General features: G+C 37.9%; 1 protein-coding gene and 1 pseudogene across 7 annotated transcripts; one reads left to right on the top strand and one right to left on the bottom strand.

Annotated features, from left to right (window-relative positions):
- The first annotated feature begins 11,957 nt into the window (after window positions 1–11,957).
- On the top strand, window positions 11,958–12,735 carry LOC117015164 (uncharacterized; annotated as a pseudogene).
- A 31,174-nt stretch (window positions 12,736–43,909) lies between these two features.
- On the bottom strand, window positions 43,910–130,234 carry HEPH (hephaestin). 7 transcript variants are annotated; one of them, XM_033115874.1, is made up of 21 exons: window positions 130,030–130,234; window positions 121,097–121,276; window positions 119,240–119,484; window positions 117,681–117,893; window positions 116,376–116,558; window positions 115,024–115,278; window positions 112,601–112,769; window positions 111,190–111,326; window positions 106,065–106,196; window positions 103,117–103,328; window positions 102,011–102,161; window positions 99,420–99,632; window positions 92,298–92,511; window positions 90,566–90,705; window positions 89,637–89,768; window positions 54,896–55,002; window positions 53,579–53,804; window positions 51,024–51,163; window positions 49,845–50,007; window positions 46,861–46,905; window positions 43,910–44,832 (listed from the first exon to the last, which is right to left on the bottom strand). In XM_033115874.1, the coding sequence occupies exons 1-21, from the start codon at window positions 130,182–130,184 to the stop codon at window positions 44,600–44,602; spliced, it is 3,645 nt and encodes a 1,214-aa protein (XP_032971765.1). In that variant the 5' UTR covers window positions 130,185–130,234; the 3' UTR covers window positions 43,910–44,599. The 7 variants fall into 7 exon arrangements, with proteins under 7 accessions (XP_032971765.1, XP_032971788.1, XP_032971797.1 ...); XM_033115897.1 differs by having other exon boundaries at window positions 44,600–44,832; window positions 121,097–121,302; window positions 130,030–130,134; XM_033115906.1 differs by having other exon boundaries at window positions 44,600–44,832; window positions 121,097–121,299; window positions 130,030–130,063.
- Window positions 130,235–144,179: the final 13,945 nt, after the last annotated feature.

The raw sequence follows: 144,179 nt of genomic DNA, 5'->3' as shown, positions 1-144,179 counted from the left end.
CTTTTAATAGTTCGTCTGGGTCACAGGACGCAGTGTCCATGTCGGTATGCGGAGAGTTTTTGAAGTTCCAAAGCTCTTCCTGCACCAAATTCAGAGCCTGTATGTTTCAGCAGTTCTGTTTACTCCTGCAGGGAACCGCCCAGATAGGTGGGGCCAGGGGCAGGGTGAGTTGTGAGAGGTGCCCCAGAGCAATGGCAGTGACCACCACTGCAGCTGGTCCTGCTTCCACAGCTCCCTCCCCTGTTCCGGAACTAGTTGGGCTGGAATCTGTGTCTGCGGACCACAGTTCTTAGAACAGCAAATATTCTGTTATTCTGATCTGACACTGCTACTGTTCTACTTCTAGTACCGGGTAGTTTGGGGCTGGGTGATCTCTGGGAGGGTAGGGAGGGGGCGGCTAGTCTCAGTGCCTAAGGCTTCCATTCTCTGCTCAACAGTGAGGGCTTAAACCAGCATTTTCAGTCTTCCTCCCTCAGTCTTTTCTCTGAGGTCTCTGCCGTGAGCGTTGTGTTCAGCCGTGTTATATGCTTTCCCCTCAGCCCTGTGGGCCATAAGCAGAGCCCTAGCAGTCCAAGTTCTTCCCTCTCCCGCAGCTGCGGTAGTTCCGGGATGCAGTGAGCTCAGAGCACGGAGCTAGGTCTCCGTCCTGTGCCTGTGCGGCTCAGTCTCTGCTCTTCTCCCTTCCCTCTTCCCCAGGTGGAGTGATTCGCCCACGTTTAGGTGAATTCAGTAGTGGGCCTCTTCGTCTTGTCTGTCTGCTGTCCAGGGAGTCCTTTGTGGAGTTATAGTTGTTCGATTAGTTGTAAATTCCAGGGAAGATTTACAGAGGCTCCCCTCACGCCGCCATTTTGATGATGTTTTGTAATTGATTTCTAGTTTCATACCATTGTGGTCAGAGTAGGCTCTTGATACGATTTCAGTGTTCTTAAATTTATTGAGACTTGTTTTGTGGCCTAACGTGGTTTATTTTGGAAAATGTTCTATGTGCACTTGAAAAGAATGTATGTTCTCCTACTTTGGAGTGAAATGTTCTAAAAATGTCAGTTAAATCCATGTGGTCTATTGTGCCATTTAAGGCTGTATTTTCCTTGTTGATTTTCTGTCTGGAAGATCTGTCCATTGGTGTCATTGAAGTGTTAAAGTCCCCTACTCTGGTTGTGTTACTGTTGATCTCTCCCTTTATGTCAGACAACATTTTTTTTTTTTACATATTTAGGTGCTCCTATGTTTGGCACACAGATGTTTATTAGGGTTATATCCTCTTATTGGATTGATCCCTTTAACATTATGTAATGTCCTTCTTTGTCTCTTATTAGTCTGTTTTAAACTCTATTTTGTTTGATATAAGTATTGTTCCCCCATCTTTTATAATTTCCATTTGCATTAAATATCTTTTTCCATCCCTTCACTTTCTGTCTGTGTGAGCCTTTTGATCTGAGGTAGATCTCTTGTATGTATGGGTCTCATTTTCTTACCCATTCAGGTACCTTATGTCTTTTAAAAAATTTTTTTGGAGGGAGATATAATCAATAATGCTATCCTATGTCTTTAGATTGGGGCATTTAGCCATTTACATTTAAAGTGATTATTGATAGTTACATAGTTTTTGCCATTTTAGTCTTCATATTTTTAATCTTTTGTTTGTTTATTTGGTTCCCCCTTTTTCTTCTTAAAGTAGTCTCTTTAATATTTCTTGTAATACTGACTTGGCTAGGATGAACTCCTTTAGATTTTCCTTGTCTGGGAAGCTCTTTTTCTCTCCTTCAATTTTAAACGATAACCTTGCTGGGTAGCATATTCTTGGCTGCAGTCCCTTTCTTTTCATCACTTTGAATATGTCCTGCTACTCCTGTCTGGTCTGCAAAGTTTCTGTTGAGAAATCAGCGATAGTCTTATGTGAGCTTTCTTGTAAGTAACTAGCTGTCTTTTTTTTTTTTTTTTGATTCCCTTTAGGGTTCTCTTTTTGTTTTTATCCTTTGCCATTTTAATCAAAATGTGTCTTAGTGTGGCAATGTTTGGGTTGAATTTGTTTGGGATTCTCTGCACTTTCTGCCCTTGTATGTCTAGTTCCATCACCAGGTTAGAGAAGTTTTTAGTCATTATTTCTTCAAACAGGTTCTGGATTCCTTGCTTCTTTTTCTTCTTCTTCTGGTACTCTTATAATTTAAATTTTGTTATGCTTGATGTTGTCCCAGAGGTCCCTTAACTATATTTTTTGGTTATTGTTTTTTTCATTTCTTTTTGATCCGATTGGTTGTTTACTGCTACCATGTCTTCTAAATCACTGATTCAATCCCTGATTCATTGCTGTTGATTCCTTGCAGTGTATTCTTAATTTCATTTATTGTGTTCTTTGTTTCTGACTGGTTGTTTTTATGTTTTTTATGTCCTTCTTTATGCTTACTATCTTTTTGTTGAAGTTCCCACTAGGTTTTAAAGCATTCTTATAACCAGTGTTTTAAACTATCTCTGGTAGGTTGGTTGTCTCCATTTCATTTAGTTCTTTTCTGGAGGTTTCTCCTGTTTTTTTATTTGGGTCATGTTTCTTTGTTTCCTCATTCTGGCTGCCTCTCTGTGTTTGTGTCTATGTATTAAGGAGCTCTCCTATGTCTCTCAGTCTTTGCTGAGTGATCTTATGTGGTAATTGTCCTATTAAGTTCAGTGGTGCAGACTCCATGATAACCTGTGTATGTGTTCCAGCAGTCTCTCTACTGTGTGTTGTGGGTATTTGCTTACTGTAGTTGAGACTTGATTGCTTTGGGCTGGTCAGTGGTTGGGACTGACTCTCAGGTTGACTGGCTGTGAGAATTGGTTATGCTCACAGTGTATGAGCTGCTGTTTAGGGGCTGATCTCTCAGAGGGTGATTTGCCCCAGCAGGCTTTTGTGACTGTTGAGACCACCCTTTGGGTTTGTTACTTGTGGGGCTAATTGGGTAGTGTTCTGTGGCCAGCCTCTGGGTTTGTTGTTTCTGGTGCCTCTTGGAAGGGGCTACTATGCAGGCCAATTTCAGCCTTGGCTGTGATTTCCCCGGGGCTACCTGGTAGAAGCTACAAAGAAATGTGCATGTGTTTGCTGCCTGTGATGGTCCTGGGGGTGTGTAGTGGTGGCCTCACTGTGACCCAAGGCTGGCTTCCAACAGTATCAGTCCTGGGACAGCTTAGTAAACGTTCCAGGTCCTCTCTAGGCCTGGTGCCACCTGCCTGCTGCCTAGAAGTCTCAACCACTGAAAGAGCATCCTTAGATGTGCAGGCTGGGCTGGTTGACCTGATGTTGACAGTGCCCTTGGTGATCCTATCTGATTTGGGTGGGGCAAGGTACCAGGGAGTTACTTGGGTGTGGTGGTGGTTTTCACAAAGTTAATGCAGATTCAGTTCTTACACCAATGCTGAGCCTGTGGCTACTACACAAAATGCCCAGAGAACATCATGGCCAGCTATCGTTCACTTCAGGCCCACAGATATGAAAGAGCCACTCAAGAAAGGTTACAGTGCAAGCTGCGGCTGACCACCCACCACTGGTAGTATTCCCAGTTGCTGCATGCTGTACAAGCCTTCCAGGGCTTGAGGGTGGTGCTAGCTGCCCAGGAGCTGACAGTGCTCAGGGTGATGCTGCACTAACTGGGAAGGGTGTGGTCCCATGGGGTCACGAAGGTGGTGCACATGCAGATTTTACCAGACAGTGCAGTCTCAGATTTGGCCCTATGGGGAAGGGTCCAACACAGGAAAGATGGCACCCTCCTGTAGGGTACACATGAGGTAAGCTCCACATGGGGATAAAGGAAGCTGTCCCTCTATCCCTTGCCCTGAAATCACACAACTCCATCTTTCACTGTATGTCTCTGTAGCCTCTCAAGTTGCTGGCCCTCTGCCAGAGCTCAGGATAAGTTCTTGCAAGCGAGTGAGTCTGTGTGCAGGCCCTTTAAAACTACGTCTGGATTTCCAGCCATCTTCTATCTCACGAAGGCAGATTTATGGAATCTTTACTGATTTTTACAGATGTCAATGGGACTCCTATTCCTGGCATAAAATGCGTGGGGTGGGGAGCCCAGTGTGGGGCTGGAACCCCTCACTCTTCTGGGATGACCTCCACTGCCAAGGTGTCCCTTCCAGTGCTCAACCACTACTTGTGGGTTAGGGGTCAGTCTGTTTTTTGTCTCTGCCCCTCCTACCAGTGTGGGTGTGGCCTCTTCTTTACAGCCTTAGTTATAGGGGTTCTGTTCAGCTAGTCTTTAGATGATTCTTGTGGTTGATTGTTCTGTAATTTAGTTGTAAATTTAATGTGATCATGCGAAGCAACAGGCATAGCATTTACCAATTTGTCATCTTGGGCCTTCTCCTACAGAGAACATTTCGATGGTTGCCAGCTGGGAGAGGATTGATCGGTGGGTGAAAAAGGGAAAGGGATTAACAAGTACAAATTGGTAGTTACAGAATAGTCATGGGTCTATAGAGTGTAGCATAAGGAGTGTGGTCAAAGGTATTGTGGTAGCTCTGTATGGTATCAGGTGGGTACTAGATTTATCAGGGTGATCACTTTGTAAGTTATATAGATGTCTAATCATTATGTTGTACACCTGTAACTAATATAATATTATATGTCAACTAATTGAAAACAATACTAGAAAATATATATTCACCTGTATGTTCATTGCAGCATTATTTGCAACAGCCAAGATATGGGAGTAATGTAGATGTCCATCAATATACAGATAGACAAAGAAGTTGTGATATATATAATATATACACACACAATAGAATATTATTCAGCAATGAAATCTTGCCATTTGTGATGACATGGATGGATCTAAAGGGTAGTGTGCTAAGTGAAATAAGTGAAACAGTGAAAGATAAATTCCATATGATTTCACTTATATGTGGAATCTAAGGAACACAATAAACAAACGAACAAAACAGAACCTGACTCATAGATACGGAGAAAAAACTGATGTCTCCCAGAGGGCAAGGGGGTGGGGAGATGGGCGGAAAATGTGAAGGGGAATAAATGGTACAAACTATCCATTGTAAAATAAATATGTCATGGGTATGTAACATACAGCACAGGAAATATAGTCAATTATATTGTAATAACGTTGTACGATAACAGATGGTTACTAGACATATTCAGGTGATCACATTGTAAGACATATAAATGTAGAATCACTATGAATAGAATTAGTTTCGCACCTGAAGCTAATATAATACCACATGTCAACTATACTTTAATTAAGAAATTAAAATCTTATAATAAAGCTGAGAAAAATATATTATGTCCCCATCTATCAACATGAAACAAATTTCCCTTCCTCCCAATTAGTGATTGGCTCACTACAGTAGGGGACACCCAATGGAATAGACTTGAGCGAGTTCTGTAGTTGCAGAAGCCAACTGAAACCTGAATAGAAGGTTTGCTAGATAGGGTTGGTAGCTGCAATGTCCCCAGAAAATGCAAATACATTGTGTAGTCCAAACCTACAGATTTTTCCTAATGCCATTTCCCATTTCTAGAGATGAAAGGCCTTCCTTCCTCCCCTTCTCGGCCTACTTAACTTTTATTATTCGTTAAGGCTTATTTGAAATATTTCTTATTCCAGGAAGCTTTTTTTCCTAAACACCCCATTATCTACCACCTCTTATTACATTCTTTTTATCTGGATTAAGCACTTGACTCTCCTTTCCAGGGGGCATTGCCTGCACTGTGCAGACATACTGTATTCACACACGCACACAAAAGGTGAAGTCACCTGTTGGTAGGGACTATGATATATTTTTATTAGTTTCAGGTATAAAAAACAATGTAATAGTTAGACATTTATCATTTATACCCCTCACAAAGTGATAACCCCCTTCCCACAATCTACGACCCCTCTGATATTGCATACAGCCGTTATGTTCCCACTCTCTATTCCTAATGCTGTACTCCACTTCGTGTGTGTGAGTGTGTGTGTGTGTGTGTGTGTGTGTGTGTATAATTATAGTTTACATTCATTATTATTCAGCTTCAGATGTACAGCGCAGTGTTCAGGCATCTACACCATCCCTGAAGTGGTCTCCCTAATAAGACAAGTATCCATCGGATACCCTACAAAATCTTTACATTATTGATTATATTCCCCAAACTGACTTTCCTATCCCCATGGCAATCTTGTGGTTACAGATTGTGCTTTCTAATCCCCTCACCTTCTCCCTCATCCCCATCTCCCTCCCATCTAGCAATCCTGTTTTTCCTCTGTATCTCTGAGACTGTTTCTGATTAGTTCATTCGTTTATTTTCTTTAGATTTCACATATAAGTGAGATCATATGGTATTTGTCTTTCTCTGTCTGACTTATTTCACTTAGCATAATGTTCTCTAGGTCCATCCAAATTGTTGCAAATAGTAAGATTTCATTCTTCTTTATGGCTGCATAATACTCCATTGTATAAATATACCACAGTTTCTTAATCCAGTAATCTACTGATGGACATTTCAGTTGTTTCCATGTCTTGGCTATTGTGTATAGTGCTGCAATAAACATAGGGGTGCATACATTTTTTTTTGAATTAGAGTTTTTGATTTCTCTAGATAGATACGTACGAGTGGAATCGCTGGGTCATAAAGTAGTTCTATTTTCAGTTTTTGAGATACCTCCATACTGATTTCCATAGTGGCTGCACCAATCTGCAATCTCACTAGCAATGCACAAGGGTTCCCTTTTCTCCACATTCTCGCCAGCATTTGTTGTTTGTTGATTTATTGATGATAGCCATTTTGACTGGGTTGAGGTGGTATCTCATTGTGGTTTTTATTTGAATTTCTCTAATGATTAGTGAGATCGAGCGTTTTTTTTCATATGTCTGTTTGCCATCTGTATGTCCTCTTTAGAAAAATGTTTCTTCATGTCCTTTGCCCATTTTTTAATTGGGTTGTTTGTTTTTTTGGAGTTGAGTGAGTTTTTAAAATAAATTTTAGATATTAATCCCTTATCAGATATATCATTGACAAGTATCTTCTCCCATTCAGTAGGATCCCTTTTTTTTTAATTGATGGTTTCCTTTGCTGTGAAAAAAGTTTTTAGTTTGATGTAATCCCATATATTTATTTTTTCTCTTACTTCCCTTGCCCTACGGGATATATCAGTAAAAATCTTACTCTGGGTAATGTCTGTAAAGTTTCTTCCAATATTTTCTTTAGGAGTTTTATGGTTTCAGATCTTACATTTAAGTCTTTAATCCATTTTGAATTTATTCTTGTATATGGTGTAAGGAGGTGGTCCAGCTTCATTTTTTTGTGTGTGTCTGTCCAGGTTTCCCAGCATTTGTTGAATAGACTGTCTTTATCACACCATAAATTCTTGCTTCCATTGTCATAGATTAAATGACCATATAGGCATGGATTTATTTCTGGGCTCTCCATTCTGTTCCATTGAAATGTGTCTGTTTTTATGCCAGTGCCATGCTGTTTTGATTACTGTAGCCTTGTAGTATAATTTGATGTCAGGTATCATGATACCTCCCACTTTGTTCTTATTTCTCAAAATTGCTGAGGCTATCCAGTGTCTTTCATGGCTCCATGTAAGTTTTAGGATTATATGTTCTGTTTCTGTGAAAAATGGGACTATGATGTTCTTTAAGATGAGTAAGAGAATTAGAGCTAGTTTCTGCCTAGCCCAAGCAGAAGGTGCAGCAGGATAAGATTAATCCCCAAATAACTATAATAGAAGTTTGAGAATACCAAGATACCTAAGAGAAATAGAATGTACTCTGGGGTTTCTGAGGAGACTGTTGTGTCAGTAGGTTCAAACACTACAAAAAGCCACCTTGAAAAATACTCAATTCCCTTACTTGGAATTATGGTCATTATAGTGCAAGTCATGTAACAAAGGAAAGTGTGGCTTGGAACCAATTTCTTTCTCTCATTCATTTATTAATTAATTAATTCAACAAATATTTATTAAGCCCTTGCAATGTATCAGTAGTGTTCTCAGTGCTGGGGGTGTATAACTGACCTAAGAAAAGAGTTATGGTTTTACTGGAACAGAACTTATATTCTGGTGGAGATAAACAATCAATAAAGAAGTATACAAATATAAGAGCAAGATTATTTCAGATGTGATACAAAATATTATGAACAATATGGTATATGGGGATACGATAAAGAATAAGGTTGTGATACAGGTGCTACCTTGGATAATATTATGGAATGAATATTTGTGTCCTCCCCCCACAGAAATTCATATATTGATGCCCTAACTTGTAATGTGATCATGTTTGGAGATGAGGCCTTTGAGATGTAATTAGGGTTAATGAGGTCATTAGAGTGGGGTCATGGTCCAATGGGACTAATGCCCTTATAACCAGGGATCTCTCTCTCTCTGTCTCTCTTTCTCTTCCCCTCCTCCCCGAGTACACACAGAGGAAAGACCACATGAGTACACAATGAGAAGGCGCACTTATGCCAACCAGGAAGAAACCTCTCACCAGAAACCAACAATGCTGGCACTTTGATCCTGGACTTCTCAACATGTGGCATTTTGTTATGGAAGCCAGAGCAAACTAATGCAAACAAGATAGTCAAAGTTGTCTTCTATGTGCAGGTGATAATTGAGCTGATACCTGAACAGTTCAGAGGAACAGCCATGTAAATATTGGACTGCAGAGCATTCCAGTGAGAGGAAAGAAATAATACAAACTCCAAAGCAGTAATAATCTTGGTATATTATTGGAAAAGAATGGCCAGTGAGATTGGAGAACACTGAGGGAAAGAGGCAGGAGATGAAGTTGGAGAATCTGACGTAGATCAGGTCATGCAGGGTATTTTAAGCCAAGAGAATAAATTTTATGGAAAGTCATTGGAGTATTTTAAGCATGAATGCGATTTCATCCAATTTAAATTTTGAGAAGATGACTTTTGCAGTTGTATAATAGTGGCACAAAAAAAAACAAAAGACAAGATAGAAAGCTATTACAGTAGTCAAGGTGAGAAACAATTGCAGCATTGGTGGAGATTGAGAGAAAGCCTGAATATGAATCTATTTTGGAAATACCAAGTTTAAGTTAAGTCTGGTGGATTACGTATCAGGATGGGCCATAGGTTTCTGGTCTAAGGAAGTAAGTTCATGATGGAGACTTCGCTAAGATGTGTAAGACTGGTAGATGAATGCATATTTTGGTCTTCTTGAGTTTGTGATGTCTATTAGACCTGTAAATACAGCTATCAAGTAGAAAGTTGCATATACAAAGCTTACAGTTCAATGGAAAGACATTTTCTACCTCCTCTCTTTTCTGCTACTCACTATATATGCCCCTTACACCCTCTAGTTCTTCGCAGTAAAGCAAAAATAAAAACCTACTGTCTTGTCATCAGCTGCTTCCAGTAAATTAGATGTTATAATGTGAACACAAACATGCAGATTCTTAGATCAATCATCAGGACCAACCTGAGAGATGAAGCATGAGTGGGATATCTTCTCTGGGACTTAGTTCTTGCTTAGGAAAGCAAATTATAGCTCAGTCTATGTGAGACAACTTAGTTAGCATGTTAGGTAGACAGGGAATGACCCTGGTGAAATAAACAAAGGGCTGTTATATCCTGAAACTCTATGTTCTGGAATGTCTCCTTCATCCAGAAGAAAGATATGAGAATGCACTTTAAGGTTAATAAATTATCTCATAAATTCCTTTTGGCCTGACAACGGAGCAGATCTGATAGATAGAAATGGGTTTGTTAATCCGTTTAGGGTGGGCAAACAGGACAAACCTGATAGACTAATTCCATTAGAAGGCACCACCCCCCTTCTCCAAGCCGGCAAGGGAAGATATAAAAACCAGAGCCTTTGCCCCACGTTGGGCAACCTGGTCACGACCGCCTCTCTTTCTGAGAGCTGGGACTCTTTACTCTATACTTTTAATAAACTATCCTCTCACAGCTCCTCACCTCTCTTTGGTCTATGCTTCCATTCTTCGGTTTCACGAGACAAGATCCCTGTACACGAGACAAGATCCCTGCACAAAGAAAATATCCTACATCATTTGGGGGCTTGTCGCAGGATTAAAGGAGAGGTAAATATTGTCTTTGCCTTTCTACTTGCACACTTACTGTCCTTCACCATTTTTTGCCTCTTTTCTCCTGTCACACAAATATTGGGCCTCCATCAGCCATTTAACAGCGACTAGCACAGCTGCTGACCTTAAGCCACAGAGGTAAAGGCTTTACAGAAGGGCTCTGGTCAATCCCCTCCAGCACTGAGCCAGGGGAATGTTGGCACCAGTCCGACCACTTTCTCTTGTAAGGAGGGGAGCCCAAGAATGGTGCGAGGTTGGCATGAATGATCCTTGATAGCAACTGAGGAACTCTGGTTCATGGCTACTCTACGGAGTACCTCTCCCTCCCCCCTCTACTACTTTCTCCTATCGCTCTGCTGCTTTTTTCCTTTCTGTGAGGAGGCTGAATGCTGGCATGTGGCCAGGACTGCGGGCCTTTGCAGACAACTGAGGGACCCTGGCCATTGCTGCTCTGCAGTGGGTCCCAAAGGTCTCTCTGGTCCCTTCCCAGCCCAACCGCCCATAAGGGTGCCAGTGGGATATCTCCTCCAACCATGCTGCTCTCTTCATCCTGTCACTATCTCTCCTCAGCTTTTGAGATGTTGGTCCGGGACCCCTTCCCGGTGAGACCTCCTTAGCACTCTCCACCAGCCTCAAAACATCTTAAGGTAAGAACATGGACCTCTGCTTCTACAGGACATCTCTTGTTACTCAGGATAAAATTTACTGGCATATAGCATACCCTCTCGTATCATCCTATTGGGAACTCCTCTTAGTTTTAAAGCTCAGATGGAGGTGTCCTAGAATTCCCACCCAACATCTCTGTTGTTTTTGTATCCTTCCCATCTGTTGCCCATTTTCCAATAATTGTTTAACGGCTCAAGTTCATCTAGGATACCGCTCCTGGGGTACGGAGTATCTTGCTGCTCTCCTTTTACACCTTTATTGTTGCCGACCGTCAGGCAAAGTTTTTAAGGAGGATCGACATATTCCGGACTTGCTTTTCTTTAAGGAAGCAGACTTATCCGAAGCCTTTTGGGGCTTCAGATATCTCTTTTTGTCCACCCTCACATGTTGGGCTTCAGGGCCTCCTTACACTCCCTTTTGCCTAGGCCATATGCCTTCCTTACAGGGTTTGAGTGTATACTCCTTCCTTAAACACCTCTATTCAGAAGGCTGCTATTATATCGAGCACACCATTAATTTTCATGACGCCCAGAGTCGAGCCATACACCCCTCTACTTTAAAATTCCTCATTATTGGCCAATGCCTTTATCAACCTGTGGGCCGGTGCCAGACGTTCAGGTGGGGCCACACACGGATTTGGGTAGGCACCCACCGGAGGCACGGAACTGGCAGCCCAGGTAAGCACGACTAACCCTGGTGCACCATGTCTCCCCACTCGCCTTGGAACCGGTCATGTGGTTTCCGTAGCCCAAGTTTTCTAGGGGACCCTAGACCAAGCTGTGGGAGATGAATTGCAAAGGGATGCCTTTCTGTTCTTCCTCCCTTTCAGATGGACAATCAGCCCTCATGCACCTTCACCCCCCTGAATTTCATCTTGAAACATTGGGACAAATTTGACCCTCAGACTTTGAAGAAGCGATGTCTAGTTTTCTTTTGCTCCAAGGTTTGGCCTTAATACAAATTGGAAGATGGGGAAACTTGGACTTCTGAGGGAAGTACTAACTATAATATTATCATGCAATTAGATTTATTTGGCAGGCGGGAAGGCAAATAGAAGTTTCTTATGTACAGGTTTTCTTTGCTCTAAGAGAAAACACAGATCTTTGGCAAAGTGTAAGATAGACCCAGCCCTTGTGGCTGTAGTCTCTTGTCCCCCTCTTCCTAAGGAGACTCCTCCTAAGGAGATTCCTCCTGCGTAGACTCTCCCTAAGGAGACCCCTCGTAAAGGGACTCCTCCAAAGGAACCTCCAATGGGATCCTCCTCTCCTGAGGAGGTCCCTTCAACAGACACCCAGTCAACGGATTGTCCCAAAACTTTATATCCTGCTCTTCCTCTGGAGCTGGTTCCTGCCCCAGCTCCTTCTAGTTGTCCTCCATATCCAGGACCTCCTGTACAAAAGCATCCCCAGCTTGAAGTACACCTCTTACCCTTACAATGAATGCCAGGAGAATTTGTGCCTGCCAGAGTTCAAGTCCCTTTCTCCCTACAAGACCTCAGACAAATAAAGGGAGACCTAGGGAGGTTTTCACATAACCCTGATAAATACATAGAAGCCTTCCAAAACCTGACCCAGATCTTTGACCTCTCTTGGAAGGATGTCATGCTAATTTTAAATCAGACTCTCACAAATTCTGCAAAACAAGCAGCCTTGCAAGCTGCTGAAAAGCTTGGAGATGAACAGTTCTTCATATATCATGATAGCCAGACAGGACAAGACTCTGTTCAAGAACCTTTCCCTACAGGGAAACAAGCAGTGCCTGCTGCAGACCCACAATGGGATTCTGACACAGCCTGGGAAATTGGCTAAGAAAACACTTTCTGGCATGCATTTTAGAAGGACTAAGGAGAACAAGAGCCAAACCCATGAGTTATTCAAAACTGTGTACTATTAGCCAGAATTTGGTAGAAAATCCCTCAGACTTTTTAGAAAGGCTAAGGAAGCCTTAATTAAGTACACTCCTATAAAGCCAGACATCCTTGAAGGGGAAATTCTTTTGAAAGACAAATTTATAACCCAGGCTGCCCCAGATATCCTCAGGAAATTACAAAAATTGGCTATTGGTCCCAGAGGCACCTGGGACAAGTTACTCAAGGTGGCCAACACTGTCTTTTACAATCAGGATCAGGAGGAAAACCCGGGTAAGGAAAGAAAAATAATAAAAAAGGCAGAAGTACTGATGTCTGCCTTACAGGGTGCCCGGGGAATGGCGTAGGGAATGCCCACAGCAATCGGAGCCAACTTGGAGACCTCCGTGGCCCTGTCCCATCTGTAAAGGGGATCACTGGAAGTCAGATTGTCCCCAGAGGCCTTCACCTCCAAGGCCAGCCTTGTCCAGTCAGACTCCCACTCGGGACTGAAGGGGCATGGGGCTTCTACCAGTGGCTCCCTTGTCCCATCTAGCCATCAGGACTCTCAAGCCCTGGATAACCCTAGACGTGGAAGGAAAATCTATTGATTTCCTTTTAGACACAGGAGCCACATTCTCTTTCCTCCTTTCCCATCCAAGGACCCTTTCCAATCGACAGGTTACTGTCCGCGGAGTCACGGGCAAGCCAAACACTAAATATTTTCCCCAGCCATTAGGCTTCATATAGGGCAACCTAATTTCTAACCATTCATTCTTAATTATGCCAGAAAGCCCTACTCCACTATTAGGAAGAGACATTATGACGGCAATGGGAACTACTCTTCTCCTAACCCCTGGAAGTATTTCTAGCTACCTCCCAGTAGTAGAAACCAGCATCAACCCAGATATTTGGGCATCACAAGGGACAATTGGCTGCTCCTTAATGGCTACTCCAGTCCACATTCGCTGCATCCTGGAACTACCCCAGCTGTGGGTAGAGGGAAGAACTCGGACTCCTAGGACTACATTTATGGACCACAGGGCTGAGGGGACAGCATATAACGTGGCTGAACCCAATGCTCACGACAGAGACCTCGGAGCAAAGACTGAGGGAAGAAGGCTGAAAATGGCGGTTTTAAGCCCTCACTGCTGAGCAGAGAATGGAAGCCATTGGCACTGAGACTAGCCGTCCCCTACTTACCCTCAAGAGCTCGCCCCGCCCCACATACACGTGCTAGAAGCAGAACAGTAGCAGTGTGAGATCAAAAGAACAAAATATTTGAAGTTCTGAGAACTGTGGTCCACAGACACAGATTCGCAGTCCAACTACTTCAGGCAAAGGGGAGTAAGCTGTGGAAGCAGGATCGGCTGTGGTTGTGGTCACCATCATTGCTCTAGCCCACCTCTCACAATTCACCCTGCCCATGTTCTCACCTATCTGGGCGGATCCCTGCAGGAGTAAACAGAACTGCTAAAACATACGGGCTCTGAATCTGGTGCAGGAAGAGCTTTGGAACTTCAAAAGCTCTGTGCATCCCGACAGGGATGCGGTACCCTATGATCCAGGCGAACTGTTAACAGAGGAGAAGCCCACCTTCCAGGAAATCACCCCATTGTGTGAGAGGCTGGAATAGTGCAGAGAAAACATAACACTACAGTGTGAGAGAGAAAAAAAGGCTGCAGTCAGAGAGAAAATAAAACATTCTACAAACAAGTACTGGAAAACAAAAAAGACCTCTTCCTATCAACTGTTGCAGAACCCACTCCTGTAGATGTCTAGGAAGAGAAATAACAAATTATTAATTGCCATCAATAACAAAGGCAACAAGACAGCTCGGAAAGAAAGGGAAAAGTCTCCAGAAAATGAACCTAAAGATAGGAAATATGTGACTTAAATGACGGAGAATTCAAGATTGCAGTTCTGAAACAACTCAATGCGACACAAGAAAACACAGAAAGGCAGTTTAATGAACTCAGAAACACAATCAAAGAACAACACAAACATTTTACCAAAGCAATTGAAATTTAAAAATACGAACCAAATAGAATTTCTGGAGATTAAGAACTCAACAGAAGAAATTAAGAATGAAATAAACAGCTTAGGTAGTAGAGTTGACCGGATGGAGGAAAAAAATCAGTGACATCGAAGATAGAAACCTGGAAATGACATGGATGGAAGAAGAAAGAGACTTGAGACTTAAACGAAATGAAAGAACTCTACAAGAACTTTCTGACTATATCAGAAAGAGCAATATAAGAATAATGGGCATACCAGAAGGAGAAGAAGGAGAGAAGGGAACAGAGAATATATTCAAACAAATAGTCAATGAGAACTTCTCAAAGTTGTGGAAAGAACTGGATCCTTAAATCCAAGAAGCAAATAGAACACGTAATTACCTAAACCACAACAGGCCTTCTCCAAGGCACATTGCATTGAAGCCATCAAAAATAAACAACAAAGAAAGAATCCTCAAGGCAGCCAGGGGAAAAAAAATGGTAACCTACAAAGGAAAGCCCATTAGATTATCATCAGATTTCTCAGCAGAAACTCTAAAAGCCAGGAGGCAAAGGAACCCAATATTCAAACTATTGAAAGAGAGAAATTATGAGCCAAGAATAATATACCAGCAAAGATACCGTTTAGATATGAAGGAGGAATAAAAACCTTTCCAGACATACAGAAGATGAGGGAATTTTCTAGTACACGACCTGCACTACAAGAAATACTAAAGGAGGCTATTCGACCACCATCAACAGGGACAGTTTGTGGCAACCAAAAATAAAAGGGGAGAGTAAAGACCTGAACCGGAATATGGGAACGTAGAAAGTAGGTATGCTGAAGAAGATGGATAATCTAAATATCAAACTTTCTTTTACATAAACTTAAAGGTAAACACTCAAAAAAAAAAATCCAGAACTGAAATATATACTGTAATAAAAGAAGAAACAAAGGAAAACATCATAGAATACCACCACACAGAAATAATAGACAACAACAAAAAGGCAAAGAAACAATGGAGACTCAGTCTTCCCAGAAAACTAAAGACAGAATGATACGAAATCCTCACATATCAATAATCACCCTAAATGTAAATGGACTGAACTCACCAATAAAAAGGCACAGAGTAGCAGATTGGATCAAAAAACTAAACCCAACAACATGCTGTCTCCAGGAAACCCATCTCAGCTACAAGGACAAGCATAGACTCAAAATGAAAGGGTGAAAATTGACACTCCACGCAAATGGTATCCAGAGAAAATCAAGTGTAGCTATACTGATATCATATGAAACAGACTTCAGGGTGAAAAAGGTAACAAGAGACAAAGATGGACATTTCATAATGGTAAAGGGGACTATACAACAAGAAGACATAACAGTCATCAATATTTATGCCCCCAATCAGGGAGCACCGAAATATACCAGGCAACTACTAACAGAACTAAAGGGAGAAATTGACCAAAACACAATTATACTAAGGTACATAAATCCGTCATTGACAGCTATGGATAGGTCATCCAAACAGAAAATCAATAAAGAAATTGCAGCCCTAAGTGACCACATTAGATGAAATGGACATAATTGACATTTATAGAGCACTTCATCCTAAAACATCAGAGTATACATTCTTTTCTAATGTACATGGAACATTCTCAAGGATAGACCATGTATTGGGACATAAAACTAACCTCAGCAAATTTAAGAAGATTGAAATCTTACCAAGCATATTGTCTGATCACAAGACTTTGAAATTGGATATCAATTGCAGAAAGAAAGCAGGAAAACCACAAATACATGGAGATTGAACAACAAACTTTTAAAGAATGACTGGGTCCAAGAATAAATTAGAGGACAGATCAAAAGATACATAGAAACAAATGAGAATGAAAATACATCCTAGCAAAATTTTTGGGATGCAACGAAAGCAGTTTTAAGAGGGAAATTTATATCATTACAGGCCTATCTCAAGAAACAAGAAAAATCCCAAATAAACAACCTCATGTTACACCTTAAAGAACTAGAAAAAGAAGAATAAATGAAACCTAAGGTCAGTAGAAGAAAGGAAATAATAAAAATCAGAGCAGAACCAAATGAAATAGAGAAAAAAAGACGATAGAAAAAATTAATGAGACAAAGAGCTGGTTCTTTGAAAAGATTAACAAAATTGACAAACCCTTGGCTAGGCTCACTAGGATAAAAAGAGAGAAGACACTAATATACAAAATCAGAAATAAAAGAGGGGAAGTTATCACGGACGCCACAGAAATACAAAGGATCATCCAAGAATACTATGAAGGACTATATGCCACCAAATTCAATAACCTAGAGGAAATAGACAAGTTTTTAGAAACATAGCCTTCCAAGGCTGAACCATGAAGAACTGGAAAATCTAAACAGACCAATCACCAGTAATGAAATTGAATCAGTCATCCAAAACCTTCCCAAAAGCAAAAGTCCAGAACCAGATGGCTTCACTAGTGAATTCTACCAAACCTTCAAAGAGGATCTAATACCAATCTTGCTCAAACTCTTCCAAAAAATTGAAGAAGAGTCAGTACTCCCTAACTCATTTTATGAGGCCAACATTACCCTGATACCAAAACCTGGTAAGGACAACACAAAAAAAGAGAACTACAGACCAATATTTCTGATGAATACAGATGCAAAAATCCTAAATAAAATACTAGCAAATTGAATGCAACCATGCATTAAAAAGATTATTCATCATGACCAAGTGGGATTCATCCCAGGGGCACAAGGATCATTCAACATATGCAAATCCATCAATGTGAACATCACATAAACAAAATAAAGGACAAAAATCATATAATTATATCAATTGATGCAGAAAAAGCATTTGACAAGATACAACATCCATTTATGATTAAAACACTTAACAAAATAGGTATAGAAGGAAAATATATTAACATAATAAAGGCCATATATGACAAACCCTCAACTAATCTCATAATTAACGGTGAAAAACTGAAGCCCTTTGCTCTACGTTTAGGAACACCACACGGCTGTCCCCTGTCACCTCTGCTTTTCAACATAGTGTTGGCAGTCCTCGCCAGAGCAATCAGGCAAGAGAAAGAGATAAAAAGCAATCAAATTGAGAATGAAGAAGTTAAATTGTTGGTCTTTGCAGATGACATGATGCTATACTTAGAAAATCCTAAAGACTCCACCAAAAAGCTATTAGAAACAATCAACGAATACAGTAAATTTGCTGGCTACAAAATCAACGTACAAAAGTCCATTGCATTCCTATATACTAACAATGAAATCTCAGAAAAAGAAATACCAAAAAGCAATTCCTTTTGCAATTGCAGCAAAAAGAATAAAATACCTAGGAATAAACTTAACCAAGGATGTGAAAGACCTATATGCTGAACAATGTAAGACATTTTTTGAAAGAAATTGAAGAAGACACAAAGAAATGGAAAGACATTCCGTGCTCATGGATTGGAAGAATCAACATAGTTAAAACGGCCATATTACCCAAAGAAATACATAGATTTAATGCAATCCCCATCAAAATCCCAATGGCATTTTTTAAAGAAGTAGAAGAGAAAATCATCAGATTTGTTTGGAACCACAAAAGACCCTGAATAGCCAAAGCAATCTTAAGAAAAAAGAACAATACTGGAGGTATCACAGTCTCTGACTTTTGCTTGTACTACAGGGCAACAATAATCAAAACAGCATGGTATTGGCAGAAAAACAGACATGTAGACCAATGGAATAGAATTGAGAACTCAGAAATAAAACCACATGTATATGGACAGATAATTTTTGACAAAGAAGCAAAAAACATACAATGGAGAAAAGACAGCCTCTTCAATAAATGGTGCTGGGAGAATTGGAAAGCCACATGCAAAAGAATGAAAATGGACTGCTATCTGTCTCCATGTACCAAAATTAATTCAAAATGGATCAAAGAGTTAAACATAAGACCTGAAACAATAAACTGCATAGAAGAAAACATAGGTACTAAACTTATAGACCTTGGGTTCAAAGAGCGTTTTATGAATTTGACTCCAAACGCAATGGAGGTAAAAGCTAAAATAAATGAATGGGACTATATCAAACTTAAAAGTTTCTGCACAGGAAAAGAAACCATCGACAAAATAAAGAGGCAACCAACTGAATGAGAGAAGATTTTTGCAAACAGCGCCTCTGATAAGGGGCTAATATCCAAATATACAAGGAACTCATACAACTCAACAACAAAAAAACAAACAACCCAATTGAAAAATTGGCAGAGGACCTGAAGAGATATTTCTCCAAAGAGGACATACAAATGGCAAATAGAAATTTGAAAAAAATGCTCAGCATCACTAATCATCAGAGAAATGCAAATAAAAACCACAATGAGATATCACCTCACCCCAGCTAGATTGGCTATCATCAACAAGACAAATAATAAGAAGTGTTGGAGAAGCTGTGGAGAAAAATAACCCTCATACACTGTTGGTGGGAATGCAGACTGGTACAGCCGTTATGGAAGGCAGTGTGGAGGTTCCGCAAAAAATTACGAATAGAATTGCCATATGACCCAGCAATCCCTCTCCTGGGTATCTACCCACAAAATCTGAAAACACTTATCCGTAAAGACATGTGTGCTCCAATGTTCATTGCAGCTTTATTTACAGTGGCCAGGACATGGAAACAACCAAAATGTCCTTCGATAGATGAATGGATAAAGAAGTTGTGGTATATATACACAATGGAATACTATTCGGCGGTAAGAAAAGATGAAATAGGACCATTTGTGACAACATGGATGGATCTTGAGAGTATAATGCTAAGCGAAATAAGTCAGACAGAAAATGCAGAGAACCGTATGATTTCACTGATATGTGGTATATAAACCAAAGACAAGAAATGATCAAGACAAAGAAATGAGAAGCAAAAACTCATAGACACAGAGAATAGTTTAGTGGTTATCAGAGGGTAAGGGGGGAGAGGGTGGTAGATGAGGGTAAATGGTATCAAATATATGGTGATGGAAGAAGAACTGTCTCTGGGTGGTGAACACAATGGGATTTATAGATAATGTAATACAGAATTGTACACTGAAATCTGTGTAACTTTATTAACATTTGTCACCCCAATAAACTGTAATTTTAAAAAAAGACAGATGGATAAGTACTGCCTCTTACTCCTTCCTGCCTTAATAAAAGAGTTATGATGGTTGGAGCAGCAGTAACCATTTTGTGATTGTCAGGAAGAAGTCAAGGATATCTTAGTGAGTTCACCTTGATATCACTGAATTGCTAAACCATTAACAACCACATCATGTTTGTTGTTATTAAAAGGAAAAATTATATTCCTTTAAGCTACTGTAGATGGATTTTCTCTTACATGCAAATGCAGTCCTAACTGAAAGCACAGGTTAGTGTGGGTAGGAATTCATTACAGGTCTGTCTGAAAATAACTTTCATGTTCTTGCCCATTATCATCTATCATCTGCCATACTGGACACAGTTTATAAACAGTGCACAGTACTGTAGAGTGAGTGATAAATGGGATGACACAGATTCTTCATGGTATGGAACAGAAAGATAGGTGAAGTCTAGTATAGTCAGAAAAGGGCTGTTATAGAATACAGTTGTGCTGGATAGACAGAAGAATGACAAAAGGGTATTTCATGTGATAGAAGAAACTGGGAATTACTTTTGATTAACAATGACTGGCTTTTGTCGTCAGGCCAAGGTCCTTCAAGGGTTCTACTCACTTCACAAAGGAGATCTCATCTCTTGGCTACATGAAACCAACCATCTGACTTGTACTTCAGAACTAATTAACAACATATTTGACACTAAAGGAGCATTAGTGGTAGGCCTGATATGTTCCATAGACTAGAGGGCGATGGAGGTTGTGGTAACCCCATATGAATTCTTAAGATCCTCCTGGTAGGAATCAAAATCTTGTGTACAGGCAGGCACAGAAAGAGATAATGAATTGCTGTGGAGAATGGTGCTATAAAGTCTCTCTAAAAATCTTCAGAGTCATCCTGGGACCTGAGTTCCTCAAAGTTCCCATCTGGCCTGCACCTCAATAAAATTATTGACTGGACTTTGATTCTTAGCCACACTATCATCCCCCAAACTTCATGCCACTCTGGCTGAATCTCAGCACTTAGACCCATACTCTGATATCTGGCCCCTACTCCAGGATTTATCAGGGAAGGAGTTGGGAGATGGTGAGAAGGTAGGAAATAAATAAAATTTTTTAGGACACTTGCCTGTCACTTTTAATGTTCCATTCCTTTAGATTATAGCATTATCACACCAAGATTTAACATTTCAAAATATTTATTTTTTCAAATTTTATTGGGGAATAATATAGTTGTATATATTTAAAGTGCACAGCATGATTATTTAATATACAGATATACTGTAAAATGGTTACTATGATAAAGTTAATTAACACATCCATCACCTCACATAGTTAACTCTTACTGTTTTTGTGGTAAGAATTCTTAAAATCTAATTTCAGCAAATTCAAGTATACAATTAATATAATTAACTGTATTAATGAATATAATTAACTGTAGTGCATGCTAAATATTAGATCCTCAGAACTTATTCATCTTATAACTGAAAGTTTACATCCTTTACCTACATCTCTCCATTCCCCCCACCCCCAAGCCCTTGGCAAATACCACCATTCTACTCCCAGTTTCTATGAGAATAGCATTTCCCCCCCAATTCCACATATAAGTGATACTACTACACAGTATTTGTGCTTCTCTTTATGGCTTATTCCACTTAGCACAATGCACTCCAGGTTCATTCATGTTGTCAAAAATGGCAGGATTTCTTTATTTATCATGGCTTAATAATATTTTATTATACGAGGTCGGACAATTAAGTTCGTGAACTCATCCTAGAAAAAGTGTTACATAACTCATTGCTGAATATCGCTATGGTCACCTTCAAAGCACTCCCTTTGGGAAACTATGCACCAACGCCAGTGCCTACTCCACCTTTCAAAGCAATTTTGGAACTCTTTTTCTGGAATGGCCATCAGAGCTGTCATCGTATTACACTTGATGTCCTGAATGTCATCAAAATGTCTCCTTTCAATATTTCCTTTATCTTAGGGTAAAGAAAGAAGTCATTGGGGCCAGATAAGGTGAATAGGGAGGGCTTTCCAATTCAGTTATTTGTTTATTGGCTAAAAACTCCCTCACAGACAGTGCCCTGTGAGCTGGTGCATTGTCGTGATGCAAGAGCCGTGAATTGTTGGCGAAAAGTTCAGGTCGTCTGACTTTTTCACACAGCCTTTTTAGCACTTCCAAATAGTAAACTTGGTTAACTGTTTGTCCAGTTGGTACAAATTCATAATGAATAATCCCTCTGACATAAAAAAAAAAGGTTAGCAGCATCATTGCAACAAGTTCACAAACTTAATTGTCAGGGCATATATAGTACCTGATTACCACCACAGAAATTGAATCAGTAATCAACAATCTCCCAACAAACAAAAGCCCTGGACCAGATGGCTTTACAGGTGAATTTTACAAAACGTTCAAAAAAGAATTATCACCTATTCTCCTCAAGCTCTTCCAAAAAATCCAGAAGGAGGGAAGACTCCCAAACACTTTTTACAAAGCCACTATCACCCTGATCCCAAAATCAGACAAACACACCACAAAAAAAGAAAACTACAGGCCGATATCTCTAATGAACATAGATGCCAAAATCCTCAACAAAATATTAGCGAACAGAATTCAGCAATACATTAAAAAGATCATACACCATGATCAAGTGGGATTCATCCTGGTATACAAGAGTGGTTCAACATCCGCAAATCAATTAATGTGATACACCACATTAACAAAATGAAAAATAAAAATCACATGATCATATCAATAGATGCAGAAAAAGCATTTGATAAAATCGAACAGCCATTTATGATAAAAACCCTTAAAAAAGTGGGAATAGAGGGATCATATCTCAACGTAATAAAGGCCATATAAGACAAACCCACAGCTAACATCATACTCAACGGGGAAAAGCTAAAACCATTCCCCCTAAGATCAGGAACAAGGCAAGGTTGCCCACTATTTCCGCTTCTATTCAACATAGTGCTGGAAGTTCTAGCCACAGCAATCAGAGAAGAAAAAGAAATAAAAGGCATCCAAATTGATAAGGAGGAAGTAAAATTATCATTATATGCAGATGATGTGATACTATATCTAGAGAACCCTAAAGACTCCACCAAGAAGCTATTAGAGCTGATAGATGAATTTGGTAAAGTAGCAGGATACAAAATTAATATTCAGAAATCAGTTGCATTTGTATATACCAATAATAAAACATCAGAAGGAGAAATTTTTAAAAAAACAATCCCATTTACAATAGCTCCAAAGACTATAAAATACCTGGGAATAAATTTTACCAAAGAAGTAAAAGATCTGTACTCAGAAAATTATAAGACACTGAAGAAAGGAATGAAAGAAGATACAAATAGATGGAAACACATATCATGTTCATGGATAGGAAGAATTAATATAGTTAAAATGTCCATACTGCCTAAGGCAATATACATATTCAACGCAATTCCTATCAAACTACCAACGACGTTTTTCACAGAAATAGAACATATAATCCTAAAATTTATATGGGACCATAAAAGACCCCGTATAGCCTCAGCAATCTTGAGAAATAAGAACAAAGTGGGAGGTATAACAATACCTGACTTCAAATTATACTACAAGACTACAGTAATCAAAACAGCATGGTACTGGCATAACAGCAGACACATAGATCAATGGAATAGAATAGAGAGTCCAGAAATAAATCCATGCCTATATGGCCATTTAATCTACGACAATGGAAGCAAGAATGTACGATGGGGTAAAGACAGTCTATTCAATAAATGGTGCTGGGAAACCTGGACAGACACATGCAAAAAAATGAAGCTGGACCACCTTCTTACACCATATACAAAAATAAATTCAAAATGGCTTAAAGACTTAAATGTAAGATCTGAAACCATGAAATACCTAGAAGAAAATATAGGAAGAAACGTCATAGACATTACCCGGAATAGGATTTTTACTGATATATCCCCTCGCGCGAGGGAAGTAAGAGAAAAAAAATAAACATGTGGGATTATATCAAACTAAAAAGATTTTTCACAGCAAAGGAAACCATCAATAAAACAAAAAGGGATCCTACTGAATGGGAAAAGATATTTGCCAATGATATATCTGATAAGGGATTAATATCACAAATCTATAAAAAACTCACTCAACTCAACTCCAAAAAATCAAACGACCCAATTAAAAAATGGGCAGAGGATTTGAAGAGACATTTTTCTAAAAAGGACATACAGATGGCAAACAGACATATGAAGAAATGCTCAACCTCACTAACCATCAGAGAAATGCAAATAAAAACCACAATGACATACCACCTCACCCCAGTCAAAATGGCTATCATCAATAAATCAACGAACCACAAGTGCTGGCGCGGATGTGGAGAAAAGGGAACGCTTGTGCACTGTTGGTGGGATTGCAGATTGGTGCAGCCACTATGGAAAACAGTATGGAGGTATCTCAAAAATCTGAAAATGGAACTACCCTATGTTCCAGTAATTCCACTCCTAGGTATCTATCCGGAGAAATCCAAAACTCCAATTCAAAAATCTTTATGCACTCCTATGTTGATTGCAGCACTATACACAATAGCCAAGACATGGAAACAATCGAAATGCCCATCAGTAGATGACTGGATTAATAAACTTTGGTACATTTATACAATGGAGTACTACGCAGCTATAAAGAAGAAAGAAATCTTACCATTTGCAACAACATGGATGGACCTAGAGAACATTATGTTAAATGAATTAAGTGAGACAGAGAAAGATAAGTACCATATGATCTCACTTATATGCGGAATCTAAAGAAAAGAATAAGTGAATGAACTAATCAGAAACAGTTTTGGAGACAAAGAGGAAAAACTGAGGGTTGCTAGATGGGCGGCGGGGTGAGGGTAAGGGGGAAGGTGAGGGGATTAGAAAACAATCAGTAACCACAAGATGGCCACGGGGTTTTGAAAATTAATCTAGGGAACGTAATCAATAATGTTGTAAAGATTTTGTAGGGTATCCGATAGACACTTGTCCCATTTGGGAGACCATCTCAGGGAAGATGTAGATGCCTGATCACTGCACTGTACACCTGAAGCTGAACAATAATGAATGCCAACTATAATATTATATATATATATGTATATATAGGGATGTATACATTTACAATAGGCAGAGTACAGCATTGGGAGTGGAGATAGTGGAAATGGGATGGCTCGGTGCAATGTCAGAGAGATAGTGAATGGGGGGCGGGGGGTCCACAGTGTGAGGGATATAAATGACAAACGTCTAAGTAAAAAAAAATAACAAAAAAACTCAAACAAACAAACAAACAAAGAAACAAACAAAACTCATTGATACAGACAATAGTTTAGTGGTTACCAGAGGGTAAGGGGAGTGGGGGGTGGGAGATGAGGGTAAGGGGGGGATCAAATATATGGTGTTGGAAGGAGAACTGACTCTCGGTGGTGAACACACAATGTAATTTATAGATGATGTGATACAGAATTGTACACCTGAAATCTATGTAATTTTACTAACAATTGTAACCCCAATAAATTAAAAAAATATATATATTTTATGAAGTAAAATTAATTTTAATGAGAAAATGGCAGAACACATTTATATGAGACACCACTTTAGGAGAGAACATTGAAAAATAAGCATAAGAATATTGAGAGATTGTAGGGAAAGTATTAGGAAGTGTGTAAGGATATTTTTCTTTATTTTACTGTTTTGTAAAGTTTAAAACTCCCTGTGTTTAGGGAATCCATCATTGTGTGAGTATTGGTGGAAGGTAGGCAGACATGGCCAATTGGATTTTCCTACTGAAAATTATAAAAATGGAATGATGCCAAAGAAGCCGGGAAAAATTAAGAATTTATCATACAAGTGGTGGCAAAAATAACACCCAATTTAAGGGTAACTTAAAGTGACACTTTGCATTTATTCTTTGAGTCATCCAATATCCTGTCACTAAATTATATTTTTTATTATTTTAACTCTCTTTTATTATTTTAACTAGAAAGTTTCTGTTGTTTGCAACCAAGAACTCTGACCAGAACAAAGGAGATGAAAGCTGATGAATAATGTCGTTTGAAACATCACAAAGCAGGAAAGGATTAGTGCCAAAAGTGAAAATAGAGTAACCCACTTGGGTGGGGCAGGTACATTGGTGTAGTCCACTTTTTATTTTTTTTGCTTTAGCTTTCAATGTCAAATCCAAAAAAAAAGAAAGAAAAAAAAATCATTGTCACGACTGATGTGAAAGAGCTTACTTCCCACATTATCTTCCAGGAGTTTTATGGTTTCAGGTCTTATGGTTTAAGAGACTGGTCCAGTTTCATTATTTTGCATGTGGCATTTCAGTTTTCTGACCACCATTTATTGAAGAGTGTGTCTTTTCCCCATTGAATATTCTTGCTATCTTTGTCATAAATTAATTAACTGTATATGTCTGAGTTTACTTCTGGGCTCTCTATTCTGTTCCACTGATTTATATGTCTGTTTTTATGCCAATACCATACTGTTTGATTGCTATAACTCTGTAAAATAATTTGAAATCAAGGAGCATGATGCCTTCAACTTTGTTCTTCTTTCTCAAAATTGCTTTCGCTATTTGGAGTCTTTTGTGGTTCAATATAAATTTTAAGATTGTTTTAGTTCTGTGATAAATGCCATTGGAATTTTGATGGAGATTTTATTGAATCTATAGATTGCTCTGGGTAGTATAGACATTTTAACAGTATTAATTCTTTCAAAACATGAGCACAGAATATCTTTCTGTTCCTTTATCTTCATCAATTGTTCATTAATGTCTTATAGTTTTCAGTGTACAGATCTTTAATCTCCTTGGTTAAATTTATTCCTAGGTATTTTTTATGTAATTGTAAACAGAATTGTTTTCTTAATTTCTCTTTCCAATAATTTTTTATTAGAGTATAGAAACACAGCTGACTTTTATGTATTAATTTTGTATCCTGTAACTTTACTGAATTTGTTTATTAACTGCAACAGTTTTTGTTGGAGTGTTTAGGGTTTTCTATATATAATATCTCATACCCAAATAGTGACAGGTTTACTTCTTTCTTTCTAATTTATATGTCTTTTATGTCCTTTTCCTGATTAATTGATCAGGCTAAGACTTCCAATGCCTTGTTAAATAAAAATGGTATGAGTGTGCTCCACTTGATTCTGATCTTAGAGGAAAAGGTTTCACCTTTTAACATCTGAGTATGTATGATGTTAGATGTGGTCTTGTTATATGTGACATTATATTGAAGTACATTTCCTCTATACCCATTTTATTGAGAGTTTATATTATCATAAATGAATGTTGAATTTTTTCAAATTTTTTTCTGCATCTATTGAGATTGTCATATGATTTTAATCCTTTATTTTATTAATGTGGTGTATCATATTGATTGATTTGCAGATGTTGGACTATACTTGCATTTCTGGAATAAATTTTACTTGACCATGGTGCCTGTTCTTTTAATGTATTGTTGATGTTGGTTTGATAATATTTTGTTAAGGATTGTTGCATCTATGTTGACCAGGGATATTGGTCTGTAATTTCCTTTTTTTCCTGGTTTCTTTGTCTCGTTTTGGTATTAGGGTAATGCTGGCCTCATAGAATGAGTTAGGCTGTATTCCCTTTGTGTTTATCTTCTGAAAGAGATTGTACACAATCGGTATAGTTTCTTTCTTAAATATTTGGTATAACTGACCAGTAAGATCATCTGGGCCTGGTACTTTCTGTTTAAGACTGTTATCAATTTTTAATTTGGATTATTTATTAGAGGGATGCCTGTTCAGACAGACTAATTGTTTTTGTGTTAGTGTTGTCAAGTTGTGTCTTTCAAGGAAGAGATCCATTTCATTTAGGTTATCAAATTTGTGGACATAGATTTGTTTATATATAGTATTCATTTATTATTCTTTTGCTATACATGGGATATGAAGTAATGTCCCTTTTTTATTTCTGATATTAATAATTTGCATTTTATCTTCTTTCTTTTTTATTAGTTTCAGGTGTATAACATAGTGGTTAGACATTTGTATACTTCACAAATAGATAACTTTGATAAGTCTATTACCCATTTGACATTGTACATAATTATTACAATATTATTGAGTATATTCCTTATGTGGTACTTTATATCCCTGTGACTATTTTTAAAATTATAACTGACATTCAATATTATTTTATATTAGTTTTTGGTGTACATGGGGATCATTTCATAAATTATATAAATATTTAACCATTATCTTTTTTTTTTCTTAGTTGACTTGCTTATTGATCTCAAATAATTAGCTTTTAGTTTCATCAGTTTCATCTCCTGTTTTCAACTTTGTTAACTTATGGACTGAATTTTACTATTTACTTTTTGCCTAATTTGCATGTAATTTTTTTTTAGCTACTTGACATGGATTATTGATTTTTATATCATTATTATTTTCCAATATATGCATTCAATGCTATAAATCTCCCTGTAGGTATTGCTTTCATTGCATCTCACAGATTTTGATATATTGTGTTTTCCTTTAGTTCATAGTTTTTTTTTTAAATTAAAGTTCATTGGGGTGACAATTGTTAGTAAAGTTACATAGGTTTCAGGTGTGCAATTCTGTAATACATCATCTATATGTCACATTGTGTGTTCACCACTCCTTCCATCACCATATATTTTATCCTCATCTACCATCCTCTCTCCTCGACCCTCTGGTAACCACTAAACTATTGTCTGTGTCTATGAGTTTTTGTTTCTTCATTTGTATGTCTTGTTCCTGTGTTGTTTTCCATTTTATATAGCACATATCAGTGAAATCATATGGTTCTTGACTTTTTCTGTCTGACTTACTTTGCTTAGCATAATAATCTCAAGAACCATCCATGTCGTCACAAATGGCACTATTTCATTTTTTCTTATGGCAGACTAGTATTTCATTGTGCATATATATCACAATTTCTTTATCCATTCATCTATCGAAGGACACTTTGGTTGTTTCCATGTTTTGGCCACCATAAATAAAACTGCAATGAACATTGGAGCACATACATCTTTTACAGATAAATGTTTTCAGATTTTTTTGGTAGATACCCAGGAGAGGGATTGCTGGGTCATATGGTAATTCTATTCGTAATTTTTTGAGGAACCTCCACACTGACTTCCGTAGCAGCTGAACCAATCTGCATTGCCACCAACAGTGTATGAGGGCACCTTTTTCTCCACAGCCTCTTGAACACTTGATATTCCTTGTCTTGTTCATGATAGCCATTGTAATTGGTGTGAGGTGATATCTAATTGTGGTTTTTATTTGCATTTCTCTGATGATTACTGATGTTGAGCATCTTTTCATATGTCTATTGGCCATCTGTAAGTTATCTTCAGAGAAATGTCTATTCAGGTCCTTTTTCCATTTTTTAATTGGATTGTTTGCTTTTTTTGTTGCTAAGTTGTATCAGTTTCTTATATATTTTGGATATTAACCCCTGATCAGAGGTGTTGTTCACAAAAATCTTCTCCCATTTGATTGGTTGCCTCTTTTTTCTGTCGATGGTTTCTTATTCTGTGAAGATTTTTAGTTTGATATAGTCCCATTGGTTTATTTTAGTTTTTACTCCCTTTACCTTTGAGGTCAAATTCATAAAATTCTCTTTGAACCCAAGGTCTATAAGTTTAGTACCCATGTTTTCTTCTATGCAGTTTATTGTTTCAGGTCTTAAGTTCAGGTCTTTGATACATTTTGAGTTAATCTTGGAACATGGTGACAGATGGCAGTCTAGTTTCATTCTTTTGTACGTGGTTTTCCAATTCTTTCAGCACAATTTATTAAAGAGTCTATCTGTTCTGCAATATATGTTTTTGGCTCCTTTGTTGAAAGTTACCTGTCCATATTTAAGTGGGTTTATTTCTGGGGTTTCAGTTCTATTCCATTGGTCTGTGTATCTGTTTTTCTGCCAGTACCATTCTGTTTTGATTATTGTTGCTCTGTAGTACAAGGTGAAGTCAGGGAGAGTGAGTGATACATCTAGAATTATTGTTTTTTCTTGGGATTGCTTTGACTATTTGGGGTCTTTTGTGGTTCCATACAAATCTGATTTTTTGTTCTTTCTTTAAAAAATCCCATTGAGATTTTGATGGAAATTTCGTTAAATCTGTCTATTGCTTTGGGTAATATGGCCATTTTAACTATGTTGATTCTTCCAATCCAAAAACGTGGAATGTCTTGCCATTTCTTTGTGTCTTCTTCAATTTCTTTTAAAAATGTCTTATAGTTTCCAGTGTATACATCTTCCACATTCTTAGTTAAGTTTATTGCTAGATATTTTATTCTTTTTGTAGCAATTGCAAAAGGAATTTTTAAAAAATTTCTTTCTCTGAGATTTCATTGTTAGTATATATGTATGCAATGGACTTTTGTATGTTGATTTTGTAGCCAGCAACTTTACTGTATCCATTTATGGTTTCTGTTAGCTTTTTGGTGGAGTCTTTAGGGTTTTCTATATATAGCATGATGCCATCTGCAAAAAGTGACAATTTAACTTCTTCATTCCCAATTCAGATGCTTTTCATTTCTTTCTCTTGTCTCATTGCTATGCCTAAGACTTCCGATACTATGTTGAACAACTGTGGTGACGGGAACAACCCTGTATTGTTTCTGAATGTAGAGTGAAGGGCTTCAGATTTCACCATTAATTATGACATTGGCTGAGGATTTGTCAAATATGGCCTTTATTATGTTCAGGCATTTTCCTTCTATGCCCATTTTGTTATGTGTTTTAATAATAAATGGATATTATTTCTTGTCAAATGCTTTTTCTGCATCTATTGGTATAATCATATGATTTTTGTCCTTTATTTTGTTTATGTGGAGTATCATATTGATCAATTTGCATATGTTGAACCATACCTGTGACCCTGGGATTATTCCCACTTGGTCATGATGTATAATTGTTTTAATGCATTGTTGTATGAGATTTGCTAGAATTTTGTTTAGGATTTTTGCACCTGTATTCATCAGAGACATTGGTCTGTAATTTTCTTTTTGTGTGTGTTATCCTTACCAGGTTTTGGTATCATGGTACTGTTGGCCTCATAAAATGAATTAGGGAGTATTGTCAGTTCTTAAATTTTGTGGAAGAGTTTGAGTATGACAGGTATTAAATCCTCTTTGAATATTGATAGAATTCAACAGTGAAACCAGCTGGTCCTGAACCTTTGATTGTGGGAAGTTTTCAGATGATGGATTCAATTTCCTTACGTTTGATTGGTCTATTTAGATTATCCAGGTCTTCGTGATTCAGCCCAGGAAGGCTATATATTTTAAGAATATGTCCATTTCTTCTAAGTTATTGAATTTGGTGGCATATAGTTTTTCATAGTATTGTTGCATGATTCTTTGTATTTCTGGGGCATCCATGGTAACTTGCCCTCTTTCATATCTGATTTTGTTTATTTGTGTCTTTTCTCTTTTGATCTTAGTGAGTCTAGCCAATTTTGCTGTCAATCTTATTAATTTTTTCAAAGAACCAGCTCTTTGTCACATTAATTTTTTTCTATTGTTTTCGTTCTATATTTCATTAATTCTACTCTGAATTTTATTATTTCCTTCCTTCTGCTGACTTTGGGTTTCATTTGTTCTTCTTTTCCTAGTTCTTTAAGGTGTAACGTGAGGTTATTTATGTGACATTTTTCTTCTTTCTTGAGAAACGTCTGTAACAATATAAATTCTCCCTCTTAAAACTGTTTTCACTGCATCCCAAAAATTTTGGTAGGATGTATTTTCATTGTCATTTGTTTCTATGTATCTTTTGATCTCTCCTCTAATTTCTTCTTTGACCCGGTCGTTCTTTAAAAGTATGTTGTTTAATCTCCATGTATTTGTGGTTTTTCCTGCTTTCTTTTTGCAGTTGATATCGAATTTCAAAGCCTTGTGATCAGAGAATATACCTCGTATGATTTCAATCTTCTTAAATTTGCTGAGGCTCATTTTATGTCCCAATATATGGTCTATCCTTGAGAATATTCCATGTACACTAGAAAAGTCTGTATAATTTCGTGTTTTAGGATAAAGTGCTGTATAAATGTCAATTATGTCCACTTTTATCTAATATGTCATTTAGGGCTGATATTTCTGTATTTATTTTTGTTTGGATGATCTATCCATAGCTGTCGATGATGTGTTTAGGTCCCCTACTATAATTGTGTTTTGGTCAATTTCTCCCTTTAGTTATATTAGTAGTTGCTTTGTATACTTCGGTGTTCTCTGATTGGGAGCATAAATATTGATGACTGTTATGTCTTCTTGTTGTATAGTCCCCTTTATCATTATGAAATATCCATCTTTGTCTCTTGTTACCTGTTTTATCCTGAAATTTGCTTCATCTGATTTCAGTATGGGCACCCCGGCTTTTCTCTGAATACCATTTTCTTGGAGAATCAATTCCACCCTTTCACTTTGAGTCTATATATGTCCTTGTAGCTGAGATGTGTCTCTTGGAGGCTGCATATAGTTGGGTTTAGATTTTTTATCCAATCTGCTGCTCTGTGCCTTTTTATTGGTTATTTCAGTCCATTTACATTTAGGGTGATTATTGATATGAGAATTTCCTATCATTCTATCTTTTGCTTTCTGTTACGATGGTGTCTCCATTGTTTCTTTGCCTTTTTGTTGCTGTCAGTTATTTCAGTGTGGTGACATTTCATGATTTTTCCCTCTTTCTTCTTTTTTTGTTTTTGTTATATATTTGAGTTCCAGATTTTTTTAATGCTTACCATTAAATTTATGAAAAGAAAGTTTCATATTTAGAGTATTCCATTTTCTTCAGCATGCTTCCTTTCTCCATTCCTCTTTGCTGGTTCAGACCTTTATTCTCTCCCCTGTTACGTTTTTTTTTTTTTTTCTTTTTAATTAAAGTTTATTGGGTGACAATTGTTAGTACCATTACGTAGATTTCAGGTGTACAATTCTGTATCACATCATCTATGAATCCCATTGTGTGTTCACCACCCAGAGTCAGTTCTCTTTTACGTTTTTATTGTCGCAAATTATCCCTGTTTATGCTGTGAATTGATTTCTGCATTCCAATAGCAAGTTGTTGTTTTCCTTTTTTTTTTAATGAGTTTTTCTTCTTTATAGTGTGTGTTATGTTCAACTGTATATTGTCCTATGAGGCGTAGGTCTTGCCATTTCCTGCTTCTGTCTGTCTGTTCATAATACTACTCGTAGTTTTGTATTCTTTTGCTTTTTTGTTTCAGGTTGAGTAGCCTCTTTCAGTATTTCCTATATTGCACGTCATGTATTAAACTATTCCCTCAGCTTCTGTATGTCTGAAAAGGTCTTTTCTCCTCCTTTATATCAAAAGGATACTTTTGCTGGACATATTATTATTGGCTCATAATTTCTCTCTTTCAATAGTTTCAATGTATGATTCCACTCCCTCCTGGCTTGTAGAGTATCTGCTGAAAAATCTGATGATAATCTAATGGCCTTTCCTTTCTAGGTTACCATTTTCTTTTCCCTGGCTACCTTCAGGATTCTTTCTTTGTTGTTAATTTTTGACATCTTTGGTACAGTATGCCGTGGAGAAGGCCTGTTGGGATTTAGGTATTTAGTTTTTCTATTTGCGTCTTGGATTCAAGGATCCAGTTCTTTCCACAAATTTGGAAACTTCTTGTCGACTATTTGCTTGAATATACTCTCTGTTCCCTTCTCCCTTTCTTCTCCTTCTGGTATGCCCATTCTTCATCTTCTTCTTTTTTAGGTTTCCATCACAGTTACATTTATTCATTCATCCGCTCTTTAGCAACCATTTCTTAGGATCTATGATTTTTAAGTCAGATGTTAGGCACAAACTGTAGGATACAATTAAGAAGCAGACAAGGATCCTGCCTTCAAACAGCTTACAGCATAATACAGTGGCACCTTGGTTTTCTTTTTTCTTTTATCTTTTTTTTACTTTATCATTGTTGATTATTTTTTTATTAGTTTCAGGTGCACAAAACAAAGTAATAGTTAGACATTTATCATTTATATCCCTCAGACTGTGTCAACCTCCCTCCCCCCATCCACTATCCCTGTGACATCACACACAGTAATTACATTTCCACTGTCTCTATTCCTAATGCTGTACTCCGCTTCTTGTAACTAAATACATACACACATACATACATATATACATACATATATACATATATATATATATATATATATATATATATATATATATATATATATATATAAACTTGTAGCTGACATTCACTATTGTTCAGCTTCAGCTTCAGGTGTACAGTGGACTGATCAGGCATCTACATCTTCCCTGAGGCGGTCCCCCTAAAGAGAAAAGTGTCTATCGGATACCCTACAAAATCTTTACAACATTATTGATTACATTCACCAAATTAACTTTCGTAACCCCATCGCAATCTTGTGGTTACAGACTGTGCTTTATAATCCCCTCACATTCCTCCTTATCCCCACCCCCCTCCCATCTAGCAACCCTCAGTTTTTCCTCTATGTCTCTGAAACTGTTTCCGATTAGTTCATTCATTTATTCTTTTCTTTAGATTCCACATATAAGTGAGATCATATGGTATCTGTCTTTCTCTGTCTGACTTATTTCACTTAACATAATGTTCTCTAGGTACATCCATGTTGTTGCAAATGGTAAGATTTCTTTCTTCTTTATGGCTGCGTAATACTCCATTGTATAAATGTGCCACATTTTCTTAATCCAGTTGTCTACTGATGGGCATTTCGGTTGTTTCCATGTCTTGGCTATTGTGCATAGTGCTGCAATAAATATAGGGGTGCATAAATTTTTTTAAATTAGAGTTTTGGATTTCTCCAGATAGATACCAGGAGTGGAATTGCTGGGTCATAAGGTAATTCCATTTTCAGATTTTTGAGGTACCTCCATACTGTCTTCCATAGTGGCTGCACCAATCTGCAATCCTACCAACAGTGCACAAGGATTCCCTTTTCTCCACATCCTCACCAGCACTTGTTGTTTGTTGATTTATTGATGATAGCCATTTTGACTGCGGTAAGGTGGTTTTCTCATTGTGGTTTTTATTTGCATTTCTCTAATGATTAGGGAGGTTGAACATTTTTTCATGTCTGTTTGCCATCTGTATGTCCTCTTTAGAAAAATGTCTCTTCATGTCATCTGCCCATTTTTTAATTGGGTTGCTTGTCTTTTTGGAGTTGAGTTGAAAGTGTTTTTTTTAATATAAATTTGGGATATTAACCCCTTATCAGATATATCATTGGCAAATATCTTCTCCCATTCAGTAGGATCCCTTTTTGTTTTATGGATGGTTTCCTTTGCTGTGAAAAAATCTTTTTAGTTTGATGTAATCCCACATATTTATTTTTTCTCTGACTTCCCTTCTGAGGAGGTATATCAGTAAAAATCTTATTCTGGGTAATGTCTGTAAAGTTTCATGTAATATTTTCTTTAGGATTTTTATGGTTTCAGATCTTACATATAAGTCTTTAATCCATTTTGAATTTATTCTTGTATATGGTGTAAGGAGGTGGTCAAGCTTCGTTTTTTTGTATGTGTCTGTCGAGGTTTCCCAGCACCATTTATTGAATAGACTGTCTTTACCCCACCATAAATTCTTCCTTCCATTGTCATAGATTAAATGACCACATGGGCATGGATTTATTTCTGCGTTCTCTATTGTGTTCCATTGATCTATGTGTCTGTTTTTATTCCAGCACCATGCTGTTTTGATTACTGTAGAATTGTAGTATTATTTGATGTCAGGTATCGTGATACCTCCCACTTTGTTCTTATTTCTCAAGATTGCCGAGGCTATCTGTGGTCTTTTATGGTTCCATATAAATTTTAGGATTATATGTTCTATTTCTGTGAAAAACGTCTTTGGTAGTTTGATACGAATTGTGTTGAATCTGTATATTGTCTTAGGCAGTATGGACCTTTTAACGATATTAATTCTTCCTATCCATGAGCATTGTACGTGTTTCCATCTATTTCTATCTTCTTTAATTTCTCTCTCTAGTGTCTTATAATTTTCTGAGTACAGATCTTTTACTTCTTTGGTTAAGTTTATTCCCAGGTATTTTATAGTCTTTGAAGCAGTGGTAAATGGGATTGATTTCTTAATTTCTCTTTCTGATATTTTATTATTGGTATATACAAATGCAACTGATTTCTGAATATTAATTTTGTATCCTGGTACTTTACTAAATTCATTTATCAATTCTAATAGTTTTTTCGTGGAGTCTTTAGGGTTTTCTCTATATAGTATCATGTCATCTGCATACAATGACAATTTTACTTCCTCCTTACGAATTTAGATGCCTTTTATTATTTTTTTTTTCTTTTCTGATTGCTGTGGCTAGAGCTTCCATCACTTTGTTGAATAGAAGTGGAGAAAGTGGGCAAACTTGCCTTGTTCCTGATCTTAAGGGGAATGCTTTTAGCTTTTCCTCATGGAGTATGATGTTAGCTGTGGATTTATCATATATGGCCTTTATTATGTTGAGATGTGGTCGTTCTATTCCCACGTTCTTAAGAGTTTTGATCATCAGTGGCTGCTGGATTTTGTCAAATGGTTTTTCTGCATCTATTGATATGATCATATGATTTTTATTTTTCATTTTGTTAACATGGTGTATCACATGAATTGATTTGCGGATGTTGAACCACCCTTACATACAAGGAATGAATCCCACTTGACCATGCTGTATGATCGTTTTAATGTACTGCTGAATTCTGTTCGCTAATATTTTGTTGAGGATATTTGCATCTATGCTTAATAGGGATATCAGCCTGAAGTTTTTATTTTTTGCAATTTATTTGTCTAATTTTGGGATCAGGGTGATAGTGGCCTCATAAAAAGTGTTTGGGAGCCTTCCCTCTTTCTGGATTTTTTGGAATATTTTGAGGAGAATAGGTGGTAAGTCTTTTTTGAGTACTTTGTAAAATTCCCCTGTAAAGCTATCTGGTCCAGAGCTTTTGTTTGGTGGGAGATTATTGATTACTGATTCAATTTCCCTGGTGGTAATCAGTCTATTCAGGTTTTCCGTTGCTTCTTCAGTTAGCCTTGGAAGATTGTATGTTTCTAGAAAATTGTCCATTTCTTTCAGATTGTCAAATTTGTTGGCATATATTTGCTCATAGTAATTTCTTGAACTCTTTGTATTTCTGTGGTGTCTGTTGTTGCGTCTCCTCTTTCATTTCTGATTTTATTAATTTGGGTCCTCTCACTCTTTTAATGAGTCTGGCTAAAGTTTTGTCGATTTTGTTTATCTTCTCCAAAAACCACCTCTTGGGTTCATTGATCTTTTGTCTTTTTTTTTTTTTTTTGGTCTTTATTTTATTTATTTCTGCTCTGATCTTTATTATCTCCTTCCTTGTACTCCCTTTGGGCTTATTTTGCTGTTCTTTTTCCAGATCCCTTAAGTGTGAAGATAAACTGTTGATTAGTGATTTTTCTTGTTCCTTTAGGTAGGCTTGCATTGCTATGAATTTCCCTCTTAGGACTGCTTTCACTGCATCCCATAGATTTTGGGTCATCGTGTTTTCATTTTCATTTGTCTCGATATATCTTTTGATTTCTTCCTTGATCTCATTTTGGACCCATGCATTATTTAGTAGCATGTTATTCAGCCTCCATATATTTGTGTGTCTTCCAGTTTTTTTCCTGTAGTTGATTTCTAATTTCATAGCACTGCGGGCAGAGAAGACAATTGGTATGATTTCAATTTTCTTAAATTTATCAAGACTTGTTTTGTGGCCTAATATGTGGTCTGTGTTGGAAAATGTTCCATGTGCGTTTGAGAAGAACGTGTATTTTGCAGCTTTGGGGTGAAATGCTCTGAATATATTGATTAAATCCAAGTGGTCCAATGTGTCATTTAAGGCCATTGTTTCCATATTGATTTTCTGTCTGGAAGACCTGTCCCTTGTTGTCAGAGGTGTGTTGCAGTCCCCTACTATGATAGTGTTACTGTTGATCTCTGTCTTTATGTCAGTCAATATCTGTTTTATATATTTAGGTGCTCCAATTTTAGGTGCATAGATGTTTACTAGGGTTATGTCTTCTTGTCTGATTGATCCCTTTATTATTATGTAGTGCTCATCTTTGTCTTTTAATATATTCTTCATTTTAAAGTCTATTAGATCAGATATAAGTATTGCAACTCCAGCTTTTTTCTCATTTCCATTTGCAAGAAATATCTTACTCCAACCCTTCACTTTCAGTCTGTGTGTGTCTTTTGATCTGAGGTGAGTCTTTTGTATAGAGTATATGCAAGAATCTTGCTTTCTTATCCACTCAGGCACCCTACGTTTTTTGATTGGGGCATTTAATCCATCTACATTTAAAGTGATTATTGATAGGTACACAGTTATTAACATTTTGTAATTTATAGTTAGCTTGTTTTCATCTTTCTTGTATTTACACAAGCCCTTTTAATATTTCCTGCAATGCTGGCTTGGTGGTAATAAATTTGTTTAGCTTCTTCTTTTCTGGGAAGCTCTTTTCTTTATCTCTCCCTCAATTGCAAATGACAGCCTTGCTGGATAAAGCAATCTAGATTGTAGGCTTTTGTTTTTCATTACTTTGAGTACTTCCTGCTACTCCCTCCTGGCATGCAAAGTTTCTGTAGAAAAGTCATTTGATAGTCTTATAGGAGTTCCCTTGTATGTAACCCTCTGTTTTTCTCTTGCTGCTTTTAGCATTCTCTCTTTGTCTTTAACCTTTGCCATTTTAACTCTAATGTGTCTTGGTTTGGACTTGTTTGGGTTTATCCTGGTTGTAACTCTCCACACTTCCTGGCCTTGTATATCAGTTTCCTTCACCAGGTTAGGGAAGTTTTCAGTCATTATTATTTCAAATATGTTTTTGATCCCTTGCTCCCTCTCTTCACCTTCTGGTATTCCTATGATGCGCATGTTGTTGTGCTTGATGTTATCCCACAGCTCTCTTAAACCATTTTCATTGTTCCTTTTTCTTTTTCCCTTTTGTTCTTCTGTTTGGGTGATCTCTGCTAACTTGTCTTCTAAGTCGCTGATTCGATCCTCTGCTTCATCTAACCTGCTGGTAATTCCTTCAAGTGAGTTCTTTATTTCAGTTATTGTATTCTTTAGTTCTAACTGTTTGTTCATTATGATTTCTCTATCCTTCTTTACGTCGTCACTAAGCTCCTTAAATATTCTTATCATCAGTGTTCTGAACTCTGTCTCTGATAGGTTGGTTACCTCTTTTTCATTTGGTTCCAATTCTGGAGGTTGTTTCTGTTCTTTTATTTGGGACACGTTTCTTTGTTTCCCCATTCTGGCTGACTCTCTGTGTTTGCTTCAATGTATTAGGTAGATCTCCTACGATTCTTGGTTTTTGCTGGTTATCTTATGTAGTATGTGCCCTTTCTATTTGACTTGCACCCCTTCCCTATTCTCCTGTGTGTGTGCTCCAAAGTTGATCCGTGTGTTGTGTGTATTGTCCTGTTAAAGTTGAACTTTAATTGCTTTTGGCTTGTCAGTAGGTGGGATTGACTTCTAGGTTAACTAGTTGTGAGACTTGGCTCTGCCCACAGTCTATGGTCTGCTGCAAGAGGATTGATTACTCAAATGAGGCTTGGCCCCTATGGGCTCTTGTGCCTGTGGAGAATTCCTTCTGGGTGTGTCCCTTGTATGTCAGACCCGGTCATACTCTGGTTTGTTCTGGAGTTGGCTTCTGGGTGTGTTGAATCTTGTGCCTTTTTGGCTGGGCCCTGGTGTAGCGCAATTTTAGAACAAAGCAAATCACCAAGCACAACAACAACAAAGAAAAAAAAACAAATAAACTCACATGTGAAAACAACCAATAACCCACACTCAACACAGGCAAAAATATCAAAAATACAAAAACAAAACAAAACAAAAAAAAGCAGTGCCAGTCTTGGCTTAAGCCCACCAAGTAATCTCCAGGTTTGTCCTCTGCTGGAACAAAGAGTCCTCTGCGTCTTGTGCAGGCAGAACTGGTCACCTGGTGCCCAGACTGACCCTGGGCACCAGTTCTAGATGAGTGGGTCTATGTGGTCTGATGGTTGTTTTTACAAAGTCAGTGCAGTTTCTGCTCTTGGCTGCACATATTCGCACTGAGATTAACCCAGCCATCCCTGTGCCCAGGTCTCCTGAGCCTTAGGGCACTTCTTCCGTGGGTGTGTTTGTGGAGGGCGTGAGATTTCTGAGCTGCTGAAAGCCTGGAGTTCCCTCTGCCACCTGCTGCTGACCCCTGGGAGTGTCACTGCAGTTTTAATTGCCCTGCCCTAGGCGTCCAGAAAGGGAGGGGATGGGGATGGAGGAGTCTTCTCTCTCATCCCAGCAATGTCATACTCTTCCCAGCATCTTCCCTGGGTCACAGCTGCAAACCAGGTCTTCCCAGATACTGAGCGCTAGGGCTCCTCTGTAGTCTGACACTACTCAGTTCAGGGGCCATCTTGAGTATCTGGAAGGGTGGCGGAAGGATTGGGACAGTGGGGGGAGGGACCCAGATATTGTATTTACGTCCTTGGTCTGACCTAGGGCCCAGATGGAGGTCTCAGCTGAGGTTACTGCCTCAAAGGCTGGATATGCTGCTCTCTCGGCAGGAGAGATCAGCTGTGGGACGCCGGGAAAGAGCCCACCTCCTGGCTCTTGTGGTCCTTGTTCTGTCCTAGTACCTCTGCATCTCCACAGCCAGGGATGCGGGCTGCATCTCCACTCTGCTCCCTTCCCTCTTCCCCTACTTGCCCAGTTTTCCCACCTTCAACTATTCCTCATGAGAGTCTCTTAGCTGTTTTGTGTTATGAGCAGAGAGTCCTTTGATGGGCTATAGATGTTCAATTTGTGGTAAGTTCCGGAGGAGAATTCAAGAACACCACCTCACTGCCGCCTTTCTTATGACATCCTACTCAACTATTAGTTTGAATATACTTTGTTTCCTTCTCCCTTTCTTACACTTCTGGTATGCCCATTATTCTTTTATTGTCTTTCTGACTGAGTCAGAAAGTTCTTGTAGAGTTCTTTCATTTGTTTTACTCTCAAGTCTCTCTCTTCTTCCATCTGTGTCATTTCCAGATTTCTATCTTCCATGGCACTGATTCTTTCCTCCATCTGGTCATCTCTGTTACCTATGCTGGCTATTTTGTTCTTCATTTCTTTTATTCAATTTGGTTCTTTTTTAAAATTTCAATCTCTTTGGTAAATGTTCATTTTGTTCTTTGTGTTTCTGAGTTCATTAAACTGCTTGCCTGTGTTTTGTTGTAGCTTTTTGAGATTTTTAAGAACGGCAATCTTGAATTCTCTGTCATTTAAGTCACATATTTCCATGGCTTTAAGTTCATTTTCTGGAGCCTTTTCATTTTGTTTCTGAGCTGTCTTGTTACCTTGATTATTCATGGCAATGAATGAATTATTTTTTATCTTCCTACACATCTACAGGAGTGGGTTCTGCAACAGGTTGATAGGAAGAGGTCTTTCTTTTGTTTTGCAGTAGGTGCTGGTAGAATGTTTTATTTTCTCTAACTGCAGCCTTTTATTCTCCCTCTCACTGTAGTGTTATATTTTCTCTGTACTGTTCTGGCTTCTCACTCAGTGGGGAGATTCCCTGGAAGGTGGGCTTCTCCTCTGTGAACAGTTCGCCTTTGTGGGGGTATATGGAGAGCTCCTGAAGTTCCAGAGCTCTTTCTGCAAAAGTTTCAGAGCCTGTGTGTTTCAGTGGCTTTGTTTACTCCTGCAGGGATCTGCCAGGATAGGTCAGATAGGTGGGGAAAGGGGTGTGGTGGGTTGTGAGAGGTGGCCCAGAGCAATGGAGCACCAGCGCAGCCCCTTGTACACCCAAGACTTCCTCCCTTTCGCTGGAACTAGTTGGGCTGCGAGTCCATGGCTTTGGGCTGCAGTTCTCAGAACTGCAAATATTCTGTTCTTGTGCTCTGACACTGCTACCGTTCTGCTTCTAGCCCTGGGCTGGTGGGGTTGGGATGAGCTCTGGAAGGGGAGGGAGGGGTCAACTAGGTTCTGTGCCTAACCTTCATCCTCTACTGGACGGTGAGGGCATAAACCGTTTTCACCCTTCTTCTCTCAGTTTTTGCTCTGAGGTTTCTTCCGTGAGTGTTGGGTTCAGCCATGTTATATACTGATCCCTCAGGCGGGACTGTGGGCCATAAGGAGAGCACTAGCATTCCAAATTCTTCCCTCTTCCATGACTACAATAGCTATGGAATATAGGGAGCTCAGAGTTCCGAGCTTTGTCCTGCTCCTGTGCCCATGAGGCCCACATCTCAGCACTTCCCCCTTCTCTCCTCCCCTTGCTCACCCAATTGCCCACCTTTAGATGATTTCAGTGGTTCGCCTCTTAGTCTTGCCTGTCTGCTGCACAGGGAGTCCTTTGTGGAGTTATAGTTGTTCAATTTGTTGTAAATACTTGGGGAGATTTCAAGAGGTTCACCTCATGCCATCATTTTTATGACCAGAAGTCTTTTTGTGTCTTTCTATTGTTTCCTCTTTCATTATTTCCAGGGTATATTTATCTCCATGGAGAAGTGTGTCTGTGGCCTTTAATCTGAATTGGAAGCCTAATTTATAATTTAAAAACATCAGTTTTCTGCATGGAGAATCCATGGTATGGGGCTAGAGTGAATGTGAGGATAGTAAGCAGGAGGCTACCACACTAGTCTAGGTAACAAATGGTTGTGTTTTAGAATCGGGTGGTAGAAATGAAGATAGAAACAAAGGAATCGGTTAAAGATATTTTGGAGGTAAAACAAACAAGACTCATTGATATGTTGACTTTAGGAATTTCTGGCTTGGGCAATTAAATGCATGGAAGTGTCACACTTAATTGTCAAAAACATCTACATCCCCATTGGGAGCAAATCCAAGACACACAAAAAATATATCTCTTTCTGAAATACATGGGCTTGAGCTTACATTCCCCAATCCAGAGCAGAACTACACGCCAAAGACATGTACCCTCATCTCAACCACCTCTCCTTCTCTCAGATTCATGACCAAGCTAACAACCTCCCAGTTGCATGCAAATTATATCTATTGACTGGAGTCCCCAGGATGCACTTGGTTTTCAAAAATTTCCACACTAACAATAGGCCAAACGAGTTCTTCTGTTAAGTGCATTGATTGTGCAATGGCTTAAATACTCCAACAGTTGATTTTATAACCAGCAATCTAAACCTTCCCCCACCCCCTGCTATATTTCTAGTGAAGCTCTCCAGAAAGCCACTGACCACAAATAAACCAAGATGAATGATAGTCTTTGGCCTGTGTTTACCCCTTAAAACTCCAACATGATATGGCAACTGAACACCAGCCCTGTGGTTTCTACATTTGATGTGCAAGGGGTTGCTAGCTATAGAGACAGGTTGGCCAGGAAGACAGGAAAGTTGGAGTCAATATCCTCTAACACAAAGGACAGAGATTAGTAGAAATTTCCATGCTATAGCAGGATGGAACGGGTATTTGGAGCCAAATAGATGAAGGCTTGAATTCCTGCTCAATTTCTAGCTGAATGTCCTTATATAAATCACTTATTCTCTCTGATCCTTTGTTCAAATGTAAAATAAAATAACACCCTGATAGAACTAAGGTGAGTCAAATGCAATCAGATATTAAATCAGATATCAGATAAAGCACTATGTAGTTCAGTTGTCATCTTAACTGTCTGTGATGCCTCTTTTGTTCTCCATTTGCCATGTAAAATGGTAATATGGATACTATAGCCAGTGTGGGCCATCTTATCTCATACCTACTCTATATCTTGTCTGTGATCTGTGACCAAGGTTTCAGATAGGCTTGAACTTGCAGATGACAAAGGAATATTGTTTTATGGTACCACAGGGATGGACTCTGTGTTATAAAGAGGCCCCCAAGTAGGCCTCTCATACCCCCAACTCCAAAAAGAGCTCTGTGCCCATCTTTTATTGCCCATTGGACAGGTTTGTGCTCGATCTCAGCCTTCTAGTTTCCTCTGCCAACTTTTCTTTTCTTGGCACTCAGAAAACTTTTGGTATCTATGGGCCAAAAGATGGTACCCACTGCTCTGACTTTGAGACTTCCTCTGGGACAGGTTTTAATTTCCAAAACACAAACCTGCGGGCTCCACAAAGGATAGGTAGACCCATTCTACACCCACCCATCCCCTCCACCACTGAGTGCTCTTTGTTTCAATCACAGTCACAAACTTCCAGAGGCCACAGGAACCATCAAAATCACCAAGTTCACTCTTACAGTATTCTAACATGTACTTTAATGGACAGGGATTTCTGCATAAAATATGGAAAAGACACTTAGCATTCCTTTCAGCGTGACTGTGCCAGGAACTTGGAGGAATGGCTTGCTGAGGAGCTTCTGGATTCAGAGGTTACATGTGCTCATGGCAACTACCATCCACCTACTTTTCCAAAGTAATTCACTTCCAAGAAGAATCAAACTATAATTTGGATCTTCAAATCTCACCCCACCCTTTCCCCCATTATGCCCATATTCTTAGTCCTTAGTTCAGATGTGGATTATCTTCACAGCTCACTTAAGCTTGGTTCAGAATGAACTTGCCTAGGTCACAGAAAGCAGTAGAAACCTAATTAATGTGCTTTACTCTTGGTATCTACTTTGTAAAAAGGATCAGTTTGATAGGAATTTATAGACCTTCCAAATGTCACTGGTGATATAATCTAGCTGTTGAAATTTGTGATATAAGATGCTAGGGGACACACCCCCAAGTGCCCAAGTGGAGCAAATAAACTAAAGAATAAGAGAAAGTACACCATTTCCATGTAAATAAATAAGTGACAAAATACCTAGACAAGTTTGATTCCCTCCTCTGCCTCTCTACTACCCGTGCCCCTTTGACTGTGGGGTCAGCTTCTAGTCCTCGGCCTACTGGGAGTGTATTCCAGATGTGCAGTTCTAGGATCCAGATGTTACTTCTTGAGGGACAGAAGCTTAAAACTGTCATCCAGGATCGACCTCCTGTTGCGCCGTAGCTTTTTCTGCCGATGTTGGTACCAGACTACACCACCAAGAGCAAGAGCAACAAACAGGAGAATGACACCGATGGCAATTAAGACTGAAGCCACTATCTCGACATCCTTTACAGGGATCTGTATGCCCAGCATCCTCACATTGCCTTCTCCAACGTCTCTGGGGATTGTTGCTGAAATGGAACAAAAAGAAAATGGGCACCTTGTGCTGTAGTGTACTCCAAATGGGCACCTTTTGCAGTCAACTCTTGGAAGAGGAGAAATAAGTCCATCAAAATCAAACAGAGGATCTGTTCCTATCCCTCAAAAGACTAGCTGATTAAAACAGATGCAGAAGTTACAGGGAATTGGAGTAACAAGATTTCACAGCTCAGAAAGTACTTAGCAATCATTAAGGCCCCAATCTCCCTATGAAAAGAATTAAGAATCAGAGTAGAAATATATATTTCTTTAAATATCTAAAGGCCTATGATGTAGAAAAAATAATAATAACAAAAGAATTGGTTTTGATTGCATGGTTCCAGAGTATAGAATTGAGAGCAATAAGTAGAAACTCCAAGAAAGAAGTTTGACAAAATGATCTAGCTTATCAATGCTCACTTGGACTATTGGACCATGCCACTGTGCTGTCTGGTCTCTTACCTCTTTGAGCCATGGTAAACACTGATATTATGATCTTTTCAGGTGAAATACTTGATTGTATTAGTTGCTTGTATGCAAGCTTTTGATGATCTCCAATTTACTTATGGAGTAAGGCTCGGACTCAAGCCAGGCATTCCAGGCTCTAATGTACTTTCCTAGTCTTATCTACTACTCTTCAGCTATAGCAATTCATTTTTTGTTTCCCAGAATAGGTGTTCCTTTTTAAGGCCTCCATGACTTCCTCATTCTGTTTGCTTTGCCAGAACACACTTTCTTCCTACTCACCATTTTTCTCCAGCTTAAATGTTATAAGTCTCTAAAGATTTATTCAATTCAACATCCAGCTGGACAGTTAATGAATGGTCTTTTCTTCTGTGTTCTCAAATTTCTGTACTGTTTTTATTCCCACAATTTACTTGCTTGGGCCAAGTGACCTAATGCCCCCTTATTTCTGCACTTCAGTAACCTCTTTTTTAAAAAGGGGATAATAACCATACATAATTGAAAGGTTTATTGTGAGGTTTAAGTGAGTTAATATTCATAAATATTTAGCATAGCACCTGAAATATAGCAAATGTACAATAATCGATAGCTGTTATTATCATTTGCCTTTTTTACAACATCCAGCATCCAGCACTGCAATTATTGTTTCTGTGTCTCATTTCATTTTTAGAAACAAATTTCTTGGCAAGTAGTATCTATGTCTTACTTGTTTTGGCATTCCTGACACTCAGCACCTGTTTAATGAATGTATAACTGGATGAACATATGTTCTTACAGAACTGACAGAAAATGAAATACATACATATGTATGCATGGTGCTCCACTCTTTCAGCCTCACCTTACCTCTTCCCAACCCTTCCAGGATATACTGAGTCCCCTGGTTGACAGTTTATAAGATACTTAGGAAGATCATTAGGAATTTTCCAATTTTAACACAGCTTAAAAACCTCCAGACTAACCTGATGACCTCTAATGTCTCTTCTAGCTCTCATAACTTTCTGAATCTTTCTCAGTTCAGGTACAAATGGGGTGGATAGTGAAAGCACTATTTGGATCTAGGTTAGATAAAACAATAATCTGTATTTTATTGAAGGGCAGAAATGGCTGGTTCCAAAGAGTCAAGTATTTGGTATTCCATAGATGCAAAAATAAAAATACCTTGTGCCAACACTATGGTATTTGTTCTAGTTTCACAGTGTCCCTATGGAGAATTCATGTCTGTGCTACAGCTTCTTCATGTCCAACCCAGCAAGACCTTCAATTTTCTTCCCATTCACACTCTAGGTGGGAGACTAACATAGCAGCCTTCAACTGGGGATGAGGCTGTTTTCCTCAACTCAGGAGGCTGGGGGGTGGGGATCAGAGAGAATAAACTTACTGAGGGAAGCTGAACCTTAGATTCCTGGATTCTGAAATCTTGCAATAATCTCAGGATGTTTCCTGCTAGCATTGTGGCCCACGTTTCAGTCATGTGAATCCCATATTTTAGAGATACTGCACCTCCCCACAAATGCACACCACACACAACTACCCATTCTGTTCATTACTCACCCTACCTTTTCCAACCTTGTTGTTGATGGTGGTGATAGTATTTAAGTGTTCTGGGGAGAAAAAAAAGAGAAGACATTAGTCCTATTATTCTTCCTTTCAATCCACAGGCTCACTGTTGGAGTTTGGTATTGGTTGGAGGAATTTCCTTGTGGTATAGTAACCAAAATGAAGGTGCCTGGAATTAAATAACTTATGGTCAAAGTCAATATTGGTATGTAAATTTGATTTTGAGTAGTGACACAAAATATGAGCAAGAGCATAGGCTTAGGAGAACAAAAGATAAGCCATACCACTGCATTATTTGCATATTTATTGTCACTTGTTCTATCCCCATTATTGCTCTCTTTGCCACCCTTTCCACCCTCCATTCAGGAGTCACCTGCTCCTTGTCAAATTTGCATCCCTACATATTCAATCTCTTCTCAGAATACTTCCTCCTCTTCTTGCTTTAATGAGGATGGGTTCTTCTCTGAGGACTATGCTTCTTTTACAGCCTCTCAGTAGTGCTTTAAGATTATTATTTCTCTCGTTTTTGTAAAAGTCTATCTCTTTTGAGACTCATATTATTTGGCTAGAAAAAAAACACAACCACTTCTTGTCACTGTTACCTTGCGGTTCTTTTCATTCATATCTGGTTCTGTCTTCCTCTTCCTCAGTTCTTACCATTTCCTCAGTATTGACCCATCCAACACTCAAGCCTCACAATTTCTGGAACTCTTAACTCCAACAATTTTCACATCTACTCCAATTCTATCAACCATTCCCATGATCACAGAGGACTTGTTATGCAGAACTGCTCCATCTCAGAAATCTAAAATTTAAAAACAGCCTTCTACCCTTTCCATGTTCTAATGCTATCTATTCCATTTCACCTGCTTTCTCTCACATGAAGACTGCTAACTCCTGTACCCTTCCATTTTCTCCCCAACCTACCAACATCATCCTATTGCTTCTTCCATTCCAGGTCAGGCTAAATTCCATGATATGTCACCTCAACTACTGACTTACCAGGAGTGTTATAATCATCTACAAAAACCCCAGTAACTATAATTTTCCTGTATTTTGTCTGGTATGCTGAAAGTTGGTGGAGAAAAATCATACAACTGTGAAGATCAGTATTTTTTGTGTACAATATTAACTAAGCTCGCATGCTGCTGTCAATAATGAATTTATTTCCCATCACTAAGAGTAAACTTATTCCCCCATTTCCCAGAGTGGTTATTTCAAAATTTTGGCCACTTTCTTCAAGCCCTTTACCTGACCACCTATCCTTCACGCTCTTCGGATGACTTTGGCTCCTCCATCACAGATGAAACAGAGATCATAAGACAGAAATATTTTACCTCTGGTAAGCCCCACACCAAAACCTATACATTGATCCTTTTATTTTCTGTTGACTCTCTTCTTTTAGTAGAAGCAATGACCTTACTACAGTCTAATCTTTCTTTTCAGCTCTTGTTTTCATCCTATGCCTCCTCACCAGGAACCTTCTTCCAACAATTAGTTCTGTCTTCCCTATTTCCTTCAACCTTCCCTCTGGTTGGCCTGTTAACACATATGTGGTTGGAGCGATATCGAATTTGGCCACAGTGTGGTATAAACTAACAAAAAGGCAAATACGTAAGGTTTATAGGCTGGCTTGGTGTCTTAGAGAGATATGAGCTATCATTGTTCATGGTAGTTCCCTGATTATAGGAATTGAGATAGTCTCTTATCTATTAAATGGTCCATATTTGAGATGACCCATTAATACACATGGAGACAACCTGTTATCTTAGATTTACAGCATCTTGATGACACATCAATTCATCACTTGACTTGATTCTAAGGACTGACAGAACATAACAAAGAATTCTGTGTGCTTATGTGGGTGATGGGGAATAGTACTAGAGTAGTATGTGGAAACCATATTCTAGCAGTATGGATTACCAAAAAGAAAGCTTTTTAAAACATACAGGAAATAATGTACAATTATTTGTTTCCCTTGCTGGGGGTAAACAGCAGAGTTGTAATCTCTACCCTGGTTTGCTAAGCCTGTTTGAACATCTGAAGACATTCTACCACTATTTATTTTTGCTGACAGAGTGCCAATGTCTGGCAATTGCAGAATATCTATCTCAATACCACCACATTTCAAAGCAGTATGACATTTTTTTAAAAAGCACAGGAGAAAAAATATTTCTGGATTCCTGTGGGCCCCAGGACGTTTCACATGGCTTCTTGGAAGGGGGATGATGCTGTAAACTGGACTCAGGTCAAAGGCTTAAGAAGTGAGACACTTAACCCTTTAATGAGTCAAAAGCATAAAATCCAACACAGCCTACCCGTCTACATTCTTGGTGACTAACAAAGATTCACTGGTGAAGAAACTATCCCCCACCCCCAAGAAACTAGCCCAGCTATTCTCTCTCCATATTAAAAAAAAAAAAAAAGGAAAAACCTTGTTTTACTCTTGGTAGCAACTCTGTCTGGGATAAGCTGTAATAGAAGGCCAATATCTATTTTTAGCTTTAGACAGTGTTGTTCCAGGAAAGAAAGAACTGCCTTTCATAAGCCCCACAAAACAAATCAATTAAGGAGTGACTGTTACAATTATTTCTTCTTTTTCATAAACAGATTCATTAGCAAAATTCCTTGAAATAGTCAGTGACTCTAATGAGTTCTAAAATAATAAATTTTTATACAAATTAAATATATTTGAAAGGAAGCAAATATACACTAAGCATCAAAGACTAGAGTCCAACCAGTTTCAGGCTCGTTCAACTGAAGTGAGCTCAACAGGTGTCAAAGAAATTAGAAGGGGGCAGGAGCAAGGAAGCAATGGAGAATGAGAAATATTGGATGGGAGAACACCTAGGGGCATGCTCTGTCTTAAATCCTGGTTATTCTGGGATTAGAAGGACAGGTAAAAGACTTCTTGGGATTATCTGGTTTCTATAGGCAAGACAAAGTGCTAGAAGATGGCACATTTTGGGTAGTTAGGCGTTACCTCTTTGGGATAAGACAGTAAAGAGGGTCTCCATGCCAGAATGGACATGGTCAGTAACATGGCAGTGCATCAGCCATGTCCCAGGGTTGCTGGCCACCATCTCCACAACCTCAAATGTCCCCGGGAATAGATCCACCACGTCTGCCCGGTAGCTCTCTCCATTCTGCAAGAAAGATTGGGGGTAGAAGAGAGGACTTGAAGGGTATAAAGGGCATTTCAGAGTTTATAGAAATTAAAAGGCTTGGATGTCCACATCAGGGACATGGGACCGATTCATAGACCAGAGAGCAGCTTAAAGAGTCCACCTTACCACCTTATCCATCTTCCCTATGAACCACCCCCCCACACACACACACACTGAATCAGTAGAGGGGACTCTCTCTCCTACTACTTATTCTTAAAGTGTCCCAAAGTATAAGACATTGCAACTTCCTTTAGGGGACTAAGAACTAGTATCTCTGCACTTTTCAGCAGGCTGAAATCTGGGTAATTCATCTTAAACCTTGACCCCTGGGAAGGAGCCACATAATTTACTTTAGCAATGGAACTCAAATTAGCTTATCTTTCTTGCCCTCACCTTCCTCAGCACTTCTAGATCTTCATATTTATATGAATGCCTCCAATTCTGCCCCCTTTTCTAAGACTAAATCTTCTTAAAAAACTATATGTTTTTCCATGTAGCTCCTGAATTCAAGCTCTTCTTATAATGGATTAAGGAATTTCAGAGATTCTGAGACACCCTCTGAAATTCCCATATATTAGGATAACTGCTCACTGTGTCTCAAGTCCTTGACTGAGACTCAGTTAAAATGATTCCTTCAATCGTCTTACCCCATAAACAAGCCACTTGTTTCTTCTATATCAGCGGGGAAAGCTAAAGCCTAGAGAGAAGTGACCCTGGGATACACAGCCAAACTAGAATTCCCAGCTCAGTGCTCCATGTACAAGACCTCTCCTCTTTTAACTGATTTTTTAAAATTAAAGTTTATTGGGGTGACAATTGTTAGTAAAGTTACATAGATTTCAGGTGTACAATTCTGTAATACATCATCTATATCTCACATTATGTGTTCACCACGGCTGATTTTTATCTTGTTCTTTGCTATTCCCTTCCTCCTCAATAGTTGTTAAACACTCCTCTAATCACCCCTAAGGGACTCAGTCCTCTTTCCAGCTCACCCGATAGAGGAAGCTCTCTGCATGGAAGTGGACAGTGTGCAGGTCAATATCTTGGCCCATGGCCAGCATGTACCAGGCCACTCGTTCTCCTTGGTACATGGTAAGACCCTTGAGGTTGGCATAGAGCTTTCCATTAATGGCTGTAAAAGAATAAAAAGTCTCATATCTCTCATTTTGACTTCCCATTGCCACTGCCCTAAGACTAGTCCTTATCATCTCTGATGATAGCAATAGTCTCCTAACTTCTCTCATTTTTATTCCATTTGTCCCCCTCCAGTCTACCTTTCACTTTGGTTTTATAAGAGTGGTCTTCTAAATAACAAATATGACCATGTCATTCTGCTGCTTAAAATATTTTACTAGCTCCCTCCTGCCAACATGATCCTTCAAAATATAGCTCCCAAACATTTTCCCAGACTCATCTTCCATTATCCAACATACTTATTCCAATTAGGGTGATTTATTCACCACCTCCCATATAGCCCAATTTGCATGTTCTTTGTGTCCATCCTCATGTTTTTAATTTTCCCTTCCAGAAATCCTGCCTCCTTTCATTCATCTTTTCAAAGTTCAAACTTTCACCTCCTTCAAGAACATATCTTTAATTAGCTTCCCTTAGTATCTCTCATTCTCTGCATCCCATTCCACATTTGAACTTATCCAGTACTGTCTTACCACTCTTTGGGACTCACCAGAAATTGCCTTCTAGATTTACCTATCTTTTAATTTGTGGGACCTCATATCCTCAATCAGACCCTAGGTTCCTAGTAAGCAGGAAATGAGTGTATATACTATAGCACTATAGTTCACTTGTATTCTTCAGAACACCCAACAGACACCTGAGCCTAAAATAAATGTTTCAAAAAAGACTAATCACTTATCTGGAATTAATCATGGTATTAATGCATGGGCTTCATCATCTACCTCGTCCCAGGCTATATCCTATGCTTTAAAGACCACAAACTACTCATTGCCATGATAATTAACACTGCCAGGATAATGCCCAGGACATAATCCTCCACTTCTCATGTTCTTGTAGAGGGAAGGTCATTTCTACTTTACACTACGAGGGGAAATAATGGAAAGAACATTTATAGCATATCTCTGTATTTACCTCCACCAAATTAGGAATTTGATAAAAGGAAATAAACATGCACAACTCAGCCTTTTCTGAATCTGCTCTCTCTTGGATCAGTCTGACCAAAGAAAGGGGTGCAAACAGATTTACTATTCCATTGTGGTAAAGATCCCACCCACTTTGTCAATAATAAAGTGGAAAATCTATCCATTACAGAAGGAGTATTAGCAAGCCTATTTAATTGCAGAACTAAACTCAGTTTTCCAATTAGCCTTCTCAGTAAGATCACATTTAATCTCTTTCTCTTTCTCAATTGGTTCAGGAGTCAGGAAGGGAAGAGAAGGGTATTATTTATTTGTCCTCAGACCTCAACATTATTTAACTTTTTATCTCCAGTGCCAGAACTCAGAAAGTGCTCAACCAATATCTGATAGACAGATAGGTAGATGGATTAATACCTGAAGACTTCGGATGAATGAATATATAAACAATCAGATCTGGAGATGGGCATTAGCCCAAGCCCTGCACTAGCAAGATCTAACTGCCCTCACTCCCTTTTTGTCCTGGGAAATTTATTTCTCTGATCTGACAGGAGCTAAATAGTTCACTTAATAAAGTTGTGAACCGTGTTTCAGTGTGAACCACTCATATCTCCATCAAGGGGGAAATAACTTGAATCTGTGTGACAATGAGATACTACTTTTGAATTTCATTACAGTCACTATCAAAGTCACACCTTATCTTCAGATCAAAGAAATATTATGTTAGAAGGGATAGTGAGAAATCATTTCATTCATTCCACTGCACTTAAGTTCTCCCTCTTATTTGAGATTTTCTCTCATTGTTGAAGAGATACACATATCTTTAAAACAAAGGAAGGCTTGGATGTGCAATTTCCCTCCAAAACCTATTCAAGAATCAAAAAACTCTTCCTTGTATATTATATAAATCCAGTATACTACTCTTTGAGTCTCTCTTCTCCAATTATTCCATCTGTAATTTGAACTTTGTTTTAAAAAAATAGACTAAAAGACAAGCTGTCCATCTGTCTATATTGAAAAAATAGATATCAGATCTAGAGTGGTAAATAAATAAGATGATATTGAAAGGCTAAACTCAGGATTTTGAAGCAGAGGAGCCCTGAGCAGCTAGCTCACCAAATACATTGAGGGTCATTAAATACATTGAATATCCACCTTGCCTTCTGTAATATGTTAAAATGTGCTGGTGTCACCACAGCAACTTTACAGAGTCAGCTTTCTATTTTCTGGGTACCTGATCTAATATGGACAAAATATGTATTTTGTGTATATAAACAAATGTACAATAGTTGGAGACCTTTATTCCAATTTGTCCTTATTCCAAATTTCTACCTTCCTATCCTTTCTGGAATTATGCTCCCTCATATAGTAATGAGTCTATCAGATATCCCCATGTGGGATTTCTATGGAAGGTGGGTAGATTATTTTCTACAGACCATGCATTTTATTACTCTCCAAGAAAGTCTCATCCTGTAGATTAACATGTCCTCGCTCCTGGGGCCCATGGGTTGCCACATTCTCCTCTAGATACCATGACTGGTTCTCATCAAAGATCAAGAATAACAAGGCAAATTCTTGGTCCATGTCACTCCGTCTTCCATGGGGCTCCAGGATGCCCTTCCTGCAGATGGCCAAGGGCCCCACCAGGCCACTATACATGTCCTGAGAATGGGAGGAAGGGGGAGAGAGTAAAAAATATGAGGTTGACCTGCATGCAGTATTCTACAGGAAGCCAGGCTGACATCCAAGCTCACTCTGTCCTCAGAACTTCATCATAATATCTTATATTTATAAGCACCTCTACTATGTTAGCTGAATTCATCCTCACAACCATCTTGGGACACAGGTAAGATGTGTTATATAACCTTTGTTTTAGCTAGGCTAGACTACTCATTGATATCCAAACCCACCAAGAACTTTCACAATCCAGTGCCTTTCTCATGCCATTTCTTCTTCCTGTAATGTCCTCCCCTCCACCATATTCCTTATCTTATGGCATACTGCTTTTCATCTTCTAAGTCTCAAAATACATGTAACTTCCATTTATTGTGAGGCTTTCTCCTGCTTCCTTCTCATTCATACCCTTATCCAAGCAGAAGTAATCACTCTCAGAGACCCCCATAGAACTATTATGTGGTTTTAAAGAAATGCTAACATAGATGAATAGAGAGATAGATGATAGATAGATAGATAGATATAAATAACATTATGTTTATAGTTATCTGTCTCCCCAACTAGATCATACTCTTCGAGGATGAGAACTTTATCTTACATTTGTATCATCTAAAGAACCAAGTGAAATGCCAAAAGTATAGTAGGCACTCAGTAAATGATTGCTGAGATCTGGCTGTGGATGGGTGGATAGAGAGATAAACTAATTTTCCAGATGACAAAACAGAAGCAGAATGACTTGTCTGAAGTCACTGCAAAGGTAAGATAAAACCAAATTTGGGACTAGAACCCCAATCTCTTGACAACCAATCCTAGGCTTTTTAAATGAGAGCATATTGCGTTATAGGATCCAAGAAGAAACAAGGAAGAAAATTCTTAGGGCAAACAAGTGGTGCTACCTATTTCCTTCATTCCTCGTCCTGTCTATTAAAATAAGCCAAGCATTTAAGAAATTTTCCCCAAAGCCTAGGCTTTAGTATTTCAGGGATGGGCTTCTTATTACACCTATTTAATAGGTTCTTTTTGCTGATCATTCTGCTCACTTTTTAGACTTACCTCCAGGAAGTCAATATTATATTTACCTTGATGGGATCTACTGCAGAATAATAAATCCAGGAAACACAAGCAGAATCATTGGGTCCAGGGCCAGATCTCTCTGGGATGTTCCATTTGTAAGTGAGAACCTCACCTAGGAAGGGTGACAGTTGGACCAGGTCAGAAATTTCTCCCAATTACCAGGCCTTCCCAAAACACTGTGGTGGGTGATTCCTAAGACTTTTAAGATCATTCCTCATCACTTTCATACCAGTCTCCATTTTATTTTTGTGACTTTGTTCTTCTCCTTTCCGGGACATCCTCAGCCTGTCTTCTACTAACCCTATCATTAAAAGTCCAGGTCTAATCCTGGTAAGGCAGCTCTGCTACTGTTCTCTCTGCTTTTAATGTACTCCCTTCCTTGGTTCTGTTTTGTTCTTTTCCTGCTGCTGCCTCCTATATAGAGCTGTTTTCCCAAGGCTCTGTCTCCAGTTCCCTTTTCCTTTTTTTCCACACTCTCTACAAGGAAGCTTTCAGCCACCTTTCTGATGTCAATTATATTCTACATATTCATGATTCTTAAATATACTTCCCTTTTCACTAGATTTCAATCTGACATTTTCAGTTAGATACTTGGGCATCTTTTGAAGATTGTCCTGACAGCACATCAAAAACTAAAATTGTTATGAACTCACTTCACAGAATTCTGTTACTCATTCTGTGCTCCCAGTGTGTAGTAAAGACATCAAAACCATCTTAGCTACCCAGAGTTAAAACTTTAGTCTTCTTGTCTTACTACCTTCATGCATAAATCATCCAACCAAATGGAAAGTCCTACTGATTGTACCTCTACAATATATATTTTTAGCCATACTCTCTTCTTTTCAATTCCTAATATTCTTGCCCTAATATAGACCCTTGTTTTCTCAACTGGACTATTACAAAACATCCTAACATGTTTCTCTGTCTCCAAGTTTTGCCCTCTCTTATTTATCTTCTGATTGATGCCATATTAATTTTTATAACAGCTTTATCAATATATCATTTGCATACCATAAAATTCACCCATTTAAAGTATATAATTCATTTCTTTAGTATATTTACAGAACTTAATAATCATCAACACAATCAAATTTAGAAAAAATCATTGTCACCAAAAAAAAAGAAAAATCCCTGCACTCCCTAGCCATCATTCCCTAATCCATACACTCACCCAAGCCCTGAGCAACTACTAATCTACTTTATGTCTCTGTAGACTTGCCCATTATGAACACTTTATACAAATTGAATACTACAGGAGTAACATAAACAAGATGGCAGACTAAGGCGGTCCCAATGCTCATTTTCTCCCACAATAACAACAAAAATAAGAAATAAATTATATGCCCACAAAAATAGCTCTGAGAGCACTCCAGAATAAAACAAGGAACCTGTAGCAAACCAGTGGAGTGAAAAGAAAAAAGAAAGAAAGAAAGAAAGGTAGAAAGAAAGAAAGAAAGAAAGAAAGAAAGAAAGAAAGAAAGGAAGGAAGGAAGGAAGGAAGGAAGGAAGGAAGGAAGGAAGGAAGGAAGGAAGAAAGAAAAGTGAAAATGGCCATATAATAAAGTGTAGGAAGTATCTTGCTGTATCACCTCAATCTGGTACAGCTAGGCACCAAGAGGGAACCCCCATTGGAAAAAAGGACAGCAGGAGGATCCCAGCAGCCCTCACCACCAGGAAGTCTTTCTTGATGCCGACTCCAGCTGATTGAGCTGCCTGGAGTCCATGCTCCTCTGCCAGCTCTACAAGGAGCCACCACAACTCTTCCCCAACCCTAGAAGAAGCTGTAGCTGCTTTGCTTTCCCCAAGAAAGAGCTGCCATCACCTTGCTCACCAAAAAGGATTCTCCACTGCCCTTCCCCCTCCCCAAGAAAGAGCTACTTCCCTGCACCTTACCCAAGGAGCACTTGCCAATCTTCTTTTCCCCACATGGTGCCACACGTGCTCTGCCTTCAGATCAAGGATCCACAGCTGCTGTGTGGCACCCTACCCCCACTCTGAGAAGGAGCTGCCACCATTCTACATCCCTAGAGGGAGCCACCATCATTCATCCTCTTCAGAAAGAGCCAATGCCAATCCTTGCCTCCCCTACCAAAAAGGAATTGCTGTCCCTCCACACCCTCCTCATGAAAAGGAACCATCAATGCTGCATTTTCCAGAAGAAGGTGTCATTGATGTTCTGTTCTTCCCCAGAAGGAGATTTGACTGCTCCACACACACCTGAGAAGGAACTGCTTGCATTCCCCACCAACAGAGCCATTGACACTTTTCCCCAGAAGGAGTTATCAACACCCCAACCTCCCCAAGAAGGAGCTGTTGATGCCCCCCCACAAGGGGCCACCACTCTTCTGTTCCCCCAGTGAAGGAGCCACTGCTGCACTGAACCCCCATGCACAAGGAGGTGGTGATACTCAGTCACCCCAAACAAGAGCCAGTTCTGATCTAGCTCCCGTATTCAGAAAGAGCCACTTGCTCCCTTCCCCATCAGAATTAGATGCAACTTGGCACCTCTCCCCCAACAAGTGCTGTCCCTCCCTCAAGACATTAGCACCACTGAAACAGTGAGTGGGCCCACCACAGAATTCTGGAGCCACTGTGCATCCTACATGTTATTTTATGTGCATCCTACATGTTAGCCAGAGCTGCTGCATGTGCACCCACATATTAGACATGGTGCCAAGAGGAATACCCTCAGCCATGACTCTGCCCCATAGGGGAAAAGTGAACAGGAGACTCCAAGTAGCCTTCACCACTGAGGACTCCAATAGCCACTGTGGACACCTTCAGACTTGGACACTGAGGACCACTGCAGTATTCATTGACACTGACTTCAGCTGATGGAGGTACATGGAGACTATACCACTGTGCCCTCCGTAGAGCAAAAATCAATGCTGAACACCTACAGGGCCAAAGCTGCTCTTCCCCCACCCAGCTGGCACCCTTATACCCAATCATAGGTGAAGGTCTTTCCCCATGGAAGCCAGCCTATAAAGCCTGGAAAAGGTGACTAATCCTTCAAAAGTGGAGACATAAATGCAAGGCTATAACAAACATGAATAATTAAGGAAACATGACACCATCAAAGGAAAACTATAATTTTTTAATACCAATCCCAAAGCAATGGGGATCTACAAATTGCATGACAAATAATTCAAAATAGTTGTTCTAACATAGTTCAGTGTGTTACAAGAGAACACAGACAACCCGATGAAATCAGGATAACAATACGTGAACAAAATGAAAAGTTCAACAAAAAGACAGAAATAATAGAAAAAGAACCAAACAGAATTTCTGAAGCTTAAAATCATAATTAATGAAATGGAAAATACAATGCAGAGCTTCACAAGCAGACTTGATCAAACAAAAGAGAGAATCTGTGACCTTGCATACAATTCATTTGAATTATTCAGTCACAGAAGAAAAAAGCAGAACAAATTACAGAGTGAAGAAAGCCTATGGGATTTACATGATATCATAAAAGCAATCAATATATGCATCATGGGAGTTATAGAAGAAGAAGAAGGAGAAGAAGGAGGAGGAGGAGGAAAAGAAAAGAAGGAGGAGGAAAAAGGGGAACAAGGAGAAGGAGAAGAAGAGAGAGAGAAAACAGAGCTGAAAGCTTATTTAAAAAATAATGGCTAAAAATTCCCAAACGATAAAAGTGGAACAGACATACAAATTCATGAAGCGCAACATTTCCCAAACAGGATTATCCCAAAGAAGACTACACCTAGACATATTATAATCAAATTTCCAAAAGTCAAGTACACAGAGAGAGTATTAAAAGCAGTAAGGAAAAAGTGACTTGTCACATATAAGAAAACCTTAAGACTATAAGCAGATTACTTAGCAGAAAACTTGTTGGCCAAAGAGAGTGGGATAATACACATACCTGGCAAAATTATACTTTAAAAATGAAGGAGAAGGGATAACATTTTTATAAGACAAACAATTAAGGAAATTCATCATTACTAGATATGCCTTATAAAAAATGCTTAAGGAAGTTATTCAAATTGAAATAAAAACATGCTAAACAGCAACACTAAAGCATAAGAAAGTATATAGACATATATAAAATAATATGCTACTATAATAATGGTGTATACATTACTTTTAACCCTAATAAAAGGTTAAAAGATAAAAATTTGTTAATGGATGCACAACATGAAAAGAAGTAAACGTTGACAACAGAAAAACAAAGTGTGGAATAGAGGAGTGCAAAAGTGTACTGTTTTGTATGCAAATAAATTTAAGTTGTTATCAACTTAAAGTAGAAGATTATAACTACAAATAATGTTATGCATAAAATAGCCACAAAGAAAAAAATCAATACTAAATGCACAAAAGATAAACAGAGAAGAACCAAAGCAAATCACTACAAGAAATCATCAAATAATAAAGGAAGATAGCAAGAGAGGAAGAGATTGACCAACTGAAAAACAGGCAGAAAACAATTAACAAAATCGCTATAGTAGGTTCTCAAATTTCAATAATTACCTTAAATATAAATGGATTAAACTTATTAATCAACAAGAATAGATAGCTTACTGGATAAATAAAAAACGATATCCAATTATATGCTGTCTACAAGACACTCATATTAGATTTACAGACACACATAAGCTGAAACTGAAAGGATGGGAAAATTATATTCCACACAAATTGTAACTAAAAGAAAGCAAGAGTGCCTATACTTATGTCAGACAAAAAAGATTTTAAGTCTAACACTGTCTCTAGAAGTAAAGAATGTTATTCTATAATGATAAAATGGTCAATTCAATAAGAAGATTTAACAATTATAAATAAGTACATACCCAAAATCAGAGTACCTACGTATATAAAGCAAATACTGACAGATCTGAAGACATAAACTCACAGCAATACAATAATAGTATGGCACTTCGATATCCCACTTAAAATAATAGCACATCCAGATGGAAACTCAACAAACTCCTGACTTGAAAAATACTATACCCAAATGGACCTAACAGACATATACAGAACTTGGCACACAACATCAGAATAATATACATTTTTTTCAAGTGCACACAGAACATTCTTCAAGATAAATTACATGTTAAGTCACATAACAAGTCTTAATAAATTTAAGATTTAAATAATTCCAAGTATATTATTAATATTTTTCCACAATGAAATACAACTAAAAATCCATAACAGCAAGAAAAATGGATATTCAAAAATATGTGAAAACTGTACATTCTCTCGAACAGCCATTGAGTCAAAGAGGAAATCAAAAGAGAATTTTAAAAGTGTCTCAAGACAAACAAAAACTAAAACACAATTTGGTGATGTCCAAAGCATGGTGGTGTAAGGGGTCCCCATGAGGTCTCCCCTTGAAGTTACAACAAGTTTAACAGCTATAATTCAACAAAGGATTCCCTGTGCAACACCCAAACATGTCTGAGAGACCTATGCATCAAAACAACTGAAGGTGGATGATCAGAGCAAACAGGGGAGGAGAGAAAGGACAAGAGCAGAGTCAGGTGCTGTGGACACAAACCAGTGCTCACTGCCAGTTGTGGGAGAGGGGAGGATTCAGGCTACAGGTGCACTCTTTGTGGCCCCCAGCATTCCTGCCTGAATGACCAGCATATAATATGGCTGAACTCAGTGATGGGCAGAGGCCTCTGGGCAGACACGGAATACAGAAGTGCAACAGCTGTATTCTAGTAGCAGTCAATGCCAAGCAGAAAACAAAGCCACAGAGCACGGCCGCCTCCCTGCACTCTCCCAAAGTTCGCCTCCCTGGACCCTCCCAGAGTTAGCATAGGACCCGAAAAGAAACTGCAGCTAAGATTGTCAGGTTACAAACAGAGTATCTACATCCCTGAGAACTAGAGAGACAGTTTCTGAACAGCAGATGCACACTGTGGCTAATCCCAGTGACAAAGGTGGAGATACACAGGTGAGGCAGCTGAGGTGTGGCAGTCGCCATTACTGGGGGGAGAACAAAGCCACAAATACACCAGTTGCTTCTCTCAGATGACCCCACCCCTACCCTTCAAGGCCGATCCCAGCGGGGGTACCTGGAACACCTCAGGCAGCACAGCACTGTATCTGGCTGCAGGGGAAGCACTGGGATTTCAGGGCCTCAGAACCCCATCATCCACCACATTCTCCCACAGGAGTAGTGCCCTGAGACCGAGGTGACCTGGTCACAGAGGAGACACCCTACTCCCCAGGAAACACAAGGAATTTTTCATTTCCCAGCAGAGATACGTAAAGCTGGAGCACTAAAAGAGAAAATAAAATGCTCCAGCGCCACCTACTGAAAAACAAAAGAAAGACCTCTTCTTATCAACCTGTAGAGTTCACTCCCATACCATATACCTAGGCAGAAAAAGAATCCATCAAATACCATGAACAAAAAAGGTAACAAGGCAGCTCAGAAGAAAATGAAAAATCTCCAGAAAATAAACTTAAAGACATCGGAATATATGACTAAAAAGGCAGAGAATTCAAGATTGCTATTCAGAAAAATACTCAATGAGCTGCGAGAAAACTTAGATAGGCAGTTTAATGAACTCAGAAATAAAATCAACAAACAAAATATTTTACCAAAGAGATTACAAATTTTAAAAAGAACCAAATAGAAATAGTGGAGCTGAAGAATTCAATAAGAGAGATGAAGAATGAGATAGTTTAGGAAACAGAGCTGACCAGATGGAAGAAATAATTAGTGATAGCAAAGATAAAAATCTAGAAATGACACAGATGGAAGAAGAGAGAGACTTGAGAATTAAAACAAATAAAAGAACTCTACAAGGATTATCTGACTCCATCAAAAAGAGCAATATAAGAAAAATGGGTATTCCAAAGGGACAAGAGAGGGAAAAGGGAACAGAGAGACTATTCAAACAAATAGTTAATGGGAACTTCCTAAACCTATGGAAAGAACTGGATCCTCAAATCCAAGAAGCAAACAGAACACCCAATTACCTCAACCCAAAAAGACCTTTTCCAAGGCACATTATATTAAAACTCTCAAAAAATAACAACAAAGAGATTCTCAAAGCAGCCAGGGAAAAGAAGATGGTAAGGTACAAAGGAAAGCCCATTAGGTTATCATCAGAAATTCTACAAGCTAAGAGGGAGTAGAATAAAATATTCAGATTATTGAGAGAAGTTACCAGTCAAGAATAATATATCCAACAAAGTTACCCTTTAGATATGAAGGAGTAATAAAGATCTTTTCAGACATCCAGAAGCTGAGAGAATGTTCCACCACAGGGCCTAAATTACAGGAAATACTGAAGGGGGTTATTCTACCTGAAACAAAAGGCAAAAGGATACAAAACTATGAGTAAGATGACTAGCAGACAGGCAGAAAGTGAAAATTGCAACTATTATTCAGAACAGAGCACTATACACTTAAATATAATATAAAGGTTAAAGGAGGAAAAAAAGAGAAGAAGACAATAACAACTGCAACTCAGAAATGAACTCATAGTATAAATAGGGATAATTTGTAATAACAAAAAAGGGGGGGTAAGGGAGTAAAGTTCTGAATTTGCAAAGGGAAATGGACATAAGGTGCATTCAGAAGAAAAAGGACTATTGTATATGAGTATATGAAACTTTCTTTTATATAAACTTAATGGTAACCATTCAAAAAAAAAAGGCACTGAGGCACATAACATGAAAAAGAAGAAATAGAGGAAAAATCACAGAATACGACCAAACTAAAATAACAGACAAACAATTGAGACACAGAGCTACCAGAAAATAAAAGACAAAATGGCTGTAGGATAAGCTCATATATCAATAATCACCCTAAAAGGAAATGGACAGAACTCACCAATGAGAAGGCACACAGTAGCAGATTGGATAAAAAAAAAAAAACCCAACCATATGCTGCCTTCAAGAGAAATATCTCAGCTGTAAGGACAAATATAGACTCAAAGAGAACGGGTGGTAAACAATACTCCAAGCAAATGGCATCCAGACAAATGTGGATATAGCCATACTTTTATCTGACAAAACAGACTTCAGGATAAAAAATGTAACAAGAGATAAAGATGGACATTTCATAATGATAAAGGAAACAATACAACAAAAAGACATAACACATCAATATGTATGCTCCAAATCAAGAACATCAAAATACATAAAGCAACTACTAACAGAATGAAGGGGAGAAACTGACAAAAAACACTATTATAGCAGGGGACCTAAATATGCCACTGACAGCTATGAATAGATCATCCAAACAGAAAATCAATAAGGAAATATCAGCCTTTAATGACACATTAGACAAAACAGACATAATTGACATTTATAGTGTACTTCACCCTAGAACACCAGACTATACATTCTTTTCTAGTGTACATAGAACATCCTCAAGGATATACCATATGTTGGGACATAAAACTAGCATCAGCAAATATAAGAAGCTTGAAATCATACCTAGCATATTCTCCAACCACAATACTTTGAAACTGGAGATCAACTGCAAAAAGAAAGTGGGAAAAACCAAAAACATGTGGAGATCAAACAACATGCTACTAAAAAATGACTGGGTCAAAGAAGAAATAAAAGGAGAGTTCAAAGATGCATAGAAAGAAATGGGAACGAAAAGACAAGATATCAAAACATTCGGGATGCTGCAAATGCCATAATAATGGTGAAATTTACATCATTACTAGCCTATCTCAAGAAACAAGAAAAATCCCCAATAAACAACCTAACTTTACATGTTAAAGAATTAGAAAAAGAAGAGCAAATGAAGCCCAAAGTCAGCAGAAGGAAAGACATGATAAAAATTAGAGCAGAATTAAATGAAACAGAGAAAAAAAGAAAATAGAAAAAAATCAATGCAACAAAGACCTGGTTCCTTGAAAAAATTAATAAAATTGACAAACCCCTGACTAGACTTGTCAAGGAGAAAAGAGAAAAGACAGAAATAAAGAACACCAGAAATGAAAGAGAAGTTATGATGGATACCACATAAATACAAATGTTCATACGAGAATGCTAGAAAGGACTATATGCCAGCAAATTTAATAACCTAGAAGAAATGGACAAGTTCTTAGAAATATATAACCTTCCTAGACTGAATCATGAAGAACTGGAAAATCTAAATTGAACAATAGCAAGGAAATTGAAACAATCATCCAATCCTGCCACCCCCCACCCCACACACAAAAAGCAAAAGTCCAGGGCCAGATAGCTTCACTAGTGAATTATACCAAACATTTAGGAAGATTTAATACCTGTCCTTCTCAAACTCTTCCAAAAAAAATTGAAGAAGGAGCAATACTTTCTGACTCATCTTATGAAGCCAGCATTATCTTGATACCAAAACCTGGTAAGGGTAACATACAGAAAAGAAAACTGCAGACCAATATATCTGATGAATACAGATACAAAAATCCTAAACAAAATACTAGTAAATCAAATACAACAGCACATTAAAAATGTACATTATGATCAAGTGAGTTTCATTCCAGAGGCAAAAGGATGGTTCAACATATGCAAATCAAACAATGCGTTAACCACAAGAACAAAATAAAAGATAAAAATCACAGGATTATATCAATAGATGCAGAAAAAGCATTTGACAAGATACAACATCCATTGATGATTAAAACACACAAGAAAATGGGTATAGTAGGAAAGTACCTCAACATAATAAAGGCCATATTTGACAAACTATCAGCTAATATCATAGTTAATGGTGAAAAATTGAAAGCTTATCCTGTAAGATCAGGAACAAGACAAGGATGCCAACTCTTACCACTGTTATTTAACAAATTACTGGAAGTCCTAGCCAGATCAATCAGGGAAGAGAAATAAATAAAAGGCATCCAATTTGGGAATGAAGAACTCAAATTATCTCTTTTTGCACACGACATGATTCTTCATATATAAAACCCTAAAGATTCCACCAAAAAGCTGTTAGAAACAATAAAGAAATACAATAAAGCTGAAGCATATAAAATCAATTCACAAAAATCCACTGTGTTCCTATATACTAACAATAAAATTTCAGAAAAAGAAATGAAAAAAATTCCTTTTGCAATTGCAAGAAAAAGAATAAAATGTCTAGGAATAAACTTAACAAAGGATATGAAGGACCTATACACTGAAATCTATAATACATTATTAAAATAAATTGAAGACACAAAAAAATGAAAAGATATTCTGTGTTCATGGATTGGAAGAATTAACATAGTTAAAATGCCCATATTATCCAAAGCAATATAAAGATGTAATGTAATCCCCATAAAAATCCCAACGGCATTTTTTAAAGAAATAGAACAAAAATTATCACACTTGTATGGAATCACAAAAGACCCAGAATAGCCAAAGCAATCCTGAGTAAAAAGAACAAGGCCAAAGGTATCACACTTACTGAATTCAAATTATACTACAGAGTGACAATAATCAAAAAAGCATGGTAGTGGCAGAAAAATAGACATATAGACCAATGGAATAGAATTGAGAACCCAGGAATAAACCCACATATATATGGGCAGATAATTTTCATAAAAGGAGCCAAAAACATACAATGGAGAAAAAAAAGTCTATTCAATAAATGGTGCAGGGGGGAAAATTGGAAAACTATGTGCAAAAGAATAAAACTAGATTGCTGTTACCATACACCAAAATTAACACAAAATGGATGAAAGACCTAAATATGAGACCTGAAACAATAAATTGCATAGAAGAAAACATAGGTACTAAACTTATGGGTTCAAAGAGCATTTTATGAACTTGACTCCAAAGGCAAGGGAAGTAAAAGCTAAATAAATGAATGGGACTATATCAAACTATAAAGCTTCTGCACAGCAAAAGAAACCATCAACAAAACAAAGAGGTAACCAACTGAATGAGAGAACGTATTTGCAAACAATGCCTCCAATAAGGGGCTAACATCCAAAATATATAAGGAACTCATACAACTCAACAAGAAAAAAACAAACAATCCAATTAAAAAATGGGCAGAGGACCTGAACAGCCATTTGTCCCAAGAAGACATGCAAATAGCTAACAGATATATGAAAAGATGCTCAACTTCACTAGCTATTAAGGAAATGCAAATCAAAACCACAATGAGATACCACCGCACACTTGTTTGAATGGCTATTATCAACAAAACAAGTAACAACAAGTATTGGAGAGGCTGTGGAGATAAAGGAACACTTTTACACTGCTGGTGGGAATATAAATTGGTACAGCCACTATGGAAAACAGTATGGAGGTTCCTCAAAAAATTAAGAATAGATTTACCATACCATACAGCAATGTCTCTTTTGGGTACCAACCCAAAAAATCTGAAAACATTTATCTGTAAAGATATATGTACCCCTATGTTCATTGCAGCATTATTCACGGTGGGCAAGACATGGAAACAACCAAAGTATCCTTTGATAGACAATGGGATAAAGAAGATGAGGTACATATACAATGGAATATTATTCATCCATAAGAAAAAAATGAAACACTGTCATTTGTGACAACATGAATGGATCTTGAGATTATCATGCTAAGTGAAATAAATTTGGACAGAAAAAGTTGAAAACTATCTGATTTCACTCATATGTGGGATATAAAACTGAAAGTAACAAACAATCAAGACAAACAAAGAAACACAGACACAGAAAACAGTTTATTGGTTACCAGAGGTTAAGGTGGGAGGGAGGTGGTAGAAGAGGGAAAAGTGAATCAAATATATGGTGATGGAAGGAGAACTGACTCTGGGTGGTGAACACACAACGTGATATATAGATGATGTATTACAGAACTGTACACTTGAAACCTATATAACTTTATTATCTGATGTCAGCCCAATAAATTTAATTGAAAAAACATGACATACTAAAACTTACAAGATCCAGTAAAATTAAGACAGAAGTTTATAGCAATAAAACCCTACATTATAAAAGCTAAAAAAAAAAAGAGCTTTATTTTATACCTCAATTAACTATAAAAAGAGGAACAAACTATGGTCAAAGTTAGCAGAGAAAGGAAATGATAATAAATACAACAGAAATATGTATATCAAATATAGAGAAAACACAATGGAATAATTAGTAATTGGTTTTTTAAAAAGATAATTAACATTCACAAACCCTTAGTAAGGCTAAATAAGAAAAAAGAGAGAAGACTCAAACAAATCAAATTAGAATGAAAGAGGCATTGCAATGAATATGTTAGAAATGAAAAGGTTCACAGAGAATATTAAGAACTGAGGGGAAAAAATGATACGTTTCTAGAACCTTTCAACCTCCCAAAACTAAAGAAGAGAAAACCCAAATAGTCTAATAATAAATAATAAAATTTAATCAGTGATATTGAATTGGTAATCATAAATTTCCTAACATAGAAAAGCCCAAGAGCAGGTGGCTTCCATGGGTGAATTCTACCAAACATTCAAAGAAGATTTAATACCAATGCTTCTTAAATTGTTTCAAAAAATAGAAGAAGGAATGCTTCCAAACTCATTTTATAAGACCAGCATTAGCCAAAACCAAACACCAAAGATACTATAACAAAACAAAACTACAGGCTAATATTCCTGATGAACTCAGATGCAAAATCTTCAATAAAACAGTAGCAAACTAAATTCAATAGCTGATTAAAAGAATCATAGACCATAAACATAAGGGAATCAATCAATGAGATACACCACATTTTTTAAAAATGGAAGAAAGAACACATGAACATCTCAATGTAAACAGAAAAGGCATTTCAAAAAATTTAACACCCATTAGTGATTAAAATTCTCAACACAATCGGTGCAGAAGAAATTTACCTCAAAAAACAAAAAACAACCATGTATGAAAACCCCAGCTAGCATCATAAACAGTGAGGGAAAAATGGAAACATTCCCTCTAAGATCCGATAAAAGGCAAAGCCATTCATTCTTGACATTTCTATTTGACATAGTACTGGATGTCCTAGCAAGAGGATTTAAACAAGGAAAAAAATGCTTTTTTTTCCTTGTCTAATCAGAAAGGAAGAAATAAATCAGAAAGGAAGAAGTAAAATGATCTCTGCAAATGAAATGAAATGATCTTATATGTAAAAAATTCTAAAGATTTAAGAAAACTGTTAATAAACAAGTTCAGTAAAGATGCAGGATACAAAATTAACATACAAAAAGCAGTCACATTTCTACACACAAAAAATAAACTGAAAAGTAAATTAAGCAAAGAATCCCATCGACAAAAGCAACAAAAAATAAAATTTTATCAGTTTCAGGTGTACACCATAGTTGTTTAACATTTATATACCTAAACAAGTGATCACCATAAGTCCAGCAACCATCTGACACCATATTATGCTATCACAATATTATTGACTGTATTCCCCATTCTGTATGTTACATTCCCATGACTTATTTATTTTATACCTGGAAATTTGAACCTCTTATTCCCCTTCACCTTTTCCCCCTATTTTTAAATTTTCAATTATAGTTAATAATCAATATTATTTTATATTAATTTCAAGTGTACAGCATAGTGGTTAGACATTTGTATAATTTAAAAAGTGAACCCCCTGACTAGTCTAGTACTCACCTGGTACTATAAATAGTTATTACCATATTATTGACTATATTCCCTATGCTTTATTTTATATCCTCATGACTGTTTTGTAACTACCAATATGTACTTCTTAATCCTTTCACTTTTTTCACTCTGTCCCCCAACCCTCCATCTATCACCTCAATAAATCTAGTACCCATCTGGCACCATACATAGTTATTACGATGTACATTGTTAGTAGGAATGTAAATTACTATAACCGTTATAAAAAACAGTATGGCGTTTCCTCAAAAAATTAAAAATAGAACTATCATGTGATCCAGCAATCCCACATCTGGGTCAAACAAAATGAAATCAGGATCTCAAAGAGATATCTGACTCTCATGTTCAGTGCAGCATTATTCAAAATACTATGTTTCCCCCAAAATAAGACCTAACCAGAAAATAAGCCCTAGCATGATTTTTCAGGATGCTCGTGATATAAAATAAGTCCTACCGTATTTCCCAGAAAATAAGACCGGGTCTTATATTAATTTTTGCTGCAAAAGACGCATTAGGGCTTATTTCATATTATGAGCATCCTGGAAAACCATGCTACGGCTTATTTTCCAATTAGGTCTTATTTTCGTGGAAACACCGTAGTCAAGATATGGAAACAACCTAAATGCCCATCAACAGATGAATAGATAAAGAAATAGTGAGCTAGATAGATGACAGATAGATAGATGATGTAGAATAACATGTATATAACAAATTACATATATATATATATATATATATATATATATATATATATATATATATATATATATATATATATATATATGCAGAGGGTGCCAAAAAAATGTATACACATTTTAAGAAAGGAAAAAACTGTTAATTTTAATACTCAATATATACCGATAACAAAAGATGAATACAAGTCATGTTTGGCTTCTGCAATTAGAACAGGTGCTCAAAGTGGTTACCACCAACATCCAGACACTTCTGATTATGGCGAACTACTGCATGAGCATAGATGACATTGCTTAAAATGTGTACACATTTTTTTTGGCACCCCAGGTGCGTGTGTGTATATATATATATATATATATATATATATATATATATATATATATATATATATATATATATGTATATATATACACACACACACATACACACAAATCCATACATATACAAATCCATATATATATATATATATGAAATGTAATATTATTCAGCCTTAAAGAAGACAAAAATCCCGCAATTTGAGACAACATGAGTTAACCTAGAAGGCATTATGGTAAATGAAATGAGCCTAATGCAGAAAGATAAATGATATATAATCTCACTGATGTGTGGGATCTTAAAATAGTGAAAATCATAGAAACTGAGAGTAGAATTGTGGATATCAGGGGTAGGTGGAGGGGAAAATAGAAGATATTGGTCAAAGGGTACAACGTTTCAGCTAATATAAATTGAACAAATTCTGGAGAACTGATATATAACAATAACTATAATTGACAATACTGTATTGCACAATTTAGGTTTGTAGGATGGTAAATCTCAGGTGTTCTCAACACACACACACACACACACACACACACACACACACACAGAGGAAAATAATGACTGTGAGGTGACGGATGTATTGACTGGCTTGGTTGTGTTGCTATTTGACGAGGTATATGTATACTGAGTCATCCATTATCCAGTTTTATATCTTTAATATACACAAGTTTTGATGTCAATTTTGTCTCAGTAAAGCTGCATGGTAAAAACAAATTGAGTTCTACAGGATATTGTCTTTTATGATTGGATTCTTTCATTTAGCATAATGCTTTAATTGCCCATCCATGTTGTAGCATGTATCAGTACTTAATTGCTTTTAATTGCGAAAAAAGATTCCATTGTATGGATATAACATAATTTATCCATTCTTGAGTTGGTGGACATTGGGGTCATTTCCACATTTTGGCTATTATGAATAATGCTACTATCAATATTTATGTACAAATTTTTCTAGGAATGGCATTGCTGGGTCATGTGTAACCATTTGAGGAATTGCCAAACTGCTTTCCAATGCATCGCCACCATTTTTCTTTCCCACCAGTAATGTATGAGGATTTTTCACATCCTTACCAGTTATTGTCTGTCTTTTCTATTTTAGCCATCCTAGTGGGTGAGAAGTGTTACTCATTGCAGTTTAATTTGTATTTCCCTGATGGCTAATGATGTTGAGCAATTTTTTGTGTGCTTATTGGCCATTTTAATATTTTCTTTGGAGAAATTCCTATTCAAATCCTTTGCCCATTTTTATTTGGGTTATTTGTGTTTTTATAATAATATTGTCAAATAATAATAACATTGAGTTACATTTATATATCCTGGATGCAAGTCCCCTATAAGATATATTATTTGCAAAATTTTCTCCCATTCTGTGGTTTGCCTTTTCACTTTCTGGGTGTTTTATATATATATATATATATATATATATATATATATATTTAATTTTGAGGATGTCTAATTCATTTATTTTTTTTTTTTATTTGGTCACTTGTGCTTTTGGTGGTGTATCTCAGAAACCATTGCCTAATCCTAATCCAAGGTCATGAAGATTTACTCTTATGTCTTCTTCTAACAGTTTTATTGCTTTAGCTTTTACATTTGTCAGGTTTTTAAATCAATTTTGAGTTAATTTTTCTATGTGGTGTGAAGTAAGGGGTCCAATTCCATTATTCTGCATATGTATATCCAGGATGTCTCAGCGCCATTTTTTGAAAAGAGTATTCTCTCTATATTGCATATTCTTGGCACTCTTGTTGAAAATGAATTAACCATGAATGTGTTTATTTCTGAACTGTCAATTTTATTCCACTGAGATATATATCTTTATTCCAGTACCACACAGTTTTGATTGCTGTAGCTTTGCAATAAGTTTTGAAATTGGTAAGTGTGAAAAAAAAGAAATCGGTGTTAATTCTCCAACTTTGCTGCTCTTTTTTAAAATTGATTTTGCTATGTGATATTCATCTTTCCAAACCCTCTCTTTGTTCATATCATTACTCTATTCAAAAACTTTTAATGGCTCCCTCATATCCAAAGAATAAATTCCAAACTCTTCAGGCAAGCATCTAAGCCTTCCGTAATTCAGCCCTGGCCTACCTTTTCATTCTTTTCTCTTACTCTCCCTACTTCTGCAAAATATACACTGGCCAAACTTAATTACTTACTCACTGCTGAGCATACCCCATACTTTCATAACTCTGTGCTTTTGATTATGTTATTCTCTTTACCTAAACTTCCCTCCAAACTTTACACTGAACTCTAGACTCCTTTATTCAACTGCCCACGTGATATTTCCATTTGTCTAATTTTCATCTCAAACTCAGCATATCCAAAATATATTTTTGAATTCTCCCCCAAATCTACTCCTCCCCTAGTCTGTCCTATCTGAGTAAATAGGACCACCAGTTGTTCAAGCCTAAAATCAGGAGTTATCTTTGATTCTTCTCACTCCCCTCATATCTAATATGCATCAACAAGTTTGAGGGATCTACTTGAAAACTATATTCCATATTCATTTACTTCTATTCATCTCCACTGCTACTACCCTAGTCTATGCCATTATCCTGTCAACTAGGCAACTACAATGGCCACCTAACTGGTTCTTTTCATAATACATGCTCCAAATAAAATAATGTAATTTATCTATATCCCTGCAACAGCTTCCCATTGCAATTAGAATACAATAAAAACTCCTTACCATGAATTGAAAGAGCTCTACGTGAGCTCTCTGATTCTTGTTTATCTCTCCAAATTCATTTCCTACTCTTCTCCATCCTGCTCAGTATGCTGCAGCTGTACTGTCTCCTCCTTATTCCTCAAACACACTGAATCATTCCTGTCTCCAGATATTTTTATTTATGGTTCAAGCTTTTTTGAAATCTTGTGAATATGACTGGTTCCTATGTATCATTCAAGTATCAGTGTAAATATTACTTCCTCACAGAGGCCTGTTCTGACCATAGTATCCAAGCTTTCACCTTTGTATCCAAAATGCATAAAGACTCTCAAAACTCAATAATATGTAAATAAAAATCCAATTAAAATGGGAAACATTTGAGAAGACAATTTAGTAAAGATGATACAAGAATGACAAACATGCACATAAAAGGTATTAAATTATTTGAAAAATGAAAATTAAAACTACACTGATATGTTACTACCTGTCTATCAGAATTGCTAAAATAAAAGAAAATAGCAATAACACAAAATACTAACTACAATGCAGAACAACTGGATCACTCATACATTGCTGGCGGGAATGTAAAATAGCATAGAAACTCTAGGAAACAATTTGACAGTTCCTTATAAAGTTAAACATCCACTTATTGTGTGACTCAGCATACGTATCTGTCATAGAGAAATGAGAACTATGTTCACACAGATGCTTCTACATAGATACTCATAGAAGTTTTATTCATAAAAGCCACAACTAGATATAACCCAAATGTCCTTTAACAGTGAATGGTTAAACAAAATGTTATATATATATATATATATATATATATATATATATATATATATATATATATATATATATATATATATATATAAAACTGTATGAATTCTAACAAATGTATAAATTAGGGTAACCACTACCATAATTAGGAATTAGAGCAGTTACATTCTCCCCTGCCATCCCTGGCAACCACAGGGCTGAGGGGACAGCATATAACACGGCTGAACTCAACGCTCATGGCAGAGACCTTGGAGTAAAGACTGAGGGAAGAAGGCTGAAAACGGTGGTTTAAGCCCTCACTGCCAAGCAGAGAACGGAAGCCTTAGGCACTGAGACTAGCCGACCCCTCCCTTCCCTCCCAGGGCTCGCCCCACCCCCACATGGCCGGTGCTAGAAGCGGAACAGTAGCAGTGTCAGATCAAAAGAACAGAATATTTGCAGTTCTGAGAACTGTGGACCGCAGACACAGATTCGCAGCCCAACAAGTTCCGGCAAAGAGGAGGGAGCTTTGGGGGGTGTATAACAAATGTATAAATTAGTTGTTCATCTTTATAGTTTCCTATAATACCTTCTCTAGTGATCAACACCTCTGAAATCTTGTAGTTGTTTTTTATTAATCCTACAGTAACACTGATTTTTTGTGGATGGCGGCAACCACCACCACAGCCCACTGTTCTAATTCAAAAGCTCTTCCTGCACCAAATTCAGAGCCTGTGTGTTTCAGTAGTTCTGTTTACTCCTGCAGATAGGTGTGGACAGGGGCGGGGTGGAAACTTGAGGTTTGGCTTGAATCAAAAGCTCTCCATATACCCACATGGATGCGGCGCACTATGATCCAGGAGAGCTGTTCACAGAGCACAAGCCCGCCTTCCAGGGAATCACCCCATTGTGTGAGAAGCTGGAATAGTGCAGAGCAAACATAACACTGCAGCGATACAGAGAAAAACAGGCAGCAGACAGATAAGATGAAGAGTCTCACTACTGAATTCACCGAAAGGTGGGCAAATTGCATGAGCAGGGGAGGAGGGAAGTGAGAAGTGCGGAGATGGAACCCTGAGGGCACAGGACGCAGACCTAGCTCAGTGCTGCTAGCTTGTTGCATCCAAGAACTACCGCAGCTGTGGGAGACAGAAGAACTTGGACTGCTAGGGCTCTGCTTATGGCCAACAGTCCCGCCTGAGGAGTCAGCATATAACACGGCTGAACCCAACGCTGATGGCAGAGACCTCAGAGTAAAGACAGGAGGAAGAAGGCTAAAAACCGTGGTTTAAGCCCTCACGACCTCAGAACTGAAGCCTTGGGCACGCAGACTAGCCGCCCCATTCCTACCCTCCAAGAGTTCACCTGCCCCTACCTGCCCAGTGCTAGAAGTGGAACAGTAGCAGTGTCAGATCAAAAGAACAGAATACTTGTAGTTCTGAGAGCTGTGGTCTGCAGACACAGATTCACAGCCCAACTAGTTCTGGCAAAGGGGAGGAAGCTTTGGAAGCAGGACCGACTGTGCTGGTGGTTGCTGCCATTGCTCTGGGACACCTCACACAACTCACCCCGCCCCTGTCCCCACCTATCTGGGTGGATCCCAGCAGGAGTAAACAGAACTGCTGAAACACACGGGCTCTGAATATAGTGCAGGAAGAACTTTGGAACTTCAAAAACTCTCTGCATCCCCACAGGGACACGGTACCCTATGACCCTGGTGAACTGTTAACAGAGGAGAAGCCCGCCTTCCAGAGAATCCCCCATTGTGTGAGAAGCTGGCATAGTGCAGAGAAAACATAACATTGCAGTGTGAGAAAGAAAAAAAGGCTGCAGTAGGAGAGAAAATAAAACATTCTACCAAGACGTACTGGAAAACAAAAGAAAGACCTGTTCCTATCAACCTGTTGCAGAACCCACTCCTGTAGATGTCTAGGAAGAGAAATAATAAATCATTAATTGCCATGAATAATCAAGGCAACAACACAGCTCAGAAAAAAAGTGAAAAGTCTCTAGAAAATGAACTTAAAGATATGGAAATATGGGACTTAAATGACAGAGAATTCAAGACTGCAGTTCTGGAAAAACTCAACGAGATGCAAGAAAACACAGACACTCAATTTAATGAACTCAGAAACACAATCAAAGAACAACACGAACATTTTACCAAAGAGATTGAAATTTTAAAAAAGAACCAAATAGAATTTCTGGAGATTAAGAACTCAATAGAAGACATGAAGAATAAAATAGCCAGCTTAGGTAGAAGAGTTGACCATATAGAGGAAAGAATCAGTGACATCAAAGATAGAAACCTGGAAATGACACTGATGGAAGAAGAAAGAGACTTGAGACTTAAAAGAAATGAAAGAACTCTACAAGAACTTTCTGACTCCATCAGAAAGAGCAATATAAGAATAATGGGCATACCAGAAGAAGAAGAAAGAGAGAAGAGAACAGAGTATATTCAAACAAATAGTCATTGAGAACTTCCCAAACTTGTGGAAAGAACTGGAACCTCGAATCCAAGAAGCAAATGGAACACCTAATTACCTCAATCCCAACAGGCCTTCTCCAAGGCACATTGTATTGAAGCTGTCTAAAATCAAAGACAAAGAAAGAACCCTCAAGGCAGCCAGGGAAAAGAAGATGGTAACCTACAAAGGAAAGCCCATTAGATTATCATCAGATTTCTCAGCAGAAACTCTAGAAGTCAGGAGGGAGAGGAACCAAATATTCAAACTATTGAAAGAGAGAAATTATGAGCCAAGAATAATATACCTACCAAAGAGATCCTTTAGATATGAAGAGGAATAAAGTCCATTCCAGATATAGAGAATCTGAGGGAATTTTCTAACACACTACGTGCACTACAAGAAAAACTAAAGAAGGCTATTCAACAACCATCAACAGGGACAATTTGTGGCACCCAAAATATAAAAAGGGGGAGAGTAAAGGCCTGAACCGGAATATGGGAATGGAGAAAGTAAGCGTGATGAAGAAAATGGAATACTCTAAATATCAAAGTTGTTTTACGTATACTAAAGGGTAACCACCAAAAAAATATCCAGAACTGAAATATATACTGTAATAAAAGAAGAAACAGAAGGAAACATCATAGAATACCACCACACAGAAATAATAGACAACAACAAAAAGGCAAAGAAACAATGGAGACACAGTCTTACCAGAAAACTAAAGATAGAATGATAGGAAATCCTCACATGTCAATGATCACCCTAAATGTAAATGGACTGAACTCACCAATAAAAAGGCACAGAGTAGGAGATTAGATCAAAAAACTAAACCCAACCAAATGCTGCCTCCAAGACACACATGTCAGCTACAAGGACAAGCATAGACTCAAAGTGAAAGGGTGGAAATTGACACTCCAAGCAAATGGGATCCAGAGAAAATCAGGTGTAGCCATACTGATATCAGATGAAACAGACTTCAGGGTGAAAAGGGTAACAAGAGAGAAACATGGACATTTCATAATGGTAAAGGGGACTATACAACAAGAAGACATAACAGTCATCAATATGTATGCCCCCAATCAGGGAGCACTGAAATATTCCAAGCAACTACTAACAGAACTAAAGGGAGAGGAAATTGGGCGAGCAGGGGAAGAGGGAAGGTTGCGGAGTGGAGACGCAGCCCCCATCTGTGGCTGTGGGGATGTGGTCCACATCTACGGTGGTGGAAACATGGTCCGCACCTGTGGCTGTGGGGACGGGGCCCGCACCTTCGTCTGTGGAGACACGACCCACACCTGGGGCTGTGGAAACGTGGCCTGCATCTGTGGCGGTGGAAACTCGGCCCGCATCTAAGGCCGTGGAAACGCGGTCGGCATCCGCAGCTGCAAAGACGCAGGGGATCCCAGGATGGAACAGAGAACAGAAAAGCCAGGAGGACAATATACACAACACAAGAGTCACCTTTGGAGCACACGCAGAGGAGAAGAAGGAAATAGTGCAAGTCAAATATAAAGGACACATACTACATAAGATAACCCAGAAAGAACTAAGAACTCTAGGGGATCTACCTAATACGTCAAAGCAAACACAGAGAGTCAGCCAGAATGTGGAAACAAAGAAACATGTCCCAAATAAAGGAACAGAAGAAACCTCCAGAAATGGAACCAAATGAAACAGAGGTAACCAACCTATCAGAGACAGAGTTCAGAACACTGATGATAAGAATGTTTAAGGAGCTTAGAGACGACATAAAGAAGGATGTAGAAATCATAATGAACAAACAGTTAGAACTGAAGAACACAATTACCGAAATGAAGAACTCACTTGAAGGAATTACCAGCAGGTTAGATGAAGCAAAGGATTGAATCAGCGACTTAGAAGACAACTTAGCAGAGATCATCCAAACAGAACAACAGAAAGAAAAAAGAATAAAAAATAATGAAGATGGTTTAAGAGACCTATGGAATAAAATCAAGCGCAACAACTTGTGCATCATAGGAATACCAGAAGGTGAAGAGAGGAAGCAATGGATTGAGAACATATTTCAAGTAATAATGTCGGAAAACTTCCCTAACCTGATGAAGGAAACCAACATACAAGCCCAGGAAGTGCAGAGAGTTCCAACCAGGATAAACCCAAACAGGTCCACACCAAGACACATTATAGTTAAAATGGCAAAGCTGAAAGACAAAGGGAGAATCCTAAAAGCAGCAAGAGAAACACAGAGGGTTACATACAAGGGAACTCCCATAAGACTATCAAATGATTTTTCTACAGAAACATTGAAGGCCAGGAGGGAGTGGCAGGAGATACTCAAAGTGATGGAAAACAAAGGCCTACAACCTAGATTGCTTTATCCAGCAAGGCTATCATTTAAAGTTGATGGAGAGATAAAGAGCTTCCCAGAAAAGAATAAGCTAAAGGAATTTATTACCACCAAGCCAGCATTGCAGGAAATATTAAAGGGGCTTCTGTAAACAGAACAAAGATGAAAACAATCTAACTACAAATTTAAAAATGGCAATAACTATGTACCTATCAATTATCACTTTAAATGTAAATGGATTAAATGCTCCAATCAAGAGATATAGGGTGGCTGAGTGGATAAGAAAGCAAGACCCTTGTATATGCTGTATACAAGAGACTGACCTCAGATCAAAAGACACACACAGCCTGAAAGTGAAGGGTTGGAGTAAGATATTTCATGCAAATGGGAATGGGAAAAAGGTGAAGTCGCAATACTTATATCTGACAAAATAGACTTTAAAATGAAGAACATATTAAAAGACATACATGGGCACTATGTAATAATAAAGGGATCGATATGACAAGAGGACATAACCCTAGTAAACATCTATGCACCCAACATAGGAGCACCCAAATACATAAAACAGATATTGACTGACATAAAGACAGAGATCAACAGTAAAACTATCATAGTAGGGGACGTCAACACACCTCTGACAAGGGACAGGTCTTCCAGACAGAAAATATATATGGAAACAACAGCCTTAAATGACACATTGGACCACTTTGATTTAATCGATATTTTCAGAACATTTCACCCCAAAGATGCAGAATACACATTCTTCTCAAGCGCACATAGAACATTTTCCAAGATAGACCATATGTTAGGCCACAAAACAAGTCTTGATAAATTTAAGAAAATTGAAATCATACCAATTGTCTTCTCTGACCACAAACTATGAAATTAGAAATGAACTACAGGAACAAACTGGAAGACACACCAATTCATGGAGACTGAATAACATGTTACTAAATAATGAATGGGTCAAGCAGGAGATCAAGAAAGAAATCAAAAGATATCTCGAGACAAACGAAAATGAAAACACGACAACCCAAAATCTATGGGATGTCGCGAAAGCAGTCCTAAGAGGGAAATTCATAGCATTGCAGGCCTACCTAAAGAAACAAGAAACATCACTAATCAACAGTTTATCTTTGCACTTAAGGGATCTGGAAAAAGAACAGCAAAATAAGCCCAAAGGGAGTACAAGGAAGGAGATAATAAAGATCAGAGCGGAAATAAATGAAATAGAAACCAGAAAAACAATACAAAAGATCAATGAATCCAACAGTTGGTTCTTAGAGAAGATAAACAAAATCGACAAACCTTTAGCCAGACTCACTAAAAAAAGAGAGAGGACCCAAATTAATAAGGTCAGAAATGAAAGAGAAGTGACAAGAGACACCACAGAAATACAAAAAAAAATTTAAGAAATTACTATGAGCAACTATATGCCAACAAATTTGACAATCTAGAAGAAATGGACAATTTTCTAGAGGTGTACAACCTTCCACGGCTAACTCAAGAAGAAACAGAAAAACTGAATAGATTGATTACCACCAGGGAAATTGGATCAGTAACCAACAATCTCCCAACAAACAAAAGCCGTGCACCCGATGGCTTTACAGGTGAATTTTGCAAAACGTTCAAAAGGGAATTATCACCTATTCTCCTCAAACTCTTCCAAAAACTCCAGAAGGAGGGAAGACTCCCAAACACTTTTTACGAAGCCACTATCACCCTGATCCCAAAATCAGACAAAGACACCACAAAAAAAGAAAACTACAGGCCGATATCTCTAATGAACATAGATGCAAAACTCCTCAACAATAATTAGCGAACAGAATTCAGCAATACATTAAAAAGATCATACACCATGATCAAGTGGGATTCATCCCTGGTATGCAAGGGTGGTTCAACATCCGCAAATCAATTAATGTGATACACCACATTAACAAAATGAAAAATAAAAATCACATGATCATATCGATAGATGCAGAAAAAGCATTTGATAAAATCCAGCAGGCATTTATGATAAAAACCCTTAAGAAAGTGGGAATAGAGGGATCATATCTCAACATAATAAAGGCCATATATGACAAACCCACAGCTAACATCATACTCAATGGGGAAAAGCTAAAACCATTCCCCCTAAAATCAGGAACAAGGCAAGTTTCCCCACTATCTCTGCTTCTATTCAACATAGTGCTGGAAGTTCTAGCCACAGCAATTAGACAAGAAAAAGAAATAAAAGGCATCCAAATTGGTAAGGAGGAAGTAAAATTATCATTATATGCAGATGATATGATACTATATTTAGAGAACCCTAAAGACTCCACCAAGAAACTATTAGAGCTGATAGATGAATTTAGTAAAGTAGCAAGATACAAAATTAATATTCAGAAATCAGTTGCATTTGTATATACCAATAATAAAACATCAGAAGGAGAAATTTAAAAAGCAATCCCATTTACAATTCTTCCAAAGACTATAAAATACCTGGGAATAAATTTAACCAAAGAAGTAAAAGATCTGTACTCAGAAAACTATAAGACACTGAAGAAAGAAATTAAAGAAGATACAAATAGATGGAAACATATACCATGTTCATGGATAGGAAGAATTAATATAGTTAAAATGTCCATACTACCTAAGGCAATATACATATTCAAGGCAATTCCTATCAAACTACCAATGACGTTTTTCAAAGAAATAGAACATATAATCCTAAAATTTATATGGGACCATAAAAGACACCGGATAGCTTCAGCAATCTTGAGAAATAAGAGCAAAGTGGGAGGTATAACGATACCTGAAATCAAATTATAATACAAGGCTACAGTAATCAAAACAGCATGGTACTGGCATAAAAACAGACACAGATCAATGGAACAGAATAGAGAGTCCAGGAATAAATCCATGCCTCTATGGCCATTTAATCTACGACAATGGAAGCAAGAATGTACAGTGGGGTAAAGACAGTCTATTCAATAAATGGTTCTGGGAAACCTGGACGGGCACATGCAAAAAAATGAAGCTGGACCACCTCCTTACACCATATAAAAAAATAAATTCTAAATTGCTTAAAGATAAATGTAAGATCTGAAACCATAAAATTCCTAGAAGAAAATATAGGAAGAAACTTCACAGACATTACCCGGAGTAAGATTTTTACTGATATATCCCCTCATGCGAGGAAAGTAAGAGAAAAAATAAACATGTGGGATTACATCAAACTAAAAAGTTTTTTCACAGCAAAGGAAACCATCAATCAAAGAAAAAGGGATCCTACTGAATACGAGAAGATATTTGCCAATGATATATCTGATAAGGGGTTTATATCCCAAATTTATAAAAAAAATTCACTCAACTGAACTCCAAAAAAAAGCAAACAACTCAATTAAAAAATGGGCAGAGGACATGAAGAGACATTTTTCTAAAAAGGACATACAGATGGCAAACAGACATATGAAGAAATGCTCAACCTCACTAACCATCAGAGAAATGCAAATAAAAACCACAATGAGATACCACTTCACCCCAGTCAAAATGGCTATCATCAATAAATCAACAAACAACAAGTGCTGGTGCAGATGTGGAGAAAAAGGAACGCTTGTACGCTGTTGGTGAGATTGCAGATTAGTGCAGCCACTATGGAAAACAGTATGGAGGTATCTCAAAAATCTGAAAATGGAACTACCCTATGATCCAGTAATTCCACTCCTAGGTATCTATCCGGAGAAATCCAAAACTCCAGTTCAAAAATCTTTATGCTCTCTTATGTTTATTGCAGCACTATACACAATAGCCAAGACATGGAAACAACTGAAATGCCCATCGGTAGATGACTGGATTAAGAAACTGTGGTACATTTATACAATGGAGTATTATGCAGCCATAAAGAAGAAAGAAATCTTACCATTTGCAACAACATGGATGGACCTAGAGAACATTGTGTTAAGTGAAATAAGTCAGACAGAGAAAGACAAATACCATATGATCTCACTTATATGCGGAATCTAAAGAAAAGAATAAGTGAATGAACTAATCAGAAGCAGTTTTGGAGACATAGAGGAAAAACTGAGGGTTGCTAGATGGGCGGGGGGCTGGGGATAAGGGGGAAGGTGAGGGGATTAGAAAACAGTTGGTAACCACAAAATGGCCACGGGGTTTTGAAAATTAATTTGGCGAACGTAATCAATAATGTGGTAAAGATTTTGTAGGGTATCCAATGGACACGTGTCCCATTTAGGAGACCACCTCAGGGATGTAGATGTCTGATCACTGTACTGTACACCTGAAGCTGAACAATAATGAATGCCAACTGTAATTTTATATATACATATACATATATATATATATATATATGTATATGTATATATATATGTATGTATATATTTACAAGAAGCAGAGTACAGCATTAGGAATAGAGACAGTGGAAATATAATGGCTCTGTGAGATGTCAGAAGGATAGTGGATGGGGGGAGGGGGGTTCACATATTGTGAGGGATATAAATGATAAACGTCTAAGTATTACTTTGTCTTGTGCACCTGAAACTAATAAAATAAAAATTAAAGAAAAAAAGAACTAAAGGGAGAAATTGACCAAAACACAATTATACTAGGGGACTTAAATACATCATTGGCAGCTATGGATAGATCATCCAAACGGAAAATAAATGACGAAATAGCAGCCCTAAATAACACAGTAGGTGAAATGGACATAATTGACATATATAGAGCAGTTCGTCCTAAAACATCAAACTATACATTTTTTTCTAGTGTACGTGGAACATTCTCAAGTATACACCATATATTGGAACATAAAACTAACCTCAGCAAATTTAATAAGAATTAAATCATACCAAGCATATGCTCTGATCACAAGGCTTTGAAGCTGCATATCAACTGCAAAACGAAAGCAGGAAAAACAACAAACACATGGAGATTAAACAACATATTTTTAAAGAACGACCGGGTCAAAGAAAAAATTAGAGGAGAGATCAAAAGACACATAGGAACAAATGAGAATGAAAACACATCCTACCAAAAATTTTGGGACGCAGTGCAAGCAATTTTAAGAGGGAAATTTACATAGTTATAGGCCTATCTCAAGAAACAAGAAAAATCCCCAATAAATAACTTCACGTTACAATTTAAAGAACTAGAAAAAGAACAAGTGAAACCCAAGGTCAGCAGAAGAAAGGAAATAATAAAAATAATAGCAGAACAAAATGGAATAGAGAACAAAAAGATGATAGAAAAAATTAATGTGACAAAGAGCTGGTTCTTTGAAAAGATTAACAAAATTGACAAACCCTTGGCTAGTCTCTCTAAGATAAAAAGAGAGAAAACACTAATAAACAAAATCAGAAATGAAAAAGGGGAAGTTATCACAGATGCCACAGAAATACAAAGGATCACCCAAGAATACTATGAAGGACTATATGCCACCAAATTCAATAACCTACGAGAAATGGACAAGTTCTTAGAAACATGTAGCCTTCCTAGGCTGAACCATGAAGAACTGGACAATCTAAACAGACCGATCATCAGTAACGGAAATGAATCAGTCATTCAAAACCTTACCGAAAGTAAAAGAGCGGGACCAGATGGCTGCACTAGTGAATTCTACCAACCCTTCATAGTGGGTATAATACCAATCCTGTTGAAACTCTTCCAAATATTGAAGAAGAGACAGTACTCCCTAGCTCATTTTATGAGGTCAACAAAACGAAAACCTGGTAAGGAGAACAGAAAAAAAGAAAACTACAGACCAATATCTCTGATGAATACAGATGCAAAAATCCTAAACAAAATTCTAGCAAATCGAATGCAACAATGCAGTAAAAAGATTATTCATCACGACCAAGTGGGGTTCATTCCAGGGTCACAAGGATGGTTCAACATATGCAAATCCATCAATGTGATACATCACATAAACAAAATAAAGGACAAAAATCATATGATTATATCAATTGATGCAGAAAAAGCATTTGACAAGATACAACTTCCATTTATGATTAAATTACTTAATAAAGTAGGTATAGAAGGAAAATACCTTAACATAATAAAGGCAATGTATGACAAACCCTCAGCTAATCTCATAATTAACGGTAAAAAACTGAAGCCCTTTGCTCTACTTTCAGGAATACGACAGGGCTTTCTCCTACCAACTCTGCTTTTCAACATAGTGTTGGAAATCCTTGCCAGAGCAATCAGGGAAGAGAAAGAAATAAAAGGTATCCAAAATGGGAATGAAGAAGTTAAATTGTTACTCTTTGCAGATGACATGGTGCTATATATAGAAAACTCTAAAGACTGCACCAAAACGCTATTAGAAACAATCAACAAATACAGTAAAGCTGCAGTCTATAAAATCAACGTACAAAAGTCCATTGCATACCTATATACTAACAATGAAATCTCAGAAAAACAAACAAACAAAAAAAGAATTCCTTTTGCAATTGCAAAAGGAATAAAATACCTAGGAATAAACTTAACCAAGGATGTGAAAGACCTATACGCTGAAAACTACAAGATATTTTTAGAAGAAATTGAAGAAGAAACAAAGAAAAGGAAAGACATTCCATGCTCATGGATTGGAAGAATCAACATAGTTCAAATGGTCATATTACCCAAAGCAATATACAGATTTAATGCAATCCCCACCAAAATCCAATGGCATTTTTTAAAGAAATAGAAGAAAAAAATCATCACATTTGTTTGGAACCACAAAAGACCCCGAATAGCCAAAGCAATCTTAAGAAAAAAGAACAATGCTGGAGGTATCACACTCCCTGACTTTAGCTTGTACTACAGGGCTACAATAATCAAAACAGCATGGTATTGGCAGGAAAACAGACACGTAGAGCAGTGGAATAGACTTGAGAACCCAGAAATAAAACCACATAAATATGGACAGATAATTTTTGACAAAGAAGCAAAAAAAACATACAATGGAGAAAAGACAGCCTCTTCAATAAATGGTGCTGGCAGAATTGGATAGCCAGGTGCAAAGAATGAAACTGGATTGCTATCTGTCACTATGTACCAAAATTAATTCAAAATGAATCAAAGACTTAAGCATAAGACCTGATACAATAAACTGCATAGAAGAAAAGATAGGTACTAAACTTATGGACCTTGGGTTCAAAGAGCATTTTATGAACTTGACTCCAAAGGTAAGGGAAGTAAAAGCTGAAATAAATATGAATGGGACTATATCAAACTTAAAAGCTTCTGCACAGCAAAAGAAACCATCGACAAAATAAAGAGGCAACCAACTGAATGGGTCAAGATTTTTGCAAACAGTGCCTCCGATAAGGGGCTAATATCCAAAATATACAAGGAACTCATGAAACTCAACAACAAAAAACAAACAACCCAATTGAAAAATGGGCAGAGGACCTGAAGAGACATTTCTCCAAAGAGGACATACAAATGGCAAATAGACATATGAAAAAATGCTCAACATCACTAATCATCAGAGAAATGAAAATAAAAACCACAATGAGATATCACCTCACCCCAGTTAGAATGGCTATCATCAACAAGACAAATAGTAACAAGTGTTGGAGAGGCTGTGGAGAAAAAGGAACCCTCATCCACTGTTGGTGGGAATGCAGACTGGTGCAGCCGTTATGGAAGGCAGTGTGGAGGTTCCTCAAAAAATTACGAATAGAATTACCATATGACCCAGCAATCCCTCTCCTGGGTATCTATCCAAAAAAATCTGAAAACATTTATACATAAAGACACGTGTGCTCCAATCTTCATTGCAGCTTTGTTTATGGTGGCCAAGACATGGAAACAACCAAAATGTCCTTCGATAGATGAATGGATAAAGAAGTTGAGGTATATATACACAATGGAATACTATTCGGCGGTAAGAAAAGATGAAATAGGACTATTTGTGACAACATGGATGGATCTTGAGAGTATAATGCTAAGCGAAATAAGTCTGACAGAAAAAGCAGAGAACCATATGATTTCACTGATATATGGTGTATAAACCAAAAACAACAAAAGAACAAGACAAACAAGTAAGAAACAAAAACTCACAGACACAGACAATAGTTTAATGGTTACCAGAGGGTAAGGGGGTGGGGGGTGGGAGATGAGAGTAAGGGGAATCAAATATATGGTGATGGAAAGAGAACTGACTCTGGGTGGTGAACACACAATGGGATTTATAGATGATGTGATACAGAATTGCACATCTGAAATCTATGTAACTTTACTAACAGTTGTCATCCCAATAAACTTTAATTTAAATAAAAAGAGGAAAAAATAAACTGATGATTGCTAAATGGGAGAGGGATGGGGATGAGGGAGAAGATGAAGGGATTAGAAAGTACAAATTAGTAGTCACAATATAGTCTGGGGATATGAAGTACAGTATGGGAAATATAATCAATAATGTTGTAAATGTTATGTATGGGCACTGGACTTATCAGGGTGAGCACTGCATAGACTATGTAGATGCCTGACCACTGTGCTGTACACCTGAAGGTGAAATAGGATAACATTGAATGTGACCTATAATTAATAAACACCCACACACCCACACACACACACATACATACATACACCAGGGGTGCCAAAAAATGTATACAAGGGGACACTTTGGTCAACGATGCTCAAGCAGTAGTTCACCATAATCAGAAGTGTCTAGACACTGATGGTAACCATTTTGAGCACCTCTTGTAATTGTAGAAGTCAAACGTAACTTGTATTCATCTTTTATTATTGGTGTATATTAACTATTACAATTTTAGTACAGTTTTTCCTTTCTTAAAATGTGTATACATTTTTTGGCACCTTCTTATTTATATGCATATATCATCAAGGCTATAAAGTATAGCATAGGGAATATAGTCAACGGTATTGCAACAGCTATATACCATGTTTTTTGAAAATAAGACCTAGCAGGACCATCAGCTCTAATGCGTCTTTTGAAGCAAAAATTAATATAAAACCTGGTCTTATTTTACTTTAAAACCGGGTATATAATATAATATAATATAATATAATATAATATAATATAATATAATATAATACCAGGTCTTATATTAATTTTTGCTCCAAAAGATGAATTAGAGCTGATGGTCCGGCTAGGTCTTATTTTCAGGGAATCACTGTACGATGTCAGAGTGGTAGTAGTCTTGTGAAGGGTTATCACTTTGTGAGGGGTGTAAATGTCTAATCATTATGTTGTTTTGTACTCCTGAAATTAATATAAAAAAAGATAGTAGCCAAATGAGAATCAAAGTACTTCTGTTCATAATAGATGAGCCAGTGTCCATAAGCCCATGTTGTAGAACTCTGATAACAGATGAATTGAAAAATAAAGCATTGACTTAAAGGCCTGAGCAAGGCTTCCTCTTTCTAACCCCTTGAAAGTAAGATAGCTATATCTTCAGTGCATTTTTCTAACTCACATAACCACTTCACCCAGTTACAGGCACAGGTCAACTCACCATATGGATGTCTCAGTTACCTCACATTCAAGATGTTAAAAAATAAACTTAATATATTTCCCCTCTAAATAAACAAACAGAAACACCCCCTGCTCCCTGCATTTCTTATCTTTTTTGTGAGTGGTGCTAGCATCCAGGTGCTTAATCCAAAAATTTGTTTGTTATCCTTAACTCCACAATCTCTCTTATATCCTACACACTTATTTAATCATCATATCCTATTGATTCTCCTTTAACATCTCTCAGACTTATCTAATTCTCTCAATCCTCATGTCCTACCACTTTTGTTATTATCATCACTTTTATGGATTACTACAACAACCTTTTAACTGGTTTCCTTGCTTCCAATGTATCCCTTCTATGCTTTTAGTAATATATTGATTATTTTAGTACCTAAATCATCATATTCCTTTCCACCCCAATCTCCCCCATTCTTCTGAGTGACATCAAAGTCTATGTGGATGACTCATCCAACACTGTAGCCTATAAGCTCCTTGATCCCAGTACCAGTGTAAAGCCCCAAACCTTTTCATCACCTGAAATTATTCCCCCTAAATCTTAAAATTAAACCACACTCACTGTTTCTACTCCCACATCTTCCAATTACTCTTTGGTCCATTCTAACCTGTTTTCTATTCCCACCAACTTATTAAAATTGCCAGCCACTCCCCTGTTGCAATATACAATGGGAAATGTTCCCTTGTTGCTATATCCAATGGGAAATATTCCATTCTGATTTTATTTAACCTCTCGGAAGCAGCTAAAACTGTAGACCTCATTTTTGAAATGATCTCCTTTTTAACATTTTTGATACCATATTCTTCTGGTTTTATTTCTAACATCTTGCTTACTTTTTCTCAGGCTTACTTTTCAATGAGTACTTCCCTTAAATATTGGTCTTCCTCAGGATCTTATCCTAGGATCTTACTGCCTCATTTAGTATACTCTTCCAAGGTGACTGCGTTCATTCCTTTGCCTTCAGTTACTACTTAAATGTTGATGCTTCTTACATCATTCCTTCAGATCATACCTTTCTTCTGAGTGCCAGAGCTTTATATTTGTTACATATCTATATTTGATTGTCTTACAGACATCTCAAATTCAACCAATTCAAAAGTGAACACATCATCATCTGATCTCCCCGATCTCAACTCAGCTCCCTCCCATGTTCCCTATCTTGGTGAATGGCATCACTATTTACATGGTTTTCCAAGCCAAAAACTGGGGCAACATTTCAGAATTTTCTTCCAAAAACATGGGTTTTATTTAAGAATTATTCTCTTTCTCACATTCAATACGCAATTAATCACCAAATCCTGTTGATTCTACCTCATTGATCTTTTTAGAACCTATCCCCTTTCCTCTACTCCAACTTTCATCTCTCTACTGAGTCTTTTCACATTGTGTTTCTTACATCTGGAACTTCCCTTTCTTTGCTTTTCTCTCACAGGATCCCTTTACTTCTAGGCTTCCTTCTCAAACTTTAGATCAGTTGTTCTCAAAGTGTACTTCCTGACCCAGCAACATCAAATGACCTGGGAATTTGTTTGAAATAGCAAATTCTTGAGCCCCATCCCACACCTACTGATCAGAGGCTCTGGTGTTTGAGCCAAGAAATCTGTTGTTTAACAAACCTTCTAGGTGATTCTGATGCATGCTAAAATTTGAGAACTGCTGATTTAGATCTTAGTTGAGATATCACTTACTCTGGGAAGCCATCCTCGACCATCCAAACATTATATTAAGTACCCTCTTCGAAACCTCCCTAGCACACTTTAAAACCCTTGTTTAACACTTAAAACACTGCATTATAATTACCAGTTTACTTGTCTCTCTATGATAATAGCCCAAGTTCTTTAAGGGTAGGAACAAGTATTATTTCCCACTGCATCCATATGTTCTAAAATTGTTCCTGCAACCATTAGGCCTCCAGTAAGTATTTATTCAATGAAGAATGAATGAATGAATGAATGAATGAATGAGTGAATGGAATAGCATGTGGTCAAGATTATGGTCACTCTAAATTTAGTATCAGGAGCTTAGTATGTGACTGGGGTTAGGGCTTAGTCTATACTAAGGGGACAAGAACTTTATCTACGGCTGGGGTTAGGAATCAGTTTGTGGTCTGAGACAAGTAACTCTCTATCCATGATTAGGAGCTCATATAATAGCCAAGGTTAATTTCAGATCTGGAAAGGGTTAGAAGCTCAGTCTCTACTCAGAGTTAAGACTAGTATAAGCCTCCATGTGTAACCAGTGCTAAAACAAAACCAAAAAGAGTGTTTGAAACAAAAAACATAAAACCTAAGGAAGCCTGTTCTGAAACTGAGCAAAGGAGTATTTCATAGAGACAAACACAGGGTGTGGCTTAGGCCTGGATAATATTCCTGTTTCAGTCCTCTAAGAGCATATTTTTTAAAGGAGCAAGACAGAGGGCTAAAGAAGAAGTGCTGCAAAACCTTTTTCCCCGTCACTAAGTATTCCCACTCACCAGGCTCAGCAGCCAGTGGCCAGCCAGTACTAGACTCTAGCACCCCATGGGCATGCACAGAGTAGGGGCGGCTGGCGTTATTCTTGAACACCACAGTTAAGATATCACCAACCTCTCCTCTGAGAAGTGGACCTAATATATGCAAAAGAAGGAAAAGTCTCATTAGTGGAGTAGTGGAACAGGGACATAAAAGGCATCAAAGAAAGAGAGATACATAGGAGCTCCCTAGAATTAGGGGTTTGCCCTGAGAAAGCATCCTAATGAGACTGAAAGTCATGATTGGCTTCATTGTTAAATTCAGAAGCCCTTAAACTAATAATGCTACCCATAGGATGAGGGTACTTCAACAATAGGATTATACCTCCAGTTACCCCACTTTCCCCAATCCAGTACTCTCTATATAATACCCCAAGGTTCTAGAGAATCATGGCTCTGTGTAGTAATTGTTAATAATGAGTTAGAGTTTGACACAGAGTACAGAATTGTTGGGCTCTCTTAAAGGGCTCCAGTGGATCCCTTCTGTGCAAAGACAAGAATGAGGAAATTCATTGGCCCCTACCAAAGTGAAGAAACAGCAGCAATAATTAAACTGGGGTGCAAGGGTAATACTGGTTCCCTGTATAATTTTTCCCCACTCTTTGATGTTCCTACATTCCCCTGCCTTTAGCATTAAAAAAAAAAATCTATCACCTTCAGAGATTCCTAGATATAGAGGCCTGGAAAATCCTGGTTCAGATTGCAGGAGAATTCATTAATTTCCCCACTTTGACTGCTTATTTTCATGGCTTATTTATAAAATATTACTATAGTTCCAGTATATCATAAGGAAAAACTGATAATGGGGAATGGGAAGTCTTCCTGATATGACATAGCCTCTCTAGGAGGAGCACAGGCTTCTAGACACTAGGAGGGAAGTGGAATTCCCTTACCTAAGATTCCCAAGTGTTCCTCTGGTCCAGTCCTTGGCCGAGGGATCCTGAACGTACCATCAGTGTATTCCCTGAATACAGCTTTCTTGTATCTGGAACCTAGGAGCCCATTCTCGTTGCTCAGGAAGATGTGACCATAACTAGAGGAATCCAAAGAATGGTATCAGCACCTGGCCCTGAACTACTCATTTTCAGATATGAGGAAGCTGCATCAGATTTGAGCTCATGTCACAGATAGAAGGAGGGTATCTATACCTTATAATGTCAGATTACTCACCACATTGGCTGCATACACGCAATTATACATGACAGATTTCAATATCTATTTATGTTTTCTTGTTTGACATCATCCAGATAGGAATTTTTAGTACAATTTATATGGCAAGAGCACTGGGATAAGAATCAGAAGCCCTTGTCTCTAGCTCCAGCATTCATGTCTTAGATGGAATTCAGTTGACAAAACGATAAGGTACAAAGTGACAGGAGAGTATTAACTGTTTCTTCTCCTGGAAGGTAAGGGATGGGGAGAGGTAGGGAGAAAATGGAATCGTAAAGAATTCTCTTTATGGGATGCTTTTCTGTTTACAAAAAGCTTTATTATTCATTTTATCATTTGACACTCCCAATGGGCTGATGAGGTAGGTGTGTCCCAGAGATAGAATCAGTGGTTCACAGGTGACAGAATATATCTTCATTGATACTGTAAGCCAGAAAGGAAGGCAGAACTTGGATTCAAGTCTGTTGTTTCTTCCCTATCTCCTTCTAGTCAAGTTCTTTGAACTGTACTACGTCACTTTAAAGAAGAGTAAACCAAGGCCCAGAAAAGGAAAGTCACTTTTTGTAGGTTGCAGAGAAGTTAGCAAGTAGGCTTCAACCTTCAATAACCAACATAAAGGGCAAGAATTGACAAAGGGTTGTGAGACTACCAAAAATAAACTATAGTGGAAAATTGCTAAATTGTGCCTCAGTTTCTATTCTCCCCTCCTTCCTTTATAATAATAGAATCACCTAGGATTTAGCTGAGCATATGGCTACCTAACCAGAAATTACACTTCCCAAAATTTCTAGCAGCTAGGTATGACCATATGAATAAGTTCAGGATAATGGGGTATGAGAGAAAGTGGTGTATGCAACATATAGGTCATCGCCTTACAGACATTGCTGTTTGCCTTGAACTTCTTCCTCCTTTTTTGATAGCTGGGAATCATTACAACTGGAGTAGTCATCTTAGTTCCAGAGATGAAAGCAAGTGTTATGTGTGATTAGTTCACCTACCAGCCCTGAACTGCTCATCTTTGTACTATTATGTGAGCAAGAAATAAAATTCTAACTTATTTAAGCCACTCTATTTTTTTTCTGCTATACAGCTTAGCCTGTACCTTAATGACATTTTGTCAAGGGACAGCTGACCTTGAGGTATTCAGTCCCTTGAGTAAGTTCTCTATAAAATTGAAGTCACAGTATAGGTGCTTGTGGCTAACCAGAAGAAAGGAGGCAAAGATTATGAACATGAGGGTGTGGGTAAAGTCTTTTACTTCAGCCCCACAGTATAGTAATATAGAAGAAGCACTGAGTTCCACTTTACCTGCATTCTACCTGAGCCAGGCTTGTTGGTATCTTGTTAGGTGACTTTAGATAAGTGCCTCCTTGTTTCAGAATTTAAATATCCTTCTTATGTGTAAAGTGGTCCAGAGTCTCTGAAAGTGTTACCTCTTCTTTTCTGAAGCCTTACCTGTTCTTCTCAGATTGGTTGTGCCATTCCAGTTCCCAGCTCCTGTCAGGGCAATAGTCCCACTCCACTTCTTCTGCCATGATGTAATAGATTCTTGCAGCCTGGTAGCGCTGGTGAGGGGTGGCTTGGCGACCGGGACATTGGGAGACATTATAGATTGCCCTCATTCCTGCTTCTCTATGGTTGCCTTCCTGGCAGTAAATCTCAAATATCCCTAAGAAAGGAAGAAAGAGCAAAACCTGAATCAGAATACCCCTGTGTAGTGCCTGGGGGATTTCCTGCCTCTCTCTAGGCATACTTCAGAGAGGGTAGTTTCAGATAAGATTCTTCTATGCATTATATATAAGATTATTACAGGTTTATTGAGAGCAATGAGCACAGAGTTTAGGGTTCTAACTCCAAAGCTACACTGTCTAACACTAAACTCTGCCACTAGGATGACCAACTCCTCCCTTTACCCAGGGTTTTCCCAGTTTTAGCACTGAAAGTCTCATATCTTTGGAAACTCCTCAGTTCTGAGCAAACTACGATAGTTGGTCACCCTATTTGACACATTAGCTATGTAAACTTGATGCAATTTTTAAGCCTCTGTATGTTTCAGTTCCCTCATGGTAAAATGAAGATAATTTTAGTTACTTCATTGGGTTAGTTTAGAATTAAACACAATAATATATACACATTTCTTAGCACAGTATATAGTAAACTTTCAATAAGTGAAGCTATAAAAAATAAAGCTGTAATAATTATTATTCCAAGGAAGGCGCAGACCAGTTGTCTTCCTTTCCTACCATGTAGCAACAAAATAAAGGTGGGCTTCAATAGATATATTAATAAGGAACTTCTTGCTAGACGAAATAAGTCAGATGGAAAAGGATTTGAACTATATGATTCCACTCATATATGGGATATAAAACAAAAAGTAACAAACAAAACAAACAACCTCATAGAACAGACAACAGAATGGTGATTACCAGAGGGGAAGGGGTGGAGGGAGGATAAAGAGGGTAATGGGGGACAAATATATGATGACAGAAGGATACTAGACTTTGGGTGATGAGTACAGAATGGAGTATACAGATGTGGTATTATTAAGCTGTACACCTGAAAATTATATAAAGTTATTAACCAATGTTACCCCACTAAAATTAATTAAAATAAAAAAGAACTTCTTGATCACAAAGATGCTTACTTCAGAGAGCTTTGAAATGGCCTTCTCTAGCTTTTTACAATGAAATATTTGGATATAAGTCTTAAATATTTGAGCTGTGGAGCTGCCTGGACCTGATCTCAAGCCCCAGGTTTCTATGTTAAGGACACTAAGGCTCATAGAATGTTAATCAGAAGAAATTAACTTTCTTAGAATTTTTTTTCATCATTCCTTCCCTTGCTGACCACTGCTTATCTCATGACTACAAACTATCCTGGCTTTTAAAGGCCTCTACAAGCTGGCTCCAAACTATAAACCCAATCCCACTGCTCGCTGTGTTCCAGATTCAACCAGGGCTACAACTAAATTTGTCCCTGACTGCCCTTCTTACGTATCTCATTATTTTGTTGGAATTTTCACTTACGTTGTTATTCCCTTTCTGGAATGTTCCTGCCTATACCAACTAATATCTATGAGACCTCACTCATTTTCAAAGACCTACTGTTGTTTCTTCTCTTCCAGGAAGCCCTGTCTGGCTATTCCAGCCTACACTGACCTCTACATTGTTGACCTCTTTATTCTTAACATACTTTACATCTAAACCATATAGCTAAGCATTAAGTGCTCCTCTCTTTATTTTTTCCTCTATTTTTTATTTATGTATAGTTGGTATACAATATTTTATCTGTTATATTAGTTTCAGGTGTACAATATAGTGATTTGACATTTTTATACCTTACAATGTGATCACCCAACTAATTCTAGTAATCATCCGTCACTGTGTAAACTTATCACAGTGCTATTGACTATATTCCCCTTCATCTTTTTCACCCATTCCCCTATTCCTCTCCCTTCTGGCAACCATCCTTATGGTCTCTATTTCTATGAGTCTGTTTTTGCTTTGTTTTGTTTGTTTGTTTGTTTTGATTTTTAGATTCCACAAAATGGTCCTTTCCACTAGTTTATAGACTCTTGAAGGAATCTACTCTTTTTCTTTCCATATCTACTTCCCAACTCTTCTATTTCCCTTACCCCCACAACTATTCAATCATTAAGTTCTGTCAGCTCTTCCTTCACAATTATCCTTTCATTTTCACTCTCATTTCCCTAGTCAAAGCCACCATCACCTCTTACCTGGAACACTTCAATAGTCTCCCAACTGTCCTCTCTGCTTCTTTTCCTTCCTTCTTCAACAATTTTCCACACAGGATCCAAGATCCTCTTTAGCAAGTATGATCCAGAGCACATTGCTCCCTTGCTTTAAATGCTCCAGTCATACTCAGAATACAATCCAAGCTCCTGACCATGGTCTACAAGACCCTGCATCCTCTTGACAAGGCTCTCACCAAACTCTTTGACCTCATGCCATGTCAGTCTTCTCTTATCTCACTACATTCCAAACATACTGGCCTTCTTTCTCACCCATGAGCAAGCCAGGCTTATTCCCACCTTAGGACATTTCCACTTTCTGGTCTCTCTAATTTGGAATGTCTGCTCAGAGATCTTCATATAGCTACTTTCTCCCTATTATTCAGGTCTCTGTGAATGTTACATTCTTAAACAGGTATTCCCTAAACAAACTCTCTAAAGTAATGCCCCTATTATTTTATCATATTGTTGTATTTTATTTCCTTCTTGACATATATCATGATCTGAAATCACTGTATTATTTTATGTATGAATTTTATGTGTTTATTGCAGATCTCCCCTCAGAGTAAAGATCATGACTATCTTTTCCCCTCTCTACTTAGAATATGAACAATGTACAATAAATACGTGTTGAGGGAATGAATATGCATGCAAATGAATGATTATATACATTGTCCAAAAGTCATACCTTATGGATTGATGTGGAGAAGAAAGTATTTTCACTGGAAGGGATAGAAACAAATAGAAGACATTCTGGGAAAGGCATGTGAGTTTGGACTAGAACATTATCTGAGTTTTCTCATATGGACATTGTTGTCCAAGCGACTTCCTTTTTAACACTCTTTTGCCCTTAGTGTCTGAGTCTCCTCCTAACTCCTTGACAAACTATTTTCTGTCTCCTTATTCTGGCTACTCGTCATTCTCCTACCTCTTAAATGTTCATTTTTGCCTTAAGTTTTCTTTCCTATCACTTTACATGTGTATGTACTTGAATTATGAGAACATCCAAATCTCTCTTTGTTGCCTGGACTTTTCCTCCAAGCTTTACATTTCTAACCACAACTATCTAATGTGAAATCCACCCACCTGGATTTCAACAGGAACTTAAAACTCAACATACCCCCCAAATGATTGCTTTCTACTAAAGCCTTACTACCCTGCCTGCTCTTGCTTCTGTATTTGCTCACTTGGTTAATGACACCACTGTCCATCTAATACACAAGCTGGAAACCTCAGGCATCCTTTCTTCTTGCACAGCATTCCAGCAAAGTCCTGTCATTTCTCTCGCAAATATCCCTTAACTCTGCCCTTCCTCACCATCTCTATTGCTCCCATCCATTGGAAGAGCTCTAATCAACTCTTGCAAGAGCCTCCTGTTTTGCCTCCCCTTAAACTTCCCTTCTTGGTGTTCTTTAACAGGGCTGCTATTAGAATTTTGCATGAGATTATTCTTCATTCCTTAAAACTATCTTACACATTGCAGAAAGTTTCAGCATCTCTGACTCCCACCCTCTAAATGACAGTATAACCCTCTTCGTATTCCCGGTCATATGACAACTAAAAGTATATCCACACATTTCCAAACACATTTTAGCATACTACCTTGAGTTGAAAAAACACTGAATTAAATAAATTTATGCAATATTCTTCAGGTATACACTGTTTCCAAATCACTGTCTATATGGCTTTTACTGCTTATTATGCCCTCTTCACACCCATCCCCTTTCTTTGCCTGGTGACAGTTTACTCATACTTAAAAGGTCATTTGAATTTCTGCTTTCCTAGGAAAGCTTCACTCCACAAGTCAGGAAGAATTAGTATAGCTTCCTATGTGTTTCCATCACTCTTGGCAGACAGCATTATCATAACCTTATGAATATTGTTTACATATGTACCTCCCTTTCACACTGTTAGCTGCCTTATTTATCCTTACATCCCTAGCATCTAGATCAACAACTGAAAGAAAACAAATGTTTACTATGTTTTGGGAAAATGTAATTGTAACAGAAAATAAAAATAAAAAGAAGGGAAAACAGAGAGAAAGACAATGGGAGAGGAAAGAAAAGATACAGATTGGAGGACAAGAAAAAGAATAAAAGAGGAAGGGAAAAGGAAAAGAAGTAATGAAAAAAGGAGAAAAGAAGATATACAAAAATAAAGAAGGGAGGGGAATGAAAAAGAAGAAAAAACAAGGGTCAAGATGGGAGAAAAACAGATGAAAGGAAAAAAGAAAGAAGAGGAAAAAGAACAAAGAGAAACCAAAAAAAAAAAAAAAAAAAGAAAAAGGGAAAGGATTAAAGAGGGAGAGGAAAAATGAGAGACCAGAGGAAGAGCAGGAGAAAGTATAGAGGGAGGGAAAGGGGGGTTGGAAAGAGGGGAATAATGAATAAGGAAAGAGCTCTAATGGTGAAAGAGTAAAAAAACCCTGAGGGACCAGGGCAGTCATAAATATTCTTCTCTTTGCTGCTGAGAAATCTAACATAAATTTGGTAGAAAATAACACATTGCTCTAGCATTTTTATCTGCCACTTTTCCTGGCTATTAAAGCTCTAGTATCGGTAGTTCTGTTGGAAGAGTTGAAGTATATTATGTAGGATGATATTTTAAAATACAATATGTCATTTCTGTTCAATGTAATATAGGCTTATTAAAACTTAAAGCACAACAAAAAGAGGATAAAAATTACCAATAAACCCCCACAATTGAAGCACTTTTAACATTTTGCTGTTTTTTTCTGGGCATTTGTTTCTCTATTTTGTTAAAAATAATTATAAGCCTCCAGCACACAGCATGTTGAACCTCCCTAGTAAAGTTTTTTTAAATTCATCCACAAAGCTGCCTAATTATATATGTATATTTACCAATTTCCATTGCTACTACTCTCTCTAGAATCCCAAAGACAAATTCTGGTCTTGGCTTTTCCATTAACTCAGCACTTTTGCCCTGTGCTTTGGAGAGCTACACACAATGGTCTCTCTCAGTATTTTTTTTCCGTAGATTTTATTTATTTGTTTATTTATTTATTTTCAATTATAGTTGACATGCAATATTATATTAGTTTCAGATGTACAGCATAGTGGTTAGACATGTATGTAATTTGTTAAGTGACCCCCCCCGCCAATTAGTCTAGTACCCACCCGGAACTATACTTAGTTATTACAATATTGTTGGCAAGCTCCCAGAGGCAGAATGAAGGATGCTTCACATTCAAGATATCATCTAAGAGTAAGAATCAATAGGAGTTTAAGGAGAATGGGCAAGTGGAAAAAGAAGAAAGAATAGAGCCAACATGTGTAATCTAAACAAAGCATTTCCCTGCTTTAGGACTCTATCTCTTCCGCCCATTAGTAAAATAAGTGAATTGAGATTATCTCAAAGGGGCTCTGCTAGCTCTAACAGTCTATGACTTTAGAAATCTTCAGAAAGAGGAAAGGGTTTGAAAATTCTGGAAAATGAAAAAGCAAAATGAGTTTGGGCTTTTGCTAGTAAGAAAATTCAGGAAACTTGAGGCAGAGTAACTTTTCAAGCCTTTATTTATATAAACCCATTTACTCCCTCTCTTCCCATACCAGATCAGAATGTTTTAAAGCCATCTACAGTCACCCTCCTTGGGACTCAGTGTGGCACAAAAATAATTTCATTCTTCCAAAGTAAGGGTGAACCCTGGGGAAGCATATAGACATCGCTCGGGAGCCTGGCTAATTTTGTAGCAAGGAGATTAAACCTAGGTTTTGGCTTTGAGACCAAGGCTAGAGTAGAGAGAAGGGTCTTTTTTATTCAGAAATTCCCTACCTGAGGTCTCTTGAAAAACACTTGTTTCTGTTGTTCCTTTTAGCTCCATTAACTGTTGTTTCTAATTTGCTAACAACTCTCCTGTGCCCAGTGTCAATCTGAAATTATTAAATTATCAAGGAGACTTATTTAGGGATTTTTTTTTTCAAATATGAATGGAATTTACAGAACTGAAATAAAGTTTAGTGGGAAATACCTGGAACTGACAGATATTTTTTTCTTACAAACACTATTGCCACCTACTGCCTAGAAAAAGAATATACCCTAGGATCTGCAAAGAGAAATTACTGCTACATTATGAAATCTGGAGAAACATTCTAGTCAAATTTCTTCATGAAAGGAAGATAGGGAGAAGGAGAAAGTGAGAGAGAGAAGCAGAGACAGAAGGAGAGGGAAGAAAGGAAGGAAGAAAGGGATAAAAAGAGGAAAGAAAGGGGAGGGAGGGAGAGAGAAGGGTGGACAGAGAAAGAAAATAAGAAAGAAATCTAGACACAGTGACGGGGAGTGATTAGACCAAAATTAAACAGCAAGTTAATGAAAGAGCCTGGACTAGAAGTTTCTGTGTCCCAATTCCTGGGCGAAACTGTTACAGCACATCCCTACCTCACTCCCACCAGAAGTTTGCTGAAATTCTGACAGAATATCAGAGTTGGAAGTGCTTATAGGTACATCTCATGGGCTTCCCTCCCCATGCAAAGACTGTACCTATAGAATCTCTATGTGGCTAAAGGGTTACGTGGCTAAGTCCACCCTGTGCCTATATAAGAATTGCTCTGACCCTGGGAAACATCTTTGTACCTCTCCTGTTGTTCCAGAAAAGAGCTTCCTCAGCTTTTCATTCTATTATGCCTGCAGCTGAGAAGGAAATCTAAATAACCACACATGGAGTGCACATTAAAGGGGAAAAGACAAGTGTTTTGAAAATTTCCTAAGTACCCTCAATATGACTCATTTTTTCTCTTCATCAGCCCCCTTCATCCAGCCCCATACCCAACAAAGCCTCTTAGTTTAGGGCCAGTTGCTAAGGCACTTACCAGGGTTGTCGGGCTGCATGATGGCTGTGACAAAGGTGTGAGGAAAGAGCATGGCTGCACTCTTTCTCATGCCCTGAAGCTGCACAGTGTTGCCCTGGAACATGACACCATGCACGTCAGTCTCAGTGCCCAGGCCGAGCAGGTGCCAGGCCACTGTGTCACCCTTGCACATGTCCAGCCTGGGCAGGTTAGAGAACAGAAACCCATTAATGGCTGGAAAACAAAAACACAAGACAAAATGGGGAGATGAAACCAGACTACTCAGGCACTGGCCAGCAGCATGGCATCAACTCTGAACTATGGTTTCCCACAACTTGAAATTTCTGAGTCATCCTCAACTCCTCAGCCTTCTTCCCTAAGCTAATTTAGTTCTATATATGAAGATCTGCCTCTTTGGGATAAGGGCCCATCTAGCCTTTCTGGCCTCACCTACTGCCCATCCTCCATCACACCACACATTCTTACAAAACTGAATTATTCTCCATTACCACAGTCCTTCACAGACACACAAAAGTATCAACCTCTCCCATTCCCACTCCCTTGAAGCTCTTCTCCCTTGGCTTCTGTAGCACCACATTTTCCTGGTTCTCTTACAACCTCTTTGTTTCTCCTCCGTCTTGTTCTTATTCTCCGTCCCTCTGTAAAGTGTTTAAGTTTCCTAAGGTTTCATCACTGCCATTGCCCTGGCTCTACCCCTCATTATCTCTGGCCTGAACTCCTGTAAAAGTCTCTTCCCTGTTACCCCTGCCTGCAGTTTATCCTCCCATCCTCTCTCTCTCTCTCTCTCTCTCTCTCTCTCTCTCTCTCTCTCTCTCTCTCTCTCTCTCTCTCTCTCTCTCTCACACACACCATTATCCTGTGAGCTCTATTTGCCTCTGCAAGTCCACAGCCTTAATCATGGTAGGTACTTATAATACACTTGTTGACTTCACATGCTGTTCCCTTTGCCTGGCATGTACTTTCCTCTGGTCTCTGTTACAGTAAATTGCTACTCATCCATCATGCTCCAACTCGAATGGTACCTCCCTTATGAAGCAGAGTTGTTATTCTATCTCTGGTTTCCATAAAACTTTTCACAAAATTCTGCCATATCACTTACCACAGAATCCAGTGATTTAATTACAAATCTATCGCGCACACTATATTGACCTAGCAGGAAGCATTTTTTTTCCTGTTGTTGTTTTCTGTATAAGTGTGGCTGCCCAAGCACCTGATATGTTGCCTAATACTAATCAGGTGCTCCATAAATTCACACTGGGATGAACTTGGTCTGCAGGAGTGTCTTACTTTTTCCAGCTGATATAACTGACTGGTGATTGGAACCAAGACATGGAGCCAAAAGACAACAATACACTTGTCCCTCTACACTCTCTCTACACTCCCCTCAAAAATATAGGGAGGCCTGCTTGAAACTGATCTCTCTTCAATGTCCCCACATCCAATGGATCTATCTTTAATGTAACCCTATTTGGTAATCCCCTGGGATGCTAATGGGAACATTGCTAACATCCTGATTCTGCTTCACCTGCCTATAATGTCTGATTGCAAACCTATTCAGCCTTCAAGCCCCAGCTCAAGTCTTCCCTTCTTCCAGGAATCCTTTAATTGGATTGCTCTTCATTAATGTTCTCCTCCTTTGAACTCTATGTCACTTAAAATCTGTTCCACACAATTTAGTACTTAATTATAGTCCATCTTGAATTGTTCTATAATTGTTTCATGGGTGTTATTAGTCTCATCTCATTGCAAAATGCTGGTAGAGTCTTGCAAACTGGGACCGTGTCTTTCCATTCATTCACTCACATGCCAAACCACCTCATTAATTTGGTAGTTCACTAGTTCATAAGCATTTACTGTGTATTAGACAGTGTAGAGGATACAGAGATAAGCAGCAAACAATACTCACCTTTAAGGATACTACGCTTTAACAGAAGTCCAAAGCAATGTGTAACAAATAACAATAATATTGGGGAGTGTATGGAACTTGCTATTAAAATACTCTGATAAAAATGCAATAGTAGTAGTTCAGAAGAGGGTGTCATAATCCTGGGTTTAGGTGATAAAAAATGGTTACATGGAGGAAATAACTTTTGAGTAGGGCCTTAGAGAATGGAAAGAATTTTCCCAGGCTGGGGGCAAAGATGTAGGGAAGGGCATTTTAAGTGGAGGGTAAAGCATTGCAAAAGCATGAAGTCAGAAAAGCCAAATCCACACAGAGAAAAGTAGCCTTTTTTTGGCTGGAGTATGGGGTTGTGGGGCAAGGGTAGTAGGCGATAAGGGAGGAGATAAAACTGGAAAGATGTCATGCCAGCTTACTCTTCTCAATCTATAGTGGATTCCTTGTGTGCAATCCTCATTTCACAGTACCTTTATCTAGTGTCTCCCATACTGTGTTAACACAGGACACCTCACTAGAAGGTGCTAAGTATAAGATGTTTTGTCAGATGTAATCCCTCAAACTAGTTCATCCCTTGGACAGAGCTGAACAGTGGAATCACAGTTTTCAGGAATGGGTCATGATTAAGTTTAGGTTAGATTTTATTTATAACCTCTCAGTTGTAGCTGAGAACAAAAGCACTCAGTCCCCATACCATGCATCTGATTGGAGTCTTGGAAACCCACGGCATCCTCTGAGAGTAGTCGGGAATCCAACATAGCAGCTACTTGATTGGTATTGCTGTACCAGCTCTTGTTCTCATCCAACACAGTGAAAAGGAGAAAGAATTCTTTATCCACCCCTTTCTGTAGGCCCAGTAGAAGAGAAGAGAGAGAGATAAATGACAAGTTTCAGCAATTGTAGACTGTGATGCTCCAGACACAATGATCCCTGATTCTTTCCCATTTCCTTTTCCAGACACAGAGTTGAGCCCATATCTCCCGCCTAGAACTGCAGTTGTCACTAGGCAGTTTTTCCTCAGGTAACCTCAAATTGCAAGTAGATTCAGGAGGTCCAAATAAAGTGACAAGATTTGGTGGGAGGAATTGTGAAAGGGAGCAAGGAAGAAGCACAATTTGAGGATTATGGAGAAGAGTTACAGAGTATGATAACATAGAAGAGAGCCTATAGTCACTTGGGAAGGAGTGAGGAAAGGTGGCTAGGAGATCAGGGGAGGACTCTGGTGGGATTAGAAAATAAGAAAAAAATAATTATAATAATTATTAATTTGCTATTTATTATTATTATTACTGCTAACATTACTGAGTGCTTACTAAGTACCAGACACTGTGCTAAGCACCATATGGATTATTTTAATTAATCCTCACAGAAACCCAAGATATCTTCTTCCATTGTGAACCCTTTACTACAGATGCGGAAACTAAAGCAAAGAGAGATTAAGTAACTTACACAAGGCTACACAGCTAGAAATGGTGAGCTGGATATGAAAGAAGACAACCAAATATTAAAGCAGATTTAGGAATTTGGAGCAAGGGTTAGGGGCCACTGAGACGAAAAAAATGAGATGATGAGAGGATATAAAGTAGAAAGGAACAGAGGCTAAGGAAGATGTGTGTTTGTGAGTGAAAAAATAACATGCAAGATACCATGAGGTCACCAATTATTAATATCTGATTCAAACCTCGGTTATTTTTTTCTATTCCCTCATCTCTAGAACCCAGTTTCATGCTTAACTCCTAGTCAGGAACCCAGCTTTATCCTCCCCTCAACAGACTTTCTAGCTAGAAACCCTGCCAATACCTGTTTGCCATCTGCACCCAAAGCACCAGCCTTGCACACTAGCAGGGGGCCCACCAAACCAGAATTTGTATCCCTTATGGGATCCACAGCAGAAAAGTACATCCAGGTGAGACAGGAAGGATCCTGAGCAGTAGGGCCGGCGTGGGGGGGTACTGTCCAGTGGTATGTTACTTTCTCAAAAGGCTTGGCCAGTAAGCCAGGGTGGGATGAGCCTGCAGGGGAAACATGAAACTCATTACTCACATTGGCTAAAGTGAGGATCATCAGTTTCAAACAGTGAGGTAAAGATCTTAGACTACAAAGGCATTTTGGAGCAGCAGCAGGAACAGCAGTAACATGGAATACTAAATATTGGAATGAATCCTGGGTAGGAGTCAAGACACTAGAGTTTGTTTCCTGGTTCTGCCACATCTTGTTATATGAACTGGGGAATTTAAACTTCCCAAAACTTTTCCAAACTCATAGGACCTAAGGGCTATGAGGCCCTAAAAGGGTCTTTAAAACTTATTTGGAATACCCCTCATTTGAAAACATATATTTATCTGCTCTTATATTCCTACCTCTGTCAAAAAATTTCCAGAGATGGGAGATTAACTACCTGTTATCATAGCCTGCTTCATCTTTTAATAGTTAGGATTGTTGAACACTTTTTCCTTCATATATATATATATATATATATATATATATATATATATATAATGGACGTATATATGTGTATATGAAAAACACTAAGGCTGTAAAATGAACACAAGTCATAGTTAAGCACATAAAAATTATTTTAAATTTTCAAACCTATTAGTAATCATAGTAGTACCAATAAAATAGCTAGATAACTTTTGCCTGTCAAATTAGCAATATTTTACAAATTAAAATAGTCAGTGTCAGTGAGAAATGATTCAGATGGCACTTACCCCTCTCACTCAGTTATAAAAAGGGTACATGAAAATAACCCTTTTGGGGGAAAAATGTTGGCAAAATGTATCAAAAGCCTTAAAAAGGTTCATATCCACAAAAACTGTTAAGATATATAATATAAATACTAAAAAGAATATTCAACCTAATGCAAATCAAAACAACAGGGAGTTCTGTTGTTTGCCTGCAAGACTGACATTTTGACCAAGATTAAAATGGCTGCCCTGTTTTGGTGAGGTTGTAAGACAATAGGTCTTCCCTCTCAGTTACTAGTGATGGAACTCAAAATTGATGGGACCGCAACTTTTTCCAGAGAGTAATTTGGATGTACTTACCAAAAATTTTAATGTGTGTACCCTCAGACACAGTGATTCCACATCATAAAAATATATTCTGTTTTTTTTTAATTAAAGTTTATTGGGGTGACAATTGTTAGTAAAGTTACATAAATTTCAGGTATACAATTCTGTATTACGTGCCCTATAAATCCCATTGTGTGTTCACCACCCAGAGTCAGTTCTCCTTCCATCATCATATATTTGATCCCCCTTACCCTCATCTACCACCCCCCTCCCCCTTATCCTCTGGTAACCACTAAACTATTGTCTGTGTCTATGAGTTTTTGTTTCTCGTTAAAAAAAATTGTATATATATTTTAATGAGAAACATTAAACATATATATATATATATATACATATATATATATACACATTCTGAAGAAATAATCATAAAAGTGTGCAAAGAAGCATGCACAAGGATATTTGTAGTATAACCTGTAACAGGATGGTATAGTTTAGTATGCTATTAACTTACCTTCCCTTATTCACTCATTGTTCACTCTTGAAAATTTCAAACATATAGAAAAATTTAAAGGTTAGAACAATAATCACCCTACCACCTGGAGTTGATTGTTAATTTTCTGCATGCTTTAATTCATCTACATCTATGTGTATGTATATCTACACACACATATATACACACACATAGTTTTTGTTTGTTTGCTTTTGCTAAATTTAGAAGTAAAATGCAAGCATCATGATATTTTATTTCTAAATATATCAGTAAGCATCTCCTGTATTACCACAGTAACTTTACCACACCTAAAAAATACCCTAATATCATCTAATATCCATCCTATATAAAAAATTTCTAAATTATTTCCAAAATGTCTCTTAAGGTTATTTTTTATAACTAGAATCAGACAAGTTTTACATGTTGCCTGTGGTGTTGTCTCTTTAATTTTTTACCCTACGGCATTGACTTCTTGAAGAGACTAGATCAGTTACCTTGTAGAAAGTTCTTTTAGTCTAGACTTGACTGTAATTTTGCCCTTTATGCTTTCAGTATTTTTAATATTTTTGGCTTGGGATTAGCATGTGTTAATATTCTCAGAGAAAACAAAAAATTAATTACCCAATAATCCCACTTTAGGATTCCCTCCAGAGATAGAAATCCAAACCATATGTGTGTATTCATTCATTGCAACATGATTTACAACATTCTAAAATAATGGAAACTAATTTACCTGTACAAACAATAGAGGATAAGATAAAGAAATTATGGCAAATCCATGTGATGGAGTATTATATAGTCATTAAAATATTTATAACATTATGTAATGGGAAAATGGACAAAATATAATGGTAAGTGAAAATAGTATAATATAAAACTATGCAAACCACATGATCACAAATCTATAAATATATACATTTTATAAGCACAGATAACATATTAAAAGGTATATAAAATATAAGGGCATTTTATCTAGGAATGATGTTTATTTATTTTATAATTTTCCATGTTTTTCAAAATTCCATAACATATATATGTTATTTTATAATCAAAATATATTTAAAAGTGGTCTCTTATTGAGTCAAGCTCTGCCTTGCTATAATATCATATATTCATTCAACAACATCCACACATGGCTGTTAATTCTATTTCCTTCTCCCTCCTTGCCTCCCTTATTTATTTGTCCTTTAGAGCTACCTGCTATTACCTGCAGCCCACATTAGCTGGAAACCCTGCCTGCTCACCATCATTGTACACAGTTCCCTCGTAGTCTTTCTCATAAAAGACCCCATGAGGCTGTATGCTAAATGCCCGTGAGGCACGGTTGTAGAAGATCACCTGGATGGTGTCACCCACCTCAGCCCGGATCACTGGCCCTGTCAAATGGGAAGGAGAGACAATAAAAATGAAAACAGGGATAGCAAGGGAGGATGGAAACAGAAAAAGAGGGAGGGAAAGAAAAGGGAAGTGAAAAAGAGAACTCCTGTCTTTGCAATGATAAGAATAATCTTTTGCAAGTATATTGCAATTTACAGCTATAAAAAAAAAAAACATTAAAATCCATTATACCATTTCGATCCTCAAATATCATTCTAAGGTATACAGGGCAGGGGATATCTTCATTTTACAGATGAGGAAAGTGCAGCTCAGAGAGGTGGAACTGATCTGCTCAAATTCGAACGACTGATTAGGGACAGAGACAGGGCCTAAAGCCAGGGCTTTCTCCCACTCCACTGCCAGGTCCGATTACATTTCCCTTGCCTTTATTGACCCAGTTCCCATAGTTGCATTTCCTGGTAGGACCAATCTAAATATCTGAGCTTGCCTTAATCCTAAACCAATTCTGAACAGATAAAATTGATATCTTCTATCCAGGCTCTGAACTAGGTAGTCTAGCCATGACTACTGTACTTTTCTTGCTCCACTACCCACTACCTCTGACTTAGATTAGGTCACCTTTGAGACCAACCAGAAATACCAATACAATACCCTCAGCACTTATGCTGATTCTAACCCTAGCTCACAGTTTCTGGCTTGGTTTTTACTCAATGCCCATACCTAATGATCCACCTCTGTTCAAGACTGGTGACCAATACCCCACTCATAATAATGGATGAGACAACCAGACAGAAGATGAATAAGAAAACAGAAGATTTAAACAACACAATAGGCCAACTAGATCTAACACATACAGAACACTGTACCCAACAACAACAGGGTACATATTCTTCTCAAGTGCACATGGGAAACTGTCCAAGATAAACCATACATTAGGCTTCAAATTAAGCCTCAATAGATTTATAAAGATACCATATGAATCGTCTTCTCCAACCACAATGGGATGAAGTTAGAAATCAATAAGAGAAGGAAAAATGGATAATTTACAAAATTGCAGAAGTTAAACAATACATTTTTAAAGAACCAATTGATCAAAGAAGCAATCACAAGGCAAATTATAGAATACTTAGAAGCAAACAAAAATGAAAATGAAAAAATAAAACACCATATATCAAAATATGAGATGCAGCAAAAATAGTGCTAAGGGAGAAATTTATAAACACTTACATTAAAAACAACAACAACAAAGGAAAGATATCAAATCAACAACCTAACTTTACAACTTAAGGAATTGGAAAAGAAAAATAAACTAAACCAAAATGTAGCAGAAAAAAAAGTATAATAATGATAAATGAAATAGAGAACAGTAAAACAATAAAGAAAATCAACAGAACCAAAAGTTGATTCTTCAAAAAAATTAACAAAATTGACAAATACTTAGCTAGATGAACTAAGAAAAAAATAGAGAAGACTCAAATTACTAAAATCAAAAATGAAAGTGCAAACATTAATACCAATCCTACGAAAATAAAGATTATAAGAGAGTACTATGAACAATTGTGCACCAACAAGTTGATTAACCTAGTTGAAAATGGACAAATTCTGAAAACAGAAAACCTACTTAGCCTCAAATATAAAGAAATAGAACATCTGAATAGACCTGTACGTAGTAAGGAGACTGAATCAGTAACAAAAAATCTCACAAAATTTAAAAGCCCTGGAATTGAGGGCTTCACGGGTGATTGCTACCAAACATTTAAAAACTAATACCAATTCTTCTCAAACTTTTCAAAAATATTGAAGAGGAGGGAATACTTTTCAACTCATTCTATGAAGCCAGCATTACCATGTTATCAAAGCCAAACAAAGACATTACAAGAAAATTATACACCAATATCACTTAAAAACATTGATGCAAAAATTCTTTTTTATTAAATTTATTGGGGCGACACTGGGTAGTAAAATTATATAGATTTCAAGTGTACATTTCTATATAATACTTCATCTATATATTGCATTGTATGTTCACACCCAGAATCAGGCCTCCTTCCATCACCGTATATTTGATCCCCTTTTCCCTCTTCTGACACCACTCCTCCCCATGTACCCTCTGATAACCACTAAGCTGTTGTGTCTATGAGTTTTTGATTGTTTGTTTCTTTGGGTTTTTTTAAAAGATTTTTTATTAAAATACAGCTAACATACAATATTATATCAGTTTCAGGTGTACATCATAGTTATTCAACATTACCCATCTAGCTCTATACAGTGTTATTACCACATTACTGATTTTATTCCCTATGCTAAATAAGTGATCACACGATAAGTCCAGCAACTATCTGATACTGTACCACACTATCACAATATTATTTTCCCCCACCATTTTTCCACAGCTGAAATATCCCTCCTGATCTTTAATGGTCTCACGCCAATGTGGGACCAGCCCTTTCCATGCCTCTGCCCCTCCTACCAGTCTTGAGATGGCTTCTTCTGCACGTCTTTAGTTGGAGAACTTTGGTTCAGTGAGATTTTAGGCAATTCTCAATGATGGTTATTTTGTAGTTTAGTTATAATTTTGATGTGTTCGTGAGAGAAGGTAAGGACAGTGTTTTTCTACTGTGCCATCTTGATCTAAAAGCTTGTTTTATTCCTTTGTTGGTTTCAGTTTTATATCCCACATATGAGTGAAGTCATATGGTTTTTAGCTTTTTCCTGTCTGGCTTATTTTGCTAAGCATATTAATTTCCAGATTCCATGTTGTCGCAAATGGAAGTATTTCATTTTTTCTTATGGCTGAGTAGTATTCCATTGTGTATATATACCACATCTTCTCTATCCAATCATCTATCAAAGGACTCCTTGGTTGTTTTCATGTCTTGGCCACCATAAATAATGATGCAATGAACACTGGGGTACATATACCTTTATGGATAAATGTTTTCAGATTTTGGGGGTAGATACCCAGGAAAGAGATTGCTGTGTCATATGGTAAATCTATTCTTAATTTTTTGGGGAACCTCCATACTGTTTTCCATAGTGGCTTTACCAATTTACATTCCCACCAGCAGTGTATGAGGGCTCCTTTTATTCCACAAGTCCTCCAAGACTTGTTATTATTTGCCTTGTTGATTATAGCCATTCTAACAGGTGTTAGGTGATATCTCATTGTGTTTTTGATTTGCATTTCCCTAATAGCTAGTGAATTTGAGCTTGTTTTCATATATCTGTTGGTTGTTTGTATCTCTTCTTGGGAAAGTGTCTGTTTAGGACCTCTGCCCAGTTTTTAATTCAATTGTTTATTTTTTTGTTGTTGAGTTGTTGAATTCCTTATATAGTTGGATATCTGTCCCTTATCTGAGGCATTGTTTGTAAATATCTTCTCCCATTTGGTTGGTTGCCTTTCTGTTTTGTTGATGATTTCTTTTGCTGTGCACAAGCTGTTTAGTTTGATATAGTCCCATTCATTTTTTTTGTTTGTTTTGCTTTTACTTCCCTTACCTTTGAGGTCAGATTCATAAAATCAATGTACAAAAATCTATTGCATTCCTACATACTAACAATGAAATTTCAGGAAAAAATTAAAAAATTCCTTTTGCAATTGCAACAAAAAGAATAAAATACCTAGGAATAAACTTAACAAAGGATGTGAAGGACCTATACACTGAAAACTATAAGACATTTTGAAAAGAAATTGAAGAAGACACAAAGAAATGGAAAGATATTCTGTGTTCATGGATTGGATAAATCAACAGAGTTAAAATGACCATATTACCTAAAACAATATACAGATTTAATGCAATCCCCATCAAAATCCCAGTGGCACTGTTTAAAGAAATATAACAAATAATCATCAGATTTGTATGGAATCACAAAAGACCCTGAATAGCCAAAACAATCCTAAGAAAAAGAACAGTGTTGGAGGTATCACACTCCCTGACTTCAATTTGTGCTACAAAGCAACAATAATTAGAACAGCATGGTATTGGCAGAAAAACAGACACACAGACCAATGGAATAGAATTAAAAACCCAGAAATAAACCCACATATATGTAGCAGATAATATTTGATACAGGAGCCAAAAACATACAACGGAGAAAAGACAGCCTCTTCAATAAACGGTGCTGGGAAAACTGGAAAGCCACATGTAAAAGAACTAAACTAGACTGATATCTATCACCATTTTCCAAAATTAACTCAAAATGGATCAAAGACCTAAATATAAGACCTGAAGCAATAAACTTCACAGAAGAAAGCATAGGTACTAAACTTATGGACCTTGGGTAAAAAGAGGATTTCATGAAAAAATCTTAACAAAATACAAGCAAACCAAGTTCAGCAGCATATTAAAAGGATTATATATCATGACCAGATGGGGTACATTCCTGGGATGCGAGGATGTTTCAACATATGAAAATTAATCAATGTAATACACCGTATTAACAGAATGAAAGAAAAAACAAACACACGATCATCTCAATTGATGCAGAAAAAGCATCTAACAAAATTCAACACCATTTCATAATAAAACATTTTAAAAACTAGGAATAAAAGGGGACTGCCTAAACATAATGAAAACCCACAGCAAGCACCATACTCAGTGCTGGAAGACTGAAAGCTTTTCCTCTGAGATCAGGAACAAGTGCCTGCTTTCACCACTTGTTTTCAACATACACGTATTAATGGAAATTCTAACATGCTCACTGAAAATAGATTCAGTAGTAAAGTAAGTATGCAAAATGCTACATATTCTTTTGGAGATTCATGATGATCAAAAATAAATCCAAATTTCTGAGTAACCCTGCAGCAAAGAACACTATTTGACTATGTTTTATTTGACTATGTTTAACCTAGAGTTTTGTAAACACATTCAGACCCATAACCCTTCTTCACAAAACACTCATCTCTTGGTACTCACTTCGGGAGATGCTGATCTAGAGTGTGCCTCTGAGCTGCCCCCAGGCTCCAGTTTCTAAGTCCTCCCTAGTTCTCTGGCTCTAGTTAATGAATGCCATAAGTTAAAGATTCCTCACCCAGGATTCCAAGATGGTTATCTTCCTCCAGGTGAACCTTTTCCTGGAATGTTTCATCTTGAAAGGCTTCATATCGGACTTTCCAGTAAGTGCCCCCAATTCGGCTGGAGCTCTTCTTGAAAAATTTTTCTGAACCACTGGCATACAAGGAGGCAAATGTCACATAATATAACGATGTATCAAACACTCCCATTTCACCCTTGGTTTCATCAAGTTATGGATCTTTATGGTTAGAAAAGACCTCAGAGATCATCCAGGGTTAGCTTCCACCCAGTGAGGTTATCTCCTCTGGTGACACCACTAATAAATAATATGCAGCTTGTGCTTCAGCCTTTCCAAGGTCAGGGAACTAATTTTCAGAGAAACCAATCCCTCTTACAGTTGAATAGTTTTAATGATTGGAGTTTTTTTTGTTTTGTTTTGTTTTGTTTTTTTTTGTTGTCGTTGTTGTTTTTTTAATAATAGCTTGAAATATTCTTGCTTGTAAGTTCCAGACACTAACACCAGTTCTGCCCTCCTGAGTTACTTAGCCTTACGTCTGTCCTGAATCATCTTTAGGTACTCGAGATCCTTTCTCCCTCTACTAAAAAGTACCATTGATTCCAAAATGAAAGCTCACTAACTTAGCAAAACCAGCTGGAGATTCTAGAAGCCATGGTGAGACCCAAGTGCCTACTTTCTTATGTTTTTTGCAAATTCATTCCATTATTTCTTGCTGGAAGAATAAACATGATGGGTGCCGTAGGATAATCCCCCAAACTCTCTTAGTCATCTACAATCCCCTTTCAATGCCTCTTCTGCCAAAGACATGAAATCACTGATGTCAGGCCAGTGAGTAGGTATAACTTAAGGCCTAACAACTGAATAGGGCACTAACTTGCTCTATCTTGCCCAATCTGACTCATGAATGAGAAAGGAGAATTTGGAGAAATTCCTCCAAAAGGATGGGCTTGGAACAGCACAAGGCAGGTTGCTTCCCTTCTTCCCACATTTCTGAGAGTGCTTTTTACGCTCCTGTTTAAATGCCTCCTTCAGAGTATGGGAAAGAAAGAAAGGAGCAAGGAGGTAAATAATGGGTAAAATAAAGAGGAGTTTGAGAAATGCCATTTCAGCTGATCTTGTCCCACCCAGGCCTCCTTTTCTGGATGTTGCTTGGGATGATAGCAAGACTAATTTCAAACACTGCTAGAACCTTTTCCTGGGGATATGACATAACCCTACAGCAAGCTTTGTAGCTCCCTGAAAAGAAGCTGTTCAGGAGGGCAAAAAAATTTGGTTAACAGTTGTGTCATGTAACTCCAGTCAGACAATGATTGTGATACCCAAGTAAAAGTGAGAGATTTCTGAGAGGGAGTAATAGGTATTTGGGGCTGGGCCCAGGAGTAGGGAAATAAAGCCCACTACTTCTTACCTGCCTGGTTCCCTCAAATTCTTCCCAGTATTCCCATCATGCCCCATTGGGCCGTAGTCCCATTGAATTTCATAGGCCGCAATGAAGTACTGCCGGACTTTTCCTGTTAGTAGGTTCATGGGGGGGGCCATGGAGCAAGACTTGACATTGTAGAGTGCTTGCATGCCATCTGGAGGAAGAACATCATGGCTGGCCCCATTTCATTTAACAGGTTCTACAGACGTCCCACTTTCCTCCTTCTCCTGTTTCCTCCTCCCATCCTTCACTAGGCTCTTTACCCCTGCCTCCAAATGGACCATTTTCTCTCACTCCTTAAGAGCCTGACTGGGACAGAGGGAGCCCCAGGTGGGAATTCAAGTACCTCCACCTGCTCACGAGCACTGACTCATTTACCAAATCTTTACTTCTGCCTCTGCAAAAGGCTTACATTGTACAGATATCACAGAGCTTGGAAGTCTGAATACCTGAGTACAAGTCCCATCCTTATCAATAGGATGTCAGGCAAGTCAATTCCTAGATCTGAACTTTAATCCCTGTTTTGTACATGAGGAGAATAGGAAATCTACCACACTGGGCTAGTGGGAGCATGAAATGAAATAAAGAGGAGTAAGTAATTTGTAAAGAGGGACTCTCCCCAAATAATGGAACATATTCTGTACGTGGAAATTAAGCTTCAGACTTAGAAAGAATTGTCAGGAAAACATTGATTCTAAGTAGTGTCTCCAAAATGTGGAAAATGTTACATTGAGGTATAGTGGTAATCGATGATACTGCCTTATATTTGCTTGGCAACTTATAGAGGCCATTTAATTACATTATCTCATTTGAGTCTCACAACATCCCAAGGATATTTGAAAGTGTAAAATAGAAATCTGGGATATGAAAAAAGATGAGGAAAGGATATTCATCTTTATTGAATATATATATATATATATATATATTCAATAAAGTAAATATATACATATATACACATATATGTGTGTGTGTATATATATATATATTTGTGTGTGTGTATATATATATACATAAAACACCTGTGTCAGGTGTTTTACATATGTTGTCTCCTTCAATCCTCATAATCACCCTGTGAAATAGACTTTTAATATCTTCTTTCCCAGATGGAGAAAAACTAAGGATCAGAGAGGTTAAGTATCTTTCCCAAGATAACACAGCTAGTCAGTGGTGCAGTTGAGATTTAAGCTCCTATCTTTTAACTGCAAATTTGAGTGCTCATTTTCTTCTCTGATATCTACTATTTTGGTCTCATCATTCCCCTGGTCTCTAAGATTCAAAATCACATTATTGCTCTGAAATCCTATTACAACTTAATGAGGTAGGAATCATTGTTGTAATCTTCAGATGAGGAAACAGAGGCTTAGAGAAATGATATGACTTACCAAAGTTAACTCAGCAACTGGTGGGACCAGGATTTGAATCCAGGATTGTCTGGCTCTAAGGCCCATGCTTGTTCTACTATTGCACTGGATTCCTAACCTCCATCTGTATTCATATTCACTTACCTAGGTAACTTTGGGACCAAGGGAAGACCCTGGTTATGGAGCATGGGTAACTGGCCCCTATTGGAAAAAGCCTTCCACCCCAGACTCATTATCCCACCAGTCTATAACTCCTCACCTACTCAAATTCATTTTCACATACTCACATATCACTTTCCTGACATCCACCTGCTTTACCATATATCAAATAATTCTAGAAAGGGAGAGCTGGAGAGGATCTTAGAGACTATTTAGACCAAATCTCCCATTTCATAAATGTGGCAAATGAGGCCTAGAAATGGGAGGGACTTTTCCAAAGTTATTACAGTGAGTTTTTCACAGAGCTGAGATAACAACTGAAACCATCTACTCACCTATCTGCTCTTTCCATTGCTTCATATGTTCCTCCTCTCTGCTGATGTTCCTCAACATGCTATGCCATTGCTCAAACCATTCTCCCTCTGAAAACCAAACATTCTACCCCTATTTCTGTTGGATCCCCCAGAGTGTCACCACTTGCCCACAATACTCCATGATCCCCTGCAAAAGCCTTACTCTTCATTAACTGATCTCTTCTTTACTCCCTGTTCAGTCAGCTGCAAATACCCCCATGTCTTAATTCCTTAGGATTCTGAGAAAAGAAACAAACAAACAGCAGCTTAAAAGTCCACTTATCCTTCCCTATACCATCTTATGTTAGAGATGAAGAAGATGAAACCCTGAGAGATATGCCCGAGGTCACCCTACAATTTAATGGCTGAGCCAGGAAAGAACCTGGGTCCCCAGAACTCTACTGTTCCATCCTTTATTCCTAGCTGTCTCACCTGAAAGACCTATCTTATGATTCCAGGCCAGAAGCCCAGACTCCTGTTAACCATATTGCCACCTTTCTCCCATACCTCATGGGCCAGAGATGTTGGATCTCACCTTGCAAGTGACTATTCACTTGACAGCTAATTAACCATATGCCAACTTCCTGGGGCACCATCTCAGCAGTCACAAAAGTGGCAGGAAAAATGTGAGCCACATCAGTGCGGTGGCCCCGGATAGTCAGCATCTGTCCATGAAAGAAAGCTGTGTGGACATCTACTTCATTGCCCATGCCAAACAAGTGCCAGGCCACACGCTTCTGTGCACACATGTTCAGTTCTGGTAAGTTCCCAAATACAAAGCCATTGATTGCTGAAAAATAAAACCCAAAGAAAATATCAGAGTTAGGGAAAGACAGCCCAAAGGAAAAGCCTTACAATTTGACAATAATAAAATATAACATTTAGATGAGGTTTTAAAGAGCACGCTGTGCTGACAATATGCATTATCTCATTTAAATCTCACAAACAACCGTGGGAGATAGGCAGACACCAATGGTATCATGCAAAAAATGAGAAAAGCCTGGCTGAGAGAGGTAAAATTACTTCCCTCTCAAAGTCACAGAGCTATTAAGTGGTAGAGCCAAGATTCCAACCCAGCAATCCAAGGAAGCTTTCTAAGGAATGGGGTTTATTTTGTATGGTATTCTTTCCTTCCAGGACAATTTCCTTCTAAAATTTCCACAGGACAAGTGTCAATTTAGCTGAATAATGACTATGGTTATTATAAGCAATTGGCATAAAATTCAAGAGAAATTTGAGATATCCAACTCATCCCTCACAGTAAGCTTCCCTCTGAGTTTTTACTTCCCCTTGGGACTGTCTGGCTTTGAGCCCACCTTTGTCACCAAAGGTAAGTCCCTCCTTTAATTAAACAAAAACAAAGTCAACTTGTTTCTATCCCAAAATCACTTCTCTGCCCATGCCTCAGGGCTTTTGCATCTTTAGTTAGTTCATTTTAAATTTAATTAAGATGATATATTATAGGCAATATTTTTTTTTCTCCACAAAGTGGATAATTCTTCCAATTTGCACCCTTTTTAGAACAAAGAAATGTTAACTAATTATATCAGTGGACAACCCTCACCAGTGACTGAGCATATAGTATATAACTTTGGAATCAACAGTCTGGGGTATTCCACATTGAGGAGGCATGGCACCTAATGACAAGAGCCCAGTATGCAGTCAGACAGTTCAAGGTTGGAATTTTAGCTGTGCTGCTTATCTGCTGTGTAATCCTGGAGCCTCAGTTTCTTCACAGATTAAAAAGGGTAAAGCTACCTACTACTCCTGGTCCTCATGAGGATTGAAAGGGACCAGATACGTGAAATCACCCACCAAATGCTCTGCCCAGGGGAGACCCTTCATCAGTGTTCACTGTCACGGTGTGGCCCCCGCCTCCCAGCTCACCATGCATTCTATTGCTCTCCTGAAAGGCCTCATCTTCTTTGTCCACTGAGGAAGGGTTTGAGCAGTAAGTGGCAATGTTGTAATCGATATGCCAGCTAAGATTCTCATCTACCACACTGAAGAGCAGGAAGAAATAATTGTCCACATCTTGCCGCCGAGGAGGGGAGTTACCATCCAGGGTTCCTAGTGCAAGTAAGAAAGCTGTGCTTGAGAACCTCCTATCCTTAGCAAGAGTGAGCTGCCAGGGGTACTCATAAAAATGATACAGGAAGAGAGGAGGCCTTAAGAGTCTGTCAGCAACAGAAAAGCAGATGAAACCTTTTGCTACTAATTTATATTTCCAAACTCTTCAGATAAAACCATCAATTCAGTTGAAGGTAGACTTGAAGGTAGGCACATAGGATCTAAAATAATTCCCTCCCACCATCCCTGCCGATGTCTTCATCAACCCAGGGCCTTAAACTGATCAAACTATTGAAACACCCAGATCTTCAGGCCTGACTGTACCTAAAACATACCCTATCTCCAACCAAGTCCCAAATCCTGATGGCTATACTTTTAATCCTATTCACATTTAAACTCTTATCACATATCTTACTTTTTTTATTAAAGTTTGTTGGGGTGACAATGGTTAGTATAGTTACATAGGTTTCAGGTGTACAATTCTGTACTGTATCATCTATATATCACATTATGTGTTCACCACCCAGAGTCAGTTGTCCTTCCATCACCATATAGTTGATCTCATTTACTCTCATCTACCACCCCTCTCCCCACTTACCCTATTGTCTGTGTCTATGAGTTTTTGTTTCTTTGTTTGTCTTGTTCCCTTGTTGTTTTCAGTTTTATATCCCACATCAGTGAAATCATATGGTTCTCGACTTTTTCTGTATAATATGGTTCTGAAACCATATGGTTTCTCGATTTTTGTATAATAATCTCAAGATTTATCCATGTTGAAAATGACATTATTTCATCTTTCGTTATGGCAGAATAGTAGTCCATTGTGTGTATATACCACATATCTTACTTTTATGTGACTTGACTCCCGTCATTACCAGTTAGAGGTTTTTTTTTAAGTGAAATTAGAAAACAAAATTAAAAAGTAGAAAATGGATTTTTTTGTAGAAAAAATAGAAAAATAATAGTATAAAGGCAGGTTGGCAGGGTTTATTCCTGCTAATAAACAAGGTTCTAAATTAACACTCCTCAGGCTTCTGCTCAATATGTAGGTGGTTTAACTATATCACTACTTCCCATAGATATCCCAAACTACATCTCATAGTTCAGCCTTGGGGCCTGTACCTCTTTTACAGGTGATAAGAGGTCCAATGAGGCCAGTTGCAATGTCTCGTGGAGCATCTACATGAGAATGGTAGATCCAGGTGAGGCATGCTGGGTCAGCATCAGTGGGTGCATGGCCTTCTGGAATGGTCCAGTTGTAGATGTGGCTGCCTCCCGGGGGAACAGAGTCATCAGCTTTCAGCCGACCAGAAGAGCCATCAGGGTATAGGGAGCCTAGAAAATGAAATTGCACATGCCCAGTCCCAGGGTGAGAGAGAGGGAACCAGGAAGATATAGAAGCCAAGATAGGGCTGACATATAAAACATCTAGGTCCAGTCTTATGGAAGATAAAGTTATAAGATCTAGCACAGTGTTCTTCACAACTTGAGGAGGGCACAGATTCAAGTAATATCTAGCCAAAGAACCCCACACCTCACGTCAACAATGGGTGGAGAGGTATCAGCCATCAGGGAAGGAGTTGTGGCCATGAAAACTGCTCCACAACCTGATCTAGTAGCATCCTAGTGCAAAGCCAGTGGCATGGAGGCAAGGGAGAGTACAGAATTCCTTCCCTTCAAGCACTCACTTTGGAAAACAGAAAGCAAACAATCACAGAATTTCACTTTAAAGGAAACTTAATGATCAGTTGGTCTACTTCCCCATTTTATGGAAGAGAAAACTGAGGAAAAGTAATTTGCCAAAAATATAGAGAGTTAGTGGCCAAGTCAGGACTTTCTGTTTTCCCTCTCTATTCCCCTCAGTCACTGTTGTGTCAATATTATAGGCCATTAGAGACAACGAGAGATACAGATGTGTAAACTGAACTCCCTCTTAAGAAAAAATAAATGGACCTTTTGGAAGACTATGACACCAGAATAATGTTCCCATTCTATTCAGAGAACACTCTTCTCTTTTCAAAGCACAGTCAAATATTTTATGGAAATCCATTCAAGTAATTCTTTGTCATAAAAGGCAGATTACTTTTTTTTTATTTTTCAATGATAGTTAACATTCAATATTATATTAGTTTCAGGTGTACAGCAAAGCAGTTAGATATTTACATAACTTACAAAGTGATGCCCCCAATAAATCTAGTACCCACCTGACACCATACATAGTTATTACAATATTATTAAATATATTCCCTATGCTGTACTTTATATCCACATGACTATTTTTTAACTAATTTGTATTTCTAATTTGTATTTCTTAATCCCTTCACCTTTTTCACCCAGCCCGCAATACCCCTCCCATCTGGCAACCATCAATTGGTTCTCTGTATTTATCACAGAACAAACAAATGGAAACAAACCCATAGATAAAAGGCAGATTGAATCTCCACATTACTATTGAAGAATCTGAAGCCCAAAGAGGAGCAGTGACTTGCCCAAAGTCACACAGTATATGAATAGCAGAACTGACAATACCCAGCCATGATTTCTCTGAGAAGAGTCCCTGCTACCTCAGATCAATAAGCAAGAAAAGACTGTCCTTGATCCTCGCTCCTCTCTCTCATTTGGCAGTAAAGGAAAACTTTTATTTGTTGTGGGCAGGAGAAAGAAAGGGTGGGCTGTTTTACCTTCTGAGTCCTTCTCATAGAAAACACCATGGGGGTGGATGGTATAGGGACGAGTGGCAAAATTTTTCAGGTGGATAAGGATGACATCTCCCACCTCAGCCTGCAACACTGGTCCCAGGAAGCCCAACCAGGCAGGCTGGGCCATTTCATGCATATATGAGCCATCCCTGTATTCTTTGTAGACAGTCTTCTTGTAGCTGCTCCCTATCCGGTTCTTGTCAGACTTTAGGAAGCCTGAAGCTACTCTGGGAAGGAAGGAAAGAGAGAGTTACAATTTTGCCACAATCTTCAAACCTTTGGAGCATTATTTTCCAGGGAGCCTGACAAAAAAGTATTCATCTTTGTTTAGAGTAAAACCAAAGTAAATGTGACTCTACCATTCAAAACATGAAAGCTTTAGGCTAGAGTCTAACTTTTAGACAATGGGAACTATTAAGTTAAAGCATATGAAATTGCTGATATTTGACCACTTTTAACCTAAAAAAAAAAGGCAATTTTAGGTGGTTCAACCTAATGTATAATAATGGGGAAACAACCAACAATAGACTGGCTCTTTTTAAGTAACCAACTCTCTACCCACATGGCCTGACTTAGCATGGTCCTACTATATGGGAGGTTTTATAGCATAGTGTATAAGTTCTCAAGCTCTGGAGCCAGGACGGTTCAATTAAATGCCAATATTGCCGCTTTCAAATCTGTGGAACTTTGAGCAAGTTATTTAACTTCTCTGTGCCTGATTTCCCCATCTGTAAATTGGAAATAAACACAGTATCAAACTTGGACAGTTGTTACTGGTGGCTAAAATAATTAAAATATATAAAGAGGTTAGAACAGTGCCTGGAAAATAGTAAAATCTTAAATGTTAACTACTTCTTTCAAGTATTGGGGGTGGGGGATAACAAAGTTATCCCTCAAGGAAACTTAAGACAAATACTTCAGTGACTCCAAAACGAGATGGGTAGGAAGATAGTTTGTCAAAATAAAAAAGGTAGCTGTTTATCTTACTTTAATTCTTCCTAGTGAGCTCTGAGATGTTACAGTCAACTTTGGAAAATTCAGAGGCTTTGGAGAGACAAAGTGATTCATGATCACAAAAGATCCTTTAGTGCGTTAATTCATTTTTAACAGGTGTTCGTGGGGCATCTGCAAGGCTCTAAGATCAAGAAAGGTTAATCCTGTGGGATCTGTGAGAGACAAAATGGTGAGAAGAGCACCAGTTTTGCATCCACATTACCCAGGTTCAAATCCTATCTCTTCAATTTTCTAGCTGTGGGATTTGAGCAAATTATTTGATCTCAGATATTCAGACTCACCTCCTAGAACTTTTATCAGAATTAGGTGAGAGAAAATATGTAAATTTCTAGTATGATGCTTGTCACAGACAGAGTGTTATATAATTGATGCCTATTACTGTTATTTATTTGATTCTAAGACTTACCTTATTTTTTCACATTTTCACATATATGAAATTGTTCCACTGAACTATGGGAGCATAGTTCCCCACACACATCTTACAAATACTGTATATATTTCATATTTCTTTCTTTTTGTGAAGTTAAACAGCTGTTATTAAAACAGCATTGTGTATGTCATCTTAGCATAAAAGGAATATGGAATTACCATTGGGACCCTAACAATATTGAGGCACCTCAGTGTAGAAAAGCAGAATCCATAAAGAATGCTGTTTCTTAAGTCAGCTAGCCCTAGTCCCACCAATGGTGCCACTGGGTGCATGGTCCAGAGAGATCAGGAACTGGTTGCTACCAAACCGTGGGAAAAGCTTTTCAAGAGGCTATCTCCTGACCTCAAGGGTGCCCCACCAACTCCAGCTCTAATTCCACCAGAAATTAAACTTACGTGTCATTATCCAGAGTCTGGTTTGTGATGACATTCCTTCCCTTGGGAGCATAGTTCCACTGTACTTCCTGGATGCCCAGGTAGTAGACTCGAGTGGCCCCATCAGTCAGTCGGGTCCACAAGGGTTGCATGAACAGCAGAGCCCAGAGAAGATGGCCTGGCCCCATGGCCCACATTACACTGGGAAACAGGCAAATGAATAGCTGCTGGTATGGAAGAAAGAGAACAAAGGGGCTTTGCATGTGTCTGGAAAACTGAAGGGACAAGAGCCAGACTGAGTGACTGAGAAAGTAAGAAATGAATTAGCCTAGAATCTCTACCTTACTGATTCCTTTCAATTCAACAAGCATTCAGTGATCTGTACACATTGGACTCTTGAGGGCAAAGTTAAAAAATCACTTGCACTGATAATTACATATCACTTCCTTCAGAAGAGAAATATGAATCCAGTTCCTTCAGCTGTGTAAGAAGAATGTACGCTGGGTCAAGAATCAGGAAACAGGCAACAGAAACCTCTGATTGTGCCCCTGAATCACTTGGTACCTGAGTCAAGTCACTAATTTTCCTTGTGCCTCTGTTTTCATTGTTGCCACTTTCCATCCTCGATGAATTGTATTTGAAAACAAATGAGAAATCACTAAAAGACATTTACTAGAATGTTCATAGACCCAAAATGGAAACAGCAAAATTGTGGACGATGAACAACACAATGTGATATATAGATGATGTATTACAGAATTGTACACTTGAAACCTATGTAACTTTACTAATCATTGTCACCCCAATAAACTTTAATTTTTAAAAAAATTGTCCATGAACACTAGAATGGATAAGTAAATTGTATTTTATTCATACAATGGAATTTTATATAATGATAAAGAACAAACTACAACTACACACGAAAATATAGATGCCTCTCATGAACGTAATATTGCAGAAAGAAACCAGACACAAAAGAGTACATACCCTGTGCTATTATTTATGTAAAGTACAAAATCAGGCAAAACTAATCTATGCTTTTAGTAGCCACGACAGTATTTGCCCCTGAGGAGGGATCAGTGACTGGGAAGGGAAGAGGAGGAATGGTTCTAGGTAAAATGTTCTGTTTCCTGATCTATATACCGGTTACACGGGTGTATTCAGTTTGTGAAAGTGCGTTGAGTCCTGAGCTTAGCATTTGTGTACTTTTCTATGGGTTATACTTCAAAAAAAGTAAAAAATGAAAAAAAAAATAAGAATATGTGAGGGAAATACTAACTTCTCAGAAGAAATGTTCTCTGCTGGTTCTCTGCTATGCACAAACCCATTTCACGGGTCCAATCCTGAGTCAGAGTCAGAACTAAGTCTGTAGCCTTGCATTCCAGTATATCAGCCAGGAGGTTAGACTTCTTGGGGCTGTGAGGAAGCACTTAGTCGTACAATACACAGCTACAGTCAAACTTAGAAACACAGACAACACAACATAAACACATATACACACACATACACATAGGCACATTCTGTCTGATCTAAAAGCGGAAATGGACACACTTGCATCCACATATACAACCATACTGTCACACAGAGCCTTTGTCACTTTCAGAATAATGACAACAATAATAATAAATCAATATTTATTGTGTGTGCATGGCATGCCAGACACTGTTCTAAGTGTTTTTATATAGATTAAATGACTTAATCCTCACAACCACACTATGAAACAGATGCCATTATTATCCCCATCTTATAGAAGGAAGAACTGCAGAGCAAAAGTGTAAAGTAATTTGCCCAAGTTCACATAGTTAACAATTGGTAGAGTTGGGTTGTAAGCCCAGGAATTATGGCTCCAGCGTCTATATTCTTAATCACCATGCTATACTACCTTCAATAAAACATACTTGCACACTCATGTGAATATATAGAGAACATGTATTTGTCCATAATTATAACCATACCTGAGAAAACCCCATACACTCTGAAATATGCAATCATGTGTAGTTGTGATCACTTCTAGAAACAGACACGTACACTCATATAGGCAAAGATACACCTAATCAATATCATTCATAATAATGCTAACAATGGTAGCTACCATTCATTGGGAGATCACTACATACTAAACACCATGTTCAGTGGTTTATATAAATTATTTCACTAAATCCCCATCCTAAGCAGATGAGATAGAGACGATTAATCAAAAATAGAAAATCAAAGATATGCACAGACTCACATATGGATAAGAAATCCCCAGATATTTACATTGGCTGGGCCTGGGTATTTACCCTGATTGATAAACAGAACTATAGACTTCCCTACAAAATCTCAGGCCCCTCCACACACAGTAGTAGTGCAAGTGTTAATCCCCAATTTCCATATGACATTTGGCAGAAAGTCCTTCTTGATATAGGGGAAAACCTGTAGTCGAGTTCCTTTTCCAAAATCTGGATGTCCTATTGACCAGTTGTATAGCCTTGGGTAATACTTAACTACTCTGAACCTGTTTTCTCATCTATAAAGTATGTATAATAATATCACCTTGGAGAAATAAATTAGAAAACTTACATGAAAGGGATCCAGTACAATTAATGTTTAGAACGTAACAGTAACTGTTGGTGTCCTTCCTCTTCCTTCTCCCTCTTAGCTACAGTTTGTTAATTTATCCTTTTTGTCTCCCACACATCATACATTCTATATTTCTACTTTAAGGGCTAACTTAAATCCTAACTGCCCCATAAGGTCCCCTCTAGCCTCTCCATACTACTGTCTTCTGAAGGACTATTTACTCTCTATAGCACCCAATTGCATTGTCAGATTTTGTATTATTGTTACCTTTATGTCTTATGAGCTGCCTCATGAACTGTCCTTATTTTCCAGATTGGACTATAAACTCCTTAATGGTTGATGTCATATCTCAGAAGTCTCTGTGCATCTATTGCCAGATATAGTAATGGGAGCCCTATAGATGTACTATAAACAGCTACTGCTAAAGTGACATGAAGTGACACAAACATACATTTTCCCACCTGTAGGCTCTAGTTCAAGTTTGCCACTGGTTCACAGAGTGACTCTAAGGAAGTTACTTCACCTTCGTGAGACTCAATTTCCCTATGCATAAAATAATAGACCTGGACTACATAGTTTTTTCTTACCTTTTTGGGGGCATGGATGTTTGAGACTACAATAAAATGCAAAAATGTGGAACTACAAAAGGTGTTTTATATAAAGAGCTCTCAAAGCAGCTTTCTAGCTCTCATACTTTGCCAATACTCACGTTCACTGATGAAACACAGGTGCATTCACATGCACCTACATATAGTACCACATATGGGCAAACAAACAGCCATGACTTGGAACCTTCAACAGGGAGGGAGTATCCTTAGTTCAATGGAAGTCTGAATGCAACATGGAACTCCTTCAAACGTCCTTCTCACAGAAGTGCCAACAAGGCCATTGTACCTTAAACTCACTTACCTAGGGAAAAAACTATCTCAGGTAAGTTTCACAATTGGAGAAATGCGGTAAACTTGGAAATATTCCCAGAAGAGATTAGCACAGACCTTAAGTATACAATGAATAAGCATTCAAAGGTGGTGACTAATGACCAAAAGAGTTAAACAATAGAATCTGGCGGGGGTGGGGGGGTGGGGGGGTACTACCTAGTGTTTGCCTAGCACTTTCCACTTTACAGTGTGTTTTTCATATCTTCCATCTTATTTAATTCTCACACTCTTGTGAGATAAGTATTGTCTTCCCCACTTTGCATCTAGGGCATAAGCTTTGGAATCAGACTATATAAACAAATCCTGACTCTACTTTTCCTAGCTGTGTGACTTGATAAACGGCTTCACTTCTCTAGCCATAGTGTTTTCATCTTTGAAACGGAATTAATACTATTAGCTACATCTCACAGTTGTGTGAGGATTAAATGAACTAAGATATGTAAATGCTAGGTGGGTACTGTTGAATAAGTATAATGTACACCTGAAACTAATATAATATTGAATGTTAGCTGTATTTTAATAAAAATCTTTAAAAAAAGCAACTGTACTCCACCTCCCGTGAATTATATATATATATATATATATATATATATATATATACACACATATACACACACATATGCATATATATACATATACACACACACACACACACACACACACACATATATATATATATATATATATATATATATATATATATATATTTTCTTATAGTTGACATACAATATCATTCTACTTCAGCTTCAGTTGTACAGAGCATTGGTCATGCATTTGCACAGTCTATGAAGTGATCCCCTTGATAAGTCCAGTGCCCATCTGGCACCTTACATAATCTTTACAACATTGTTGATTGTATTCCCCATTCTGTATTTCATATCCCCATGACTATATTGTGTCTACTAATTTGCTCTTTCTAATCCCTTCACCTTCTCCCCCATCCCCTCCGTTCTCCCATCTAACAACCAACAGTTTTTTTTTCTATATCTCTGAGTCTATTTCTGTTTAGTTTGCTCATGTATTCTGTTCTTTAGATTCCACATATAAACGAGATCATACGGTATTTGTCTTTCTCAGTCTGAATTACTTCACTTAACATAATGTTGTCAAGGTCCATCCATGTTGTTGCAAATGGTAAGATTTCATTCTTTTTTTATAACCGAGTAATACTCCATTGTATAAATGCTTGTAGTTGTAATAATTGGTTTTGTAATAAAAAATTTAAAAAGCAACTGTAATTGAAAATTAAAAACAATTAAGAAAAGAAAAAAAGATCTGTAAGTGCACAGAACACAAATAGGTGTTCAAGTGCACAAGTGATCAAAAAGTATTAGTGGCTATTATTATTACAGATAAGGAAATAGTTTTAGAAATGAAACTTGCCAGGATCCCAAAGCTTTAACATTTTGTGGATAGCCACAATATGTACACACTCATAAGTTCCTGTATACAGTAACATATACTGAGCATAAAGGCACATGCATATGGCTCAGATTAGCCTCTTTGGAAGCAGTATGATATAATGAAAGGAATCAGAACTTTTGAGTCAGATAAACTTAAGTTTGAGTACTCTTTTCAGTTGTGTTTGAAAGAGATAGCATCAGGGCACCTGATAAATATTCGTTTTCTTTCTTTCTAACTGCATTTGTTGTTGCTATTGTTGTCATTATTCTTGTTGTTGTTTTTAATTTAGTTTTATCATAAACTATTAAAACAGAAGAAAGGAAAACCCATAAAAGTCCTTTAGATTCACTTGGGTATTTCATGGTAAAATTGAAAGACTTTAGACCCTAGAAAAATAGGTTCTAGTTCTGGATTAATCATTTATTAGTTGTATGGCATTGAGCATGTCACCTAATTTCCTAAGCCTCAGTTTCCTCATCTTGTAAGTGAAGATAATCTCTGCTTTGGGATCCTCGTTAGTTTGCTATGAAGATCAAATGAGATGAAGGATGTGAAAGCCCTATGTAAACTTTTCACTTGGGTAGGGCTAGTTTCTTTCAGCTGAGCCCACAGGAGTAAGTCTTAGAGAAAGGCCAGACTGAGGAAGAAAAATAAAATGGGAAGGTAAAAGGACAAATTAAATAGGTAAGGTGAGCCAGAATCCTAGGAAAAAGTAAAAATAGAGAAGACAGAAGGAAGAGGTGCTCAAAGGAGGGAGGGAGGGAGGAGGAGAGAGAGAGCGAATAAAGAATGAATGAATGAATGAATGAATTTCTGCTCTACATAGTTTAGTTAATATACACTGAGACTAGCCTGGGGAGAAAGTCAGCTAACAACAAATGAAGCCTGCCCCACCTTTACCTTACCTTCCTGTCATCCCAACATCCATGACAATTTGCATTACTGTTTTCCCTATAATTTGCAAGTCATTCCTTTAATGTGACAATGCTCTTTTCTTTCCCTCCATCTCCCTTATCTCCCTTTCTGAGTTGGGTTAAACTGAGCTGGAGAGGCCCATCCTACGCAAAGGATTGCTCAACTGAACACAAGAATGCTGAGCTGTCTTTGGGGTCCTGTCTTCAATCTCAACATAATAAAACCCTCCATCTATTTTGATCCTCTGCTTTCTTAATGCGTTTTGGCTCTTTCTTCACCCTGTGACTCAAAATAGGTCCCAAATGGGGATTTTCTCACCTTTAGTGAGTACAGGCCTTTCTTTACTGGGAGGGAAAATAGCAAGAGTGTTGAAAGCCCCATAAGATTCCAGATAATACAAGTGCAATTTACATTATTCTTTAATCATTATCACTGTATTCTAGCACATCAGAGATGATGACATTGAGGACCAGAGAGGAAAGGACTCACTTAAAGTCCTGAAAGTTAGTACTAGAATTTAACTCCTGATCCCCCAGCCTATCAATCATGTCCATCATACTATCACCATACCATTCCTGGGACAATATGATGTTACTACATATTTTGCATTTGCATTTGTACTAAGAAAGCTGATTTATTTCCTCACACCCCAGTTGTGGTACCATAGAAAGCATATTAATTTGAAATTACAAGACCCGAATTCAAATGCTATCTCTTGCCTGTAGTAGTTATGTGACCTCTCAAGTCACTTTTACCTATTTGAGCTTCATTTTTTTATCCCCAAATGGTATGATATTTATCTCACAGAACTGTTTTGAGGCTCAAAAAAAAAAAAAAGGATATTTGAGACCCTAGCAAAGGGCTTGGAATGTAATAGATGCTCAGTAAGAAACTGAATGCATTATAGATGTATGCTTCCATAAAAACCTTTAGAAATCATTTTTTTTCAACTTTTTAATGTGCTGTAAAGAAAACTGATGTCAGAGGGGTGAAGGGGTTTACTCAAAGTCAAGCAGCCAGTTACTGGAAAAGCCAGAATTTGAACTGATGTTTTCTAAAATATTTCTGTTATTTAGACAGTGTGAGAAATAATTTAGATTTTGAGTTGATAGCTTAGTTCATCTATTATTGATTTGCTTTCTCTATGCCAATATGGATCTCAAAAATATGAAACTAAACTCAGTGGTTTTTTTAAAGTGTTTGAGCCTCCCACTTATGTAGTCCCCAGATCCATCACCTCAATAAACCCTTCAACCTGTGAAATGGAATATGAACACGTTATTAACTACTCTCTACAACTCCAGGATTGTTTTTGAAGCAGTGAAGCCAGTGTGCTCCTGGCCATTTTGGAGAGAGGAACAAAAGAAGTCTATTGTGCACTTTAACTTCCCTGCACACCCAGCCAAGCTTCTTCTAATTTCTCAGCAGCTGAATTTCTCTCCCAGTGGTCCAGGACACCCCAAAAGCCAGATGAATAAAGACTTTTACAGAGAAAATAAGGTGAGGTAGGGTTTGGAAAGAGAGGAAAGAAAGCTTACCTTTGCTAGGGAAAACCCTTCCATATTCATGTCAGCGGCCTAGTGATGCTGAATTGCAGACCCCAGTATGAGTCTGCCAGCCCTGCTCAGTCAGTATCCTGGGTTACAGGGCCTTTCTCATAAATTAAGTCCAAGGCTCCAATCTGGCGGGTGCTCCTGGGACAGGGTGGAATGGAGGAGGGGGCAGTGCCTTCCTTTCCAGAAACTAAACTACTGGAATGTCTTGTTCCGGCCTGGTTTGGTACAAAACCTGGGATGGTTCTTTGAACACAGCCGGGTGTTTTCCAAATCCTGGTTAGGATCTCAGGAGGAATTACAAGGGGGTGGGCTGCATTTTCTTATCGCAGCTTGCTAGTTGGCTTTTGTTGAGAGGGGGAGGAGAATGCACTGTCAGCGGGGCCAGTCAAAGCTCACAGATGGATTCCAACAGCCCCATTTTCGAAATGGGGCCCTTTGCAAGGGTTAGTAGACATGAGAGGAGCCCCCATCCCCAATTTTTTCCCTTCTTGCTGTGAAGCACAGTTATCAGCCTTGCCTGTTATCCTGAAGCCATGGTTGCTTGGTGACAAAGAAAAATAAAACTAGGAATAAAACAAAGAACTTTCTGCATGCCAGGCCCTATGTTAACCACTTAACAAGCATTCCCCCATTTAAGTCTCCTGATCTGCTGTGAAATGGACACTCTAATTCTTACTTTACAACTGAAGAAAACCAGGCTCTAAGAGAGAAGGTAACTTATTCAAGGTTACACAATTAGGGAGTAAAAAAGGGGGAAATTATACTGGGTCTGTCTAGACTCTTAGCTACCACACTACCACACTGTGCTGCTCAGGGGAGAAACAGAGAGCTCTTTTGAGATTAGGGAAGCGACTTCACAATTATCAAGTGCCTGCTGTTCACCTGTTAAATATATTTTTAAATGTATATTAACTCTGCTTCTGCCATTTCTAACAGCTTCTAGAGTGAAACTCCAGGGCTGTATTACCAATATTTTCCATAGAAGAGACTGGATTCAGCTAGAAGATGGCCTGGATTAATATAGGTCAGCATCCTGAAAACTAAGAAGACCCAGAAGAATTGGAAATATTAAATTTAAAAAAAAAAAATTAAAAAAAATGGGCACTAAAATTTCTAGGGAAACTGGAGTCTGGGTTTCTTTAAGACCAAAGGCCATCCTTGTTTCTGCTGAAAAGAGAGGGTAGTAAAAAAAGAAAAAAAAAATCACTGGCCTGAGTCAAGTGACCTAAGTTCCAGTCCCAGCTTGCTCTGGCAGTAATCAGCTATGTGGGCTTTTCTCTTTTCAGGGCAAGTGTCTTTTCATTTGTATGAGGGCCTTGAACTAACTAGCTACGGATCCACTTGACTACATAAATTTACATATATAGCATTCCATGAAGAAGATACATTCTTGATATTAAGTGTGGAAGAGAAATAGGTTTCAAATATGCAAAGTACAAGGAAAGAATGAGTGCAGAGTAAATAGTGGAGAAAAGATGGAGAAATCCACACCTCTTTGGAAAGGACTACATCTACCCACCAGACCCAAGCATAAGAAGGAGACAGGTATGATGGCGGTTCTACCACCTAGAATCCTTACTTTGTGATGAGGAGATCTTGGCTAGGAGCAGATACTGTTCTCCACGCAGACTCGACACATTTTTCTCTCCTGAATTTAAAGTGTCTGGGGCAGGGTCCAGGGAGGAGGACTTTCAAAGACTGAGCTGGTGGGGCAAAGTCCAGGTCATAAACCATTGGAGGTGCTTAAGGGTGCCTAGACACTTATGAGCTGCCCCACAGACTGCACTCCAGATCCAGCCAAGTAGAAGAACCAATAGGGAGAAAGGAGAAGCCACCAGCCTCAGCTCCCTCAAAAATGCTCAGTGATCAATGGAAGCTGTATCAGGATATAGCAGCCTCTGCAGTTATCTGCCTTTTTCCCCCCACTTGGCACAGATGTGGACCTTGAAGCTAAAAGGGGAAGGTGGAGACCAAACCCACTAAGCTAGGATCTAAGTCCAGGCTCTAAGGCATTTATGACAGGGAGGGGAAAGGATAAGGTCTCTGCTCTGACTCATGAAAGGCAACAAGAGCCAGGTTGTATAGACACACTTGAGTCAACAGAATAAAAGCTGCAGGAAGCCCGCTAGGCCAGTTTCTGAGTTTGTATTATTCATTCAGCAATTCACTGAGAGGGCACACAGTGTCTTCCTCTTCTGCAAATCCTGGATATATTTCTGATGACTTTCATCAGTCATCAACCAAAAAAAAGTTTAAATTGACACCTATAGAACAGGGATTGGTAAATTGTTTCAGTAAAGGGCCAGTTAGTAAATATTTTATTTGCAAAACATACAGCCTCTGCCATAACTACTAAAAAAGGCCATTGTAGCACGTTGGGCATATCTATGTACCAATAAAAGTTAATTTACAAAAATAAGCAGCAGGCCAGATTTAGCCCATGACCTGTAGTTTGAAAACCTCCACTATAAACTATTTTTGCAATATAGACATTTACAATATGGTAATGTTATTAAGAGCATGGAAACTAGAATCAGACATCCTAGATTGAAAAATATCAACTCTGACACTTCCTGATTCTGTGACTTTGAGAAATTCTTTCAATCCTTCTAAACCTCAGTTTTGCCATTATAAAATGTGGATAACAATAGTACCTATTTCATAAGGCCATTATGAGGTCCGAAATAAAATTATTCATATGAACTATATTTAGCACAGTGACTGGCACATAGTAAATGCCCAAAAGGAGTAATCACTTTTTAATTTTCAATAAAGAAATAATTTTAAATTCTTATTTCCTCATTCTTAGAAAATAAGTTGTATTAATTCATGATGAAAAGAAGAATGCTTGAAGAATCCTGGCTCTAAGTTCTAGTTATGCTACTAAAGAAAACACAGTATTTTTGGACAAGATAGTTTGCCTTTATGAGGCTCAGTTCCCTCACCTGTAAAGTGGAGATGATCAAGATTTATCATTTTTCGAAATTATTTTTGACAGCAAAACTATTTCCCTAAACAGAATCTTACAGTAAACACCCACTATGTATGGAAAATGAAAGTGGTGCTCTTCTGGTAAGGCTATGAGGAAGAAAGGAAATGAGCAGGACTGAGGGGACCTGTGTGCCTGCCCACCCAGACAATGTGGTTAACCCTGGAATACCATCATAGAATCTCAATGTCAATGAAAGGATGTTTGAGAAGCACAAGACCAGAATGTGCTTAAGAGTCCATCAAGACTTAAATTTAGTCACTAACCCATCTCTTCATTTATTTATGTACTCAATTAATATTTCAAGGTTATCTGTGTATGGACAATCTCAAAGATATGGCCGTGGGAGTGCTGAAATGAGAGGATCACAGGTACCCTCAGGTTAGGGGCAATGCTGTCTAGTGTGAGAAGCATTGGAATCAGAAAGACCAGGATTTGTATCCTTCTGAACTGTGTGACCTTGGGCAATTCACTTAAGCTTTGTGAGCCTCTGGTTCCTCATCTGTAAAACAGGAACAATAATAGTTTCATGACTGGAATATTATGAGAATTAAATAAGCTGTCATTTCCTGAACACTTAGCACAGTGCTCAATACTTTAGGAAACTTCAATTAATGTTACTTTCCTTCCCATTTTCCTAACTGAAATTTAATGACAGTATCAGGTACCTGGTGAAAATAAAAAGCTATGGGCAGTGCCCTGTCATAACCACTCTACATGCTTTATTTCAGGACCCTCTGATGAACTTCCCTTAGCAGTTCTGAAAAAGAAGTCTTCTGGGAAAGGGTGGACGGGTGCAGGGAAGAAGAGATTGTCCCCTAGAGATCACACTTCTGAAGCCATTGCCCTCCCTTTTCATTCCCCACCACTACTCTGACCAGGAGGATTCATCATGCCTTGCCTTGAAAGGATCATTATACACTGCAGTGATGTGTGATTGTACTGGGCTGGCTTGTGGGGACACTATCTCATTCTTGAACTCTGTTTCCTGAATTCTATTTGCTGCTTTCTTCAGTCCTCCAAGGTAATGGATTTCATACTTGGATTTCATGCACCAGAATCCCTTGGAGACAGCTTCTGTTTCAATAAATCTCGGGTGAGGCCTGATAATTCACATTTATGACAAGTTCCCAGGTGATGCTGATGCTGCTGGCCTGAGAACTGCACTTTAAGAACCACTGCTCAAGTCTAAGGGACTCTTGTTCTGAAGCTCACCCCATGTCAGCTAACTTGTAGCTGCAGACTGATTCTTGAGCTCTTGCCACCCCTGGCCTTCAGGTATTCAATCTTTGGCCCAAGGTCAAAAGTATATTTATTTCCATTATGTATATATACATCTTCTTTATCCAATCATCTATCAGAGAACACTTTGGTTGTTTTCATGTCTTAGCCACCATAAATAAAGCTGCAATGAACATCAGAGCACATATATCTTTATGGATAAATGTTTTCAGATTTTTGGGGTAGATGCCCAGGAGAGGAATTGCTGGGTCATATGGTAATTCTACTCTTATTTTTTTTGAGGAACCTCCACAGTGCCTTCCATAGTGCCAACCCCAGTCTGCATTCCCACCAACAGTGTATGAGCGTTCCTTTTTCTTCCACAACCTCTCCAACACTTGTTGTTATTTGTCTTGTTGGTGATAGCCTTTCTAACTGGTGTGAGGTGATATCTCATTGTGGTTTTTATTTGCATTTCTTTGATGATTAGTGGTGCACAATGGGATACTATTCTGCCATAAAAAAAGATGAAATAGTGCCATTTGGGACAACATGGATGGATCTTGAGATTCTTATGTTAAGCGAAATAAGTCAGACAGAAAAAGCAGAGAACCATATGATTTCACTGATATGTGGTATATAAACCAAAAACAACAAAAGAACAAGACAAACAAATGAGAAACAAAAACTCATAGATACAAACAACAGTTTAGTGGTTACCAGAGGGTAAGGCGGGTGCGGGGTGGGAGATGAGGGTAAAGGGGATCAAATATATGGTGATGGAAGGAGAACTGACTCTGGGTGGTGAACACACAAAGTGATATATAGATGATGTATTACAGAATTGTACACGTGAAAACTATGTAACTTTACTAAGAATTGTCACCCCAATAAACTTTAATTTTAAAAAAGTATATTTATTTCAGTCTCCTGGTACCTCATTCATGTGGCATCTACCAGAGCATCCTCCCAACAATTATTTGTCCTCTCCCTTGGCTCCGGACCTTTCCTGCCTACCTCAATGATCCTCCCTTTACCCTCCATGCTCAGTTAACATGTCTTCCTTGAACAGCTCTATGAATGGCATCAGCTCTTTCTCCCAACTCTCCTCTACATTCTCATGTGGCTTTCTGATTGTGAGCTCTGGGCACACACAGTCTGGGTTTGAATATTGACTCTGCCTCTACTTAAAGTGTGCGATCTTGGGAAAGTCACTTGGTTTCTCTGAGACTCAGTTTATCATCTGTAAAGTCAGGCTATGAAAACAAAGTGAATGAATGTACATAAAAAGGCCTAGTACAGCACCTGTCACATAATAAGTGATCAGTAAATGCTAGTGTCTTTTTCCTTACTTCCTCAAATTTCTTCAGCCCTGCCTACCTCTACTCCTACTACTAAGGAGCTGGCAGCAAATAAGAAACATAACACAATGTAGAAATCAAGTTTTCACTAGTATAAAAAGGCATGGTAAGTGAGAGAAGGGAAGTCCATACAAAGTGATATAACATTTAAGAGAAGGGAGAGGTCATTTTTAATGGGTGGGTGTCAGGATCTTCATGAATGACAGAATGATATAATTTTCCTTCCCACTCCCATGTCTTGAGCCACAAACCTGAATGTCATCCAAGATTCCTGCCTTCTCTCTTACTTTCCACACCCATTCCATTGTCAAATCCTGTCATATTTATATTCTAAATATCTTTTGAATCCACCCACTTTTCTACATCTCCACTGCCATAGCCTTGGTCTGAGCCATGCTCATCTCTAAATTGGATCACTGTAATAACCTCCTCACTGTTCTTTTTGCCTTTATTCTTGCTCCTCACAATCTGCTTTTCAAACAATAGTCAAAGCTAGTTTTTTCCCCAAATCCAAAGGTAGTTATATCTCCCCATTACTTAAAACCCTCCAGCAGTGCTTGCCTTACTTATAGACTGAAATTAGAGTAATGCAGAGATTAGTAGGGCCCCTGGGTAAGAAAGACATTCAAACTGGTGAAATGTTCCGTGTGTGTGTTTGTGTACACACAAATGGAAGTATCTCCAAGATATATCATTAAGTTAAAGGCAAAGTACAGAAGAGTGAGCATCTTGTATTTGCTACACACATACACACACACACACACACACACACACACTTATTTGTATATACTAGTATGGCAGGATAAAATTTTTTTTCTCCTGGAAATCATCACAAAAATATGTTTAACTGGTTTCTTTAGGGAGAATGGTCTGGTGGGGAGGAGGATGGAGGGTGACTTTAATTTTTCATTTTGAACTGTTTGAATTTTCAAACCTCATACATTCTTATTTTAAAACAATTATTAAGAAAGTGCACATAAATTAACTTTTGTTTTTTTTCCATGTATTTCTATGTGTGATGGAAAAAACTTATATCTTTTATATTAAGAAAATTAATGATGCCTCATTGTCACTAAGATAAAGGTCAAACTCTTTAACATGGTCTATATGGCCCTTTGTGATCAGGCCCCTCTTAATCTTTCTAGCTTGTAGCTTGCCCTTCTTTTTTAAAAAAAATTTTTTTAAAGATTTTATTGGTGAAGGTGCTTCCAGGATTTTTTCCAAGTCAATTTGTTGTCCTTTCAATCATAGTTGTGGAGAGCACAGTTCAGCTCCAGGTCCAGTTGCTGTTGTTAGTTGCAGAGGGCACAGCCCACCATCCCTTGCAGGAGTCGATTCTCACTGGCCCATGTGGGAATCGAACAGGCAGCGTTTGGCATTAGAAGCATGGAGCTCTAACCACCTGAGCAACTGGACCGGCCCCTTTTTTTAAAATTTTTATTTTAAGTGTGTTTTTCCAGGACCCATCAGCTCCAAGTCAAGTAGTCATGGAGGGCACAGCTCATAGTAGCCCACATGGGGATCGAACTAGCAACCTTGTTGTTAAGAGCACTACGCTCCAACCAATTGATCCAACCGGCTGCCCCATAGTTTGCCCTTCTTCACCTCATAATCTGTACTTCACCCATGCCAGAGTTCTGTCAGTCTGTCAGTTTTCGAGGGCAATATGTTGTTCTATCTGGCTCAAACACTCTACCCCTTATTCTTCCGTTCACTCACCTTTAGGGTCTCAGTTTAGAATTCCCTTCCTCCAAGAAGTTTTCCTGGACTTCCTGTGTTTCTCAGTTAGATGCTCCTGCCATGTGCTCCCAATGCACCCTGTATATTTAACCACAGTTTATTGAAATTCCTTCTTTAACTGCCTGTTTTCACAGTTTATAATGGAAGCTTTGTGAGATCAGGGGTCACATATTTCTTGCTTCCCATTGTAGCTTCAAAACCTAGCACAGCTCTTGATACAGACTTGTTGTTCAATAAATATTTGCTAGGTCAATGAATTATGAGCAAAAGAAAGAATAAGACAATCTTTGAGCTGGGTTTCATGGCCTGCAAAATCCTGCTGGAAAACAGCTGTATTTATAAACTTCATGTTTGAGAAGATGACTTAGAGGGGATTCTTCTAGTTTTAAGGTTGACTTAGTTGTACCTAATATTTTCACTGTTTGACCAACAAGCCTCTCCCAAAAGGCCTGCGTGTATGTCACTGCCAGGCCCTATATATATGTGACCCATTATAATTGGCCCAGCCCTGTTCCTCTAAACACTTGAGCCCTGAATCCTCCTGGGTTACCTCGTGTTTATAAGAACAGTGAGCAAAACGAGGCCCCAGAAGACATAGAGGGTGTTTGCTTCCAGATTTGGTTGACTTATAGGGCTCTACAGGAGCCGCAATTACCTGTTTTATATTCTGGTTTAAGCAGCCATGTAGACTTTCATTCAAAGAAAGAGTTCTTGGCAAAATAAACCTGATAACTCCCAATACAGCATTCTTTCCAAATGACTATACAAACTCTGCTTGGATACCTCCAATAACTGAGAGCTCATGATCTGCCAAGGCAACTCTGGGTGACACTTTTTTTTTTATATTCAATAACCAAACATCTGCATTTTTCTGTCTTATGTTCATTGGTTCCTTTGTTTTTATTATTATTGTTTAATTTTTTACTAGGGAATATTGGGGAACAGTGTGTTTTTCCAGGACCCTTCAGTTCCAGGTCAAGTCGTTGTTTTCCAACCTAGTTATGGAGGGTGCAGCTCACTGGTCTATGTGGGAATCAAACTGGTGACCTTGGTGTTATGAATACTATGCTCCAACCACTGAACAAACCAGCCGTCCCCCTTTTTTTAATATTGAATTCAGGACTCCTGAGCAAAAATTCTAGTCAATGCCATCTCACCCATTTTTAACTGCAAAAGAACAAGCTCTCTTGTGGACTTTTCTACTCCTGAGCACCTATAATTCAGCGGTGGCTCCCAAACTCCATTTTTGTTGTTGTTGTTCTTCTCATGTCAATACTTTCTTAATTCCCAGAGAACTGTGTTAGAAAATACCACAATGGTTGCTGGCCTAACCACTGGCTGGAGGAATTGGTGATCAACATGATATGATTTAAGAGACAAAAAAAAAAAAAAAAAACTTCGCTGCCTACAAAAATGACAGCTTAGCTCAGTGAAATTAGACTCAGTATTGAGAACCCTCACTACAACACAATCCCGTGTGTCACCTGGAGTGGGCTATTTTACTTCTTTGGCCTAAGTCTTCTCACTTGTAAAATGAGAGCTTTGTATTAGGTGGATTTTGACACCCCTTCCATAGCTCACATCCTATATTTCTACAATTCAGGTTTTTAGATTAAATCCCGTCAGTATCCAGAAAGCATGTGCAGGTGTTTGAACACAACTACTTTGTGTTTTCATGAATGGCTTTCTGAAGAGTTCACCATTTGGAAAAATGAACTGTGTGCAGCTTCAAACCCTGGGTCTCTATTAGCATACAGAAAACACAGGTATTCTCACAATAAAACTGCTCTTCCAGGAAATGTGAGCATAATCAGAGTTCAAGGTATAACCCAGGCTGTGCCAGATGGGTCCCTTCTCAGCCTTACTTTCAAAACCAGTTGATCTTCCCCTTTGGCTACTTGTTATTCTGTTGCAATGGAAAAGACAATGAATTGGGTGTATGAGGTAGGCAGAAGAATGCCTCCCCCAAAGATATTCAGGTCCCAATCCCCAGAACCTAGAAATATGTTACATGACAAACAGGAAATAAGGTTACAGATGAAATTAAAGTTGCCAATCAGCTGATTTTAAAATGAGATTATCTTGGAGAAATGTCTTTGCATGTCCTCTGCCCATTTTTTGATCTGGTTATTTTTTTGTTATTGAGTTGTATGAGTTTCTTATATATTTTGGATATCAACCCCTTAACAGATATGTCATTTACAAATATATTTTCCCATTGAATATATTCTCCCATTCAGTAGGTTTTCTTTTTCTTCTGTTGATGGTTCCTTTGCTGTGCAGAAGCTTTTTAGCTTGGTGAAGTCCCATTTGTTTATTTTTGTTTTTGTTTCCCTTGTTTGAGGGGACATATCCAAAATGATATTACTCAGACTGATGTCAAATAGTTTCTTTCCTATGTTTTCTTTTAAATGGTTTCAGGCCTTACATTTAAGTCTTTAACCCATTTTGAGTTGATTTTTGTATATGGTGTAAGAAAGTTGTCCAGTTATATTTTTCTGCATGTGTCTGTTCAGTTTTCCCAGCACCACTTCTTGAAAATACTGTCATTACTCCAGTATATATTTTTACCTCCTTTATCATAGACATATGGATGGCCAACAGATACATGAAAAGATGTTCAACATTACTAATCATCAAGGAAATGCAAATTAAAACCACAAAGGGATACTACCTCACACCAGTTAGAATGGCTATTATCAAAAAGTCAACAAATAACATGCATTGGTGAGGATGTGGAGAAAAGGGAACTCTTGTGCACTATTAGTGGGACAGCAAACTGGTGCAGCCCCTTTTGAAAACTGTGGTGATTCCTCGAAAAAACAAAACAAAACAAAACAAACTAAAAGTAGATATACCATGTGACCCAGCAATTCCACTTCTGGATATTTATCGAAAGTAAATGAAAATACTAATTCAAAAAGATATATGCACCCCTTTGTTCAATGCAATACTATTTACAATAGCCAAGATATGGAAGCAACCTAGGTGAACAATGATAGATGAATAGATAAAGAAGATGGGATATATATATATATATATACACAATCGAATTTACACAGCAATAAAAAGGGATGAAATCTTTCCATTTGCAACAATGTAAATGGATCTAGAGGATATTATGCTAAGTGAGATAAGTCAGGCAGAGAAAGATAAATACCCTATTGTTTCACTTATATGTGGAATCTAAAAACAAACAAAAACCAAAAACAGACTCACAGAAACAGGGACTAAAGGAATGGTTACCAGAGGGAGGGGGTGGAGGGATGGGTGAAAAAGGGACAGGGAATATAGTCAATAATATTGTGATGTTTATACTGTGATTGATGATTACTAGAATTAGTGGAGTCATCACACTGTGAGATATAAAAATGTTGACTCACTATATTGTACACTTCAGACTAATATAACCAATATGCCAACTTTTTAAATTAAAAATAAATTTAAAAAATGAGATTATTCTGGATTATCTGGGTGGGCCCAGTGTTATCATAAGAGTCCTATAAAGTGGAAGAAGAAAGCAGAGGAGAAGGTCAGAGTGATGAAGTGTGACAAGGACTCAACTGGCAGTTGTAGGCTTTGAAGATGTGGGAAGGGAGCCAAGAGCAAGGAAATCCAGTCTATGGAAGGTGCAAAAATAAATAAATGGACTCAAAAAAAAAAAAGGCAGCCCTGTGAGACACTTCGATTTTAGCCCATTTTAGACATCTAAGCTATTAGAATTGTAATGTAACAAGTATGTATGATTTTAAGCAACCAAGTTTTGCTAATTTGTTGCAGCAGAAATAGGAAAATAATACAATAGTCAATGAACTTAACACTAAGTCCTGCTGTTGTCACTTACTAGGTATGTGATATTGGGCAGATTTCTTTACCTCTCTAAGATTTAGAGTCCTCATCTGTAAAATGTGGAATAACCACCTTGCTTGTTAATATCACAAGAAGACCTGAAGATCAAATAAAGTAAAAGTGCCATAGAAATGTAAGGTGGAATAGTTCTGTACAATAAAACCATCATAAGAAAAGTGGAAAGATGAGCAATATAACAGGAACAATTACTGCCACGTATATAACAGGTAATGAATTACTATCCAAAATGTATATAGTATAAGAAAATTCAAACACACACACACACACACACACACACACACACACACACACACACACGAGGTCGGACAATTAAGTTCAAGAACTCATCCTAGAAAAAGTGCTACATACCTCATTGCTGAATATCACTAGGGTCACCTTTGAAGTACTCCCTTTGGGAAGCGATGCACTGACGCCAGTGCCTAGTCCATGCTTCAAAGCAATTTTGGAACTTTTTTTCTGGAATGGCCATCAAAGCTGTCATCATATTACCCTTGATGCTCTGAATGTCATAAAAATGTCTTCCTTTTGATATTTCCTTTATCTTCGGATAAAGAAAGAAATCACTGGGGGCCAGATAGGTGAGTAGGGAGGGTTTTCCAATTCAATTATTTGCTTATTGGCTAAAAACTCCTTCACAAAGAGTGCCATATGAACTGGTGCGTTGTCCCGATGAAAAGCTATGAATTGTTGGCAAAAAGTTCAGGTCATCTAACTTTTTCCCGCAGCCTTTTCAACACTTCCAAAGAATAAACTTGGTTTACTGTTTGTCCAGTTGGTACAAATTCATAATGAATAATCCTTCTGATATCAAAAAAGGTTAGCAGTCATAGAAATGGCGGTGTGAAGTGAGCCTCTTGAAATCTCCCCAGGAATTTATAACAAATTGAACAGCTATAATTCCACAAAGGAATCCCTGCACGGCAGACAGGCAAGACTAAGAGATGTGCAAGTGAAATCATCTAAAGGTAGGCAAATTGGGCTAGAGGGGGAGGAGAGAAGGGGGAAGTGTGGAGACATGGGCCGCTCAGGCCTCAGGACACAGACCTAGCTTGAAGCTCTGAGCTCCCTGCATTCCGGAGCTACTTCAGTGGCAGGAAAGGGAAGAATTCAGATGGCTAGTGCTCCTCTTATGGCCCACAGTCCTGCCTGAAGAATCAGCATATAACATGGCTGAATCCAATGCTCACAGCAGAGACTTCAGAGCAAAGACTGAGGGAAGAAGGGTGAAAACAGTGGTTAAAGCCCTCACTGCAAAGCAGAGGATGGGAGGCTTAGGTACGGAGCCTAGCTACCCGCTCCTTACCGTCCCAGAGCTCGCCACACCCCGCCCTTCCCAGGGCTAGAAGCAGACTGGTAGCAGTGTCAGATCAAAAGAATAGAATATTTGCAGTTCTAAGAACTGCGGCCTTCAGCCACAGACTCGTGGCCCAACTAGTTACGGTGAAGTGGAGGGAGCTATGGGTGCAGGATTGGCTGTGCTGGTGGTTGCCACCATTGCTCTGAGCCACCTCTCACAACCCACACCACCCCTGCTCACACCTATCTGGGCAGATCCTTGCAGGGGTAAACAAAGCCACTGAAACACACAGGCCCTGAAACTGCTGCAGGAAGAGCTTTGGAACATCAGAAGCTCTCCACATCCCCCCATGGATGCTGTGCCCAGAGACCAAGGTGACTTAATGACAGAGGAGAAGCCCACCTTCCAGGGAATGCTCCCATTGTGTGAAAAGTTGGAACAGTACAGAGAAAATATAACACTACAGTGTAAGAGAGAATAAAAGGCAGAGGTCGGAGAGAAAATAAAACATTCTACTAACACCTACTTGAAAGCAAAAAAAAAAAGACCACTTCCTATCAACCAGTTGCAGAAGGCACTCCTGAAGATGCCTAGAAGAGAAATAATAATTAATTAATTGCCATGAATAACCAAGGTAACAAGGCAGCTCAGAAAGAAAATGAAAAGTATCCAGAAAATGAACTTAAAGACAGAGAAATGTGTGACTTAAATGACAGACAATTCAAGATTGCAGTTATTAAAAAAATCAACAAGCTGCAAGAAAACACAGACAGACAGTTTAATGAACTCAGAAATACAATCAAAGAACATTTTACCAAAGAGATTGAAATTTAAAAAAAGACCCAAATAGAATTTCTGGAAATTAAGAACTCAATAAAAGAAATGCAGAATGAAATAGCCAGCTTATGTACTACCTAAGCTATATAGATGGAGGAAAGAATCAGTGACATCGAAGATAGAAATCTGGAAATGACACAGATGGAAGAAGAGAAAGACTTGAGACTTAAAAGAAATGAAAGAACTCTGTAAGAAATTTCAGATTCCATCAGAAAGGGCAATATAAGAATAATGGGCATACCAGCAGGAGAAGAAAGTGAGACGGGAAGAGAGGGTATAATCGATCAAATACTCGATGAGAACTTCCCAAACTTATGGAAAGAACTGGATCCTCAAATCCAAAAAGAAGAAAAAAAGAAAGAAAGAAAAAGAACCAATTACCTAAATCCCAACAGGTCTTCTCCATGGCACATTGTATTGAAGCTGTCAAAAATTAATGACAAATAAACAATCCTCAAGGCAGCCAGGGAAAAGAAGACAGTGACCTACAAATGAAAGCCCATTAGATTATCATTAGATTTTCACCAGAATCTCTATAAGCCAGAAGAGAGTGGACTCAAACATTCAAACTACTGAAAGAGAGAAATTATGAGTCAAGAATAATATATCCAGTAAAGATATCCTTTAGATATGAAGGAGGAATAAAAACCTTTCCACACATAGAGAAGTGGAGGGAATTTTCTAACACAGGACCTGCACTACAAGAAATACTGAAAGAGGGGCAGCAAGATGGCTCAGTTGGCTAGAGTGTGAGCTCTTAATAACAAGGTTGCTGGTTCAATTCCCACATTGCATGGTGAGCTGTGCCCCCTGCAACTAAGACTGAAAACGGTGACTGAACTTGGACCTGAGCGGCACCTTCCACAACTAGATTGAAGGACAACGACTTGGAGCTCATGGGACCTGGAAAAACACACTATTCCCTAATATTCCACAATAAAAATAAGAAAAAAAATTTTTTAAATATATTAAAACAAAAAAGAAATACTGAAGGAGGCTATTTGACCCGAAATAAACAAACAAAAAAAAAAAGAATACAAAACCATGAGTAGTATTATGAACAGACAGACAGAAGCAGGAAGTGGCTACCCCTAGAACAAACCGGACACTATACACTTAAACATAACATACAGGGTCAAGAAGAAAAAAAAAAAAAAAACTTAAAAAAAAAGAGAAAAAGAGAGGAAAAGAAAATTTACTACTGCAGCACAGAAATCAACTCACAGCATAAATATGGGATAATTTGTGAAAACAAAAACATAAAAGGGGAGAGAGTAAAGGTCTGAACTGGCACAAGGGAATGGAGAAAATAAGAATACTGAAGAAAATGGAATACTCTAAATAAGAAACTTTCCTTTACATTGACTTAATGGTAACCACTCAAAAAAATCCAGAACTGAAATATACAACATAAAAAAGGAGAAATAGACAGAAAAATCATAGAATACCATCACACTGAAATAATAGACAGCAACAAAAAGGCAAAGAAACAATGGAGACACCATCCTACCAGAAAAAAAAAAGATAGAATGATAGGAAATCCTCATGTATCAATAATCACTGTAAATATAAATGGATTGAACTCATGAATAAAAAAGACACAGAGTAGCAGACTGGATCAAAAAACTAAACCCAACCACATGCTGCATCCAAGAGACACATCTCAGCTACAAGGACAAATATAGACTCAAAGTGAAAGGGTGGAAATTGAAATTCCAAGCAAATGGTATTCAGAGAAAACTAGGTGCAGCCATACTAATATCAGATGAAACAGACTGCAAGATTAAAAAGGTAACAAGAGACAAAGATGGACATTTCATAATGATAAAGGGGACTATACAACAAGACGTAACAGTCAATATTTATGCTCCCAATCAGAGAATACCGAAGTACACAAAAAAACTACTAACACAACTAAAGAGAGAAATTGACCAGAACACAATAACAGTAGGGGAAATAAACACATCATTAACAGCTATAGATAGATCATCTAAACAGAATATGAAAAAAGATATACCAGTCTTAAAAGATACATTAGATGGAATGGACATAAGTGACATTTAAAGAGCACTTTACCCAAGAACATAAGACTATACATTCTTTCTAGTGTACATGAAATGTTCTCAAGGATAGACCATATATTGGACATAAAACTAGCCTCAGCAAATTTAAGAAGACTAAAATCATCTCAAGCATATTCTCTAATCACAACGCTTTGAAATTGGATATCAACTGCAAAAAGAAAACAGAAAAAAATCACAAATATGTGGATGTTAAACACTATACTCTTTTCTACTTTCTTTTAATTAAAGTTTATTGGGATGACAATTGTTAGTAAAGTTACATAGATTTAAGGTGTACAATTCTGTATTACAACATCTATAAATCCCATTGTGTGTTCACCACCCAGAGTC

The sequence above is a fragment of the Rhinolophus ferrumequinum genome, chromosome X (genome assembly GCF_004115265.2).
Source record: "Rhinolophus ferrumequinum isolate MPI-CBG mRhiFer1 chromosome X, mRhiFer1_v1.p, whole genome shotgun sequence".
Taxonomy (NCBI): domain Eukaryota; kingdom Metazoa; phylum Chordata; class Mammalia; order Chiroptera; family Rhinolophidae; genus Rhinolophus; species Rhinolophus ferrumequinum.
The sequence above is the reverse complement of the archived record's forward strand: the minus strand, read 5'-3'. Positions and strand labels throughout refer to the sequence as shown.

Bases quoted from the DNA above. Each gene is read 5' to 3' on its own strand.
- HEPH (XM_033115874.1), bottom strand. From the start codon at position 130,184: ATGGTTTATGACCTGGACTTTGCCCCACCAGCTCAGTCTTTGAAAGTC. The intron at 92,512-99,419 runs GTAAGTGCCTTA...TTCCTTTCTTAG, and splicing joins CATGCAGCCCGACAACCCTG to GGATATTTGAGATTTACTGC. The intron at 44,833-46,860 runs GTAGGGTGAGTA...GTTCCATTTCAG, and splicing joins CAACAACAAGGTTGGAAAAG to CAACAATCCCCAGAGACGTT.